General features: G+C 39.4%; 1 long non-coding RNA gene across 1 annotated transcript; it reads left to right on the top strand.

The window, feature by feature from the left end:
- The first annotated feature begins 30,437 nt into the window (after window positions 1-30,437).
- LOC147582470 (uncharacterized) lies at window positions 30,438-96,464 on the top strand. The gene is made up of 3 exons (XR_015248726.1): window positions 30,438-30,537; window positions 87,974-88,023; window positions 96,401-96,464. It is a non-coding gene; the product is annotated as an uncharacterized LOC147582470 (long non-coding RNA).
- The last annotated feature ends 47,715 nt before the right edge of the window (window positions 96,465-144,179 follow it).

The following is a 144,179-nucleotide window of genomic DNA, read 5'->3' as shown; positions in this document are numbered from 1 at the left end:
ACCACATCTTTATCCATTCATCCATTGATGGACAGTTAGGTTGTTTCCATATCTTGGATTTTGTAAATAATGCCACAGTAAACATAAGGGTGCATATATCTTTTCAAATTAGTATTTTTGTTTTCTTCAGGTGGATACCGAGCAGTGGAGTTGCTGGATCATATAGTAGCTTTATTTTTAATTTTGGGGGGAACCTTTATACTGTTTTTCATAGTGACCTTACCAGTTTATGTTCCCACCAACAGTGTCCAAGAGTTCCCTTTTCTCCACATCCTTGCCAACACTTAATATTTCTTGTCTTTTTGATAATAGCTATTCTGACAGATATAAGGTGGTGCTTCATTGTGATTTTGATTTGCATTTCCCTGATGATTAGTGATGCTGAACATCTTTTCATGTGCCTGTTGCGTATCTGTAGGTCTTCTTTGGAAAAATGTCTATTAAGATACTCCGCCCATTTTTTAATTAGATTGTTTTATTATTCTGTCTCTTTATATATTTTGGAGATTAGTCCCTTATCAGATATAGGATTTGCAAATATCTTGCAAATATCTTCCATTTCATAGGTTGCCTTTTCATTTTGTTGACAGTTTCCTTCACTGTACAGAAGCTTTTTAGTTTGATGTAGTCCCACTTGTTTATTTTTGCTTTGTTTCCCTATTTTGGAGTCATATTCAAGAAAAGATTGCTAAGACTCACGTCAAGGAGCTTTTTTTGCCTATGTTTTCTTCTAGGAGTTTTATGGTTTCAGGTCTTATGTTCAACTCTTTAATCCATTTTGAGTTAATTATTGTATATGGTGTGAGATAGTGTCCAGTTTCATTCTTTTGCATGGAGCTATCCAGTTCTCCCAACACTGTCTGTTCGTGAGACTGTCCTTTCCCCATTGTATATTCTTGCCTCCTTTGGTATAAATTAGTTGACTATATTTGTGTGGGTTTATTTATGGACTCTCCAATCTTTTCCGTTGATCTGTGTATCTGTTTGTATGCCTATATCATTCTGTTTTGATTACTATAGCTTTATGATACTGTTTGAAATCAGGAAGTATGCTTCCAGCTTTGTTCTTCTTCAAGATTGTTTTGGCCATTCACAGTCTTTTGTGGTTTTATATGAAGTTAAAATTATTTGTTCTAGTTCTATGTAAAATGCCATTGGAATTTTAATAGGGATTGCATCAAATCTGTAGATATGGGTAGTATGGGCATTTTAACTATTAATTTTTCCAAGCTATGAGCATGAAATATCTTTCCATTTATGAACATGAGATATCTTTCCATTCATGCTATGAGCATGAAATATCTTTCTATTTTATAGCTTCTTTCATCAGTGTCTTACAGTTTTCAGTGTACTGGTTTTTTACCTCCTTGAATAAAATTGTTTCTAGGTATTTTATTCTTTTTCATGCAATTGTAAATGGGATTTTATTTTCTTGATTTCTCTTCCTGATAGTTCGTTATTAGTATATAGAAATGCATCAGATTTTTGCATATTAGTTTTGTATCCTGCAACTTACTGAATCTGTTTATTAGTTCTAACAGTTTTTTTGTGGAGTCTTCAGGATTTTCTATATCTAGTAACATGTCTTTTACAAACAGTGACAGTTTTAATTTTTTCTTTCCAATTTGATGCTTTCTATTTCTTTTCCTGTCTAATTGCTGTGGCTAGGATTTCAGTACTATATTTTTAAAAAGTGGTGAAAGTGGTCATTCTTGTCTCATTCCTGATCTTGAGCAAAAGCTTTCAGCTTTTCACTGTTGTATATGAATCAGCTGGGGGTTTGTCATTTACGGTCTTTATTATGTTGAGGTGCATTCTTCTATAACCACTATGTTGACAGTTTTTATCATAAATGGATTTTGAATTTTGTCAAATGCTTTTTCTGCTCCTATTGAGATGAATATATGATTTTTTGCCTTTCATTTTGTTAATGTAGTGTATCACATTGATTGATTTGCAAATGTTGAACCACTCTTGCATCCCTGGAATAAGTCTCACTTGATCGTGGTGTATGATCCTTTTATTGTATTGTTAAGTTCAGTTTGCTAATATTTTATTGAGGATTTTTGCATTTATATTCATTGGGGATATTGGCCTGTAACTTTTGGTGTCCTTGACTGGTTTTTGATATCAGAGTAATGCTGGCTTCATAAAATGAGTTTGGAAGCTTTTCCTACTCTTCAGTTTTTTGAAAATGTTTGGAAAGGATAGGTTTTAAATCTTTGAATGTTTGATAGAATTCACCAGTGAAGCCATCTGGTCCTGGGCTTTTCTTTGTTGGAAAGTTTTGGGTTACTGATTCAATCCCCTTATTAGTAATCAGTCTATTTAGATTTTCTGTTTCTTCATATTAAGTATTAGAAGATTGTGAATTTCTAGGAATTTATCCATTTTTTCTAGGTTGTTCAATTTGTTGGTATATAATTAATTGTTCATAGTAGTCTTTTATGATTCTTTGTATTTCTGTGGTATCAGTTGTAACTTCTTTCATTTCTGATTTTAGTTATTTGAGCCCTCTCTCTTTTTTTCTTGGTGAGTCTCGCTTAAGGTTTGTCAGTTTTGCTTATCTTTTCAAAGAACAGATCTTAGTTTCATTGACCTTTTCTATTGTCTTTTTAGTCTCTATTTCACTGATTTCTGCTCTGATCTTTATTATTTCCTTCCTTCTACTAACTTTAGGCTTTGCTTGCTCTTTTTTTTCTAGGTCCTTTAGATGTAAAGTGCTTATTTGAGATTTCTCTTGTTTCTTGAGCTACACTTGCATTTCATGAAATTCTCTTTTAGAACTACTTTTGTTGCATACTATAGATTTTGGTATGTATTATTTCTGTTTTCATTTGTCTCTAAGTATTATTTATTTCTTCTAAGATTTTTTCTATGACCCAGAAATTATTCAGTAACAAGTTGTTTAATCTGCATGTATTTGTAGTTTTTCCAGTTTTCTTCTTCCTACATTTGATTTCTAGTTTTATATCATTGTGGTCAGAAAAGATGCTTTAAATGATTTCACGTTTTTAAATTTATTGAGACTTGTTCTGTGGCCAATATGTGATCTATCTTGGAGAATGTTCCATGCACACTTGGGAAGGATGTGTATTTTGCTTTTGGATAGAATGTTCTATATATATATATCTATTAATGTGTCATTTAAGACCAATGTTTCCTCATTGATTTTCTGTCTAGATGATCTATTCATTGAATGTAAGTAGAGTGTTAAAAATCCCTTACTCTTATTGTATTGCTGTCAATTTCTCTCTTTAGGTCTGTTAATATTTGCTTTATGTACTTTGATGCCCCTATATTGCATGCATATATATTTAGAAATATTATCCACTTGCTGGATTAACCCCTTTATCATTATGTAGTACCCTCTTTGTCTCTTAATAGTCTTTGTTTTAAAGTCTATTTCATCATGTATAAATATAGCTACACCAGCTTTCTTTTCATTTCCACTTGCATGAAGTCTTTTTTTCATTACTTCACTTACAGTCTGTGCAAGTCCGTACTTCTAAAATAAGTGTCTTATTGGCAGCATATAGATGTGTCTTGTTTTTTTATCCATTCAGCCACTCTGTGTCTTTTGATTGGAGAATTTAGTCCATTTACATTTAAAGTAATTATCAATAGATATATACTTATTGCCATTTTTTAAATCGTTAATTGTGATTTCATGACTTTCTCTAGTCATTTAGTGTTATGTTTAGATTCCTTTCTCATTTTCTTTTGTGTATTTCAGTAAGTTTTTACTTTGTGGTTACTATGAGGTTCACATATTTCATCCTATGTATATAACAGTCTATTTTAAGTTGATAATTAACCTAATGCATTCCCAACTCTACATTTTTACTCCCCCACCCCAACCCTGGCATACATTTTATGTTTTTGATGTTACTTTTTACAGCTTTTTATTTTATGTATCCCTTAACTAATTATTGTTGTTTTAGATAATTTTGTTACTTTTGTCTTTTAACTTTCTTATAAGTGACTAAACCACTACTTTTACCATGTGTTTACTTTTTCCAGTGACATTTTTACTTTCATATTTTTTCTTATTAATTAGTACCATTTATTTTCAGATTAAAGAAGATCCTTTAATATTTATTGTAAGGCTTCTTTAATACTGAACTTTTTCAGCTTTTGCTTGTCTGAAAAACTCTATTTTTTCTTAAAATCTGAATGATGATCTTGCTAGGTGAAGTATCCTTTTTAGAGGTTTTTTTTTTTTTTTTTTTTTTTTTTTTTCTTTTCAGTGCTTTGCATATATAATGTTCACTCCCTTCTGGCTTGCAAATTTTCTAATGAGAAATCTGCTCATAGCCTTATGGGGTTTCCCTTATATGTAACAATTTGTTTTTCTCCTTCTGCTTTTCAGATTGTTTCTTTATCTTTAAATTTGACATTTTAATGACTATGTTTCTTGGTGAGATTCCCTTTGGATTCATCTTATTTGGGCCTTTTTCAGATCTGGATGTCTGTTTCCTTCCCAAGGTTAGGGAAATTTTCATCCATTATTTCTTTTAAATTTCTGCTTTTTCTCTCTCTTTTCCTTCTGACACCCCTATAATGTGAATGTTATTCTACTTGATATTGCCCCAGAGGTCGCTTAAGTTATTCTCATTTTTTTTCTTTTTTTCTGCTCTGGGGGAATGGCATTGCTTTATTTTCCAGCTTTCTCATCTATTCTGCTTTATCTGGCCTGCTGTTGAACTCCTCTAGTGTATTTTTCAGTTTAGTTATTGTATTCTTCAGCTCTGTGACTTCTGTTTGGTATTTATGTTTTCTGTCTGTTTGTTGAAGTTCTCATCTATTCTCCCAAGTTCAGTGAGCATCTTTGTTACCATTACTTTGAATTCTTAATCAGATAGATAACTTATTTCCATATCATTAAGGTCTTTTTTCTGAGGTTTGTCTTGTTCTTTTGTTTGGAACATATTTCTCTGTTTCTTCATTTTGCTTGACTCTCTGTGTTGGTTTCTATGTAGTAGATGAACCAGCTATACTTCTCTCTGTCTTGGAAGAATGGCCTTGTGTAGATGATGATTCTAGCTCTTGATTATTTCTCAAACCTTTGCGATTGTCTAGACTGTCTGATTTATTATTGATATGCCCCTGTTGTTGAGAGTGTGCCAAGATCTGTCAGTGATACAAAGGGAAAATCTCATTAGCACCTACTTTCAAGGTGATTGGAAGCCAAACCCTCAGCAGCTTTTAGCATTATGCAAATGTTTACAGTTCATTGGGGCTGCAGTTGCAATCCCTGCTGGCCTCCAGACCAGGAGATCTGGAGGTAACCCACAGGCAACTGTTGCAAAAATGAGGGCTCCAAATGAGTGCATAAATTTCTTCCTGGGAAGTCTCACTGAGCTGTACCAAGGCCAAGGGGGTGTGCAAGGATGGTGTTTTCTTCCTTACCTTGCTTACCTTGCTTACCTTGGGAGCACCTCCTTAGCCTCTAGTTATATGGGAAGCCTGCACCCTCTCTCTCAGGCTGAAGCTTCAGCCTAAGTAAATAGGCCTTTATATCAGAAACCTGGGGTTGTGTTTGGAAGAAATTATGCTGAGTACTTTGAGTACTTTCCTAGATGTCAGGATTACGAACCTCAAACTAGCTCAGGGATTTAGAAACTGTGGGAAGCCTGGGAAGAAAGGAAGTGATCCTGGAAAGAAAGCAGTTTTCCCAGTGCTGAGCTGAATTGAAGATTTTATGCCCCATTCTGCAATACAGAGTTGGGAAGGAAGACCAGGTGAGAGAGGACTACTGGCCACTGAGCCTCTAGGGGCATGCAACAAAGAAAATGTAAATCAGGCGCATACCTAACACTCCAAAACTGCAACCGTTAGCCGATAAGAGCAAACATTTCCTGGTAGCCTACTATATGCTGTGCTAAGTGCATGTTATCTCATTTAGTCCTCACATTTATTAGCCCCAAATTTCCAGGCATGGGAATCGAGGCTTAATTATTAATTTGCACAACGTGATAGTTGGGAGTTGGTGGAAGTAGGATTTGAACCCATTCGCTCTGACTCCAAAGTCTAAGCTGGTAATCACTAACATTACTTTCTTAAGATGGTTGAAACAGGTACTACGTGTAGAATCTTCTACTCTGAGCAAGGGAGAAATGACAGCTCTTAGTGGAGCAGCTGGAGCCTAGGCAGGGAGGAATCCACGGCCTCCACAGGGGTTGGCTGTGGCAAAACAGAGAGCAGATGGGGAGCCAGAGCAGGGTCTGAGGCAGCAGTGGGGTGGAGTGTCGGGGGGAAGAAGTATACCGGTGGTGTTCCCAGCAGCAGCTGAGTCACCTGGGGAAAAAGAGGCTACACGTGTCCCCACACAAGAGGGGAGTGGGAACTAGCTGCCTTAGGGTGGCTGATGGCATATTTGGGACTTTAATAACTAAACTAGACAGGGATAGGACTCAGATGTCTTTATTCCTCATCTCTGAATGTTGACAGTATAGGTATCTTGTCTCCCCAGCTTTATTGTATACTCAGTGAGGGCATGAGCTTTCTACTTCTTTAGCTCTCTACAATGAAGACACCCAACATCAATTTATTTACTTAGAAATTATGCATTCACCCACATTTTGGAAAGAATGCAGCTCTGTACACTCATTATTTCTGCCTGCCAGGAACTGGTGCTTCAGAACAAAAGTAAGCAACTGTTTGAGAAACCCCCCTTGAAGTATTATTCCAGGTGTGTATATATGTGTATCTAAGGAGAGAAACATGGTGTTTATTGTGCATCTACTATGAGCCAGGCACCATGCCAGACACATTACAAATGTTCTTTCATTTAATCCTTAAGTGGCTGGATAAAGTAGTGGAAATTATTAATATGCATTTTGTACAGATGCAAAAACTTAGAGACCCAAACTCATGTGAGTCACAAGTTAATGCATCATGTGAGCCCAAGTCATTCTGGCTCCAAAACCCATCTCCCCCACCCCAGCCCCATTTCACTGAGAAATTTGCCTAATAGAGAGCAGGTCTTTGTAGGATAAAATTTCCCTGCTCCTCTAAGTCCCTGTGGCCACTGGCTTTGGGCTTCCTTGAGTGGCTTTCCAAGCTCTGGCATTCCTACCCTGATGCCAAGGCTGCTGTCATTGGGACAGGGAGAAAATAAATCTTGGGCAACATGAAACTGGTCCAGACATACATACTGTGGATGAAATAGGACCAATGGTTCAGTTCCTCCTTTTCCGCATCAGAATAATTAACACTCTTAGAATATGTTTTAACATTAACTCTCCTCTCAATTCAGTAGATTTCCAAGACCCTTTTAACAGCTTGCTCCCCTTTACATAAAATGTATTTGATGACTCACCACACAACTCCTGCCATCCTGTGTTACTCCAAAGAGGGCTCCAAGCCATCTTCAGAGCCCAGCCCCATGTCATGCTACAGGATATCCTCAACATTCACAGAGGAGGGGAGTGGAACTTTCTGTCCATAAAATTAAATCATGGAAATAGAGCTTTCTCTGGAGCCCCTCAGCCTTGACCCCAAGTGCTATAGTAAGAAAAAAGGAAAATTTGGGCAATAAATAAACCAAGAGAAAAAGAGAGCTCTCTTCCTCTCATTCAGGAAAACTCTGAGGAGACATTAAACTGAGTTCGCTCAGCCTCTGTTTCTAACATCTTCACCAAAAAAAACTGTAGTCAGTGTGCCTAATGGAACTCAGGTTTTACAGCCAGCTGTGCTGCAGACAGTGATACTCAGAGAACCCAAGGTGAGACACTGCCAAATAGACTTTCCGTATGTGACAAGCGAGAGGATGAGTCGTCCTCAGTAAAGAAGAGCTGCAAGAGGTCACCCAGGCCAGCTCTCTGCTTCCAAGCAGCCAAGGCCCACGTGACTTCTCTCCCCCCTTGTACCCTTCAGCACCAGGGTACCCATGACCCCCCGCAGTGACCTGCTCAGAGCTCCAGGAGCAGCACCAGCAGCTTCTGTGTAAAGGGATCACAATAGTTAGACCCTCAGTGTTCCTTGCCTTTTTCTTCCCTTTGCTTCCTCAAATTGGTTCTGAGCACCCTGGCTTTACAGTGTTTCCCTCCTTCAGCCCTCTGAAGTCAGTCCTGCCCTCTGAGGTGGGGGACACTTGGGCTTCCAGGTAGAGATTTGGGTAAAACTGAGCAGGAGAAAAGGACCGCAGAAATTTAAGGGAGGTGTCAGGGAAGGGCCTGAGTGCTTCATAAAGCAGTTGTAGCTTGTGGGAGCAATAGATGGGGGGAAGAAGAAGGGAGAATGTGAGAAGTGTTGGGGCCCGTTTTCCGTTCACACAGGGCATTTGAGAAGTGCAAGTAGAGGACTTGATTTATTTTGAAATTACTTCTGATTGCATGGACTGTGTTCTTTCAGCCGTAACACTTCTCCAAGACGAAACCTCATGGGGCGTGACTTCATAAGCATTACGCTGGTGTTTCCAAGACCAGGTCTTGTGAGGTTGTGGGGAGTGTGAGGGGGCTCCGGGAGGGGGAGCAGAGCAAGGAGCACACAGCACAGCACGAGGAAGGCCCATGCCTCCCTTATCACCAAAACACCAAATAGCTGTGTGGTTTTTCAATGATTTCAGGGCAACCCAACACGTTCACATTTTCTTTGTGTTTGAGAAATGGGGAAGAGGTCATGGGAATCTCGGTGGTAGGGGGTGAAGAGAAGAGAATTAGAAGATAAAGAAAAAGTGTGCGTAGTTGAAGTTATGCAGGCACTGTGTGTATTCCTTTTTGTGCAGACTCTCAGGTTCTAGAACTGAGAAGGACTTGAGAAATCAGCCGTCCAGCCCTGTGACTTCAGGTACGGTAATCACCGTGCAGCAAACAGGCCGGTGGCAGACTGCACAGCTGCTGATGCTGTGTGCGAACTGGGACACAGGACCTGCTGCTGACACAGCGACGTGCCCCTCTTGTCGACAGGGGGCCTCAATTCTGCCCGCCATGCCCTGCTGGGGTCTCACCCTCACACATCCTAACTGGTCTGGCATGCAGCCTTGGCATCAGAGAGAAAGCTCTGGAGGGTGATAAAGTCAGGCAGGAGAGCACTGACCTGACTCTGATGCCCATTCCTGTGTACTTTCTGTGAGAGACGTGGTCACCTGGATGTTTGTGTCCTCCCTGCCAATTCCATAGGTTAAAACCCTGTCCCCTAAGGTGATAGTATTTGGAGGTGTGGTTTTGGGAAGTGATCAGGGCTAAATGAAGTCATAAGGAAGGAGCCCTCGCGAATGGGATTAGTGACCCTGTAAGAAGAGTCCATAGAGCTTGTTTCTTCTCTGTGTCACTCAGCCATGTGAGGATACACAGAGAAGAGCCCGCCATCTGCAGCCTGAAAGTGGGCTCTCACCAGAACTCAGCCACACACACCCTGACCTCGCATTGTCAGCCTCTGGCACTGTGAGCAGTAAACTGTCATTTTAGCCCTGCTGTCTGTGGGCATCCTGCTATAGCAGCACAAACGGACCAAGGTGGGGAACAACTGGTATGCACTGTCCCCCTCAGGAATCACACCCTCAGGCCCATACGCATCAAGGCACTGACAAGGGAGGCAGCAGGGGTGGTGGAAGGAGCGCTGAGTGAAGCGCCAGGGGGCCAGACCTCCGCTGTGGCTCAGCCGGACTCCCTGTGTGACCCGGAGAAGGTGACAACTCCCTGGGACTCACAGATGCCTCCTCTGTAAAGTGAGGGGGTGGAAACAGAAGACCTCTACTGTTGTTTCCAGCCTGCACATTCTGTAACTCCAAGTAACCCTTCCCGGCTCCAGGTTCCAGTTTCTTAAAACTTTAGATTTGCGTGGCTTCATTTTTTCCCCTTTAATCACAATTTCCCCTCTTTTCTCAGCTCCTGCTCCATTTTCTTCACCTCATTGACTAAGGCACTGCCTATATGAAAGCCAGTACCCCACAGCTTGGCCATGCTGTAGGCACAAATAAGGTCGTAGGAGCAGTTAAACCTACTGCTCAGTGGCAGAAGCCCCTGTATGCTCAAACAGGAAGTCCAGCCCCTGCAGATGCCCTAACAGATTTTGTTTCTGGGACCCCCGCTCCCCCAGAAGCATCTTACAAACTCAGAGACCCCGCTGCTGGGAGCATCACAGCGGGCATCTGTTCTGTGCACTTTCTCCTGTGAAGGCTCCCTTCTTTTCAGGGACTCAGGAAGCCACCTGAGGAAGCTTTGCAGTTTTCACTACTGCCAGTACTAACTGTGAAAATAGTCGTGTCTAGGCAGCTGTCTAGGCAGGGATGCTGCCTGCCAAGGCAGCCTAAGCTGTCTGTCCTTAAGGGGCAAGTGGTTCTGTAGGAGGTTCCGTGCGGAGGTGGAGAAAATGATGCTCTCCTCCGCTCTGTTGCCTCGGCCTCCAGGCAGTGTTTCTTGTGCCCATAGAATTGCTAAGTCTGCCCTAAGGGCAACTCCTCCATCTTCTAGCCTCACTCTCTCCCTGCTGGAGCTCAAAACCAATCCAGAGTAAGTGGGGTGGGAGTAGAAGAGAGCGGAGTTTTCCCCTCTCTCCTTTCCAGTACACACACGCACACATATATATATACACTACATAGATCTATATATGCATTAAGATATACATACACATACACATGTTTATAGATAAATCATGTAGAGAGACGTGTGTATATGTAGTGTATGTACATATGTATACATCCACACTTGTGTGCACATGTGCACACATACACATAAGAGGCAGGAGGCTTTGGCCCACCAGTTGTGCAAGAAGCCATTTCAACCCCAGTTGGCTTCAGCCAGCATTCTTCATGTTGTGGTAAGAGCTCTCTCGCTCCATCCTTTTTAAAGAAAATAAATCCCTCATAATTTCAAAGCATAACCATCACTTCTCAAGAGTTCTTAAAAACACTTTTTTTATCCAATAATTGTTGTTTTTTTTAGAGAGAGAGTGCAAGTGAGTGAGGGACAGGGAGAGGCGAAGAGGGAGAGGGAGGGAGGGAGAGAGAGAGAGAGAGAGAGAGAGAGAGAGAGAGAGAGAGAGAGGATCCCATGCAGACTCTGCACTCTCAGTGTGGAGCCCAAAGCAGGGCTCCAGCTCACCAGATGCGGGGCTTGAACTCATGAACTATGAGGTAATGACCTGAGCTGAAGTCGGATGCTTAACCGATTGAGCCACCCAGGTGCCCCTATTCCAATAATTCTATCCTAATGAAATACAAATGCAAAGATATTCATCATGATGTTTTAAAAAAGAGAGGAACCTTAATCCTTAATTCCAATAAGTATATCCATACAATGGGATAAAATGTTAAAATAACATTTTTAGGCATTGCAAAAATAATATTTAATGACATGGGAAAATGTTTACAAGATGTATTATAAAATGCTTAGGGTATATAATAATGTGCCACTTTAATATTTCAAAACAAAATCATAGAAAAAAGACTGAAAAGAACTGTGTCAACATGTGAAGAACCATTATTTCTGGGTTGTAAATTAAAGGGTATTCCTATCTGTTTCTACTCTCCCTTGAAAATCTCTAAAAGAGCCAGTCATTTTCTAATTGGCAAATAAAGGTCATATATTTTAATTTTTTTTTAATATGACAGTCGCAAAGCCGGTAGCATTTGTCCCTAAAAAGAACAAATTCATGCTGAGAAAACCAAAAGCTTTTCTGGCTGGCTCCTGGGTAGAGGAAGTTGCTTTGTGGGCTCTCTCCATCCCAATAGCAGCCAACATTTGTTGATCACATATGAATCAGTGCCTTGCAACCCAGAGTTGTAGTTTGTGCCTTGCTTATATTCACCACATGTCTTTGAAGTACCATTACAATGAGTCATCACCAGATGAAGAGCTCATGGTTTAGAGAGACAGAATTGTCTTGGTCACCAGGTACAGGGCCAGGGCCAGAGGTCCATATCCCAATTCCATGGCTACACCAAGCTGCTAAATATTCCCCCCAAGAGAAAAGAGTTGGCAATTAAGATCAAGAGGTACATCAAAGGTAAAACCAAACAACAAAGAGTAGACAGAAAATAGTGACTAGAGAATGCCCATCTCTCTGCTTGGCTCCTGGATCCCCAGTACAGGTGTTCCTAAAGTCCCTGGGTGGAGGTGCTGACTCCATTTGCTGATACTTATGGGTTGCTTTGCTTCTCCCACTCCTCAAATAAGAAACTAAGGGAGTTGGACAATTGCTTCCAGCCCCACATAAGTGGTAAGCACTAAAATTGGAAGTTCCTTTCCTTGAATCCTAAGTTCAAAACTGCAAGCCAAATCACTCAGTGTAGAGGGAGAATAAAAGGAGTCCCATCACCATTGCCAGCTGGAAGAGGCCCTGCATGCCCAAAGAGCACCATTTCTCTAACACATCCTCCTCCAATCAAGATGTCCCAGGGTTCCCTGCAGCTTGAACAGACAGAAGCACAATACCCTCCTTTCCAGACGTCTTGGGTTAATTTCTTTATTTTTTCTGGCCCACATTTTGAAGTCTTTCCAGACTGATGGACTAAAGTGGAAATTACAGTCCTATCAGCTCTGTCCAAAACAGATGCCACATAATCACAATCATATTAATAAAGCTGGCAAGAGTGAGTATGAAGAATTTGACGGAGGGGGGAGGGAGAAAAAAACCTAACAACTTCCAGAATGTCTCAACTGATTGAACGCTCCTGCGTTCAATTGAAACAGGTTTCCCTGAGAAATCTGAAGTTGGCTTTTCCCCATCTAAACTCCAAGTAATGCCTTTTATTTAATATATTTTACAGTTTGGATGAAGGGAGAGAAAAGGGGGGGGTGGGTATTTTCTCGAATCTTTTTGGACTTCACAACATTCGAGATCTTATTTATGCGTGAGTTTCCAGCTGTGCATGACATAAGTCATTGAAAACTGGCACATCTTTCCATCAGCAAGCACAGCACAACCACAAGCTTGGCAAGCGGTTCATGTTGCCAGATGCCTTCACTGTTTCTTAAACTATGTATTCAAGGCACTCCACTTTTTTCTTGCTGGAAATACTTTCAAAGAAGAACACAGTGTTTTGGGTTTCCTGGCCAAAGTTTAGCTGTACTTTTGCGTCTTTGCCAAACTTCCTGTTTTTAGCAAAACAATTTATTATCTTGCTGGTTCTTTAGACCCAAAAGGATTTGCAGGGCACAAATAACTACTTGGTTTCCATATCTTTTCAGGAAAGAAACTCACTCACTTTCCCATAATTATCCTGTAGATGCAAGAACAGAAACATATTTAACCTTTGGGAATGCTACCGAGGTGTGGAAAAGGTTTTAATTGATTAAAACCTCGACAGTCTGAATTTTAAAGAACTGACAATTATTTTTTGTGTGCAAGGAAAATAATTCTTTTCAGGTGGTTTGGCAGGATCACAGATTTGCCACACGTGGTATTGGAGAAGCAAGTTTGGAGTGAGTTTGTGTTTGGAGGCCAAGGTTTGACTAACAACATTTGATTCAGCAGCAGCAATCAAAGAAAGCATTCGACCAGACACTTTTATGAATAGTTCATCTCTGATTACTCAGCCACAGAGTCACCTTTTTCACTTCCCAAAAAAATGAAAGTAGAGCTAAACAGAAACTTCTCCATGCCTACTTAGCAGCCAACTAGCCTATCAACCGGTAAATAGATTCAGGGACTTAAATTCTCAACTTGATTAGATTGAAATGGCCAAGTATAGTCTCAGTTTTCTTCTACAAAAATATCCTAGCTATAAATAGAACAGATGTTACCTTTGGCAAAACACACACACTCCACACACACGCACAAACACACAGTTGTTTAGGTAGGCTTCAGTAGTAATGACCTGTAGCAGAGCAACACTGGCAACACTGTGGTTAATTCTTCAGCAACATGCATTCCTAGAGTAGAATGTATTTCGACTTAGTTGGACGCAACCACAGTTTCTCCATGTCTTTCAAAAATTACTTCACACTACCTGCAAAAACCAAGGAACTGATAATGTCGATTTCCTGTATGTTCGTGCTTCAAAGATCTGAGAATTCTTTGATGGTGACTTAGCAACCACTGTAAGAATAATGGCTCCTTAAAACAGAGTGAGTCAAAGAGTAAGACACTGTAGAGGAAATGGTTAATATTAATGAGAGAGTGCCGTGTAGTCTGACAATAGACCAGCATCAGCGCTTTGGGAGGGATGCTTCTAGCAAGTAAGAGAGGGCCAACTTGTGTCTTTCCATTTGTGAACGGTTCTCCCCGATTAAAGCAGAGAAAAAGACAGTATCTATTAGATGGAGATTGATAGATCGCTAGTGAAACAGGGTGCTTTCGAAAAAAACCACGAGACGCCGAATAGAAGCAAGGCAAGATTTTGTTCACGGCCGGGCCAAACCTGATCTCCTGATCTTAAGGAGAAAAGTGCAGAGAATGGCCCCGAACAAAGGTAGCAGTGAGCTTATACGGATTTTAGCAAGTCAGAGTACGTCATTATTTAGTTAACCAATTATAATCTATAGCATTTCATGGCAGCCAATTATATTGTGACACACAGACGTTAGTTTTGGCGGGAACCTATCAATTTAAAGTTCTTTGTCCTAAGAGGGTTTAAAATGACCATAGTTAGACAGCTAAGATACCGTGGGGCAGTGAGTTCGTGACTTTTTACATGTTGGTCTTGCCTAGGCTAGATCTTGGTAGAAGGGGTGGGGGAGCTTTTTGCAACCTAAGTTATCTATTTAGCAAGCAGGTGAGGTTACAGAAGCGAGATAGGGCGGTTAGTAATTTCTAATAACCCTAATAGGGAACTACATAAGCTTTTATCTCAATTATTCATGAAAGGTGAGTTTAAGCCAAACTTATATACAATAAGCTTTCTGATATCTTATAAGTTGACCTATTTACAGCTAGATTGATAGATCGCTAGCTTGACAGGTAGGGTGTGTGTGTGTGCACGCACGTGTGTGTTATCCATGGTGTATCTTTCTCCGTCTTCTTTTTTCCTTCTCTCTCTCTTTATTTCTCTCTTTTTTCTTTCAGATGGATGCTTTGATTCTCTTCAGCAAAGACTGGGCCAAGAAAAGCCCATGTAGCAATTCAGTGGGCCTAAGCACATGCATTGAGGAGAGAGTCAGAAAGAAGATTTTCATTAACAAATTATCATTCAGTTCAAGCCCTATCAGACTTGTAGTTGAGTATGGCTACAGAAGGTGGCCCTAGATTTCTTATAAACCCTTCTAAAAGGTGAAAATGTGCCTTTATTAACCTTAGGGCATGTGGCTTTACAGAGTTATTTTTAACATTTGAACATAAACAATATCAGTACTAAATATAGGATCAAAGAAATACTGTTTCCATGTGGAGTTGCCAAAGCACAGAAGCATGGTTACAAAGTACAAGTTTCCTTTGAAGGGGATGTTGCTATCAATATTGCTTATTCAGCAGTCTAGTAATATCAAAATAAAGTGCACATATAGACATATATTCATTATATCCTGCCTGGTGTGAGAAAGGTTTCACTCCTTCAGTCTTTAAAAACAAAACCCAACATCCCAAACCAAACCCTTAAGGGCCCCTTCACTGGATTTTTTTTTTTTCCTCCAAAATGAATACATTTAAAGTAATGTTTGAAGCCTGTGGTATCAGAATTTATTTCTACAAAGTTAACTCTATTTAATATCCTTGGCTCTAAGCTTAATTTGCTAAATCGTGCTGTTTTTGAAATTTATTGCAAAATTATTGTTCTCCAGGGAAATAATTACCATTCCTCTTACTTCTATGGTATTGCTTTCCTCTGCATGTGAATTTAAGTAAAGAGATTTAAAATGCAACTCTGTTTTGAGTAAGTATCAGTCAAGACAGGGTGACTCTGATGTTATATTTGAATTTAAGAGAACATTTTCTGTTCATTTGAATACCCGATTTTTCTGAATGAGAACAATTGGATATTAAAATTAGAAAAGAGTCCTAAGAAATGATTGCATGTATCTATTTATAGGCTACCTTGTTACAAAATAAGATCCTAGGGAGCTTAAGAACGTGTGTAAAATATAGCTAGCTACATAATATAAATTAGAAGTAGGCATAGAGCACAAAAGAAAACACAAGGGTAAGGATGTGAGTGGAACCAGGACTGGATCTGATATAAGCTCATGGGCTTGAATAATGAAGCACAAATTTGACTCTTAGACTTTTAAATATCAGTGTGTAAACAAAAACCTGCTCAAGGTTATGAGACTCTTGAGTAAGGTTTTCAGAACTTTATCACAGAAGTTTAAAATATTTTATAAATTATTTGTGAACCGAACACTAGTTTCTAGTCTTCTGCCTGGAATGTTGTAGTGACCATACTGCATCAATTTTTTAATGTTTTGGTAATGCATCCTGCTTCCCTTTGGGGGAATTGCCTTTCTCCTGTTTATGTGAAGGTGCTCTGTCCCTGTCCCTCCCACATATTTTAAAATGACTGCAGTACCAGGAGGGGGAATGGCTGTGGCTGATTCTTCCCCAGTGGTTGTGTGCTACCAAGAAAGTGACTGGTTTATGCTCATCCCCTGGTGCCAGTTCTTCTCAGGAAGTCTGGTTCTTCCACTTCCCGTCAGTTCTTTGAGCCACCCCAAAATTATCCAGTAAATTTCTTCGCTGCTTAAATTAGGGTCTGTTGCCTGCAACTGCAGAACCCTAAATGAAATAGAGGCAATTCATATGCAGATGGATTAAATGATATGGCTAGGGCCTGTGGGTAATATTAAGCAAAGTTATGTGTGGAATCCTGAGAACCTAATGCCTAATTTACAAGCCATTGTGATCCTAGTCCGGGCAAACAGGATCCAAAGTAGAAATAGTCATTGGTGAAGAGCATTTCAGTGGAGAGCAATAATCTCTGCCCAAGAATACGCATCTTCTTTCATTTAACATTCTTAGAATCTTCTGTTGTGTAGGACGTGGATGTATGTAAGGAAAGGTCTTACTTGGAGCACTGTACTACTATATACTCACTTTCAGGGTTGCATGTAAACATGGTTATTAATATTGCAACACCTTCTGTTTGCCCCAATAAATAATGACTACTTTCAGCATTGCTAAAACGCAACACGATGCTTCATGTGTTATAAAGAGTTTTGTGCTGATGATGAGAGTTATTTCTCTCTTTAAGAGTTGTAAAGAGCTAACTAGTGGAACAAGAACTACCAAGTATAGGGCACCTGGCTGGCTCAGTCATTAAGCATCTGACTTTGGCTCAGGTCATGATCTCACAGTTCCTGAGTTCGATTCCCACAAAGGGTTAGCATGAGCCCCGCTTCTGGTGAGCTTGAGCCCTGCATGGGGTGAGCAGGAACACCACTTTGGATGAGCCCCAGGTGAGCCCTGCTCCTCTCTCTCTCTCCCTTTGTCTCTGCCCCTTGCTCACTTACATCCTCTCTCTCTCCCTCTCTCCCTGTCTCTGTCTCTCTCAAGAAAACAAACAAACAAACTAAACTACCAGGTATCCAGAACAGTCATAAAGGCCCACGAGGCCATGGAGTTACATGTAGTCCTGGTAAATGTTTCACAACTGACTCTCTTAAAAAGAAATAAGAGAGAGAGAGAGAGAGAGAGAGAGAGAGAGAGACCAGCCCTGATTTGTGGTGCTTACAAATTCCTGTGGTATAAAGACTCCTACCATGGCCAGTTTCAAGCTATCAATATGATGTCACTGCCTGCGGAATTGGGAAGATATATGCACAAAGGGCTTTTGAAGCTGATGCAAACAAGCTCCAGTGCATCCTTGGAAGGGTCCCTCCTCAATCCTTCTCCTCTAACTGAACCCAAGGAAGGGCCTTGGCAGACCCAGAATCCATTATTATTCTTGTGGCTTGTGTTCTTCTAGAAAGGAGCATTGGAAATCTCCAAAGTGAGGTTGATCTCTGTAAATCAGTCAACTAGCCAATGGATTACAGGAGTCTCTCTTTGCTCTCATCTCAGAATTTTCCTCTGGAACATCTGAGGGAACAGAAACAATTCGTCATGAATAGATTTCCTACATGAAGAACATCTTAAGTTTCCTTTCAAGAGAAATTTTCCATTTAAAGGCAGGGTGATCTGCTTTGTCTCTAAAATTTTCCAAAAAAAAAAAAAAAAAAAAAAGTGTTGAAGAAAGCCTGTGCTGTCCTCCGGGGGGGAAATCACAGCTCAAATGCAAAGTGTACTGAAGTGCGGCACAAAACAGAGTAACGTGACGGTGTCGAACACACGTTGCACATCCAGCTGTCTGGATTTGAACACCAGCTCTGCTTTTTACCAGTCTCATCAGCCCTTGGACAAGTGACTTGAATTTTGAAACCTCAGGTTGCTTCTCTGTAAAAGGAAAATGATGATGGGGTTTCCATGAGAACTTAGATACATGATGCACCTGAAGGACTTAGCATGAGGGCTGACTTGTGGTACGTGGTTCCTGTTACTACTTTTTGATTATCCATTCTGACTTTGTCATGTGCCTCAGTGTGTTTGGCTTTCCTTTTTTAAGATACAGCAGCAGCTAATAGAGTCCACTTACCCTAGAAAAGGGTATGGCAAATGGACTATTAGGAGAAAGCCAGCCCTGGCAGGGTGCTTCCAATGGGCAAAAGGACATGATGACAGGCGCCGACGAGGCATTCTGCCACACCTCGTGGGAAAGAGCACAAGCCTGAAACAGGTGCAGTCACAGGGCCCCAGGAGGGGATGGCCAAGAGGATGAAACTTCCATTATCAGGGTTTGGCTGAAAAAGATCGGAGCCACATTTCCAGTGGAACTTGTAACTGCTTACTCATCTCAAATAACTTAAAGCACGTCATCACCATTCTTGGCCACAGGAATGAATCCTGCCACAGAATGGAGATCTGTTTTCTTCCTTAAAGCCCACAGAGTGTTCTGCTTCAATTCCCTGTATGGGATGTAGATATATTAAATACCAAAAAAAAAATGACCATAAAGTGAACATTAAGGTTGAGAAATGAGGTCCAAGGTTGCCAAGAAATTCAACAGTAAGTGTTCCCCCAGCAGCTCTAATTCAGCCATCTTTGCAGTAATGCATCCTTTCCGATCTCTGAATCCTCAGTGGAATGCCCCTTTCATATGGACTCTGGATTCTTCAACTAAGCCAGGGGAGGGATGTTTGGGGTCTCTTCTGCTCCTTCTCACTTCCCCAGGTCGTGGGAAAATCCTGTCTAGGACCCTTCCACCAAGCTCTTGAATGAGGCCAACCATGGCAAAGCACACTCAAGAGCCAGGGGTGTGGGGCGGGGGAGGGCAGCTCAGCCCCAGGAAGCTGGACCATTTCCCTTCCCTGGCCCCTCCCTGAGAGCCAGGAGGCTACTCCTGGCTCCACACAGCAAATATATCCATGCAGATATCCAGGATGCATTAGTGGTTCGACACAACTGATGTGCTCAGGCACCTCCGGGGTACATTAGTTGAAGTGGCTACAGCAGCTGGTGGCTCCTCTTCAGGCATAATTTATCTATTGCACTTTACTTAATGTGCAAAATTAAATTTATGCTGAATCCATGTGTCTTACCTACTGTGCATGAGCAGCATGAAATATACCATAAAGCAAATCAGCACAGAGCCATGCTCTTAATTGCTAATGGCTTTCAACACACTTCATTGTGGTCTAACCAAACTTGGAGTCTATTCTACACTGAGAATCCTGCTCATATCAAGGTTGAAAGTGCTTCTCCCCAGGACCTGCTGGAAAACTGAAGGATAAAATGAGAAATGCTTTTAAGTCAATCTTTTTAGAGCCTATGTTCTTTAGATCACAGATTCTGCACTTTTCATGAATATTGCAATCAATACAGTTTCTACCAAGGGCATGATTTTCCTGAAAAATAAGCAAACCAGTGTGAAATTTTTTTAAGTGCATTATAGAAAAAAAGTCCCAAATGCAGTCAAACCAAGTGTTGTCACTGCCAGGCTGTGGGACCCACTCTGTGTTTCTGGTTCCATACATTAAAACAAAACAGTTAGAATCTTGATTTCTGCCCCTAACAGGAAAAAAAAAATCTATGCAATCAAGCATAATGAACTTTACAAAAACAAATCTCTCAAAAGAAGCCTTAAAAATGTGTTGTAAAATATACTTGCACACCCTCTCACACATCTACATTCACTCAAAGCAGAAATTAATTCAAATTTGAAAGCTGGTTGGAAAAATTAATTTGGTGGAGGAATCAGAAACAGAATAAATACGCAGGTCATGCAGAAACTTAAATACAATTATATCTCCAACAGTAATTATTCAAAGCGTTTTCATTTTAAGGTATGCTTTGTAACAACTACAGATACCATTTCCCATGGAAAAAAAAGTTATTCTGCAGTTTACATTTGTCCTAGAAAGTACCCATCTGTGGAAATGTCACGTTGCTCCCTTGAAAATAATTTGTAATTTTCCCCACGTAAAGGACAGAGGAAAAATAAAACCACTGACTATATTACTTTTTAGATGTCATCTTTACGTATTTTTTCAGTACATGACTATTAGTATAAAAATTTAGGAAATATACCAGCCTTTCAAAGCACAGTATTTTTATAAAACTAAGAAAAATCTTTTAGGAAGATACAAAGTAATAATTTTACTTATTCTACTCTTCCTTATTTTGTTTTTCATATAAAAATCATGATTTATTCACCAAGGATTGAGATTTTTTTTTTTTTGTTAATGTTGATTTATTTGAGAGAGAGTGTGAGCAGGGGAAGGGCAGAGATGGAGGGAGACACAGAATCCGAAGCAGGCTCCAGGCTCTGAGCTGTCAGCACAGAGCCTGATGCAGGGCTCAAACCCGTGAACTGTGAGATCATGACCCAAGCTGAAGTCGGATGCTTAACCAATTGAGCCACCCAGGTGCCCCAATTCACCAAGGATTTTAATATGATGTTTTAAATGTTTTACTTTTTTCTAGTGTTTCTTGATTTTGTTTGGTTTGTAGCAGAAAAACTAAAATGTAGACATGAATTGTCTAAATTCATATATATATATATATATATATATATACACACACATGTGCATTCATGTACATGCATTCTTGCAGTCACTATCCTGTTATAATGAATTGAATAAATATGCATTTAGCAATGGATTTTTGCATTACTTCTATTTTTGAATGTGTAAGTTATGTTGTCCTGCTGAATGGGCTTTTTATTTTAGAGAGAGCATGAGAGTGGGGGAGTAGGGCAGAGAGAGAGAGAGAGAGAGAGAGAATCTTAAGCAGGCTCCACACTCAGTGCAGATCCTGATGAGGGGTTCAATCCCACGACCCTGGGATCATAACCTGAGCTGAAATCAAGAGTTGGATGCTCAACTGACTGAGCCACTCAGGAGCCCCCTGAATGGTCTAATAAATATACATCCAGAAGTAAAATCCACTAGTTAGCATCTGGATCTTATTCCTTTTCTGGAAAAGATGTGCTAAGTCAAGTTCAACTCAGTAGTAAACATTAATTGAGCACCTATTAGGTGTAAGACTCAGATCTGAAAAAAAATAACTTGGCTCCCTATGGAAGCACACAATTAAGTGACAAACATGGACATACACACAAATAACTCTAATGCAAGGCAAATAGTAGTAAGTCTTACACAGCAGGTGAGTGGTGCTCTGAGGTTCTGGGAGGTATGGAGGCCACAGTAGAATGAGAGCTGAGTCTTGGAAAATGAGTAAAATTTTGGTTGGAAGACAATTGGAGAAAGCACAGTTAAAAGCACAGCAGAAAGAGGTAGGGGCTTGAAGAATAACTTGGGTAAATGAAGGGAAAGTCAAAGCTTCAAACTGTGACTTTCTGTAACACACACCCATAACCTCTAGCTGGGGTTGCCATTGGCTTAGAATGGGGCAAAAAACAAACAAACAAACAAAAAAAAAAAAAACAAAGCAGTGATGTTTCCCTTTCCTAGCCATAGAGTCTTAAGCAGATCTTCATGGTCACAAGTTTGCTGGGCCCAGAAAGAAAAAACATTTCCTTCTTAATCCACAAAGAAGATAAGCTTTTACCCACCAGCCTGTTCTTACCTTTGCTATTTTAGCTAGTTTAGCTGCAAGAGTGGTTTTAGGAAACAAGGACATTATGAAGCTCATTTTAAAATTCCATCTGCGGGGGCACTCGTGTGGGCTCAGTTGGTTGAGCTTCTGACTTTCGCTCAGGTCATGACCTCCAAGTTCGTGAGTTTGAGCCCCACATCGGGCTCGCTGCTGTCAGCCTATCAGCTCAGAGCCCACTTCAGGCCCTCTGTCTCCTTCTCTTTATTCCTCTCCCACTTGTGCTCTCCCAAAAATAAATAAATGTGTGTGTGTGTGTGTGTAACATATATATATATATATATATATATATACACATGTATATATATATAAAATTACATCTGTGATATTTTACTAGATACCTTTCAGAATAATGCTTTTCCTAGGTTAATGCTGTGCTTTCAAAAAACAGAAATTCCTTCCTTTCCTTCCTCTTTCCCCTTTTCTCTCCCTTTTAACATCAAAGGATGAGGATGTGAGACACAGAATAAGTTTGGAAAATATCTTCTTTTAATTGAGTATTTGCATGATATGAGTCTTAATAATTAAAGAGGTTTATTGTCTTACAGCTTCTATGAAGTTATCCCATTTTTCTCTTCTCTGGGACACAAAGCATTATTTACCATGTTGCCCCAGGCCTGGTCTTCCTGTATCATTCAACAGGCTTTGTCAAAAAAGAGGTCAGTAGCCTCTTGGAATCTTTTGGAGATAGGTAGAGCCTGGTAATCGTTTCCCACAAAGGGGTTATCTGCTATCTGCCACGGTTGTTTTCCTAAATGATATCTGATCAAACTACACTGCAAAAAGTACCCACGGGGGTCTTCCCAGCCTTGTCTTCTTCCTCTGCTTTCTATCAATCAACCCAAGACAAGTTAATGCATGATCCAAATATTTTTTAAGTGTCAACACAGACTATGGTGATTGGGTCTACATTTAGATAAAATCTCATTTATATTCTCTAATCCAGCTCATTATCCTAGATGGTTTTACTGATTTCTACCATGTTGTCCCTACTATCAGGATCCAACAGTAAACCCAGCAAATTTGCATTCCTTCCTTCCTCTTTTTTTTTTTGGCCCAAGCACAAAGTTCACGGAAATTCAAGTGATAAGCAAGGGAAAACGAACTACCTTGGAATTTGGTTGCTGCTCTGGATCTCTGACCCAGTACAGGGAAATATCAAACTCTAATTTCCAAAATGCAAAACATTTGAAAACTAGAAGCAATAAAATAATACTAATTCCATAAGGAAAGATAAAGTACTACTACACAGTAAAATTGAAAGCCTGTGTCCATGAAGAGCATTATTCTCATACTTTCCATTCAGACTTTCTGATACTGTCCTTCTATAAAATTAAGAACTGCATTTTTTTTCTTTTAGAATCATGAGAATTTCATGCCCAAAAACCTACATCTACATCTAATATTTGAAATTTTCCAGGTCCCACCTAAGCTGACTAAAATTAACCTATCAAATTCGTGTTCTCACTGGTCTTAGACGATGAGAAAGGTTAGGCAGGGGGCTAGGGCCCAATCCTTCTAAGTCTGACCTCAAATGAATGTCTCCAGGCATCAGTCATGTTACTGGATGATACAGATCGCCACCAGCCATAAAGCTAACCTCTGGCTTTCCCACACAAGACCTATCCCGAGATCAGCAAGCACATGCCTGTCTAAACCCTACACTGCAAATAGCCACAGCTCCTTTCATCAAGTTAATTACAGAATCAAGGAGGGCGGGGGGTGGAAGGGGAGCCCAAGACTTCATCTGTTCCATACCCTCAGCTTTCTGGCATGGCCAGAGTTAAATCATCCCAGACAGATGGAAATCTAGCTGTTTTTTAAAGACCTCCAGAGGAGGAGATTCCACAAGCCCGTCAGTCACCCACTCTGCTGTTTAACAGCCCCTGTCAGAGAATCCTTCTTTATCTCCAGCTTGAATCTCCCACACTGCACTCTGAGTCAGCCAGCCTCTCCTTGTTCTGTACATCAACTCTTCACATACCTGAAGATCATTATTAAGGCATCTCTCCAGCTTCTCTTCTCTGGGCTGATCGATCCCCATTCCTTCCACCTCTTCTTATAAATCTGATTTTCTAACTTTTAATCATCTCTCTGATTTCCCACTGAACTTTGGTATACTCAAAGAGTGACTGAAGATCCAGGTAGTCTTTTTCATCTTTAAGACAGTGCTTCTCAAACTTTTACCCCCAGGATCCTTTTTATACTCTTGAAATTGGGAACCCTGATGAATTTTTATTTTTGTGGGTTATAGCTATGGGTATTTTCTATATTAGAAATTAAGACTGAGAAATCTTTAAGACTCCAGAATACAAGACATAGTCCATTATTCATCAGAGCGAAGGTGTCATCATGTCATGTGGCCTCAGGAAAACTCCATTGTATGTTCATAAGAGAATGGGAGTGAGAAGACAAATAATGCATCAGTATTATTATGAACATAACATAGATTCTGCACACCTCCTAAGTGTCTTGGGGCTCTCTGTGGTCCCTGGACCGCACTCGGAGATCCTCTGCTTTGTGGGAAGCATGGTCCCATTCTCAGAGTAGACCCAGATACACAGGCAGTTGGCGAGGAGTCTAGTCTAGTCTAAAAATAGCTAACTCAAACCATGCTACAGTATAAGACAAATGAAAGCCTTTAACTGTCAAAGAATTCATGCTACCAACCTTAGAAAAATAACAGAAACTGATTTTGAGAAGAATAAGATGACTTTAGTTGATAGTTTTATGGGAAAACTTGGTGGTGTCAGAGCAGAAAAGCAGAGGGGGTTACTGTTGATTGTGCTATAATAGCAAAAGCAGATTCTCTAACATGTAATCCTCTTAATCACACTCAAAACCATTCTGTTTGTTTACTTTTGATCTGGGCACAAATAAGTTGTTTGCTGTGAAACAACAGAGCTCTTCAAATCCCTTGCTTACCACTGTTTTTACAACTGAAATTGGCCTGGTCTCCTGGATTCTACCTAGGTCTGCCTATCAATTTTAAAGACTCTGAGGTGTTGGTGGGACATAGGGAAGGGGAGGAGCCTGTACAGGCTACATTTTCATGTTCAATCCCAGAGTTAAGCCAGATGCTCAAATGACTTCCTTTGCTTTTCCCTCTCCCTTCCCCTATTTATTATTTCCTTTTGTACCAGAGAAACTGCTTCTTTTTCTCCACAAACTCAGGTTTTAAAACTGTTAGCCTAACTCTTGTTTAACATATTTATAAGGCATTACAGGTTTATCAATCAAGCAAAAAATATCTATTACCTACTCTGTATTCAAAATTCTGCTAGATATAGGAGGTACATACCATGGAGGCATACGTCTTATTTTCTATCTCTAGGGACTTACAGTTTAGTTGGAGACAAAAAGAAAATAAAACTCAAAACAACAGCTCATTGTAAGAGACAGAATAGAATTAATTTCTAAATTGCACAGTACAGACTAAGTATTATACAAATTGTCAGAAAGAGTATCTCTGTTAGAATATGAAACACACCACATGAATTAAAAAGTGGAAATATTTCAGTTGTGGCGTAAATGAATTTTGAGATGAAGCTTGAAATATATTTCTTCTGAAAACTTGTAGGTCATTCTTACAAGCAGGCACTGTTTGTGGGGCCCAGAGTTAGAGTACAAATGCTCCCCACCTCCTACCTGGTACCCTAGCCCAATGCCTGGCGCCATCCTGGGCAGGGAAAGCCTCATATGCATGGATGGGGAACCCCAGCATGCAATGCAAACTGAGTCCACAATCACACCCCACAAAAAAGCATCCCCTGGTGAGCCCTGGGGAGGAAGAGGAAAGAGGTGCTATGGAAGAAGTGTGCTGGCCCCGGAAGCAGGTTCAGTCCCTCTGGGCAGGGAATTCTAGGTACCTGGGACCTGAGGTGTTCCTGCAGGGGGAACATCTTGGAAATGCTCCAAGTGGGCATCCACTGACTGCTCCCAGTTCTCTCCTTGAAGGGAGGAAAGCACTGAAACTGGGCCAAAGCAGGCTCTCTAACAGGTAGGATACAAGGCAGGGAGCCTGGGTGCCCCGGTCTAAGGAGGTAGCTTTAAGTAAAGGAATTCTGATATGAAAGACTCAAGATATAAATCCCTCATATGAAAGGTCTTTCATTATTTCTTCAACTTCATAAGTCACACCTTTTCTTCTCTATTAAAGGACATTTGTGTTTTGGTTAGATTTTCAATTTTTTTTTAATTTTAAAATTCATAAATTTTATTTTACTTAAATTACTTAAATATACCTTTCAGTATTTAAAATGCACTTTCCTAGGAATTTTCAGATGTACCTTAATTTAAGAAAAAGATTCAGACCTAAAAAAGTAAAGTTTTCAAGTCAACTAATATTTTGAATGCACACTAAAGCTGGATGAAAGATTCCTTTTATAAAGTCAATTCTGAATTCTCATTCTATTTTTTTTTAATGGGGTTAGTCACCCACTAAATCAACTATTATGGTATATTTAACATTTATACATAACTTATATGATTTCTCGATAGGAGTCAGACTTATACCTACATTTCTGTAAAAAAACATCTTTTCACCTACAGTTTCGTTTGTGGCATCCTGACTCCATCTGAATTTAGTGAGATTTTTCTGTCCCTGCCAAAAAACAAAAAGGAGTATTCCTAGCATACAGACATGGAATATGGAACCAAGAAAAGATATATTAGAAGAAAATGACAAGATTTTTTTTTTTTTTTGAGCTTCCCATGTCCCATCACAGCATGGCCAGCATTCACAATAGTTGGAAAGAAATTTAATTTATTACTACAGCCTCTTGTGAAAGTACACTAGGGAGAGTGCAATCATAACACAGAGCAAAACTTCTTCAAAGCTTGACTTGAACTTAATACTTCAGATGACTTGAACAGACCCTTCACCAGAGAGGATATATGGATGGTAAACAATACATGAAAAGTTGTTCAGTGTCACTAGCCAATAGAGAAATGCAAATTACAGCTACAAGGACATACACTACTACACGCCTATTAAAATGCCTGAAGTATAAATACCAACTCCTGGTGTGGATGAAGAACAACTGAGTCTTTTATTCTCTGCTGGTAGGAATGTAAAGTGGCAAAGTTACATTGGAAAATGGTTTGTCAGCTTCTTACACAGTTAGACATGCGCTTACCCTATGACCCAGCAGTCATATTTCTGCATGTTCTGCTAAGGAAATAAAAACTTGTGTTTAGACAAAAACCTGTACATTAATGTCTACAGCAATTTTACTTATAATAACCCCAAAGTCCTTCCATGAGTGAATGGATAAACAAACAGCAGTACACCCACACAATGGAAAGTTACTCAGCAATATAAAGGAACAAACTACTGATACATGAACAATTTAGATAAATCTCAAGGGCATTATGCTGAGTAGAAAACCAATCTCAAAGGGTTACATACTGTATGATTCCATTTATATAACGTTCTCAAGATGACAATCATAGTGATGGAGAATATATCAGGTTGGGGTTGGGTGGGGGGTATGATTATTAAGGAGCAGCTTAAGGGAGTTTGTGGTGCTAGAAGAGTTCTGTATCCCACTATGGCAGCTGGTAAGGTGGTAAAATCTGTTGCCAAAAAAGAATGCATCCAACACTGACCCGTGCACAGCTTTTCCCAAAGGGCAGTCATTACTTGATTACTTGTATTTTAGCATGTGTCTGCTTTTCACAGTGTATTTATTTGCACTCTGATACAATACCAGTACAATGCCAATGCTTCTCATTTACTCAGACAGGTAACCACCACTTAGGTGGTTATTGTAAAAGGCAGATGGAGAGTTCCAAGGCTGTTAGACCACCACGCCACCTCTCAGTAAGACCCCAGGCATGGAAGTTGGGGAAGTAAGTGACTGTGCTCAGAAGAACCATCTTTTAGTAGTAAAGATAATGATCCTGAGACCACTAGAATTGGCTCTTCCAGCTGGACCCTCATATTGTGACCAGAGTTTATCAGACTCTTAAAGGGAATTCATGGGTTGGACTTTTCATCTTTTCAACACTAAATGTATTCTAATTGCACTGGCATTTACAAAACTGACTCCTTCCTCAAGGGTAAGGACATAAACTCTTGCCAAACTGTAATTCACATTTATATTTTATCTTGATAGCTTTAGTTCATGTGGTATTTTCCTCCTTTCCTGCCTCATTTACCTTTAGTCAAATGAAAAGCAAAGCTATCAACAGATCCGGGTGGCCTCCAATAAAGGGTGCTTTTTCTTTGTCTATTTAAAGTGCCCTTGTTATTAAAAAAAAAAAATTACATTCTATTAATAACAGATGCTTGGTATCTTCTGTAATATACTGTAATTAACAATGCAAATGTGAAATAAAAATCTCATTATTTATCAGATAGACATGAGCAGGTGATTATGTACTTAGAGGTATAAAATGCATAATGAAAATGCAAAGTGATAATTGTTCCAAAAGGGCTTCTACTTCTGGGCCACAGATAGAGTTTTTAAAGTTAAACACAAAGACTGTCTGTTCCTCTCCTTGTCTCTAGTCTAGCCCTGTGCATAATATCATTTCTTTCAGTACATCCAAGCTCAGTTTGAATAATTTAAATTTTATAGCATCTTGTTTAAACTCAAGGCCAACTGAGAAGAAGTGTAGAGAGCCTATACAAATGATACATTTCTGTTTTTCCAAAATACTCATATAACTCATGAAAATTAGACAGACCAATTTTGTTAACCATTTTTTAAAATTCTCTTTGAAAGGAAAGCACTCCTGGATGGAGAGCTTGTATATCAAATTTCAGACCTAAGTAAACTTTTATGGCTGAACTGTAAAAATAGTCATTTATAATGCAAACACTGCCAAATTTTTAACTATAATCCTGCCAGTGGGCGACTGTAATAATCCAACAATAATCATCGTCATTATAACAAATCACTTGAAAAAGATGCTGCTGCCCTTTGCGAATAGGCAAAACATTCTCTCCAACAGGGTGTGTTCCAACAGAGAACCTGACAGACAGCCAGGTACCCTTCCTTCCCAACACTGGCAAACTTTGGGAATAAATTAGTCCAGGAGACCACCCTGCTCCCATCCAGTAAATACCCCTTTTGCATCTGAGATGACCTAAAAGTGTCATTTATCAAAAGTGGTTGTGTTACTCCCTAACTGAATTATCTTCCTCTTTGTCCCATAACACCATAAAGCTTTAACGCTGAAATAAGCCCAGTTCACTTTTTAATGTTTGCAAATGTTCTGTGTAAAGGAAGGGACTCTCTCAGACCCAGCTTAACTCAAACCAGAACTGAATCTACTCCTGGCACTGCTGGGTTTCAGGTTAGCTTGAATGCACTTCTGTGCAAGCCAGTCTTAAAGGGCCAGCACCTCAGACTCAGGGGAGTAGGCCCTCCTTCGTCCTGGAACCTCTTTGTGCCTCAGCCAAACAGTTTCATTAAGGAAGGGTTGAAGTAGAAACTGACATCTCTAGGGGACAGGCAGCCCAGTGACAAAAACCATAAGAGATCTGTGGGTAGCCACATTTCTCCCCTGGTGTCACCAGCCTGGATTTGCTAATATGGTGAAGCATTCCTAATTCAGGCAGATGGGCGTCTTTGTTGAATTCATTGCTGTCATAATCATGAGTCAGAGACTTTCTTAAAGAAACTTCTGCCTTTACTTCCAAGAGTGCACGGAACCTTGAACAAGTCTGTAGCATAGACATGTAGACACTCCAGTGGAAATTTTCATAAATAAGAAATAATATGTAATTAATGTAGCCATTGTTCTGTATGTTATTAAAGTAAATTTAAAAGTTTTTGAAAGTAGGCTTTTTCCTTCCTTAAATGATGAAAGAGTTTTTGAGCTAGTCAGTGTTCTTTATGGGATTTATTTTTGACATGTAGAAAAATGTCTCAGGGTGCTTGGGTGGCTCAGTCAGTTGAGCATCCCACTCTTAATTTCGGCTCAAGTCACGATCCCAGGGTAGTGGGATCGAGCCCCATGTTGGGCTCTGCAACGTAGCATGGAGCCTGCTTAAGATTCTCTCTCTCTCTCTCTCTCTCTCTCTCTCTTTCTTACCCCCTCCCTCACCCCTCTCCCTTTCTTGCGTGTTCTCTCTTTAAAAGAAAAAAAATTTTTTTCTCAATCATTGGCATGTAAATTCATGACATTTTACTTCTTTATATCATATGTCAAACTCAATAGGAATAGCTGTTTTCTTATATTTATTGTTGGGGAACTCTTTCTTTCTTTCTTTCTTTCTTTCTTTCTTTCTTTCTTTCTTAATGTATATTTACTTGAGAGAGCACGCAAGCAGGAGAGGGACAGAGAGAGAGGGAGAGAGACAATCCCAAGCAGGCTCTGTGCTGTCAGCACAGCACCCCAGGGAACACTTACTTCTTAATCCTCATGTTTTCATATGAAGTATTTCCACAATTAGAGTTGCTCTCTTATCACCCCTCTATTCCTTTCTCAGAATGGCAAGTTGGAAAAAAGGAACTAAGGAATGGTTGGCACTTGCTGTTTCTCTCTTAAGGAGTTCTCTACTTGCCAAGTGTACCTGCTTTGGATTTCTCATGCCTAGGCTCCCCTGGCCATGACCCAGTGAGTATGATTAATACAGAGCTAAAGTGTTTGTAAGCTCAGTTGTCCACAGACCTAAGCATCATTCTCCAATCTGATACTTCCTTTTTTTTTTAAGGGAGAGAGCAAGTGGGCTGGGGAGGTGCAGAGAGAAAGAGAAAGAGAGAGAGAATCTTAAGCAGACTACAAGCTCAGCATGGGCCCAATGCAGGCCTCACTCTCATGACCTGAGCTAAAATCAAGAGTCAGACCCTTAACCGACTGAGCCACCCAGGCGCCCCTCAAAGCTGATACTTTAGTTTCCATCTGTCTGACTTCTACATCTGTCTTTCCATTGGTGCTAAACTGGAGCAGGAACAAAAAGGAAATATCTTTTTTTTTTTTTTTTTTTTTTTTTTTAGCTTTTCTTACTATAACATATATCTAGTGTGTGCATGTTACGGATTGAGGGAAATCCCACTCTGTGCCTGCACTCAGGTAGGAAACCCTTAAAGGGAGGTTTCATGATATTTGAGGTGTCGCTTCCTACACAAGAAATAAATAAAAACTCTCTAGCAATTTACAAAGCCAGCCATTTTGTAGCCTGGGGAAATGTGACAGAGAGCTATAAGGCTCAAGTGCTGAATGGTACAATAGCATCCTTGGTAGCCTCCTAAAAATGCAGATTCCATAGGAGACCTGGGTTCTGAGTGTGCTCCCTTCACTACTCACACCTCCTATCACCCACCAGGTGAGTTCTCACCCCATCTTGCTAACCCAGGCCCCAGGCTTCTCATCAGCTATTTTCCTGAGGGTGTACTCTCTTACTCTCTTTTCCTCAGAATACTGAGATGTAAAGTTTTGGTTAAAAAATTTCTTAATACAAAAATGAACTATTGGGACTTCATGAAGATAAAAAGCCTCTGCACTGCAAAGGAAACAATCAACAAAAGTAAAAGGCAACCGACAGAATGGGAAAAGATATTTGCAAATGACATATCAGACAAAGGGCTAGTATCCAAAATCTAAAAGAGCTCACCAAACTCCACACCCGAAAAACAAATAATCCAGTGAGGAAATGAGCAGAAAACATGAATAGACACTTCTCTAAAGAAGACATCCAGATGGCCAACAGACACATGAAAAGGTGCTCAACGTCGCTCTTCATCAGGGAAATACAAATCAAAACCACACTCAGATATCACCTCATGCCAGTCAGAGTGGCTAAAATGAACAAATTAGGAGACTATAGATGCTGGAGAGGATGTGGAGAAAGGGAACCCTCTTGCACTGTTGGTGGGAATGCAAGCTGGTGCAGCCATTCTCGAAAACAGTGTGGAGGGTCCTCAAAAAATTAAAAATAGACCTACCCTATGACCCAGCAATGGCACTGCTAGGAATTTACCCAAGGGATACAGGAGTGCTAATGCATAGGGGCACTTGTACCCCAATGTTTATAGCAGTTCTCTCAACAATAGCCAAATTATGGAAAGAGCCTAAATGTCCAACAACTGATGAATGGATAAAGAAATTGTGGTTTATATACACAATGGAGTACTACGTGGTAATGAGAAAGAATGAAATATGGCCCTTTGTAGCAACATGGATGGAACTGGAGAGTGTTATGCTAAGTGAAATAAGTCATACAGAGAAAGACAGATACCATATGTTTTCACTCTTATGTGGATCCTGAGAAACCTAACAGAAGACCAGGGGGGAGGGGAAGGAAAAAAAAAGTTAGAGAGGGAGGAGCCAAACCGTAAGAGACTCTTAAAAACTGAGAATAGGGGCGCCTGTGTGGCTCAGTCAGTTAAGTGTCCAACTTCAGCTCAGGTCATGATCACACAGTCTGTGAGTTTGAGCCCCACATCAGGCTCTGTACTGACAGCTCAGAGCCTGGAGCCTGCTTCAGATTCTGTGCCTCCCTGTCTCTCTGCCCCTCCCCTGCTCATGCTCTGTCTCTCTTTGTCTCAAAAATAAATAAAAACATTTAAAAAAAATTTTTTAACTGAGAATAAACTGAGGGTTGATGGGTGGGAGGGAGGGGAAAGTGGGTGATGGGCATTGAGGAGGGCACCTGTTGGGATGAGCACTAGGTGTTGTGTGGAAACCAATTTGACAATACATTTCATATTAAAAAAATAAATAAAATCATAAATAAATAAATAAATAAATAAATAAATAAATAAATAAATAAATAAAATAAAAAATTTCTTAAAGATAGGTGGTATTCCTTCCTTAGCCATTTTCAGAAGTAGCTAAATACACAGGGGTTCTTGAACCTCCATGTAATCTAAAATGTTTTATTATCACAAGCTCCTAGCAGGCAGATATGAACAGAGACAATTCATTTGAAATCATTCGAAATCAAGTGAAAACCCAAGTTTTAGAAGAAATCACAAAATAAAAAGAATTTGCTTTCACTGAGAACAAGATGTGTTCAGATTCTAACCAACAAAATGTAACCAATGTTACAGAATTGAGTGTTTCAAAGACTATAAAAATTGTTGAACTTTCCGAATGATGCTTGACATACAGAAATGATATAACAAAGAAAAAAAATGAGCCCTAGAGATGTCAATGCAGTACCAAGAAATGACAGTCTACAGGAGGTCTACTTTAATTTTCCCAGCGTAGATATTTCTTAACAAGCTTCTCTGAGGTCCACTTGACCTCAAGTCTTCCTCTCAGAGTATTTCCTGGTGTGAGCCTCTGGACAGGCTTAAAAATTTCAAGCTGGTGACAACACATTAGATAAGTGTGGGTCCCTTGTGCCTGCCTGTGTTGCACACCCATTGCAGCCGGCCCAGCCTCTGGAGCCATGTAGACTAGGGAGAGTATCTTTTTTTTTTTTTTTTTTTTTTAAGGATGCCATAGCACTTTATGTTCACAACCACCCATCACACTTTCAACATTCTTGGTGCCCATCCCTCTAGGAAGGTAAACATTGTCTTTAGGCTCTCACAGGTAGGTAAGCTGAAACACACAGAGATGAAGCCAATGCTAGATCCTTCAGCTACAGATGGTACACAAGTCCCAGTTGCCACCAGAGCTGCCAGCAATCCTGTCCTATTTAGTAAACCATGGCAAGTACTACTAGTGTGTAAATAAACACTCTTGGTGCTGAGTCAGTTCTGCTTCATCTCTGGCACAGTTTTTTTTTACTAGAAACCATATCATCACATGATGATGCTATCAGAGGAAAACCTGGATACAGAGCTCTACTTCCCTTTGCACAATGGGAGACATCAATGGCCCTGTTAAATACCCTTTGCTGTGCCCTGGACCTGACATTATCACTGACAGTGAGGAAAGCCTCCTTCCAGAATCCAGTTATGCTCTGCAAGAGCCTCCTAGTCTAGGGATTAGCACAGCTAAAATTTCACTTTTCTCGAGGTATTTCTATTTCTCCATCTTGGTTTTTCTTCTCATTTCTTTTTTTTTTTCTTCTTCCCATTTCAACAGACACATGCACACACACAAACACTGGCTTCTCTCAGAGCAAGCAGCTGAGCAGAAAACAGGCTTTAGTGTATAGCCAACAGTTTTTCCCTATTTGCCCCTGATTGTTAATAAACATCTTTAAGTGACCTACAAGCCTGAAATTAAGAATGAGGAAAACATCCATTTAGGAGTAAGTCATTCTAACCTTGCTCACTTTGACTCCCCCTTTCCATGGAGATGCTATAGTCTTCCTGGTTCGGAAGCAATTATGAAGCCTTCTGTGGATGCAGGTGTATGAGGTTTAGTTCCATGAATGCACAGGTGTAAACAGGGACTGTTGTAGAGCAAAACCCCCCACCTCCATCTTCCTGCAGCCATTTCCACAGATGTGTATTTTACAGGGCATCACTCATCATCACTCAAGATTAGTGATGGGTAAGTGGGGGGTTCCTTAGATTATTCTATTTTTGTGCATGTTTAAAATTTTCCATAGTAAAAATTAAAAAAAAAAAAAAAAAAAAATCCCAAAGCTGACACAAGTGCATCAGTGCTGCTTTAGATTCCCAGATAGAAATAGCTTGTCAAGGCAGCAGAAGAAAGCAGGAGAAAGCCTGTAGCTCTCCAGGTATCTCAGAACTACTGCAGCCTTTTTTCTGTCCTCAGGAGCAGGGAGCCCACCACTGTAGATGCAGATGAGCCTTCTCTCCCTCCCCAACTCCAGCTTCCCCTCACATTGACCAGCATTTGCAAGGTGGGAAGAATTTCATTGGAACTTATTCATCATCGACTAGCACCACCCCAAGAGCATCTTCCATGTTTAGGTCTAAAGAAAATGAAAAAATGACAGAAGGGAGGAGAAGGAAATTACTCTGTTTTTGAGCTGTGCTGCTGGCCAGGCCCTACATGAATGAGGCACCCAGCCCACAATGTGTAAGTAATGTAGTCGGGGACAGGCGTCGGTCCTGCTCAGCGCTGGGCAGCGAGGAGGAGGCTGGGAATGTCCCCATGGCTCACGTTCATGAGAGCTGCAAATTTTGACTTTTGATCTTCAAAGTAACTTGAATACGTAGTCACTGTGTTTCTGTGTTTCACAACTACAAATCGTTAAATGTAAACATTGAAGTATACCATGGTTTTTAATCCATGTTCTGACCATGCTTGCTTTTTAACATACTCAGAGTATCCAAAGAAAAACAAAGACACAAACAAAAAAAACAACAAAAAAGGAACTGGCCTGGGCTTCACTCAACCTCTGAGGCCCTGCTCAAAGCAAATGGAGCTGACTTTCTCTGTAAATAGAGTTCACTAACATTTTCTTCTTTTTATATCTGCCGCCTCCTCCTGCTGCTTGTCATTTTGTCGTCGTTTTCCTAGGGCTGCTGGACTCTTCCAAAATAAGTAACAGGAAAACATATGAAGTGACCAGTGAGGACGTGTTATAGGAAAAAAAAAAAAAAAAAGGAAAAGAAATAAACAAAACCTACTTTGGGAAAACCGACCAATGCCAGGAAAGTAATTTTCAGAATTCCGGAGAAGAGCAAATGAATCTTAATAGCTCTAATATTTCCCAAATTTGACCAAAAAACAGAACTTGAGGAGGATGAGGCTTCTATAACTGCTTTACGCATGATCCATGACATGCTTATTTGTCAGCTGCCCTATACTCCTGCCCTTCAGGTGTATCCACATCCTGTCTTATGGACCTGCCTCCACTCCCTTCCTTTGCCCGTACACTTCTTCCCATATTTCCAAAGTCTCTTGTAGTCTTCCTGGTAAAATTAATCAATAAAAAATCTTATTTCCAATTACCACAGGTCAGTAGAGAAGGGTTTACAAAAGAATAAAAAGCTCCACATATTATCAAATAAGTGACATTTCATTTTTGGTTTTAATTTTCCCTTCCAGCCCAAGGCCTGTTTGATCACTAGTCAGTCTTGCTAGGAGGAATGGTGAATTTGGGGTAGACCCATTCATCCCCAAACTCGAATTGTACTGCTTTGCAAATCCCTGAAAGGGATACAGATGGTTTAGTATCAATCCCAGGGGTCCCATTCCTGGGACTGCATCCTGGAATGGTCTGTTCATCCTCAAATAGAGGAGTCAGCTGGGAAGTGGCTAGGAATGAGAAAGCAGCAAGAAACATCCATCAAGATGGTACACCTTCTTTGTGCAGAGGTGTGGGCTGTAAAGTCCATGGTCATCACTAGAGACACAGCCAAGCCAAGCCCCCAGCTTCTGGAGTGTGATACTCTAGTCCCAGCAGAGACTGTGAGAATCAGACCCAAACTTAAAATTCTAAAGGGACTCCAAGCATCAGATTTGGACTTCTTGGGTCTTACATATAATGATAAGGTGATAACAAAATTTTGTAAAGATAAATTCAAAGGCTAATAACATGTTCCTATATTATTTTTATTGATTTATAAAAGGTAAGACTGGAATTCAATTTTCAGTGTATTTGGAATAAAGCAAGATACACCTACATCATAAATCATGTATCAACATATATTTTATATATGTATATACTAGCCTAAAACCCCTTGGAAATTTGACCATAAAGTGAAATCAAGGAAAAAACTGAATAACTGACACTAAGTCAAAAAAAAATAATAATAATGAAATTCACTCTCTTCTAACTGCTGAGTTTTGGTCCTCATTATAGATTAGTAGTTTAATGAGTTGATGTGGAAATGTTCCTTATTATCACAGTTTTATTGCTTACCTCAGTACATCTGTTGCAAAATTCATATAGAAATGGCCAGACATTTCAATAAACCAGTATGTCTTGGAATTTTCATATAGTTCCCAGTGCACTAAAATCTGGATGGAAAGCTGGTACTTTGAAATTTACAATCGCACAGACTGAGCAACATCTGGATAGCTTTGCTCTATTGCTTTCCCTGTTCCTTTAGATTTAGACTCAGGTTATGATTTGCACGAAAGGCCAAAAAACCTTGTGTGTGGCAGGTGTGAGTTCAAGCTGACAAAAACTTAATACCATGTTCAATTCACTTTGATATAGCTTTTTACAAAACACATGGAACACTGCTTCCACCTTTTACCAAAAAAAAAAAAAAAAAAAAAGAAAGAAAACCAACGGGGAAGACGACAGGGGAGGAGAAAGATTTTCTTTCTGGAATGGAGCAGAAGACTGGGAAAAACACGTATTTGTTATCCCAGCTAAGGACCATGAATTCTCTCTTATCAAATCCCTATAGTCTATACAAGACTGTGTGTGTGTATATGTGTGTATGTTCACACAAGACCAATTTCTAACACAAGGAGAGAAACATCTAGAATTCCTAACTAAAGGACCCCTCAACAATTTCATCAGCCTCCATGCCAAATCTTTGGAATCTCTGTCTTAACTGTCCATATTAATGGGAGACCAAGGGAGAAGAGAAGAGAGAAAGGACAAACAAGGAGAAGGGGGAAAGTGTACTTGAAATGATGTGTATGGGCAAATGTGATTGTAACTAAATACCTAGGACAACTTGGCAGTTCCTATGACTCTTTGTAACACTGGCTATAAAAGCTGCAGAAGCCTCTTCCCTCATGAAGCATGACTGAAAGTCATATTGGAACAGTCTTGCATTGGTGCTTCACTTTAGGTTTGGTGTAGGTAAAGTGCTATTTTGCAAGAACAGGTTAGATCAATCTGAATTTTCGACCTGACCTTCCCCTCACCCCTAATAACTTCCTGGTTCCTCGGTCACAGAGTGATTTATGAGCAAGAACAAAGAATGATGTGTCTATCCCAGCAGCACGGGAAACTAGAAAACTTATTAAGGGGAGTGGGGGGAGCAAAAGGCAAGAAAAGAGAAGGAGCCAAAGAGAAAAACTAGTTTCAGAATGAAGTACCTCAGTTTCTAGGCCACTATAATTACCTAGTCGCTGAGGAAATAAAACGTGGAAATCCATTTTATAAAAAATCAATGTTTTAAACAATGTGAAGAGCTCTCATAATTTTAAATCTCGCTACAATGTCCGTGTGCAGAACCCTGATCACCTTTAAAGAGGAGAACTCTAATCATTTTAAATTGTTTTTCACTGAGAAAGCTCCAAACCTCCATCCTCTTCCAAATGGAAGCAATCTTGAAACTATGAAGCACATCAATAATTTTAAATAGCTCTCTCCTCCCATCCCTTGTCTCTTTATGCCCCTTCTTTGTCTTTTCTCAACTTTTTAGACAATGACATCCCCAGCTTTACATTTAAAAAGTTTTTAAATTTACAGTTGTGAATTCGCCCAAGTAACAACTGATCCTCTTGTGCCTTTCTCTCAAGTAAACATGACTTTTTCTGAGATTAATGGTGACTGAAGTATAGGGCTTTATTTAGGAAACCCTCCTAAGAATGTTTTCTTTTTAGCACAAAATAATGCCCAAAAAATAATGTAAAATTAATGAATACGGATTTTATTATTTCTCATCTACAATTCCGTAAAGAATACAATTTTATATTGAATTCCAATCTCATTTATAAAGACCTTCTATAATTAAAATGCCTCAATCTTCTTCAAATTAGAAAAGCAAATTGTTACATATCCTAAGTAGGTGCTTTTCTGGTTAATGACAGTCACTCAGATGATTTATGACACACATTATTTTATATCAAAGTACAATGAAATAGGCATTACCAAAGGTAATCTCCGTAATGTCTGGAAAGGGATCAGAAACCTCACTGCAACAATGAACGCAGTATTTAAAATGCAAAACCCAAAGACATTATTATGGTTTTGATTTCTTATGGCACAGCTTCGCCTGATCAGTTATATTACCAGCACAGCACAAAGGGTGTTTGCGTATGAATGCCGCTAAGATAACAGACGGGAAAAATGAAATATAAAGTCAATTTTCATGCAGAAATTGTTATCAAAGGGATGATAAAGTAAAACTGTATAATCACAAGAAAAAACAATTGATGAAGAACAATCTAAAATAAAGTGAGGCCGCTATGTCTGATTCCAGCTTTTAAACTCTTGTCCTATTAAAATATGTAATAAAGTGTTAAGATAATGTATAAACAAATGCAAGTAGAGCACTATGTTGATTATTATTTAGACCCTGCCTTCCAAGATCTCTCTTTGCAAATGAAATCAAGCAGCCGCTTAAGTGTGCACATCATGAATTGGGATGAGTTTTCATCAAGCTCAGACCTCTAACTTAAATGAAAAAGAAATGTGAGTTTTAAAACTCAGAGTTGCTTCAGTGTAGAATGAAATCAGTAGGCACCAAGGGAAGAGGAAACACGCATGCCCACACACACCCTAAAATTTTTTTACCCGTACAAGTGAAGTCATAATGTCGGAGAGAATGTGACCTTCCCCCAAACTTTCTCTTTCTGGAATAAGATGTAAATAATGCCCAAGCTTACCCTGCTTTGAAGGGTTACCCATTAGAATAAAGGCCTCTCCCCACCAGAATGCTGTTCACTACGCAGTTTGCAAGCAGAAAGGTGGCTCTTTCTAATTCTTTTTAAGACATTTTGCTTGGGGCTTCAGAAATTAAACAGAGAACAGCAGGGAAGGGGTTTACTATTTAATGCTCTTGGTTGTAATTTTTTAATTAGCCATTAGGAAGATGAAGGCAGGTTCAGACAGGGATGAAAAGAAAGACTTGGAAGAAATATAGCTTTCTGCAAAGAGCCCATGGAGATTACAGGAAAGACCTGGATCTCCAGAGAGGTTCACAACACAGAACGCTCAGGCCACTTCTTTATGTCCCTAGGGCAAATCTAAACCGCGTTGTGGGAAAGCTTGGGGTTTAACTGGATTTCCTAAAAGATGTCATGTCTCAGGCTCAGGTTCGTACAACTCAAAAAAGGAAATGACTGGAAAAAAAGACAAAAATGCTGAGCGCATACATGCAGCCGATCTTGGGTTCTCAGGGCCTCTGGGTGTGTTTATACACACCTCCATGCTTTGGAAGGATTAAAGAGAAGCAGGTACATTGTACTTTGTGGACTAAAAAGCCTTGGCCTGTTCCTTATTTTCTAATGACAAGACTGGTAAGATAGTGGAGACAGGCAGAGAGGGAAAATGCAAAAGAATCCGGGATGCTGGAAGGTTGAGCGTATGTACCTTTGTAAATAGTGAATCAGGTCAAGTTAATTCAAATGCAAACCTGCTGGAAACTCTGAATATAGACATGTTCCTGGAAGATGGGGCCAGAGATTTGCTTGATACTGTTTGTATAGAATTCAAGTCTTGTGGTGATTTTAAGTAATAAGAAATGTGACAATATTGGAATGACATGAACAGAGGAGGCTCAAGTACTTTTGAGACTTAGAATAACTGAAACTGTGAATCCAGTTTCCATGGTTCATATCTGCTCCATCTGTATTTCCCATCGCAGTAATGGCACCATTCTTTTATTCATTCAGTCACTCTCCCAGGAGTCACCTTCAACTTCACCTTCTCATCGAATCAGACATAGGTCTTGTCTAATAAACAACAAGATGCATCTCATGCCTACCTCCTCTCCCCACCTCCACTGCCAAGAGCCAACCCTTCATTGTCTCTGTCCTGCACAATTGCTTTGGCTTTCCAGATGGTCCCCCTGCCTGTTGCCCATCCCCCACCATCCCTCATTTCAGTTTCTGTATCTGATCCTATTACCCAGAAATCCTAATTCAGTAGATATAAGACCCAGGGTATATATACTTTATTTTTTTTAACTTATCGTTAAGAAAATTTTTAGACACTCAAAGGTGGCAAATACAAGAAATCAATTCCCTTATACCTATCCATCCCCCAACTTTAGCAACGACCAACATTTCCCAGAACTCCACCCCACCTTATTTTTTCATCCCAACTCTCTCTCCTTTTTTTCTGCTTGAGTATTTTGAGGCAAATCCCAGATATTGTATCATTCGATCCCTATATACTTATACATCTCAGAAAAAGAAAAATTAAGGACTTTTTTTTTGCAAAATTGCAAAGATAATGATAATTCCTTGACATAATACTCAGTCCATATTTACATTTCCTTAGCTACATAAAAAAAATGTGTGTGTGTGTTTGGTTTGGAATAAGTATGCATCTAAAATTCATTCCAAGATTTCAGAAGTCTGGCCAGGTATGAGTGTCAGTGACCTGCAAGATAAAGCTGAAACTCTCCAGCAAGATACCATGGGCCCTAAGTGATCCAGAACCTGCCTCCTCCTACAGTCTCTTTTCTTATGGCTCATCCATCTAGCCGGCTCCAGGCACTTGAGCCATTCTCATTGCTTTTCAATTCCCCAAAGGTTCCAGTGCCATTCTTCACATCTGAGCCCATTTTTCACCACCCCCTCTGCCTACAACACCCTTCCCCTTTTGCTCAAAATATTTTCTTTGTGAAGTTTTTCTGTCCCCCAACCGAGTTGATTATCCCTTTCCTTATGTTCTACTCACCTTTGTTCTTTAAAAAAATTTTTTTTTTCATGTTTGTTTATTTTTGAGAGAATACAAGCAAGGGAGGGGCAGAGAGAAGGAAGCCAGAGGATCCAAAGCAGGCTCTGTGCCGATAGCAGCAAGCCCAATGTGGGGCTCAAACTCATGAACCCAGAGATCGTGACCTGAGCCGAAGTCCAATGCACAACCGACTGAGCCACCCAGGTGCCCCATACTCAACTTTGTTCTTTAGATAGTACGGCTCTCCTCACACTGGCTACCTGTCCCAAGCAAATGCCACTTTCAAATAGATGTTCCCTAAAGTAGCTGAAGATCAAGTGGCTGTGAGAGTGCCACCTCAACCAGAAGCCAGGTCTCTGTAGGTGGGAGTAGAGGTAGTGGAAAGTACAGAAAGGAAAAAATATATCTAGTCCCCCCTCAAAGTCATTTAGGAATATATGTATTAGCATATATAAGTTCTGCAAAATAGCTTGAATCCACTCATGGTGCGCTTATGGATTCATAATCCCGGATCCTGGACTGATGCCCCTACAGATTCATAATCTTCTAACACAGAAGTCAGCAAGCTGTGGCCCAGGGGTCAAATCAGATCCTCTACCTGTTTTGTTTTGTTTTTTTTTTTTTGTATGGCCCCCAAGCTAAGAGTATTTTTTGCATTTTTAAATGGCTGAAAAGAAAATCAAAAGAATATGATTTCACGACATGTGAAAAGTGTATGAAATTCAAATTTCAGTGCCTAGAAATAAAGTTTTATTAAAACACAGCCACACTCCTTCATTTACATTTTACGCCAAGTTGCTTTTGCACTACCAATGCAGACTTCAGTAGTTGCCACCGTATTGTTCATGAGGCCAAAAATACTAACTGATCCCTCGGAGAAAGTTTTCTGGCTCTCGTTCGAAAGCGATGAACACTGCCCTGATTAGCAGGGAAGGCGAAGTTTGAAGGTTGTCATGCATAGAAACCATCCTCAAATTGGTTTCCCCAGGGCTTACAAATGGTAAGCCCTCCAGTTCTTCCTCCTCTGCTGCATGGTTCTGAAAGTGTAATGATGTGCATTCTTATTCTAACATAACATTAAAGTGTCTTTGTGTTAGGAACTGTATATTTTATGGAATTTGAATAGTATTAGTGTCAGATACACACTAGATTTCAATATAACAATATGAAAAGTGCACGTGTAATTTTACTTCTGTATCACATTAATACTAAGCTACATGATGGCAATATTAAACTAATGTGACAAAATAATGCCGGTGTAAGATGTAAAACTGCTAATATCACAGCAAGTTATTAATGCCTTGCAATGGACTCCGAAGAACAGTGTGATTAAACTTTCTCCATCTTTTCCAGCCTCACTTGGAACTTGAGTGACAAAAGAGGATGAATTATCCTGGCAAATGTTCGTGCCAGTCTATAACAATTTTGGCCTTCTAGTTTTGGCTCTGGGCCTTTTCCAAGGAGCCAGAGGCACTCCAAGAAAAGAAAATCTATGACTAAATGAGAAGATCTGCCTTTGGTCTTGGTTTAGGCAACAATTAACTAGTTTGTTTCTGAGATCTTGAACTCTGGTATCCTCCACAGTGACAAATACCTGCCCTGCTGGTCACCACTCTTTTTGCTCATGATTCCCACTTTTTGACCACCACGCAAAGCTTCCCTCCCATGTTGACATCCCTCTCTTGAAGCTTGAACCCGTCTTTCTCTTATCATTACTCTGGAATTCCGGGTCTTCTTGCTTTTCCATTGAACTTATGCAGCACCCATAGCCTTTGAATACTCACCTCCTACATCTGGGACATGAACTACTGCTGGAGAAATCAAATCTCCACTTGGATTGGTGCCACCACACAGCAATGGTCTTCAAACTCAGCTGTGCTCTTACATGGCCCCACAATTCTGTGAGTTCCTGTTCAGTCCTTCTCCTGGTCCTTGTGGCAGTTTTTTTTCTAACATTCCCTTTTCTCTTCAAACTCCTTGCACCATAGCTTTTCCCTTGTTCTCAGAAAATGCCTTGCTTCCTACTTCCCTGAGAAAAACAACTCCTTCAAACACAAAGCTCCCTCAACTTGATGTATCTTCAACTAAAGCTTGTCTTTACTGGCCTCCATCCTTTTCTGCTTCTCTTCTGTTTCCATGGAAGCATTGTCCCTAATCCTGTTCGAAACTTACACCTCCACCTGTGCCCTGGATTTTGCATTTTCCTACCTCCCCAGAAGGCATCTTACTCCACCAGACCTCCTTTTTCTTGTTTCACTATCTTCTCTTTTCTGACTCAGTTCATCAATGTGTCAAGTCTATTTTGTACTACACAAACAAATATTCCTTATCTGATCCCACATTCTCTTCATCCCTTTTTCTTTTATAACTGAAGTAAACTTGGTTTCTTCCTGTATTTTCCTTCTTCATGCTTCAATCTACTGTTGTCTTCATTTTTTTCTTACCATTTAGTGTAGATCTAAAGTAACCTTCATGCTCCACATTCAATGAATGGTTTTGTGCCCTTAGCTGCCTATGAACTTTCTTCTATACTTGACATTACTCATCACCCTCTTTACCTTGAATTTCCTCCCGTCTTGATTCCTAAGACTCAGTCTCCTACTTTCCCCTAGATCTCTTCCATTTCTCCATCCATTCTTTCTTGGACACTTTCAGAAGCCCCTCTGCTCATTCACCTCTTACATATTGGTGTTCTCCAGACCACAGCATGGGTCATCTCTTCTCATCATTTACACTCACCTTGAAAGACACCAGCCAAACCCCTAGTCTCACTACCATTATTATCCTCCAGACCCTTAATCTATCATCCCAGATTCTTTGCTGAGCTCCATAATTACATACCCAAATGCAATGGAACACCTTCACTTGAATTTCCCACAGATACCTCAAATTCAGCTTACACGAAAGTGAGCCTCTCAATTTCTAGTCCCAAATCTATGTTTCCAAGTTTCTTTCTAAACACTCAAATCAGAAATTTTGCTGGACTCCAGGAGCTCCCTTGTGCCCCACTCCCCCAAAGTCACCAGGTTCTTATTACCTTCCTTATCTGTATGTTTCCTTTCTATTTCTGCCTCTATTGCCTTAGTTCAGGTCCTGATGAGTTCTAGCCTTGACCGTATCAAAGCCTCTTAACTAGCCTTCCTCTAGCCTTTTTTGTACCTCAAATTTATCTTCTGTTGCATTGTTGCATGGGTGATATTATAGAGCTGATGACAGATTTGATCAGACATGACTCATCTGGTTCAATCCTTTAGTAACTTACAGTGGCTTTCAAGAGACAATTTGACTCACTTTGGCACACCCAGCCTTTTGCAATTCGCCTCTCTCTCTCTATCCCAGTATCATGCATATATCTTGCAGAACATTTGATAGTTTCTTCTGATTGCAAAGACCTGAGATTCACTGAAGTTACCTCTAAGAAAAGAGGAGTTAATAAATTGTTTACCCATAGAACTGTACTAGACATATAAAATGTTCAGGAACTGAGGTTCTGTGTGCGTGTGTGTGTGTGTGTGTGTGTGTGTGTGCGCGCGCACGCGCGCACATCCCATTTTCCTCTCTAACCATTTGGCCTCCTCAAAACTTCATAATTTCATTTTTCACTTGAGACCATAATGCCTGCCCTACCTGTGATTCTTCTCAATCCTTTTTCCTCTCAGTCTCTTGGTTAACTAGCCCTGATCTTTGGTTGCCAATTTCATAATTCCTTGATGGCCTTACTTTGATGGACCAATTCATCCCCTCAAATGCATATATCATAAGACATTGGCTGGTTGAGAGATGCTCCACCTGGGCCAGCTGCCCTTATCTGATCAGCTATGGCCAGAAGGCCTATTAATATTAACAATAACAACTAATATTTATATAATTCAAGTGCTGCACATTATAAGAATTTATATGCATTAATATCCATTCAATATAACTGTAAGAAGTTGGTTCTGTTACTGCTGAACATCATTTTTCTGTTGGAAAAAATAAATCAGAGAGAGATAAGTGACCTAAGATCGCCAGACTCTCTGTGCTCTTACCTGCCAGCTTATACTGCCATGTGCAGACTCCCTTAGATGGGGGGATGTGATGGGAGTTGACCAGGTAACAATTGGCACCTCTTGTTCTCCAATGCATCAGGCTGGTTCCCACCTTCATGCTTTTACATATGACTGTTCTTTCTACTTGGAATTCCTTTCTGTCTCTAAATGTGCAGACATTTGGGAATGAATTAACAAGTACATTAGCCGCATAGCCTTGAGCTCATCACTTCTCTCTGGGTCTCAATTTCCTCATCTGTAAAATGAAGGGGCTGAACTGCATTCTTCAAATTCTACAATTGTGTGACTTTAAGAAAAGAACAAAGGCAGCTCAGAAATCGGAGGTGACTACAGTACCATTTTGATATTCCTGTCATCTTACAGCAGTTGCATTCTCTGTTGTTAAACTTAAAGGGAATGTGTGCATTTTAGTGAATCCATAAATGTGTAATTGTCTGGGCCACTCCTGAAGCGCAGTACCCTAGCAAGTGTCAACCACTTGCTCACATGATGGGACACTGAGTGGGTTCTGATCCCCTTTCCACAGTAGATCTCTAGTTTGTCTCTAAGCCTGAAGGATCTCCTTTTAACTCTGTAACTTCAGAATTCTAATGAGGCCAAACAGCAAAGCTATTCAATCAAGACGTGTATTTTCCTTGTTGAATATCATTCAAAGCTGCCAACACCATCTATGTGGTGTGTGGAAAGCCAACTTCTACATGAAATTAAATGAAAGTTTACAGGGGCTAAGGCCTTAACTGTAGATTCTCTTTTGTGGCTTTTCTTTTAGTGTATTATTTGTCAGATTTTTATAAGAACATTATTGCTTTAAGAAAAAAAAAATTAAACCCTGAGAAATTACTCTCAGTCTAACGAGTTCTTTTCACTGACTTCAGACATCATTAGGGGAGGCTATAGCCTAGGGCTGTGCATGAACTTTTTCTTCTAACTGTACACTTTATGTATAATTTAGCTTTCTTGCCTAAATTATTCAAGCAAATAGTGAGTGAAAATAATGGAGTTCACTGAAACCTTCCAGAGTATTAAAATAAAACAGTTTTTTATGTTGGTTTGAATTTTTAAGCTTTTTAATCATGGATTTCAAATGGAATACACATGTCTGGCTTTTCTTCACTTATCTCCTGCATCTTTTTCAGGAGGAGAGAAGAGAAGAAACTAAGTTTAGTAAATAATCCATTAATTAATCACTGGTGCTGATAACAGCTCAAAGTTGAAGTAACAGTATTTGGAAACAACATATTGACCAGCCAAAGATATGATTGGCACATTTTTTTGAAAGGTAGATACTTCTTTCCCCATCTCCTATGATCAGGGCAGGGCTAAAATTGGTTATGTTTAAAAGGGAGAGCTAATCTGTTTAGTTTAAATAGGAAATTACAGTAGTAGGATTTGTATTCAAATTACTCCAATTTATTTATTTTAAAGAACCAAATACATCTTCTAAATAATAATATTTCATCTTAAAGGTGCGTGGTCTGGAAACCTTATCTTTATTATCAGAAACTCTGCAGTAAATTTGGAAATCGTTGCAAGAATGTGATTTTCTGGCATATATAATATACTTCCCCAAACCGGGAATGTGGCCCAGGATTAGGAATCTGATAGGACATTTTGGTGTTCCCAAACATTATATTTTGTCAGAGAACAAAGCAGCATCTCTTTCCACGAAATAAAAGGAAATAGTTATCATGGCATATTGTCTTTGGAAACAACAAAGGCAATAATATCAACCAGGGGTGTGGAAAGGAAGTCATCAGTGTGCAGCAAAGAGGTTCAGATGTTACATTCAGAATAGGCAAATGAAAGCTTGAGAATAATATATGGAAAGGGGCAATGGCGAAAGCTCTTTGTAGGGGGAAAAATGACCTGGAATAACAGACCTATAAGTTTAATTTATTGAACTGATTAGACACAGGAAAGAATCATCACAAAATCAATTTTTCAATACATAGACTAGAACAGGGTATTAGGTAATAAGCACTATGATGTTATAAAGACTATTAAAGTCTCCTATGAAGGTATAAAATACAGTAAACTGAAGGAAATTAAGAAATACAGTCCATATTGGGTTTGCTAACATGTTTGATTATCTCCAACATGACATTTTAAACAAGTATCTGGAAAAAATTCTATTTAGAAATCCCATTATTTTAAACATTGAGCCGAGAGTTATGAGACCTAAGTTCAAAGTTTAGCTCTACCACTGAGGAATCCCAAGCAAGTTACTTTACCTCTCTGGGCACTGGATTCCTGATCTGTACTATGAGGGAGTTGGTCATCTCTAAGGCCTGAGATTATTTGACTATTCAGCTAGAAATTTCACATTCTGCATGTGTTTATACAAGGAAAAAGTTACTTAACTCTCTAAGACTCAATTTCCTTATCCAAAAATACAATGATAATACTCTCAGGGCCTAAAGTTGTTAACAGGTATTGAATTAGATAATCTTCTGAAGCCCATTGCCCAGCCCCAGTGAGCCCTCTTCAGTAGATATCAGTCTTGGCTGCCTAACATCAGGAGTCTGGACACTTGAGTTCCAATGTCAACTCAGCCCCTGACTGACTAGCCTTAGATACATCCTTTGACCTCTTTAAGCTATTATCCTTCATCAGGCAAAATAGTTTGACCTACACAGTCACCATGTGTGACTTTTTTTTTTTTTTTTTTTTTTTTTTTTTTTTTGAGGAGGTCTTTCTAATCCATTCTTCTGCTCTCCTTTTGGTCTCCACTCCATTACCAAACCTGTAGCTCTCACACCCAGATTTGAAAAGTAGCCTGCCATCCCAACATGGATGAAATTCATTCTCATAAACAAGCCTTTTCTTCTGCTAGTTTTTCCATTAGTAGTAAATGCAGCCTCTATCTACCCACTGCTGTCTCTTAACCACAGTTGATCTATTGACTCTAAATCCAAAATATACCCTGAATCAGTCCACCTTCTCTGCTGTTTCCTTATTCCACATCCCCGTCTTCTCTCACCTGGTTGAGTACAACAGCCTCCTAACTAGTCCTCCTGATTCCACTCCTGCACACTTTTGCAAGTCAGCCTGAGTGAGCCTCTTAAAACGTAACAAAAGTCATGTCTCTCCTTTTGCTGAAAACTCTCCAGTAGCTTCCCCTTGTACTTAGGGGGAAAAAAGCTCAAACCCTTTTGTCAGTAACAAGATTTTACACAATGTGTCCAGTGATTATTTCTCCTATCTAATCTCGTATACCCCTCCTATTACTTTCTACACTTCAGCTCACCAGCACTGACAACTCTCACAGTCAAAAACTAATAAAGACGAAGGAGGAGAAATCATTTGGAGCCAAGGTCTCCCCATCCTTTCAGATCTCTGTAAAATTAACTTCAGCCCCACATCCTGTGTTCTGTGGAGGACAACACCCTAAGAGTTCTGTGAAATTACAGGATCTGGAAATTCACATGTTCACCCATTCTCGGTGCCAGTCTCTTGCTTACACTGAATTCTTGATCTCATTCGAGTCTGCCTTCCCTTGAATGTCCTCCAAGTCATCCAGACCACCCTCAGCCCTTTTAATTCCCCTCAAGGTGTAATCACATAGATTGTAGTGTGTATTTTACACTTCACTGAAGGTTTGAGTCCACAGAGGGGCTTTACATTACAGAAAGCATACCCACTGGAACTAGATGTCAGATGTCTCCATTCTTAAGAATGCTTTATGCCTTCCTGTCCTGGTCCACATTGTCCCAAGATCTTTTATGGCCCTCTTTTGCTGCTCAACACACTTGCAAATGCCTCTTCACTTCTTACAGAGCACTGAGCTATGTTTTTTGTCTCCTTCCACCCCATCATCAGGGTCTCACTTTGTATTTCATATAATTTATTGAGGAAGTCTTCATTTTTGTATTTTCATTTCTTCATTTTTTTTGTCTTCTCTTTTCATTTTAACTGTCATTTCTTGCTGTTGACATGGTGCTTACCTCCAACATTCATCCATTACCCTCTAATTTTCTGATTCTACGCTAATGTTGGAAAGAAACTGTAGGTAAATCAATTCAAATTTTGTCTATGACAAATAAATAAACCTCATAATGGCTTCAGGAATTTCACTGTTGGTACTTGGTGATATCTTTTGAGCCTGCTTGATCCCTGGTTCTTGGGTGGGTTCCATATGTGCAAATCCCTCAAGTATTTTTCATGAAACAGCAATTCTGAGGCACATTTATACAGACTACATAAAAAAGGGGGCCTATGGACAAATAAATTTAGGAAATTCCAGAGAAAGTGCAGTTAAAGGGAGTTTTGCAGAATTTCTCAGGGCTATGGTATGCCACTTTCACTGTGTATCCCTAACAGGGGCATATAGAGAGTGTAAGGTTTCCAACGGTTTTGATAATCCAAAGACCATGTCCCAGATGACCTGTTTATTAAATATCATTCTACATTGTTATGAGAGCCAGCCCATTGATTTGCTAATATATGATAGGTTGTCATAGGACAATAATACTTCTGCATACCACTTGGAACAGCATATTAGCAGAGAAATAAGAGCATAGATTCTAGCACCAAACCACCTGAGTTAGATTCTCAACACCTCCATTTGCCACCTGTGAAAACCTGGGCAAGTTGCTTAATCTATCTGTGTTATCACATCTGTAAAATGAAGCTGTTAATCGGTGGAATTATTGAAAAGATTAAATGATATTAACATATGTAACACATTAAAAGAGTACCTGGCACTAAGTAAATGCTTTGCAAGTATAAGCTGTACTTTTTTAAAAGTGAGGTATAATTGACAAAATTTAACAGTATACAAATTTCAGGTATACAGCATAATAATTTGATTTTTGTATATACTGTGAAATGTTTGCCACTGTAAGTCTAGTCACCGACCATCACCATACAAAATTAGAAAAGTTACAAAGTTATTTTTCTTATGATGAGAACTTTTAAGATTTACTCTCTTAGCAACTTTCAAACATCCAATACAGTATTGACAGTAGTCACCATAAGGAAACAATCTAAGTATCCAGTAACAGGTGAATGGATATAGAAGATAATGGTATGCAAATACAATGGAATACTACTCAGCCATAAAAAAGAATGAAATCTTGCTGTGTGTGACAACATGGATGGACCTTGAGGGTATTATGCTAAGTGAAATAAGTCCGAGAAAGAGAAAGGCCATATGATGCACTTATATGTGAAATCCAAAAAGCAAAACAAATGAGCAAACAAAACTCATAGATACACAGAACAAATTGGTGGCTGCCAGAAGGAAGAAGGGTGATAGGTGAAATGGGTGAAGAGGATCAAGAGGTAAGCTCTACTTTTATAGTAGTTTATAATAGATATTGCTCCAAAACCCAGCTTCTTAGAAAAAAAGGCATTATGACTGGTCCTCCCATTCCCTTCCCAGAGAGGATGCTACGAGGCCTCGTCTAACCAAAGAAGCTCTCAGGAGGTTCTTCAAGAGAAGTGAGAACTTATTTGGGTTCTTATTTGACCCTCTCCCTGCTTCCAGTCTTAGCTACCAGCTTTCTATTTCTTTCGTGCTGGTTTTCCCAGTCCCTTCCTGCTTCTCTTCCCATCCTGTCAACTGTCCCTCTACACAGTTCCTGCCACCCATCTTCACTCTAGATCGCACTGGAACAAGGTCCTTCCTGGGAACCACATGAACTCTCTCCATCTTCAGTTTTTCCTCTAAGTTCAGTTTTTTCTTTTCCACTTCCTCACCTTAACTGAGCCCTGACTGCACCAGTTCCTGGACAAACCTTTCCAGTGTGAAAAGCTGTTTCTCCTCCTTCTTCAGGCCCACAGGCTGAGAACAGGGGTTAGGATACACTCAGCTCCCTCCTGCCACTTCCAGACCCTTTGGACTCTGTCCCTTAACAAAACTTGGTCTCAAAGATCCATGTGATCTATTTCTAATTTTCCTCAATTTTACATATCATTTTTTATACTTGCAGTTCATTCCTTTAGCAGGTATTTGTTAAATACCCACCACATGCCAGGTACATAGACTTCAGCAGCAGGTGTGCAGCCTTCCTTTCTAGTTCATCTCCTGTTTTCATCCCCGTGACTTCAACATCCAAGTGCAAGGCTCTAGAAGTGCCTTCACCTCCTCTGCTACATCAGTCATTTCTCTTATGTTGGAAATGTATAGGCCATAATGACTGTCTCATTCATGCTCAGAAATGTTGCAACTTGCAAAGCACCAACCATCTTTTCTCTCTTCCTTTCTCACAACAGCTGTATCTGCCCTTCAATCTCATCTTTACCCTCATCTCATCCTTCTCCTCTTACGTGTCTTCTTACTCAGCTTGCACTGAGTGCTCAATGCTTCTGTCTTAGTTGCATAGTCATCTTTTCTTTTGCCATGGAACCTAGAGCAAAGTCTTCCATTTAGTGGGTACTCTGTAAATACTTGTTTAATTGAAGTTGGAAAAAGAAATCCAATAATAGGCACAACTAGTGGAATACCAACTATGAAGCACAGCATCTAACAGTCCCTCTTTATTGTGTTATTTGGACTACGCCTGGAGTGCTTTATTTTGCCCATTTTTTAGTTTTACATTTTAAGAGATGCATTGATCAGTTCTGGGGTGACTAGGGGTCTGTTTTAAATACTTTGTATTAGTTCCATTTTCCTTCTCTCTCTCCCCCTCTCTATTTTCTTTCTCCCCACCCCCATCTCTATCCTTTATCTCTCTCTCACAAATAAGAATAAGAAACTTCCATATGTTTTTTTTTCCATTTAACATTACAACATGAGAATTTTACTACATCATTAAATATTCTCTGATGATATAATTTTAATGATCACATGGAGTTGGCAGTATAGAGCTATTACATGAAATTGCTTTAAAGGATACAATCATTTTTAAAAGATTATTTACAATTTTTCAATGGACACACTTATACAAATGTGAGTTAAGGGGGTCTAACGATTTGATCATTTACATAGACTATCATATATAAATACTGGGTGAGAAAGTATAGTTTTTATGGTTCTTGATTCATATGGAAAGATAGTTTGCAAAACCCCAAGAAGCAGGATTTAAGAATCACTGTTTCACTATATCTTCACTATATCTTTCACTATGTATCTCCACACTGGCTATTATCTTTTTATTATTATTATTGCTCATTTGATTCACTCAAAGCAGTATATTTCATAGGATATTTTTAGAGGAACACCTTTGTTGAAATAAAATTCATATGCTGAAAAAGTCACCATTTTAAAGTACAATTAAGTTGTTTTTACTATATTCAGAGTTGTGCAGCCATTACCACTGTTTAATTTCAGAACATTTTTATTATCCCTCCTCCCCTAAAAATAAATCCTGACCCATTAAGGGTCCCTCTCCAAACCGTTTTCTCTCTATCCTGATAGTTACAAAACTACTTGCTAACTGTAGAGATTTTCCTTTGGGGGATAGTTCATATAAATGGAATTATACAATAGTTATTCTTCTGTGTCTGGCTTCTTTTACTTAGCATCATGTTTTCAAGACTCATCCATACTGTTACCTGTATCAGTACTTCATTTCTTTTTATGGCTGAGTATATTTCATTGTATGGGTGTGCCATATTTTTATTCCTCATTGGATGGAGATCTGCGTTTCAGCACTTTGGTTATTATGCATAATGCTACTATGAACATTTTTGCACAAGATGTTGTGTGGGCACATGTTTTTAGTTATCTTGCGTATATACTCAGGAGTGGAATTGCTGGGTCATATGGTAACTCTATGTTTAACTTTTTGAGGAAATGCCAGACTGTTTTCCAAAGTGCATCATTTTACGTTCTCACAGCACTGTCCAAATTTATCCACATCCTCACCAGTACTTGTTATTTTTAATCTTTATACAATACTATATTTTTTACTTTATAACCATCCTAGTGGGTCTGAAGTGGATCTCGTTGTGGGTTTGACTGACATTTCCCTAACAAATCATGTGGAGCGTCTTTTATGCATTTATTGCCCATTTGTATATATTCTTTGAGAAAGGTCTGTTCAAACCCTTTGCCATTTTTTAATTGGATTGTTGTTTTTACTGTTGATTTGTATAAATCTTTTATTTATTCTTGATAGAAGTTTCTGGCAAATGTTTTCTCCCATTCTGTGGATTGTCTTCTCCTTTATGATTATGTCTTTTAAAGTACAAAAATTTTAAGTTTTTGTGAAGTCCAATTTATTTGTGTCATATTTTTAAAACTGTTATGTAATCCAAGGTCATGAAGATGTATGCCTATATTTTCTTCTAAGAGTCTTATAGTTTTATCTCTTACATTTATGCCTGTGAATTATTTTTTAGGAAATTTTTAAAAATTTGACTGTAGTTGACACACAATGGTACATTAGTTTCAGATGTACAACATAGTGACTCAACTTCTCTATATGTTCTGCTGGTGAGATAGCTACACTACCATCGACCATCCTACAACACTGTTACAGTATCATTGACTATATCCCCTATGATGTGCCTTTTATTGCTGTGACTTATTCATTCCATAACCAGAAACCTGTATCTCCCACTCCCCCTCACTCATTTTGCCCATCCCCATAACCACCTTACCTCTGGCAGCCATCAGTTTGTTCTCTGATTTATTGGTCTGATTCTGCTTTTTGTTTTATTCATTTGTTTTGGTTTTTAGATTCCACATATAAGTGACATCAAATGATATTTGTCTTTGTCACTCTAACTTATTTCACTGGGCATAACACCCTCTGTATCCATCCATGTTATTACAAATGGCATGACCTCATCTTTTTTATGGCTGCATAATATTTGTGTGTGTGTGTGTGTGTGTGTGTGTGTGTTTGTACACCACATCTTCCACATTCATTCATCTATCGATGGCCACTTAGGTTGCCTCCATATTTTGGCTATTATAAATAATGCCACAGTAAACTTGGGGGTGCATATGTCTTTTCAAATTAGTGTTTTCATTTTCCTTGGGTAAATACACAATAGTGGAATTATTGAGTCATATGGTATATCTATTTTTTAGTTTTTGGAGAAACCTCCATACTGTTTTCCAGAGTGGTTGCATCAATTTACATTCCCACCAACAGAGCAGGAGGGCTCCTTTTCCTCCACATCCTTGCCAACACTTACTATTTCTTGTCTTTTTGATTTTAGCCATTCTGACAGGTGTAGGGTGATATCTCATTGTGGTTTTTATTTGCATTTTTAAAACATTTTCATTGAAATACAGTATACATACAGAAACTGCACACGAGTATTCAAGTTGATCAATTTTCACAAACTGAACATTCTCATATAACTAGCACCCAAAACAAGAAGCATCACCAGCACCCCAGAATTGTTGCTTCTCGCTTAGTCACCTCCTCACACACATGCAGTTTCCAGGGGTATCCTGACTTCTAAAAGGATAGCTTAGTTTTACATATTGTTACACTCTGTATGAATGTAGCCATACTGTATATTCTCGTTACTGTCAATTTTCTTTAGTTTGACCTTATGTTTATGGGATTTATCCATATTGTTGTATGTAGTCATGAATTATTTATTTTCATTGCAGTGTAGTATACAATTTTGTGATTATACCATAAATTAATTTATCTATTCTACTACAGATGGACATTTGGAAAGTTTCCAGTTAGGGGCTATTATGAATAATGACATTCTAGTTCATGTCATTTGGTGAATGTATGTATGCATTTCTGCTATGTTTATATACAGGAGTTGAAATGCTAGGTCATAGGGTATGATACATACACAGCTTTAGTAGATGCTGATCAACAATTTTCAAAAGAGGTTGTACCAGTTGATATTTTATAGCTATCAGAGTAAGAGGTGGCGGCAGTTAAGTTAGAGTTGTAGCAGTGCAGGTGGGGAAAACGGGGTCACAGCAGAGGCACGGTCAATAGGATTTGCTGATGTGGGTGTGAGAAAAGAGAAATAAAGGATTATTCTTAGGTCTGTGGTAAGAGAAACTGGGTGACTGGCAGTGCCATTTACTGACATACAGAGGGGGAGGGCATTCATATCTGGTGGGACAGGAATTAATAACTCTGTTTTAGACACATTAAGGGTTAAATTCTATTGAATATCAAGTGTGACTGTCTGAGAGGCAATTGTTGGAGGACCAAAGTACACATACGCATTTGAGAGTCATCAAGATACAGACTTGTATTCAAAGCAATGAAATTGAATGAAGTTGATCAAAAAAAACCACAGATAAGAAAGGAGAACAATATATAGTGATCAGGAATAGAGAAAAAGGAAACTGAAAAATACTGGTCAGTTTAGTGTGGTGGACAAAAAGCCAGGTGAGTGGGAATTTCATAAAGATAAAGTAAATAACTGAGAAGAGCCAAATGTACACTGTGGAACGAACTCAATAAAACGAACAAATCATTAGCTAATAGGCTGCAACTACAAATATACGATTATAACTGTGGTTTGCACTAGGTTAGTTCTATTATTAACTCCACTTCTCTCCTAACCAGGCTATTAATAAAGCATAGGGATGAGTGGTCCTGGGCTGTTGCTCTCCTTTCTCTCTTCTGCTTTGCCCAATTCTTTTCATTCCAAGTGGGTTTTTCAGCCTAAGTGGGTTCATAACAAGTGAGTCACTTCTAAGAATTAGAGCTGATAAAAATACTTGTACAGAGCTTTCCAGCCATTTAAAAGCAACTGTTCCCCATTTGGCCTCTAAAAAAAAAGAGATGCTAACTTCATCATTTCAGATGTTCTAGCCATCTCCTTCTCTTGTATTTCTGCATTGAAATTGAACATGAATCTTTTAGGGATAACTTGCTACTTGGATTAGGATACTTCAGTACATATGCACTAATCAGGAGTTGACTTCAGTTTAACATATGGTATTAACTGCTGGAAATTTTATTTTTGATGATTTTATTCTTTATGTTTTAGACAGTAACAATGTGAGCAGATTAAAAAGATAAACTGAGTGGGTGATTAGGTGAAATGGGAGACACAACTATAATGAAATGAAATTTATTCCAACGGTTCCTCCTACAATCCTTTATTCAGTTCAGTGGTTTTTAGTTTAATCACATGTACAGTCATCATCACTGTCTAATTTCAGAACATTTCATCACCCCAAAGAGAAACCTGTGTACATTAGCAGTCACTCTCCCATTCCTTAGGATGGTGTCCTTTGAAATTCAGTTTTTAATTTTGATGAAGTCCAGTTTATCTATGTTTTTCTCTTGGTGCTTCTGTTTTTGGTGTTAAAGCCAAGAAACCATTGTTTAATCCAAGGTCATAAAGACTTAAGCCTATATTTTCTTCCAAGAGTTTTATAATTTGAGCTCTTATATTTAAGACTCATAAATTTTTGTTGGTGAACATTTAGATTATATAATGTAGGAAATCTGGAACTTGGATTCCATCATCTTCAATTAATTGTCACTGTTATTTGTTGTTGCTGTGTTTTTAGCGGCTTTTATGAACACATTCTGTAAAGTCTGTATTCTTGGGGTGCCTGGGTGTCTCAATGATTGAGCATCCGACTCTTGATTTCACCTCAGGTCATGATCCCAGGGATCATGGGGTTGTGGGATTGAGCCCCACATTGGGCTCCACACTGAGCATGGAGTCTGCTTAAGATTCCCTCTCTCTCTCTCTCTCTCTCTCTCTCTCTCTCTCTCTCCCTCTCTCTCCCTCTCTCTCTCTCTCTCTCTCTCTCTCTCTCTTTCTCTGCCCTTTTCCCCTACTCATGCTCTCTCTCTCTCTAAAATAAAAGAAAATTAAGTAAAATTAAAATAAAATAAAATAGTCTGTATTCTTTGTTATGTATAGCTACTGAAGTCTCAGCTTGATTATCTTAGTGGTCAGTTAATGATCAGGCAAACATTTCTCAAATGCCTTTAAATAGTTAAGTCCTCCAGCCATTGTCAAGAGGCTTTTTGTGCATGCTGAGGCACACCTACAACACTCAGGCAGTTGACACTCTGCCTTGGCCTTTACTTCCTCTTTACTTCTGGCCTCAAGGTCAGCCAGAAGTGAAAGATTAGGATCTCTTGAGGTCTTTTTTCAGCATGCACACACCTTTCCTATGCATGTCACCATCCTGATTCCCAAGAATATGCTGAAGCTTTTCAAATCCTCTGTGGACATGGACGTCCTGCCCTCCAATTTTTACTTTTAAGTTTTTAGCCTTACCTTTAAGTTTTTAAAATTGCTGTCTTCAGTAGTTATTCCTGCCACAGGAAGTTGTAGTGTTAAACAATTGCTGCTGATAACTTTTGACAAATGTCCCAAGGCAAAGGCTATTCACACAGAGCTGGTTCTGAGCAGGTTTTTAAGACCACTCAGGTAAAGTTCTAAAAAAGTTAATTTTGACAATGTTTTTTACATACAGAAGCTGTTAAATTTTCATAGTCAACACCATCAATCTTTTCCAGTGTGATTTAATAGACAAAAATTCTTTTTTATCCCAAATTCAGATATTTATCTTTCTCTAGCTGTCATGTAATGTCATATTTACATTTAGTTTTTAATCAGATTATCATTTATTTTGTAATACTTTTTCAAATAATCAACTCTCAGAGAAACCTTTGCAAAAAAAGGGTATTTTCTTTCTCTACTAATTTGAAATGTCATCTTTCTTAAATATAATTTCCTTCCAGAGATTCATTTCTCAATTTGTGTACTGGTATTATATTGCACAGTATTAGAATATTTTAATTTTACAATAATAAAATTCTCTTATACCATTGCTTTCTGTTTTTCAAAATTTCTTGAGGATTTTTATCCATTTGCTATTCCAGATAAATTTTAGTTTCATTTTGTCAACTCTTGCCTCCAAAATGAGAATTATAATCTCGACTCTTGTTAATTACCTTAAACATATGTTACTTTAGGGAAATTGAAAGTTTGTAATATTGAATCAGCAAATATATGGCTATACTAATACCACTTCATTTAGTCACATTTCTTTTATAACGCTCAGTGAAGTTTTGTAGGTTTTTTTTCTCCCACACACATCAGAAATTATCCTGCAAATTTATTCCTGGACAGTTTAATTGGTATTATTGTGAATATAATCTTTTTTTGCTCTATATTTTCTAAGTATTTTTCTATTATTAGTGCATTTTTGCTTAATGTATATTTTGAACTTGTTTATTTGTTCTTGGTAGACATTTCTGTAATGTGCAAATAATGATACCTCTTATGCTTCTTTCCAATAAGTGCATTCATTATTTATCATCAATTTCATTTGTCAGAAATTTCAGAATAATAGTAAATACAATTGGTGATAGAAAGCCTCTTTCCTTGTTTCTAACTTTAGTAAGAATGTCTTTCTTATCCTGCCTTCACAATTTGCATTGTCTCTTGGTTTGAATTAGATTTTCTACACAAAATGAAGGAAAATTCCCTTTATTCTTTGGAATGGAGGGTTCTGAAGAATCATTAACAAATATTCAATCTTAGCTTTTCATAATCTGTAGGAATTGTCATTTTTTTTTCTTTTTTGACCTATTAGATTTCCTATAGTAAAACATTTTTAATTTGCTTAATAAGCTCTATTTTTTCATAGTGAATCATTCTTTAATACACTACTTGATTCAATTTACTAATGTTTTATTTAGAAATATTCTCAGTATGCATGAGTGAGAGTGATTTGTGACTTTTTTAATGCCATTTTTGTCAAGTTTCTGTATCAGAAATATGTTGGTTTTGAAAAGTCAATTACAATGGTTTTCTTCTTTTGCTTTCCAACATATTATATGTAATGGGAATTTTCATTAAAACTTTGAAAAATATCACTTGGAATGATAATCTGGGCTCAAGCCTCTTTCAAAAGTAATTCTTTAACAGCATTTTGAACTTACTCCTCATTTATTGCTCTATTTTGGTTACTGCTCTTCATGAGTCAATTTTGGTTATTTGTATTTTCGAAGAATAAGAGGAATCATAGGATAATCTCTTTCCAGGAATAATAATAAAATCCCCCTTTCTGATAGACCCCAAAATAACATGAATCAGTGGAACTCATAAAATGATTTAATCAGCTTCCCTTTTATGTTGGTTAGGATGACAGATTGCTGTGCAACTGTTTAAAGTCTTCTGTCTCTGGGTCTGTGTTTCAGTGCTCTTCATGGTGGCTCAGGAAAGAATACAAAAATGATTCTAGAGCCCTTTGTAAATGCACTGACCTAAACAACTACCTCATCCTAAATAATGCATGTGTAGCAAAGAATACAGTACATTTTCTTACCCAGAAAAAAGTCATTGACATAACAAAGCAGCAAATACAGGTGTGTAGTATGAGGTAAAGAAAGCAAAACACGGCAAACACTTGCCTGGCTTAGCTCACGTTATCTTCAGCACTCCCTTGCGCAGTCCCAACCTTCCTAGAGATTCACTCAAATGAAATATTAAAGGTTCTATTGAATTTCCGACAAGTACAAATTCTCCATACCCAAGTATGGCTCTAGGCAACAAGGAAACAAATAACAACAATAAACTCTGTTTTCCCACACAGGCTAGAATGTTCATTAGGGAGGGGGAATACTCTGCCGCTGGGTTGGTCAGAGTCACTTCAAGGTTCAGACACTCATCCGAGCGGTTTGCTTTGTTCAAACCTTTGTCCTTTCTTCCTACTTTTCAACTTCAGCTTTTTAGAAGGTCCAGGCCCTTTATTCTCTGTTTCAGTGAAGATGTTGAAGTCTCTCATCTCTGTCTGCTCTTTTTTGTTTTTTTTTTTTTAGCAAATAATGAGGACAGATGTCATAGACACTTGAGGGAAACAGGGGTTGAAAGACTGAGATTCCAGTATTGAGTCTGCAGTAACCAGTTCAGAGAGTTTGCACATGTGGTTTAAACTCTATGAGCCTCAGTTTCCACATTTGTAAAACTGAAGTATATTTTGGAGTCCTTCCCCGATTTGTAATTAGATCCAAGAAAAAAAAGCTCCGTTTAGAGTTTCAGTCATGGCCAAGTGTAAAGTCTACAATCTGGAGCACTCATCTAAGGCCTGATGGAAGCCACCTTCAAAGTGTGATTATTCAATAGCCTTAACTTCCCTTGACCCTCCTCTTGGGGTTAAATCAGCTATAAAAGTAATCCACCTGAGTTTACCAACGAGCACAAACCTGTAAGTTTTGCCTGCAAGTATTCACATAAACTGCCTGGAAGCATTTCTTCCTTTTTAAGAAGCTTGTTTGCTCTGAAGAGCTCAAGGGTTAACAAAAGGTGAGTGAATGTTTGATAGATCTAGGCTGGCTCCTGAGGGGACAGGTGGAAGACATGGAGGGTGGGAGAGAAAACAATGCCTGCTTTTCAGCCCCCACCCCCAGCCAAGTGACCTGGGATGGAGTTCAGTTTGGGGGAAGGGGAGCCTTTCCCAAATCTCCCTGCCTGCAGTCAATCAGGGAGAAAAAGAAAAGCAGGTGTGCTCTCCCCAGCCTCCAGGGCAGCAAAAGGGGAAGGGCTGTTAGAAGCAGCCCTCTCCCAGAACTCCCTCCAGAACTATGCTATGCCAATAGCCATGAGTTTCTAGATTTTTTTTTTATTACAGTTGCAATCAATTATTTCTTTTAAGGGGAACTCAATAGCTAAAAATTCTTAAATGGACAGGAGGGGAGACTATTTGGATCAGACTTGGTAAAGGCAGGTAACATTCATTCATTCACTGAATCAGTCAAGTGTTTATTGTAAGGCTTACTGTGTGCCAGACTCTGTTGTAGGTACTGAGAACACAGAGGCAATCAAGACAACATCCCTGACATGATACCCATATTACAACAAAGAGATAAATTAAAATGATTTAAGATTGCCTTATATGTTACATTGGAAATAAAACCAGGTAACGGGGTAGAAGGTAGAATGGTGTCAGAGGGGAGACAAAGTGCAGTGATTGCTCAGAAAAGGCCTCTTTTAATAACGATAGCTAACTTTTTTGAACACTCATTAGATGCCAGTTGTGTGACATTTGTTATTTTATATTTGCACATCTTCATGAGACAGGGACTGTGGTCTCCATTTACAGATTAAAAAACTGAGGTCTAAGGTCACCAGCTATTAGGCAGCAGAACCAGGACTCAAACCCAGATGTGTCTAATTCCAAAGCCCTGTGCTCTTAACCATATGGGAAGAATCTGCCTGTTGTATCAGGACAGTGGCTCTGAGCCTGTCTGAACATGGAAATCATCTAGAGGTGGCAGTGGGAGTTAGAAGATGATGATGCCTGAACCAAACCCCCCAGCAATTACTATTTAATTGGCCTGGAATATAGTGTGGACATCTTGATATTTAAAGTCTTCCCAGGGGAGCTAAATTGGGAACCTAGAGGAAGCTCCCGAAGATGGAGGTTCATCCTGTATGAGGGTCCACACTGGGGCCCCAGCCAGTCAATTATTTTAGTCCAAGAAAGTACCGTAAGAAAGATTTCCAAGAAAAAAAATCCATTTCTGCTCTTCCTTCAGACCTGCCATGCATGGCCCTGAGGCTACAGGGGATATGTGGTCATATTATCTATCAGTCAGTTGCTAACACTCCCTGGTAGTTAGGCACTGATGCTTATCCCCATATCACAGACAAGAAAACCTGGTACAGATAGACTAAGTAATCTTCCCCAAATCGTACTGCTCCACTGTAATTAGCACAATAGGATATAAATCCAGAACCATCTTCCCCCACTCTTAACCACTAGCTTCACCTTCCTCCCTTGAGTTCAGTCCGCTGGTTGAAACTCAGAGGTGATGAAGATCTAGAGAGCTAGTTGGAATACAGCCCGAGTCCCCTCCAATAAGATGCCCATACAACAGGCCCTGTGGCACTTGTGTAGCCCCCTGCTTACCTTCTCCCAGAGGAAAATCTCAGTTTTCAACTTCCTCCAAAGGCTGCCCACTCCACCAGAGGGTGTATTTTTCTCTCTTCAGATTTATGACACCGTTTTTCTTAAACTGTTAGCTCAAAACCACTTCTCCTTCCCAACCTACATTTGCATGTAAAGAATAATCACTTTGAACCTGTAATCCTTTGTGACACTCTCTTAGGAGATGACAAGTAGACATCAGTGTCACGGAAGATGAAGCTCTGAGCTTCTATTGCACATGGCATGGCATTTAACAGTTTGGGAAGCGTTTTTCATCCATTCTTTCATTGAGTGTAATGCCCGAAGTTCCGAAACCTCCCACAAAAGTCCACCAGAGTCGTGAGTCAAAGCCAAGCAGCAAGGGTCGTTTATTGCAGGTTCGAACCTGGTCCTCTGCGCACTCGTCGCCGGTGACGCAAGAGGCCTCGATCAGGGTTGGTACAGCGTTTTTATAGACAGAGACAAATAGCACAGGGGAGGTTTCAAATTATGAGGGGCCTGATTGGTTGATTTTAAAGTAAGGACATTTGTTGTTCTCTGATTGGGCGTCCTTTGTCTGTCCTTTGGCGGGAAGGCTTTGTCCGTTACTTGTGGCGGGAGGAAAAAAAGGGGAAAGGGGGAAGAGGGTAGGGTAGGTGGGGAATGTGCTTAAGCAAGCAGGTTTACAGAAGCGAGAAATGCCGGTTAGTTTATGTACAATTACTCATTCCATTACCTATCAGACTACATTTAGGAAGGTTTACAACCCATTCTACTACACAGCGGGTTACATTCAGGAAGGGCTTCACAATGCTCGTAGCAAATAGCAAGCAAAACAGACTTCTCAGCAATTGTATTTCTTATCAAAGATCCATAATAAGCAGAAAAGAGAACCTAGCTTTAAACTAAGGCAGGGCTGTCATTTGGATTGTTCCTTTCATGAGGTCTCCAAAATGCTAGAGGTAGGCAGAACTGATGATCCACATTTTATTTTATTTTATTATTTTTTTAACGTTTATTTATTTTTTAAGAGAGAGAGAGAGAGAGACCGAACATGAGTGGGGGAGGGGCAGAGAGCGAGGGAGACAGAATCTGAAGCAGGCTTCAAGCTCCGAGCTCTCAACACAGAGCCCGATGCAGGGCTGGAACTCGAGAACCACGAGATCATGACACGAGCCAAAGTCAAACGCTCAACCAGCTGAGCCACCGAGGTGCCCCTGATGATCCACATTTTACAGAGAAGAAAACTGAGGTGCATAAAGACCACGTAATGGAAGGAGTCAAGGTTCCAACCCAAGTTTTCTATCTCAAGATCAGCTTCCCTTTTCTTCTGTAAAAAAATTAGTGCTAGTTTGATTAAGGGGTTCACATTCTGCTAATTAGATCAAAAACCAATAATTTCAGTGGCACTTTATACTTTAAAGTACTTCCACCATCATTACTTCACCTTATCCTCATGGAAATATGGGGAGCCAGGCAGGATTGTCTGCATTTTAGAATGGGATCCTAAGACTCAGGGTATCTAACTTATTTTTCCACAAATCACCATCTTGGGAAATCACAGGCAGAATTTGGTCTTCTGTCTTCAACTTCTACTATACTCTCACTAAACTAAAGATTTACAATGTAAATTATTTAATATATTGTATATGAGCATAGAGGTAATTATTTAATAAATTTATATAATTTATTGATAAATTTAGATATTCATATATATGAATTTATAAATATATATAATTTATTTATATAATTACCTCTATGCTCAAATACAATATAACTATAACAATAAAAGTATATATGTTTTAATTCCTTGCCCTACACATAGAGTAAATAGGATACTGTGGTAGTATATATTATTATCCAGTAAATAATCACTCCCTCCCACCTCTCTATCCCTATTCCCTACCCTGTGACTTGCTTTGATCTTATGATGAGTGGAGTTATATCCATGTAACTTTGGGATTGGCAATGTGCTTCCTTGGCCAGCAGTATATTAATATTATAACATTACAATATTATAAAATTGTATTATAATATAAAATATTATAAAATTATAATATTATATTAATCTGACTCTAAGCACAGATATGAAGTATGCTTCACGGTTGGACTGTGTGTTTTGGGCAACCACTGAACCAAGGTATATTAGAAACATGTGGAGCATACCTAGATCCAATCAGGAGCTTGAAGCATACCCAGTCACAGCCAGCGTGAATCACATCAATGTGAGTGCATACACAGATGCATGAGTGAGAATAAATGCGAATTGTTGCGTATCTATGACTGATATGGTTACTTTGACTGCTTAGTGCTTTTTACTGAAGACTATTTAAATATAGTGCTAGAAACTGTAAATATTAGTAAATATTGATTGATTTAAAATAGCTTTCACTATGATAGAGCTCATGAATAATCCTTAGTATTTCTGGGCCTTCCTCAGTCTATGCAACTTCTGGAAAAGAAGATTCTCTTTCCATAGGGAGCAGTGTTACACAAGCTTTGGGCGGTACCGGCCATAGATCAAAGCCTGGTTACTCCTTCAGAGAAACAGGAATCAGGAAAAGACATTCCAAAATCAAATTCATTCCAATCTAACTTACAAGCTAACCCTTGGTTTTAAAGGATACCAGATGGGATTTGGGAGTGCAGAGAGGTTGTTCAACATGTAATGTGGTATAATATGGTTCTCTGAGTCTTGGCCCACCTTTCTTCCATGTCATTCATTTTTAACAGTTATTGAGTAATTCCTCATCATTAGGCTGTCTTGAAAAAATTTTTTCTAGGATTTCAAATCCCATAGGGAAAGGCCCAAGTAACATGGCTTTTGTCCAGATGGGAAGGAGGCGATTGCTGTGGCTTACGTAGGAATTCCCACAAAACCCAGTCATTCAGGCTTCACCTGGATGACTACTAGAACTTGGCTCTGTGTTTTTTTTTTCCCCACAGGTAAAAGCAGTCAGAAGAGAATACAATCAGAAACACAGGCCACTTTGCAGCCTCAACTTTGAATTATCTAAGAAGGGAGTTGACCCAATAATACCTTGAGGGTTCTCGCCTCCTATTTTCCAGAATTCAAGAGAAGCAGAAAGCCAAGTTCTCTCCTAGAAGCCTGAAGCAATGGCTTGGGTAAGGAGGTACACTCTATGCAAAAAAAAAAAAAAAAAAAAAAAAAAGACAATTTAAATTGAGTTGGATTATTAATTACATAAGTATAATTATATTAAAGCCTATAATTAATTGCATTAAATTGCATAGCACAATGAAAATTTACTAAAAGAGTAGAGGCATTTAAGTCATTCTCCCATCAGGTGGTGAAATGAAACCCTAATTCACTAGAAGGCAACCTGAAAGATCTGTGAGAGAGGAATATCTTTTCTTTGGTAGGTCCCAAAATATTGACAGCTCAGTTAGGATTTTATAGCTCTCTTGCCTCCCTTTTTCATATAATAATAGCTACTATATACTAACGCCTTTTGTGTCATGCACAGCACTAAATGCTCTATGTGTATTGTATCATTAAATCCCCATGACAAAACTATGAGATCATCCCATTTCACAGAAGGAAAGACTGAGGTCTAAAGAGATTAAGGAATTTCTCTGAGGTCAGTCCAAATCGTGCCTTCCATTCATGGCTTTACCACCACACACAGGACTCTGCAGGCAGGAGGGAGGGGTAAGGCAGGCAAAGCCAGAGAAAGACAGATTGACTCTGGGAGTTGAGGACTGTCCTTTGGTGTCCTATTTGACTGACAAAAGTTCCCCTTGGTTCCTGGAGAGGAAAGGGAAAATAACATTAGTTAGGTATCCTGTATAAGCCAGGTGCTTTCTTTTAGGCTATCCCATTCCATCCTTATTTCAACTGTGCAAAGTTGGGATAATTAGCCTCATTTACAGATGAAGGAGCTACAAGTGCCTAGTCCAGGGTCACATGGAAGGAAAAGGTCGGGCTCAGGTTTAAAACCTCTTTTCTCTGAGCTTTTATACTTCTTCCACACCAGTGTGATTCCAGTAGGGAATCAACATATAGTTATCACATACTGAGTATGCCATTAAGGGGGAAAAGATTCTAACAAAGGAAAATAATGTTTATTGTCTCTAAGTTTTTTGTACTGAACCCCCTGCCCTGTGCTTTACCTTGAAACAATACTATGTAAGTCTCCAAGAAAACTGAACATCCACTGGTCCTGCATGCACCCACTAACTGTCAGGTACTAAGGGGAGCATCGGGGGCAATGGGCTGCAGCACTTGCCTTGAAGGGACTCCTCACCTGTGTGTGGTGGGGACAGGAACAGCACACACACATACACTAAACCAAGTAGGCACCAGGCCTGAGGCAGGAGTGGTTCACAGCACTGTGGAGACACAGAGCAGGGAGTATCTCTGGCCAAGAAGGGTTGCCCCCAGTGGGTGAGAGAACTGGGTCTGGAACTGGACTTGGAAAAACTATTCCAGCTCTAATATATGTGCTGCAAGAGTGATCTACAGAGCACAGAAAGGGGTGGAGCACCTTCCTGACAGCAGGAAAGTTACCAGCAAGGCGCCTAGGCAGAGGGGACAAAAGTAAATGATAAATTACGATAAGGGGTGTGGAACCTGAAGGTGGAAATAAGCAGCCAACATTTCTAAACAAGGGAATGACATGACTGGATGTGTGTCTAGAAAACTCCTCTGGCTGTAGCAGGGTGTCTGATTGGAAGAAGGAAGCTAGGGAGGCATGGGAAAGCCCAGGTGGAGGATGATGAGGGACCCACCTGACCTTGGGCAGTGCTGCGGAAACAGAAAGAAAAGCCAGTCTCTGCAGCCTTGCTTCCCCCACATGGCTATGTGTCCAAATCCCTCAGAGCATCATCAAAACACAGATGCCCAGCCCCACCCTAGATGTAGTGAATCACGGTCTCCAGGGTGGAGCATGGCAAGTTTGTTTCAGAAGCCCCAAGGTTTCTCATGACGGTGAAGAGGAAGAATCAACACAATATAGTGAAGGAGTAGACCCGTGTGCAAGAAGGACTGGGGGGCAGGGGGCAGGAGGTGACAGAAATGATGCTAAAATTCATAACTGGGTCTCCTGAGGGGAGGGTGAGGATGTTCCATGAGTGAGGACCCAATGCAGGAGGGGAAAGGCCAAGTCCAGGCAAGAATGGGAAATTCCCATCTTCCCAGACATCCAGAGTTGTGCATGTTCAGTAGTTAGAGAGAAGTGAGGTCAGAGCTGGAAACAAAAATATGATTGAAACCATGGACTGGGGGCTGTTGAAAAAGATTGCCTTTGGGGCGACTGGGTGGCTCAGTCGGTTGAGCATCCGACTTCAGCTCAGATCATGATCTCACAGTCCGTGAGTTTGAGCCCCGCATCAGGCTCTGTGCTGACAGCTCAGAGCCTGGAGCCTGCTTGGGATTCTGTGTCTCCCTCTGTCTCTGCTCCTCCCCTGCTCATGCTCTGTCTCTCTCTGTCTCAAAAATAAATACAGAAAAAGAAAAAGATTGCCTTTGAGAATGTGTAGAGCCAGAGCCAGAGCCAGAAAGCAGCCAAGATTGACCAGTTAATAAAAGAAGAGAGAAAGACTGAGAGAGAAGTTGGAAAAGACCCAGCAAGGAGAGGAACCAATGTGGGGGGAGCTCTAGGATGGTGTACTCTACAGAGTCTAGAATTTCAAAGAAGTCAGGGGTCAGGATTAAGCAGGTTGTGGAGCTGTTAGGAAGCATCAATGGACTGGCTGGGTGTCAAAAACCAACTACACTGGATTACAGAGAGTACGGGAGGCAAAGGAGAGAAGGAAGGGTTTTTACCCTCTTGTCTCAAGTCCCAGAGTTGATGTCACCTGTTTCAGAGCCAGTGAAAAAAACCCAGAAAGGATGTGTATGAATTCAGAAATATTTATGCTTGTTATGCTTGCATTGGGGGTTGGGAGGGGTTTGTGGGCCAAGGGAATGACTTTACGTAAAGTAATGCCTTCCAGAGAAGCAGAAATAAAATGCATTGTGATTGTAGGACAGGAAAGAGAAGGGACAATATGAAATTGTCAGAACAAAAGTCTCTAATTGTTTGTTTGTTTGTTTTTAATATCTGGAATTCTAGCTGTGGTGTCAATGAGAGGTGTTATCTTCAATCCACTGCTATCAGGAAATATTAAGGTTTACAAGACTGACTTAATATTTCTCATAGGAATCTCCATGCTAGATGTCAACCTAGTGTGTGCACCATTATCTTTAAATGCTTTCCCATAATTTTCTGGTAAATGTTAAAAAGCAGCTTTTATCTCTTGGGAAGATCAACTGCTCCTGTTGGGACTAATTGCAGAGGACTTGTGTGTGACAAAGGGTGCTACTAGAGGGGTTAAGGAGAGAGGCTTAATGAATCACAAAGGTACGTCATTTATCGAGTAAAAAGATTATGACAGTTCAGAGTAAATTCCATGGGAAATGCATACACTGTGTTTTGATGAATCAGGCACTGCGAATATTTCTTTAGAAACCAAGTCCGTATTTTCATTAAAAAAGAAGAGAAAGAGAGAGAACACACATGAGTGAGAGAGAGAAAGGCTATGAGATTCAAGTGCACCAGTGAATTAACATCTTGTGGTAAAAATGCTGCCTGAGAAATTAAAATGATATTTGAAACATAAATCCAGCGTGCTAACAACTCTCGTTATAAGCACCCGCCAGAGTCAACAGACAGAGTTTGTTTGCTAGGAGGTTGTTTCTGGAGGCCAATTCTTGAGTTCTCAAAAAACATCTGTGCAAATGCAGAGGGAAAAGCCACAGCAATAGAAGCCATCAGTGGTTAGGTGTGTTATAAATACATTATTACTTCATTGTAATGGCACACGGGCCTTGGCTAGACTGGGGAATGACCTCACCAGCTGTCAGCCCTTGAGTTACTCTCCTTGAATGAGCATTCAAGATACAGCAGTGACTCCGAGGCAGCACAGTGTAAACACGGAGGTAATCGTAAGAGAGGAACCAGGCACAAATTCATCAACATCCCACAAAGAAGCGGGGAGCCTTGGCCAAAACCAGAAAGACTGAGGGATTCTTCTGTCACACAAAACCACTGTTCAAGCCAGCCCTGAAGAGCCTTTTTCATGGAACCTCCGAGCCAGCGATCCCCTGGGCTTTCTCACTCTGTCTCCTCTCTCAGAAACGGGGCCTCATGGCCCAAAAGAAGCAAGTCTCCTTCCAAGGAATCTATTCCCGTAGTGGAAACTCGGAAATGCAGGCTGAGGCTGGGTGGCAATGGTCCGAAAGCAGCTGGGCTCCTGGCACAGGTTCTCAGTGCGCACAGAAAACCAAGAACTTTATTTGGGGGTAGGCTTCCCTCTGTGAGGCAAAAGAAAACACTTTGAAGATAAGAAGTCTGCCCATAACTAAATGGAAAATGATGGGTGGCCAAGATGTGTCAGAAGCCATGGAAAAAAATGTGAAAAGAAGACAAGAGCACTTGGAGGTGGGCTGTCCTCACTTAGCTCAAGTTTCTGACTGAGCCCTGGGCATCCTGAGAGGTGGCTAAAGCAGCTCAGATTTTAGCCAGAAATGGTGCACAGCATGTGCACAGGCCTGGGAGTCAGGATGTCTGATGTGGGTTTGGGGTCCTTCCACAACAGTTTAAGTGTGAACCTCCCCTTCGGTGTCCTTGGCTGGGGAAGAGAGAACAAAGGGGAGGGAGACTTCCTTCTAATGAACTTGGACATACATCAGGAGTAGCTATTGGAGATTGGAGTAGTTCCGTGGATCAGTGTTATTACTAAAACTGTTAAAATTGGGGCGGTGGGGAGAGGTAAAAGTGGGATTTTACTTTCTTAATGCAAAAGACAAAAGGAACCTGATCCTCACTTTCTGACTGACAGAAGCCCAGAAATTTCATCATATCTTGTGCCCAAAATTCTGAAGGACACAACTAAATAGTAAGCCAATTAGGGAGCATTTTGGGGGTTTTGATAATCAGTGTCCCCCCCAGTTCCTAGTGGAGGCTTCAACATACACAGCATATGTAAGTAGTAGTATTTGTTGAATGATTGAATGAATGACCACAACTATCATGAGTGTCCCATGTTTTAGGCCACATACACAGCTAGCTTAAGTTACCAAAGTTACCACTGGCAGTTTATGTTGGTCTGATTTTAGGTTTAAAGCCTTGTTGCAAACTCAGGCATGATTTTTCCAAGATGACTGCCTTTGTATTGTAATTACTTGGGAAAGGGGGAAGCATTCTATTCAATTAAAACTTTTTGCTAATGATTTGGGAATAAATAAAGGGTAAAAGTTTTTCAGTAAAATAAATGTTTCATTCATTTATTCATCCATTTACTCATTCAAGAAATACTGAACAACCAGAAAACTTTTAACAAAGTGGCAATATTAAGTCCATACCTATCAGTAATTATTTTAAATGTAAATGGACTAAATTCCTCAGTCAAAAGACAGGGTGGCTGAATGGATAAGAAAACAAGACCCATACATATTCTGCCTACAAGAGACTCACTTCATCTTTAAAGATACACATAGACTAAAAATGAAGGGATTGAGAAAGACATTCCATGCAAATGGAAACAGTAAGCAGAGGTAGCTGTACTTACATCAGACAAAATACACTTTAATCCAAAGACTATAGCAGGAGACAAAGAAGGAATGCAATGATAGAAAGTCAATTCATCAAAGGATGTAACATTAGTAAATACTTGTGCACCCAACATAGGAATATGCATATATATAAAGCAAATATTAACAGACCCAAAGGGAGAAATAGAAATACAATAGTGTTGGAGGACTTTAATACCCCCACTTTCAACAATGGATAGATGATCCAGACAGAAAATCAATAAGGAAACATCGGACTTAAACTACTTGTTAGATCAGATGGACCAAACAGATATTTATAAAATAATCCATCTAACCAGCAGAGTACACATTATTCTCAAACACACATGGAACAGTCTCTAGGGTAGATCATATGTGAGACCACAAAACAAATCTGAATAAATTTAAGAAGATTGAAATCATATCAAGCATCTTTTCTGACCACAATGGTATGAAACTAAAAATCAATTATAAGAAGAAACTAGAAAATACAAAAATATGTGGATATTAAACAACATGCTGCTGAACAACAAAAGGTCAAAGAAAATATTTAAAAGAGAAAAAAAAATCTTGAGACAAATGAAAATAGAAACACAACATACTAAAAATTATGGGATGCAGCAGAAGTAATTCTAAGAGAGAAGTTTATTGTAATAAATGCCTATATATTAAGAAAGAGAAATATCTCAAATAAATGACCTAGCTTTATACATCAAAAATCCACAGAAGGAAGAACTAAGTCCAAAGTTAGTTAAAGGAAGAATTAACAAAGATCAGAGTGGAAATAAATGAAATAGAGACAAAAAAGACAATATAAAGTATCAATGAAACTAAAATCTGGGTTTTTTTTAAAGTTAAACTACACAAATCTTTAGCTAAACTTGCCAAGAAAAAGGAGGACTCAAATAAATAAAATTAGAAATGAAAGAAGAGATGTACAACTGATATCACACAAATACAAAGGATCATAAGAGGTCACTTTGAACAATTTTAGTCAACAAATTGGAGAATATGAAAGAAATGGATAAATTTCTAAAACAGACACCATACCAAGATTGGATCATGAAGAAATAGAAAATCTGAACAAACCAGTTATTGGTTAGGAGATTGAATCAGTAATCAAAAATCTCCCAACAAAGAAAGTCCAGGACCAGATGGCTTCACTGATGAATTCTACCAAACATTAAAGAAGAATTAACACCAATCCTTCTTAAACTCTTATAAAAAATAGAAAAGGAGGGAACGCTTCCAAACTCATTTTCCTGATACCAAAGTCAGAGAAGGACACTACAAGAAAAGAAAAAACTACAAGCCAACATCCCCGATGAACATAGATACAAAAATTCTCAACAAAATATTAGCGAACTGAATACAACAATACATTAAAAGATTCATATACCACGTTCAACTGGGACTTATTCCAGGGTTGCGAATATAGTTCAATGTCTACAAATTAATCAATGTGATATAACACATTAACAAAATGAAGGATAAAAACCATAAAATCATTTCAACAGGTGCAGAAAAAGCATCTATTGGAAAAAACTCTATACTTTCATGAAAAAAACTCTCAACCAACTAGATATAGAGGGAATATATCTCAACAAAGTAAAGGCATAGATGACAAGCCCACAGCAAACATCATAGTCAACAGTGTATGTTGATCTAAGAACAAGTCAAGAATGCCTACTCTTACCACTTCTGTTCACCATAGCACTGGAAGTCCTAGCCAGAACAATTAGGCAAGAAAAAGAAATAAAAGACATACAAATTAGAAAGGAAGAAGTAAGATTGTCTTTATTTGCAGATGACATGATATTATATAGAGAAAGTCCCAAAGACCCCACTCCAAATCTGTTAGAACTAATAAATTCAGCAAAGTTGCAGGACACAAAATCAATGCGCAGAAACCAGCTGTGTTTCTATACACTAACAATGAACTATCAGAAAGAGAAATTAAGAAAGTAGTCCCATTTACAATAGCATCAAAAAGAATAACATACTTAGAAATAAACTTAACCAATCTGAAAATCCTTTTAGAATTCAAGGCACTTCTTGGAAGCCTTACCATCATGATTATGATTTTGAATTTAAATAAGACATTAGCACCTGTACATACAAAGATATTTGTCATTGTTACCAGAAGTCTTGGCAAACATTTAATGCAAAGCAGTGTAAGTATGGAAGATCTGGATTGAAGGACTTTGATGTGGCACCTTATGGGCTGGAGCTGTTGGTATTCCTAATGGCCAGTGTACTTCAATAGGAAGAATCCAAAGGCAAATAGTTCCCCTGTTTTCCCACAATCAGCACAGCAGGGGAGCTACGAGGAGCAATGGGCTCTAAGATAGACATGGCTGAGGGAAATGATGGCAGGACTGTCATCTGCCTGATACTTAGCATTACATGAACAAAGCACAATGGTAAAGGTGCATCTCATAGGCCTAGTGTCTCCTGGACAGTGTGGTGCCAGTGTAGTCTTGGGTTTCAAAAGAAAACTGGAATCCATGTCTATATGGCCTCAGTCACTGAAATAAAGCCCCTTATACAGAAGAATGGTGACCAAATGTGGGTGGCCTTAAAAATCTTGGATATTTAAAAAATTCTCCACAGACCTTTATAGGTAATCATTTCTGATTTTAAAGCCTATCTTACGAAAGGAATAACAGGGCACAGAGAATTAAGGAAAACTATGGTTTTCCTCAATGCTTAGAATTTATAGCTACTGTCAGTAAGTTTTTGGGTGTTCACTTAATCTAATGTTATTTCTCAAAATCGACATCTGTTATTTAATTGAACTATAGAAAACTAAATGGCAGTAGTAATGCAGGTGTTACTATCTCCATTTTTTGGGGTGAATTAGCTTAGGAGGAAGAAGATTGACAGTGGTGCTAAGACCAGAAACATAATATTTGACGCTTCATTGAATGTGTTAGAATTCTTCCATAGTGCTGGACCAAGTGTGCTTGGGCACACTTGAAATTACCATTGCCAAAACTCTAGTATTGCACCGTCCAAAACAGTAGCCATGGGCCACATGTGGCTGATAAGCACTTGAAATGTGGCTAGTCCAAACTGAGATGTGAAAAGTGTAAAATATATGCCAGAGTTTGAGACTTAGTACAAAAAAGAGAGAGAGAGAGAGAGAGAGAAGAATGTAAAATAGCTCATTAATATTTTATGTTGATTATTTATTGAAGTGATGATATTTTAGATACATTAGGCTAGATAAAATTAAAATTAATTTCACTTGTTTCTCTTTACTTTATTGAATGTGACTACTAGAAAACTTAGTCACAAAGTATGGCTCACAGTATATTTCTAATGAATAGTGCTCATCTAAGCACACTAGCTTGTCTCTTTTTTGGAGGTATTAAGATAAAACCATCCACTTTCTGTTGCAGTGAAACTTCCCTAGCAATTGTACACCTTCCTCTCCAGCTTTCTTTCTGTTCTGAAACAGCTATAAGCAGGAACATCATGGCATACGTTTTCACATGCACCTACGACCTTGCCTGTTGGAAGAAATAATAGGCAAGGAGCTATGTTACATTTTATTTGAAGAACGTAGATGAAAATTATGGAAACACTAGCTCCATATTGTTTCTCCTTCCTTTGGTGTCTATATTTAAACAATCTAGGAATTTTCATCTCAGTTCATGACCAGATACTCTTCTAGAATGTTTTCCCACTTAATTAATTTTTCCCCTTAAACAAGAGCATGAATCCCCACTGCCTGTCCCTTGGCCACCCTTGACCTTCCCAGGGCAACATACTGGAAGACATCCATCACATAGGCACACAGAATTGAGAATAAGGGGGACCTCTGGATGTTCAGATTTTAGGGACTGACTCCAAGCTCTGGTTTGTAACAGGCAGTGGTCTAACAGGGTATTTACAGCTTAAGGGGGGGGGGGGGGGGAGAAAGAAAGAAAGAAAGAAAGAAAAGCAAGCAAGCAAGCAAGCAAGCAAGCAAGCAGATTGCTTCCAGAAGCTGTGCATCTGCTGCCCGGTAAGCCTGCTGGTTTGACGCGCTCAGCAAAGTGCATGAAGAACTCTCAAATGTCACAGTGATTTGGTTAATTGGGTAAAGATAAGGGTTTCTGAATAGCAGAGTCAGTTTGCCATATTGGCCTGGCACTGAGGGACATGTGATGAAAAAACAGCTCGGCTGTCTGGATGCATCTGAATGCTCAGTTATTTCATAAAGCCTGCACTGTGTGTTTGGAATGCACATTTGCTCTTATGAATAACAGTAATTGTTTGGCTTGGCCTGCCTTTGTGTGACCGCCAGCTGGCAATGACTGGAACCGTGACACATGACACTCCAGCTGTGTCCACATGTTTCTGCCTTGCAGTATCCACTTATATAATTTGCTTTTTTGATCAACAGTTGAGCCATTTAAGGGAACTCATCATATTACACATGCCAGCTACTTCTGTGCAAATACTTCCATTGCAATTTCAAAAGAAGATTTTCATTATTCCTTGCTTATTATGGTGATGTTGCGACTTCATTAAACATAGTGCAGTAAAAGATACATTCCTAATTGAACTTGAGTATTTTTCCCTTGAATACACATAATTACAAGACAATAGCTTAGCATTTAATCAAATGAACCATTAAAATAGTAACTAATGATGGTCTTACTATGACTGACAGACCTGACCCACTATGTTTAACTTTCTCCCCATTTTATTAGGCTTGCTATATTACTTGTTGTATGTAATTAGGTTTGTATTAGGGAACTGATAACTACCTGGGTTGTGGTAAAGAATCTTATCTGCTTGGGTGTTAAACTTTCTGTTATGCTACAATCTATTTTCTTCAGAGAGATTTGGAAGATCCAAGCAGAAATTGAACCTGACCCAAAATATACTTGTATTTTTATTACCTTTTCCTGTGAAACTGAAAACATTCACTTAATCCCTCCTTCCTGATACTCAAAAGTAGGGAACACACGCAGTTCTTTCAGCTCTTGGGAAAATTCTGAATTATGCAACCTTGGTAGCTTATGGCCCAGCCAGTGAAACTAGGACATTGTTGTTGCCTAAAACTCTTCAACTTCTTCTCTTACTATAGCTTGGACTTCATCAAATTGCTGAGTTGATTAAACATGATGAAATGTCAGAATAACTGACCAGAGAACCACACGTTGACAGTCTTTACAGCCCAGATAGAAAGGTACCTTACAAATACAATTCACTCTGGCTGCTAGAGACCTACCTGGAGAAGGGAGGAATTTATTTCATCAATTTTTTTAGTACTCAGATACTCCTGGCTGACTTAAGAAGGAAGAACATTAGCAATATTGGGGGAATTAATACAGTAGCTATAAAAAAACTCAATGAGGGGAGAGGGGCATGGAAATGCCAAAGATCTATTAAATTAGTTGTCAGGGTCTAGTTCAGGGTCTGCCACTAACTAGCTGTGATGCCTTGGGCAAATAAATATCTTATTTCTGAGTGCAATCAGGTGTCTGATTCTTAGACTGAGAATGGAAAGTCTTGTTCTTCCTAATAAATAGAGTCATTATGATGATCCAGTAGAGCAATAATCATGAAAAGACTTGAAAAGTATAAAATATTCTATAAATTCAAGATACTATTAATGTAGAAAGTATAATGGACATGGAAGTCAAAATAAAGAGATGTGTAAGTCTTATTTGGGAATATACTTCATCCAAAGCTGGAGAAAAGTGAGAAGTGTTAGCTGAATGGATATTGTTTCCTGAGTGGATATTGTGGACATTTGAGAGAGAAAAACAAGTTGGGAGTAGCTTGAAAGTTACTCTCTGCCGACTTAGTATCAATAAATTTGGGAACTGGAAGAAACCAGAAACCTTATAGCTAACCCTTTTCATTTTACCAACAAGGAAATCACAGCAAAGGAAACTGAATTGCCCAAGGTCACACAGCCAGATGAAGGCACAGAGAGGAAAACCAGGTCTCTGGACACACAATGACTCCAGCCTTCACTAATGAACCTTGGAAAAAAGCATTCTGTCAAAAGAAATGAACAAGAATTAAGAAAGTTCCAAAAAAAAATCTCTGTATTGCTGTGGGAAAATAAGAAGAGGTGAGTGGATAAAGTGCCAGACATTGGCACATGAGATCACAAGACAATAAAAACCAGGATTAACAACCAGGAACAAAAGCTTGTCACATCTCTGGTGGGCTCTGATGAGAGACATGCTGGGACTTAGCAACCGGCTGTTGGGGACTGGGAAGAAGTGGTAAAAGACAGGACTGGTGTTGGAAGCTTTACCCGATCTGAAGAGTTAGTCCCATGGGGGGGAGGCCACAAAAAAGTATAGTAAACAGTCTCCCACTGGACACTTGCTAACATTTGGGGAGATTTGGAACTGGAGGGCATGGCACAGCGGTCGTAGCATCCAAGCAGCAGTGATGCCTGAAGTCAGGAAGCCGACAATGTCATGGTTCTGGGTGGTCCATCTGCTTTGGAATAAGACCCCAGCCAGCAGCTGGAGTCACCAAAAACAGGGTCCAGCTCTTAGGGGAAGAAGTTTGCAAGAACTAGAATTGTCTCTGGCATATGTTGGGTGCAATAATGAGGAACAAGGTAAGATATCCATCTTGGAGCCAAGTGAGCTAGGACTCAGGGCAGACTTTAGTCTCAAAAGAATGGCTGGGGTGCAGATCATGTGAACTGGGAACAGAGTGCATAAGAGAAGGCATAGGAGGACTGAGATTGTCCCCAGTCCCACTCAGGATTCCAGGTTTAGGACTGGAGACTAGTTCTACTACTGTGGTTTAAAGCACTAGTACCTTAGGTCAGTCTGGTTGGCTGAAAGACTACAGCTTGAAAATCTACAGAGATTGCTACTGAAATATGACGAATTCAAGGCCTAAAGTAACTGGTCATTTTTTCTCAATTATGCAAAGGCCTAATTTCGGGTTATTCTCTAGTCTCTAAATACTGTGAGATCAGAGACTATGTCTCTTTGTTTACCATGATATGCCAGGAACCCTGCACAAGGCCAGATACATAGTAGTCATTCAGTAAACATTTGTGGGGAAAAAAATGAGTAAATATCCAGACTATTCCCTTCCTCTGTTGGCCACTCCAGTATTATTTCTCTTCCATCAAGACATGACCAAACACTGATGACAGGCACCCTGCCTGCTTTTTGAGAGTTCTCCAAGTCTGTAGCTAGAGCAGACTCAGAACTATGGTTTCAACAGAGAATCTTAACTGAAGTGGCCATGTGATTGGGAGGAGAGGCTGTATGTCTTTCCTTCACCATCTTCTTGTCTTTTTCTTACTAAAAGATTTCATGGAGTTTAAAGGAAACTGTAGGAGAATGTAAATTTGTACCAAGGAGAATAGAATACCAAATGGTTGAACAAGTGCATATTTTCTCTTTAGTGTTATCAAGAGGGAGGTATCAGGAGAGAAGAAATATTTCAGATTTGAAAAGCATCCAAACTGTCAGTGCCTTATTTAATGTGGCTGAATGTCTTAGGAAGCAAAATTTATTTATTTATTTATTTATTTATTCATTCATTCATTCATTCCATATGCTTCAATTTCTCTACTGCAAAATCAGGATAAAAATCATAACTATTTCCTAGGGTTGTTGTAATGATTAAAAGAGCTTATAAATAACAAAACATTACAACGAGTTCCTGGCACATAGTAAGTCCTCAATAAAGGTTAGCTATGCTCATCATTTCCATCATCACCACCATCACCATCACAAATGACTCACTTGCACAGAGAACAACATACCTGAAGACTGTGAGCTCAAAGTGGGTGCTCAAGAAATGTCTGTTGGTTAGCAAAGAATGTATGCATAAAGTCCAGCTGAGCCTTGATGGATAAAAAAAGGGTGGGGGGAGAAAGCGAGCGGCAATATGGAAAAGCATTCTGAATAAATGGAAACCAGTTAGAAAAGATGCAGGAAGGGTGTATTTATGGAAGGCCTCCTGTATATTCCTGAACATTCCTGCAGAGGACTGGAATAATATGGAGCCATGAAGTGTGGTTAGTGGTTGGGTAAGGAGATCTTTGAAAACCAGGCTAAGATAGTTGGACTTTGTTCACAATTCCTTCCCACACTGAGAAACAGCAAACACTTCACAAATGGCAGCCAATCTGTGTCTAAGAAATTATACAACAGTTGCAGTTTGAGTGAACACTCCATGTATTTAAAAATGTTTTTGCTTTAAAATTCATGATTATTATTCATTAGAAGAGTAGTATGCAAATATTCTAAAAGTTTATAAAATAGGGTCTTCCTCCTATTGTTTGGTATGTGGAAAAGCAGAACAATTGTTACTCTGATATATTAACAGGGAAAAGATAGATAATCTACAAATCATAACTTTTCTTGAACCTATGCCAGAGCTGAGGTTGCAGGACAAGCATGTAAGGAAAGACAGGTGCTTCCAGTGAAAAAGGGGGTTACAAGCACTGACTTACCTGTACAGAGCACAGGAGTAAGACAGGATAATCATATAAATGGGTAGTAAGATTTTAGCTAATATTTTTAACGAATTGATAAAAGCTGAATGTGGGCTACTATGAAAACATAGAATTACCATGAGCCACAGAATACAAGAGTAATTCACACCCAATCTCAGGATCCTCCCAATCAATTTTACCCAGGACCTTGCCCAGGTGCTCATGAGAAAGAATGAGAACAGGGCAAGAAAGCAAAGAGAGCCTCCATTCTAGTGCAGGCTGGTGGAAAGGAGCAAAATTCACTGTGAGATAGGCACCAGGCCCTGCCCAGATCTCTCTCCCCTAAGGAAAAAACCTTTCAACTTTCCTATGATGTAAGAAGGAAACGTCGATCCCTAAAAAGAATTAGAGTGATGGAAATGCTTACAGTGAAATAATAATACAATTTACTTTTTTCTAATCTTTAAATGCTCTAAAATTAACTAAGTCAAGTATAGGAGCAATTATAGAAGTATAAAATAGTAGTAATGTAACCAAAACAAGGTAGTATTGGTAAAACCATAGACACCTAGGTCAGTAGAACAGAACAGAGAATCCAGAAATATATCCATATATATATGGCCACTTAATTTTTGAACAAGCTACAAAGGCAATTCAATGGTAATGTAAGCTCACCACAAATTCTCACCTAAGATTATTATAATAGCACCATACCTAGGTTTATCTTAGTAAAACTGCTGAAAACCAAAGCCAAAAAGAAGAAACCTGGAAAGGAGCTGGAAGTAGAAAAAAAAGACACATCTTTAAAAGGGCAACAATAAGATTTGTGACTGACTTTGAAACAACAAAAAAAAAAAAATTTGGAGAAGAGAAGATACTGACATCTTTAAGTGTGCAAATAATTGGAAATCTGGAATCTATATGCATATAAAATATTTTTCAAAAAATAAATACAAGATGCTTTTTATTTTGTTTAGGATCTAGAAGGACTCAAAAGATTGTTGTTCCCACAGTAACACTAAGAATAACACAGATGCAATAAAAATCCTGTTTTTATTATTTTACCCAGCTAACAAATAATACTACAAACAAGGAATCATTGATAAACCTGAGCTCTAGTGGGAAATTATTTCTTCATAACTGAGCAGAAATCCATGGAAGTTCCCATATGTAAATTGGGACCATTCTGGGGACAAGTGGATAGAAGAACCAGCCTCTCCTAATCAGAGAGACTTTGCATGGATGAGGAAAAATAAGACGAACTTTAGAATACTATTTAAGTTGGCAAGACATACTGGAATCTGGAAAACCCTCAAATGCAAAAACAAATTTGGTAAACCTTATAAATAATTCCCCTTACCACGTCCCTGAATTTTTGCCAAGAAAACAACAGTGGAGGGGGTTTGGAAATCTAATATTGCTCGTTTTCACAATAATTGGATTCTTGGGCCCTTGAATCCAAAGGTAAATCAAATTTATCTTGAATGTCAGCATAAATCCACTTCAGTTCCAATACTGAAAAGATTAAAAAAAAAAAAAAAAAAAAAAAAAGCCTGCAGAGGAAATTAGTAGTTGAGCTATTCACAAGTGAACTCAATGTAATTAAAGCTGCTATTCAGTTTAGTGCTAGGAAGAATCCAGATAATCAACCCTTAACCCTAACTGCCAAACAGAGAAAAGGGATTTCAGTTTCTGGTAAATAAACAAAACAAAAGAATATACTTTTGTCACCACTGTTCTTTTGTTCACATATCTAGAATAAAATTGTAAAAGTATAAAGCTTGCAAAAAAAAAGAAGGAAAATGTAACAATAATTAAAAGAAAACATAGTCAATAAAAGCAGAACAATGGATGACATAATTACTGAAATTAGTAGATAAGAACTTTTAAGACATATATATGTTAAAGAATTTACAGGAAAAGATGGATACAATGGGTGAAGCAATGCAGTATTTCAGAAAAACATTATAAAAATGTAAATATTTTAACTGAAAAATAAAATTTCTGGGTTAAAAGATCCCTCGAATAGGCTCATAGCAGACTGGACACTGGATAGTATAGATAGAGTAAACTTGAGGGCAGGTCAGTAGAAGTTATCCAAACTGAAAACACATAGGATAAAAGATTATAAAAAGGGACAGAGCAATTATCAATAATAATTAATATTATCTTTGAGGTAATGTCAAGCAATTTAGTGTACATATAGTAGAAAACCCAGAAGAAGAGGAAAGAAAGAATAAGGAAGAAAAATGTATTTGAAGAAATAATTGCCAAAATTTTTAAGTTTAGTAAGAAAAAAGAAAAAAAAATAACAGCTTCCAGATCCAAGAATTCCAATGAACTGTGCAGGATGAATAAAAACAAACAAAAACCATACCTATACATATCATTATCAAATTACTGAAAACCAAAGATAAATAAAAAGTTGCAAAATCAGCTAGAGGAATCTGAATTATATACTGGAAAACAAGGGTAAGAAAAATGATTGACGTCATATCAGAAATAACACAAACCAAAAGACATCTCCAAAATACTAAAAAAACAAAACAAAACAAAAACATACCAAACTAGAATTATATATTCAGTGAAAATATTTTTTCAAAAACAGAAATTGAATAAAGTAACTGTCAAATAAACAAAAACAGAGAATTTGTCACCTGAAATCCCATCCTACAAAAAAATGAGTTACATACAAGAAAAATGTATAATTTAATATACAAAATATACAAATTAGATAAAATTATACATGTATGTAACTTGATATGTATGAAAGCAAAATATGATAAAACAGCCTGAAAAATGGAAAGATAGTAAATGGATGTATACTGACACAAAGTTATTATAGTTGGAGTGGTATGATATTAGTTCAAGGTAAGACTGATAATTTAAGAATATGTATTTAATTCCTACAGAAATCATTTTAGAAATTGAAACAAAGATGTATAGTCAAAAGAAGACAGAAAACAAGGAATAGAGGGATAAGGAATAGATAAAGCTAATGGGAAAATATTGCAAGATGATAGACTCAACCAAATCAACAATTATAATAAATGTAAATGGAATACACACTGCAATTAATAAGTAGAAATTTTTAGACTTACAAAAAGGCAAATCTCAACTATATGTTTTTTGAAAGAAATGCACTTTAAATACAATGGTATGGATTTTTTTAAGTAAAAGGGTAGAAAAATCTATCATGCAAATACTATCACAAAAAACCTGGGATGACTATCATTATCAGACAAAATAGATTTCAGGGGAAAAAAAAGAGTATTACCAAATACAAAGAAATATATTTAATAATGATAAATGGGTTAATTCATCTGGAAGCTATAGATAAGTATGCTCCTAATAACAAAGCTTCAAATTACAGAAGTCAGAAATTGATAGAAAATAAGTGACAAATAGATATATCCACTGTTGAGTTGGGGATGTTTTTAAATTTTTTTTTAACGTTTATTTACTTTTGAGAGAGAGAGAAGGACAGAGCAGGAGAGACAGAGCATGAGTGGGAGAGACAGAGACACAGAATCTGAAGCAGGCTCCAGGCTCTGAGCTATCAGCACAGAGCCTGACACAGGGCTTGAACTCATGAACCAAGAGATCATAACCTGAGCCGAAGTCAGATGCTCAACTGACTGAGCCACCCAGGTGTCCAGAGTTGGGGATTTTAACACGCATCTTTCAGTACTTAATAGAACAAGTAAAAAAGTAATCTGTAAGGATATAGAAGACCTGTACAACACTATGAACCAATTTGACCTGATGTTAACTGGTCATGTTGACCTGATAAAACACTACAACCCATAATTGCAGAATCCACATTTTTTTCAAATGTAAATAGAAACATCAACAGTCTCGTGGGCAAAAAAATAAGTCTCAATGAATTTCAAAGAATTAATATCACAAGAAATGTATTCTCTGACTATAATGTCATTGAATTAAATGTAGAGAAAATAAGATATCTAAAATATTCCTACATATTTGGAATTCAATAAACTTCTAAGTAAAGTATAGATAAAAGAAGAAACCATAGTAAAACTTATAACATATTTTAACTTGAATAATAATGAAAATAGAACATATTAATATGTGTAGGAATACTGAGGGAAAGTCATAGCTTTAAATGCTTATTTTAGAAAAGAAAAATAAGTTTTGTATCACTGACCCAAACTTCCCATGTAAGAAGAGCCAATTAAGCCAAATATAAGCACAAAAAAGGAGATAATATAAATAGATAATAGGAGAAATTAATAACATAAAAAGCAAAGAATAGCAAAATCAACAAAACCAAAAATTAGCTCCTTGAAGGATCGACAAAATTGATGTATCTCTAGTCAAAATAAAATAAGAAATAGAACAAAATAAGAAGATAGAATAAAATTTAAAATAGAGAAAACATAAGTTTTCAATTTTAAGAATGAAAGAAAGAACATTACCACAAATCTTAGACATTAAAAAAATAACTAAGAAATATGAAAAATGTTTGCCAATGAATAGAGCCAACTTAGATGACATGATCAAATTCCTTAAAAATACAATTTATGAAAATTGGCTCAAGAATAGCCTTGATTTGTCCCATTTCTGTTAAAAGAATTGAATTTGAAATTAAAAAGCTTCTCACCACCAGCAACACCAACACCACCACCAACAAAAGACCCAGACCCAGATGGCTTAATTAAGTTCTATCAAAAATGTAAATAAGAAGTAATATCAAACTTTCTAAATTTTTTCAGAAAAAAAAAGAGGAAAAACAATTCTAAATTTATTTTATGAACCCAGTATGAACCTGATACCAAAGGATGATGAAAACATTACAACCAAAAATTGAAGGGTAATATTTCTTAAGAATATAGGTTTAAAAATATTTTTAAATATTAGCAAAATGAATTGCATAATATATAAAAAGGATAATATATTATCACCAAATGAGGTTTATTTCAAGAATTCAAGGTTGGCCTAACATTAAAAAAACAATCACTGTAATTTATCATATTAATAGTATAAAGGAGAAAAATGTGTTAATTTCAATAGATGTAGAAAAAAGTATTTAACAAGATTCAACATCTATTCATAATAATACCTCTCAGAAAATAAGGATTAGAAGGAACCTTCTTCAGTATAATAAAGACTTTGTGGTGTGTGTTGTGTGTTTAAAACCAAAGCTAGCATCATGATTAATGATAAAACATTGAAAATATTTTCCATAAGAGAGAACAAGGTAAGAAAGTCTCTTCTCATCACTGCAAACTAATTCATTACTTAGTTAATTTTAAAAATAACAAAAAATAAAACATTAAAATTGAGATGTAAAAAGTAAAGCTATCTTTTTCACAGATTACAAATTTATGAAGAGAATCCAAAGAAATTTTTAACCTGCTAGAGCTAAGAATTGAATTTAGCAGTGCCATAGGGTACAAGGTCAGTATGTGAAAATCAATTGTATTTATATTTACTGGCAAAAAATATTTGGAAAATGAAATTTAAAGAACAATGCCATAATCAAATTTTTAAAAACATATGAAATTATTTAGGAATAAATTTAACAAAGGGAGTGTAAGTCATTTACTTTGAAAGCCATAAACATTGCTGAACGTTATTAAAGAAGACCTAAGTAAGTGGCCTAAAATTAAAAAATAACAGGAGAATGAATAACTTATGTATTTATACAATGGAATACTACACAGCCATTGAAAGGAATAAATTGCTGCCACATGTCATAGCAAGAAACACAAGATCACACTAAAGAAGCTAGACACTAAAGAGTGTATGTGCGTAAATGTTTTGTATATAAAGTTCAAAAAAGGCAAAATTATTTTTTATTTTTATTTTTTTTTCAACGTTTATTTATTTTTGGGACAGAGAGAGACAGAGCATGAACGGGCGAGGGGCAGAGAGAGAGGGAGACACAGAATCGGAAACAGGCTCCAGGCTCTGAGCCATCAGCCCAGAGCCCGACGCGGGGCTCGAACTCACGGACCGTGAGATCGTGACCTGGTTGAAGTCGGACGCTTAACCGACTGCGCCACCCAGGCGCCCCAAAAAAGGCAAAATTAAATTATGATGATAGACTTCATTAGAATGGCTACTTTGGGGGGTAATGACTGGAATGGGGGCATGGGGGGGTTGTGTTTGCTGGTAATGTTCTATAACTTGATCTTGATCTTGAACTAGATACACAGTAAATACAGTTTTTTCACTTTGTAAAACTTCATGTAACTGTGACATTCAAGATTTGTGCACTTCAGTTATGCATGTTGTACTTAAACTAAAAACTTAGAAAGGAAATACCGTCTCTAGGCAATGAGCCCATGCAGAGAGCCCACATGGGGAGGCCACAGCCCAGCTGAGGTCCCACTGACAGATAGCATCCATTGCCGGACAAATGAGTGGAAATGTCTCTAGAGGATTCCATGCCTCAGCCTTCATGCAACGAAGGCAAACTGTTGCTGAGTTCTGCCCAAATACATGACCTACAGAAACCATGAGAGATAATAAAATGGTTGTTGTGGAGTGATTGTTTTGCAACAAAACTAATTGTAGGAACATCAGCTGGCAGTCACTAGCAGTGGTGAAAATGACTATTTCACTGTCACCTGTTCCTACAGCCAAAGTCACCATCTGCAAAAGTTTTTGCTGATTTGGTCACAGAAAAATAGTGCCTTACTTTATTCTGTTTTGTTAAAGTTGAACTTTTCCTACATATAAATTAATTAATGGTGTTTTTCTTTGGGATTTCTAATAATTTATATCCATTGTCCATTTACCTTTTGGGAACTCTGTGCTTTAATTGACAATTTATGTGAATTCCTTATGTAATAAAAAATTTAAAGGCCTTTTGTTTTTTCTTCAGACGGCAAAAAGTTGAAGAATCAGACACAAATTCTGTATGAGACTCAGAACACTGAACATTTGGCCAATTGCAGTAGAGTAGCTTGTTTTCTCTTTCACTGATTTGCTGAATGGTGTTCAGCCCTTGATGTGGCCTTGGTTTCCAGCAGTAGACATGTGCCCAAGAGGATATCAAGCTAATGATAGGAGGCTCTGTGATTCTTAGAAATGAGAATAAGATGCTTTGCAGAGTATTTGGTGAACTCAGTACATGACTTGAACATAGGGAAAACTAGTCAGTTCAGACTTTGACTTGATATTAAAATAGTATTCAGTGTTTCTTCATAAATTCTATTTAGGGCAGAGGAAAGCAAATGTGTGATAGAATCAGGAGCAGAGCTTTTTCTGTGAAATCTTAGGTTTCATCCTTAGAATTCATGCAAAGTTTGTATTCCATTTTTTTCATGTTTGTATTAATATGTAACAAATATTTTTGCCCCAAATCATTGAGAAAATTAGAACCTAAGGGGAGAAGTGTCATGCTTATTTATATTAGGCTTTTGGCATCCCAAGCACATTGCCATATCCACCTGAAGATACTTGTACCACAGTTTGAGAAGCACAGAATGGTTATGCTACACATCGTAAATAGTACTATAATATGATTATATCTATTTTTTTTATTCAGATATGTTATTGCAGTTATTAGCCTAAGAATAGCAAAACTGGACCCTCTTGCTTTTTGTTCACGTAATCTTTGTTCATTTATTTATTAATTGCTTTATTCAACAAGTATTTATTGTCCCCTCTGGACCAAGCACTGCTGTCATTGCCAAGATATGTAAATGGACTAATCAGATAAAAAGTCCCTCTTCTTGTGGAGTTTACATTCTAGTGGAGAAAGACAGATGATAAGCAATAAACATAATAAATAAGCAAATGTTAGTCATAGTGGAAACAAACAAAAAAAAGAGTAGAGTGAAGCTATTGGGAGTTTGGGATGTGTGTGCCCTGGTTGGAGGGGAGATAGAATACAGTGATGAGGTGATTTGAGCAAATACTTGAAAGTCCTGAAGGAGAATGAGTGAGAGAAAAGGAGTAAAATAGGAAGCCAAAGGTATTTGGGGCCAGATCACATAAATCAATGTAAGGACTTTCACTCTGAGTGAAATAGGAAGCTGCTTTAGGGTTTTGAGCAGAAGAGTGACATGGTCTGATTTAACATTTCAGGAAGACCACACTGACTGCTGTGTCAGGGAGACATGTGCAGGAGCAGGAAAACCTATCAGGGGTGTATTGAAATATTCCAAGCAAGAAATTATGGTAGCATAGAACAAGATGGTGGGGAAGGGTCAGATTCTGGATATATATAAAGGTAGGTCAGACAAGATTTGCTTACAGATTTCATGTTGGAGAGAGAGAGAGAGAAAAATGAGTTCAAGTTTTTTGTCCTGAGCAACTGGAAGATCAGCTAAGATGGGGAAGACAAAGGTGCTAGGGTAGGATCAGGAGTTCAGTTTTTAACATGTTGAGTTCAAGATGTCTATTAGACATCCTAGAAGAAATATGAAGTATAGAATTGGGTATACATGTCTGAAGTTTGAGGGGTCTGGACTTAAGATGTAATTTTGAAGTCACCTGAACATACAAAGTCTTTAAAACCAGTAGACTGGAGTAAATTACCAAGGGAGTAAGTATAGAGAGAGGAGAAAACCAAGGACTAAGTCCTGGGGCACTCCAAACAGGAGAAGTTTGGGAATAACAGGAAAAACTAACAAGGGAAAGTAAGAAAGAAAAAAATAGTGAGGTAGAAGGAAAATCAAGAGAAAGTGTTGTATTGGAAGTCAAACAAAGGAAGTTTCAAGAAAGAGGAAGTGACATCTACGTAAACTGAGTCCTTGAATGAGACCCAACAGCACTGTTTTATCTGTGAATTAAACATGGCCTCCAACTCCTTGTTGATCCTCCTTTCCTCTCCCCTATCCAGGTAAGAAGCACAGAGGTGAGCAAAATCATCTCAGTGGGATCCATCTAAAGGTAAGACAACCCAAGAAAATTTGGCCATACAAGAGATAGGATCCTAGCCTTCAGAATTTATTGCAAAATTTGGGGTTTATTTTATGGAAATCAAAAATAATTAAGTTGTGTGGAGAGATCATGCTACAGTCTTTTTAAGGCTACCCCTACTCTCTTAAGCATTTCTCTCATGTATGTGGTGTGAAAAAGTACAGAAGCCTACAAGGTCTTTCTTGAGGGAACAGAGGTAGTTAGATTAAGTAGAAACATTCTTCCATACCTGGTAGACCTACTTACTGAAAAGAGACTCCATGTGGGCCTTGTTTCCCACAAACATCTGTCTCCTGCGGTGTCAGGGAAGTGTATAAAGCAAAACAATTTTTACTGTGTTCAAAGAAAATTTCTACACAACTCTGGATATGACTTGAGAAGGAGCCCTATTACCCAGGTGTGAACTTCATCTCCTTGGAGGAAAAATCCCTGGAGCTGGGATCAAAGGCTGAGTCTTATAGGGAACAATGAATTGTAGATGGCCTTACTCAGACCATTTAGCTTTGGTGAGCTCATGAGAGCAGGATGTGGAACAGCAGCAGTGGTGCTGATTTGGAATTCTTTCCCATACAGTGGGCTGAACTAGAGTCCTAGAGCACGACAGTCAGTTCTGGGAACCACACAAAATGAGGGACAGTGGCAAACTAGGACAGCTTTGGAGTACCACTGACCATGGCAGCAACCCACATTGCTGAAGAATGATTGGAGGAATAGTCATGGGTTATTAATCTGGAATACACAGACATAAACTAAGTAAGGTGTCTATTTTATAGCTAGGTGCATGTGTGCATTTTTCTGATTACCCACCAAAAAAAAAAAAAAAAAAACCACCCAAACACAAAAAAACAATGTACACCAAACAAAGGGTGTACTTGAGATACTTATCCAACTTAAGATAGAGATGTTGACAAGATTCCAGAAATCCTCTTCAAATATTGGAGAGCAACACCATATAAAAGGATTAGACTTAACTTGGGCAGTGTGTTCTAGCAGGGCAAAACAGATTTGGGTTCAAATGCTAGCTTTGCCACTAATTATGTGTCTTTTCACACTTAATTTAATCTCCCTGGTTATCTATTTATTTATTTGTTTGTTTGTTTGTTTGTTTAAACTGGAAGATAATATTTATCTTTAGAGGGGTCATGACAATTGAAAGTAAAGTTTGTAAGACTTGGGGCATAGTAAACATTTGTGAAGTGGTAACTATTACCTGTGTAATATTACCCTGTGTAACACCCGATCCCTGAGTCAGGACCAATGGTTAAAAGCCATGAAGACATAGATTTGAACTCACATTTTGTTTTAATATAACAATTTGAACTATTTTTTAAATGGAATAAACTGTTATACATGGAACATCGTTCACAGTAGATCACATACTGGAACACAAATCAGCCCTCAACAAGTACAAAACAATCAATATCATACTGTTCATATTTTCAGACTACAACACTGTGAAACTCAAAATCAATAACAAGAAAAAATTTGGAAAGACAGAAAATACTTTGAGATTAAAGAACATCCTACTAAAGAATGAATGGGTTAACCAAGAAATTAAAGAGGAAATTAAAAATTTCATGGAAGCCAATGAAAATAATAACATGACAGCCCAAAACCTCTGAGATGCAGCAAAGGCAGTTATAAGAGGGAAGTACATAGCAATCCATGCCTTCCTAAAGAAAGAAGAAAGATCTCAGATACACAACCTAACCTTACAGCTTAAAGAGCGGGAGAAAGAAGAGCAAATAAAACCCAAAGCCAGCAGAAGATGGGAAATAATAAAGATTAGAGCAGGAATCAATGATATCGAAATAAAAAAAAAAACACTAGAACAGTTCAATGAAACCAGGAGCTGGTTCTTTGTAAGAATTAGCAAAATTGATAAACCCCTAGGCAGATTGATCAAAAAGAAGGAAAGGACCCAAATAAATAAAATCAAGAATGAAAGAGGAGAGATCACAACCAACACTGCAGAAATACAAACAATAATAAGAGAAAATTATGAACAATTATATGTCAAAAAATTAGGCAATCTGGAAGAAATGGACAAATTCCTAGAAATGTATACACTATCAAACTGAAACAAGAAGAAATAGAAAATTTGAACAGACCCATAACCAGTAAAGAAATTGAATTAGTAATCAAAAATCTCCTAAAAAGAGTCCAGGGCCAGATGGCCTTCCAGGGGAATTCTGCCAAACATTTAAACAAGAGTTAACACCTACTCTTTTGAAGCTGTTTCAAAAAATGAAAATGGGAGGAAAGGTTCCAAACTCATTCTATGACGTCAGCAATACCTTGATTCCAAAACAAGACAAAGACCCCACTAAATAGGAGAACTATAGGCCAATTTCTCTGATGAACATTCCCTACCAAATTTGATGGGACCAGAAAAGACCCCAAATAGCCAAAGCAATTCTGAAAAAGAATACCAAGGCTGGAGGCATCACAATTCCAGACTTCAAGCTGTATTACAAAGCTGTAATCATCAAGACAGTATGGTACTGGCCCCAAAACAGACACACAGATCAATGGAACAGAATAGAGAACCCAGAAATGGACTCACAAACGTATGGCCAACTAATCTTTGACAAAGCAGGAAAGACTATCAAATGGAATAAACACAGTCACTTCAGCAAATGGTGCTGGGAAAACTGCATAGCAAGCAACATGAAGAACAATGAATCTGGACCACTTTCTTACACCATACAAAAAAATAAACTCAAAATGAATGAAAGACCTCAATGTAAAACAGGAAGTCATCAAAGTCCTAGAGAGAGAGCAGGCAAAAATCTCTTTGATCTTGGCCACAGCAACTTCGTAAACATGTATCTGGAGGCAAGGGGAACAAAAGCAAAAATGAACTATCGGGACCTCATCAAATTGAAAGCTTCTGCATGGCAAAGGAAACAGTCAGCAAAACTAAAAGGCATCTGATGGAATGGTAGAAGATATTTGCAAATGACATATCAGATAAAGGGTTAGTATCTAAAACCTATAAAGAACTTATCAAACTCAACACCCAAAAAGCAAATAATCCAGTGAAGAAATGGGCAAAAGACATGAATAGACAGTTCTCCAAAGAAGACATCCAGATGGCCAACCGACACATGAAAAAAAATGTTCAACATCACTCATCATCAGGGAAATACAAATAAAAACCACAATGAGATACCACCTTACACCTGTCAAAATGGCTAATATTAACATCTCAGGCAACAACAGATGTTGATGAGGATGCGGAGAAGGAGGATCTCTTTTGCATTGCTGGTGGGAATGCAAGCTTGTGCAGCCACTCTGGAAAACAGTATGGAGGTTCCTCAAAAAATTAAAAATAGAACTACCCTACAACCCGGAAATTTGCACTACTAGGTATTTATCCAAGGGATACAGGTATGCTGTTTAGAAGGGACATATGCACCCCAATGTTTATAGAAGCACTAGCAACAATAGCCAAAGTATGGAAAGAGCCCAGATGTCCATCGATGGATGAATGGATAAAGAAGATGTAGTGTATGTATATGTGTGTGTATATATATATACACACACACATATATGTGTATACACACACACACACACACACACACACACACACACAATAGAATATTGCTCGGCAATCAAAAAGAATGAAATCTGGTCATTTGCAACAATGTGATTGGAACTAGAGTGTATTATGCTAAGCAAAAGTAGTCAAAGACAAATATATGACTTCAGTCATATGTGGAATTTAAGATACAAAACAGATGAACATAAGGGAAGGAAACAAAAATAATAAAAAAACAGGGAGGGGAATAAAACATAAGAGACTTTTTTAATCTTTATTTTTGACAGAGAGAGACAGAGCATGAGCAGGGGAGGGACAGAGAGAGAGGGAGGCACAGAATTTGAAGCAGGCTCCAGGCTGTGAGCGGTCAGCACAGAGCCTGATGCGGGGCTTGAACTCGCTGACCATGAGATCATGACCTGAGCCGAAGTCTGAGGCTTAATCAACTGAGCCACCCAGGCATCCCAAAACATAAGAAATTCTTAAATACAGAGAAAAAACTGATGGTTGCTGATGGGGTGTTGGGTGGATGGATGGGCTAAATGGGCAAGGGGCATTGAGGAGGGCACTTGTTGGGATGAGCACTGGGTGTTGTATGTAGGTGATGAATCACTGGATGCTACTTCTGAAATCATTATTGCACTATATGCTAACTAATTTGGATGTAAATTAAAATAATTAGATAGATAGATAGATAGATAGATAGATAGATAGATAGATAGATAGAATAAACTGTTTTATGAGATTCAAAGCAACCATCTCTAAGATACTCATGTACAGACTAGATATCTACAGTTCTCAGAGATATTGTAAAATAATCATTGTTACTGCTAGGGCTGGAGTGGTTTAACTAAATGGTTTAGAGGTCTTTTCCAAAAGTAAAAATGTTACTGTAGGCTTCAGCCTCTGATACATGCCTCTTGTATTTATGATCAATGTTTATTGCACTTCTATGTGCCACTTATACCCTAGAAATATCCTCATGTTCTTCTGAAGACTGAAGTGATCATAAAGTGTTTCTAAACCATAAAGCATCATCTACATATAGGGGATTATTTTCTGAATTTAAACCCAGCAGTCCATATAATCTCTTACAGTAGGTCTTCACTTCCTCCTGCAGATCCATAACCCTTCTTTTCAGTTAGAGAATTGGGAGCCACCCAAGCACAGATTATCTCAATAGGGCTTGTTTTGCATATTTAAAGTGTTCAACTCCATAAACTGAAGAGGTGAAATCATGGCTGTCTGTTGTGTCTGATTCATCCAGAGGCATTTTTTTTCTATCTGCATCATTTAAATGGAAAATCTTTATTGTCCAATTGTACCAGGTGAGTGCCAAGTCATTCTGCTTTGCCTCAGATCCCTGTCCTACTCATGAGATGGGTCTGAATGTATAATTTAGATTCTATCATAAAGAAGAACAAATAGCCCAGATGAGAATAACCAAAGAGAATTAAATTAAAAGGGTATTAGAGATCCAAGCCTGGATGAATGTCCACTGATTTTTGTCGGATAATTAAGTAGACCAGTCAGCTAGGAAAATACTTTGATTCTAACTATCTGTGTAACCGATATGTAAGCCAATAGCCAGGACCATAGCTGAGTGGTGTGGATAATCTCAGCAGCCCAGGCCTGGAGTGGCCCAGCTCTGACATGGCTAAGCATCTCTACAGTCTTGGCTTTACTTCTCCAACTTCTGTGCCCTTCAGGGTCTTCAGCTGAAAAATGAAGATTGGAAAAGATGAATTAAAGCACCTTCAATCTTCAATGCATGTTGCCTAGTTATTTCTACTCAAATTCCTGGATCTGATCTGAGCTATTGAAACATGCTAATCTAACCTTCTTATGATAAACAATCATGGAATATGGGCAGTCGCCTCAGGCTTCAAACACTGGGGATCCCATATAAGGCAGTGTCTTAGTGTCTTAGTGTCTTAGTGTCTCAGAAAGACAGTCCTTAGCAAAAAGGAGAGCCATTATATGCTATCACTTGAAGTTCTTCTAACTTCAGCCTGACATCACTCTCTCTCCTTTTCCTCTGGTCCCCAAGGCAAAGCAGATGGACTAGTTCCCCTCTTCTAATTTTATGTGCTTGTCCTGTGTGTGATCTTCATACACCGCAGGTTTGCTTTCAAGCCTGTCTTTGATTTATAAGAAGGTCTTCTGGGTGGTAGTATGGAAATAAGGGACACATAATATGACGTGCTCTAAGCTCTACATGCCCCAGAGATAGCTCCAAATACCCAACTCTTAGAGACAATCAATCTTAGAAACAGTTCTCTTTTTATAGGTATCACTTACTACCTCCTGACATTACATTATATATTTATTTGTCTATTTTCTGTCTCCCCCACTAGGATGTAAACTCCTTAAAGTCGTGGATGTTATCTCTCTTATTCACCAATACATATCCAGGGCTAAGAAATTATACAAAAAATTGTTACAGATTATAGGAGTATAGGATCCAAGGCCCTCTGTTTTCTCACTTTCTTTCGTCTGTCTTCCAAGTACTCCATGGAATACTAAAAACTGCCCACAGGTGTATCTTGTTCCTTCACAGAGAAGAAAACTTAAAACCAGAAATTTTTAGTGTTTGTCTAAGGCCACAAAGTCAGTTTATGGCAGACGCCAGAGGCTCTGCTCTTGGTATGCTTTCCACTCTGCCAAACCACCAAGAAGCTTTTACAAGCAGATAAATCCATTCCTCAGGGACGCTTCCTATTTGTTTATGCATCAAACAGGAAATTCATTTCTTTGTAACATTTTTGTCACTGGTGCCCAACCCAGAGCTCCAGATGTCCATCATTTCCAGTCTCATTTAAAGATCTGAGGTCACATGCCTTTCCTGAGTCCCCACCCAGGGCCATTTATTCCCCCAAAGGAGCTGGAGACCAACTGTTCCACTCTCTGCCCTCCCCCCATTGCCTCTGGCTCTCTTTGAGCCACCAGGGGACAGGGTGGATGATGGGGCAGAGCCTGAGGCAGTCCTGCTGATGAAGAAATCTCCCAGATTGCAAGTCCAGCTGTTAACACGAATGACAGTCAACCAGAAGGAATCCCAGAAACAGATGCCTCAAGCTCCCAGTTATAGTGACTAGGAAGGGGGTTCAGTGCCAGGGCCCACAATTCAGTCTTTCCTTTGTTGAGGAAGCCTACAGCCTAAAGATCTGTCAAGAGTAGAGATCTTCATATCGTAAAAGTGCCAAAGACTCAAAAAGACCCCTTAAGAAGAGATGGCTTTCGACTGGGAGGAAGTGAGAGGGATGAAAGAAAGAGGATTGCTGGGTTTTTACCAAGCAAGCTGGTTCCTATTTAAAATATAAAAGATGAGAAATGTGGGCATGACAACAATGACTGTTGTGACTGTTTTAATTAGAGAAAAATCAATAATATGTGCCATGGATGAAAGATGGTTTGGCTGTGCTTACTTCCACCGCCTGTTGCTCGTAAACGTGCATGCACAGCCCTGTCAGTTCATCTCATGCAACCTCCATGTCCTTTGCTGATAGACCAACCAGGGTGGGAAGCAAGGGGACTGTCACAAGGAGCACTCTGGAGGGAAGAAGTAGAATGCCTCTCCTGCCACCCACTGGGAACCCTCCTCCTAATTTCCACTTTAAAGAGGTGATATACAGAGAAGAACTATGAGTGAGGGGTAGGAAATGCAGAAGGAAAAAAGAAATCTTGGGAACAGAAAAAAATGAGAACAGTCAAAAAAGAACAAAACAACAGACTCACAGGCATTACAGTGAGACTGCCACACACAATGGCTTGCTACTGCTTAGACATTTTGGAGCTCAAAATAAGTATATGTTGGTCAAAAGAGATAATTGGGTTACTTATGGGTGTGGTATTATGGTTGATTTTTATTTTCATCTTTATACTTTTTCTCCATTTTCCATTTTTTTCTATAATCAGCATGTATTATATTAGTCCCCCAAAATGGCTCTGCCACATATCAGCTGTGCTTTCTTGAGCAATGGTCTTAACCTCTTTGTGTCTTAGTTTTCTCATCTGCAGGATGTGCATTAATATACCATCCTAGTTTTTGTAATACCTATAAAGAGCCAACCACAATTTTAAGCATAGAGTAAATACTTAACAAATGGCCACTGTTATCATAAAAAGGCATCTTATTTTTCAGTAAGCTAGGGAGAAGACTTAAGTTCACCAGAAGACCAAGCATGTCATCAGAAAGGCCTCCCTATCACTTTAGTCTTCCTTCCAACCTTTGCCACCGTATCAAACTTGACTTCCTAGGTGGTTTTTCTGAAAAGAATCAAAAGAAGCACCAGCTACCCATCCCTCACTCAGCATTGCTGAGTTTGAAAAGTGGGTCTGAATCTTCCAATGTACTGGCCCTGTGCTCGCAGTTGGAGAGTCTCCCCTTCACCACACACAGCTTTTCCCAGGCAAACCTCTACTAAGGTTTAGATCAGCCATCTCATTGTAGGCATTTGAAGTCTTCAGTGCTCCCTCTCAACTTACGTCTTTTTGTTTGATCGGTGTCTCATTGAGAACATTGTCTCTTAGCCAGATAGACCAGCTCCCTGGGCCTCTTTTCTCCAAACAACACCAAGGGTTGGATGATGTAACATTACTTCCTCCTGGAATGTTCTATGTAGTGGTCAAAGTCATTCTGTTTTTCTCTGAAAGCCAACATACTACTTCTCTCAAGTAGTGTTTTACACCTGTATTTTAAGGCTGATTTTTTACTATGTAAGATGCTATATATATTTATGAGTAATTTCATACATCATCAACATATGAGAGATGGAATGTTGGTCCTCATTGCCTTTCTAGGTGGGAGTATGTGAAGTCTGGAGACACAAAGACCTGACAGAAATAAAGCCAAGACCCCCTTCAGGTATGTCTGTGCAAAGTCAAGTGGAGATCCAGAACACAGAGGCATACGTATTTCACATTTCCTACAGGACTTGTTGTGACATATAGCCAGGAACCTTTTATTAAGCTCAGCATAGAAACTGAGATATACCCAATTTGTCTGACCGTAGGCAAAGCAGAAGGTTGTATTATAGTAAAAATATTACAACATAGTTCATTCTCCAAACAGCCCTCAGAATCTTTGCAAGCTCCTAGTGCCCAACACTGTAATGTTTCTTTGAAGCTATTCAGGGAAGCAAACTGAATGTGGTGATAGAAAAAAATTGGAGCGTGTATTTTTCAAATAACAGAAAGCCAACTGCTCTCAAAATCAAGCTACTTCTTGATAAATACCACTTTAGAATTAGAACACAAGAAGTATTGCTAGTAAGGAAATAGTGGTTAGTTGTAAAATTTTAGAGGGTCAAGGGCATTTTTAATGATATAATAAAGATAATGTGTTTGGAGATGTATCCAAGTTTTAGGTCTAAAGTCTCTGCCAGGAAATAGAGAAGCCAGTGAAAGGTCTGGGCCTGAATTATAGGCTCATTATGATATACTCATCAAGGGGGCAAGTAGAAAGTTGAAGACTCACACTTTGCCATTTCAAAACCTATTATAAAGCTATGGTGGTCAAAAAAGTGTGGTACTGGCACAAAGATAGACATATAGACCAATGGGATAGAATTGAGATTCTGTACATCTGTGGCCAGTTGATTTTTCAACAAAAGTGCCAAACCATTCAATAGGGAACTAGAATTTTCAACAAAGAGTGCTGGGACAGCTAGATATCCACATGCCATAAAATGAAGCTGGACCCCTACCTCAAATCATATACAAAATTTAACTCAAAAGGCATCAAAAATCTCAATAGAAGAGCTAAAATTATCAAACCCATAGAGGAAATCATAGAGATAAATTTTAATGATGTTGGATAAGTCAGTGGATTCTTATGACACCTCCAAAGCAGGAGCAAAAATAGATTGGACTTATTCAATATTAAGAATTTTGTGTATCAAAAGATATCAAGAAAGTGGAAAGAAAACCATATGCAGGAAAATACGTGTATATCATGTATCTGATAAGGGTCCAGTATCCAGAATGTAAAAGTACATATAACTCTTAGAACCCAACAACAAAAAGACAAGCAATTCTATTCAAAAATGGGCAAAGCACTTGAATATATCTTTCTCCAGAGAAGATATACAAATGGCCAACAAGCACATGAAAGGATGTTCCAACATCATTAGTCGTTAGGAAGATGCAAATCAAACCACACTGAGATTCACACTCTCTAGGATGGTTGTAATAAAAAAGAAAATAAAAAAGAGCAACTGTGCACTGCCTGTGGGAATATAAGATGGTTCAGCCATTATGGAAAACAGTAGGGCAGTTCGTCCAAAAGTGAAACAGAATTATCATAGTGGCCTAGCCATTCTACTCTTAGGTATATCCCCCAGCGAACTGAATACACCGATTTTCTTTCTTTTTTTTTTTTTTTAAATTTTTTTTTTCAACGTTTATTTATTTTTGGGACAGAGCATGAACGGGGGGAGGGGCAGAGAGAGAGGGAGACACAGAATCGGAAACAGGCTCCAGGCTCTGAGCCATCAGCCCAGAGCCCGACGCGGGGCTCGAACTCACGGACCGCGAGATCGTGACCTGGCTGAAGTCGGACGCTTAACCGACTGCGCCACCCAGGCGCCCCAGAATACACCGATTTTCAATTTGTTCTCAAACAAGTACTTGTGTATGAATGTTGATAGCAACACTATTCACAATAGCCAACCCAAATGTTCATAACAGATAAAGGGATAAATGTATTATGGTATATGCATACAATGGAATATTAATTCAACTATAAAAAGAAATGAAATACTGATACAAGCTACAATGTAGATGAACCTCAAAAAAACATTATACCAAATGAAAAAAGCCAGACACAAACGGTCACATGGTGTATGAGTCTATTTATAGGACGTATCCAAAATAAGTGAATCCATAGAAGTAGAAAGTGGATTGGTCGTTGCCAGAGACTGGGGAGAGGAGGAAATGAGCATTAACTGCTTAATGGAAACAAAGTTTTATTCTGGGGTGATGAAAACGTTTTGGAACCAGGTAGAGGTGGTAGTTACACAACGTTGTGAATTGTTGACTGTAAAATGTTAATTTCATATTATGCAGATTTCACCTCAATAAAAAAATAAAAATCCATTTGCAAGCAATAAAAACAAAAAACAAACAAACAAAAAAGAGGGCTGGTAGAATATGGCAGACTCAAGCCCCCAAGTACCAATTCACATGGGTGGAGCTGTTCTTTGCCTGTCTTTCATTTGAGACAACCTCTGCTCTAGGCAGTTCCCACAAGGCCTCCTCTCCCAGCCAGCCAGACAGCAACTTTAAAGTTTGTTCCCTCCCCTCCACCCCCCACCCCCCACTCCAACTCTCCACCCTGCCTTTAGGCTCCTAAAAGCAAATATGCAGTCTCGGGGAGAGAGGGGGTGAGGTGGATCATTTTCTCGTAATAGACCAAACCACCAGGGCCAGTGATACTGATGTAAAAAAATACTAAGGTTATAGGTTAAGGAACTGAGTGCTAGATATTTTTGTAATTGTGATGATTACAGGGCTGGCATTTTAAAAACAATTATTCCTTTTTTTTTTTTTTTTTTTTTTTTTAAGAAACAAACCCACACACCTGACACTCATGTTCAGTTTTATATAACCCTTTCATCTCCCACCCCACTTGCTTCTCATGCCGTATATGGGAATGTGTCTGCTTGACAACATGTGCATAAGTAATGTAAGGTCCGGATCTTGAGGTGCGCAAAAGTTTCCACAGCCCAGTCTTACTGCTCAGCTTGTTAATAATGTCGGCTAGTCGGGCCTTCCTACTGTTCCAAAAATTTCACTCCTGTGGCTTCTTGGCTGGGTCTGAGGAATCACTCTACGAGGTGAGTGAACTCATTGGTGTGTTGGTATTTGAACTGTGGTCAGACGGTGAAAAAAAAAATGGAGGGGTTAGTTCATAAAAGATATTCATTGATGATGCTCTTTTCCCTGTCTTCCTGAGTAGGGTATACAACAAATCTGTTAACGTCCGTAATAAAAACAGAGGTGCTGAGGATTATTATTTTTACGTGTCTTGCCTTAGGAAGAAATAAAAAGATACATGAAATGAAAGGATGCTTAAGACAATGTGGTGATTTTGTTCCAGAGAAACATTTGGGCCCTTTCCCTGGGAAAGGGGGTTAAAAGGTTGTCAGTGCTTTCTCCAGGGGCTTCGTCTGACAGTGAACATGTGTTTCCTCCCTTTAATCGACTCGCCAGTAGCCAGAAAGCTGCTTGTTTTCTGCAGAGGTTGTCAAAAATGATTTCAGTCTGGAGACGGTGAATGATAAAAGAGGTTTTCAAACACGGTTTTGCACTGTAGCATTCGCAGCCCCAGAGAGGAAAGATTGTATTACAATCGCGGTGCAAAGGGCCATGTTCCCCTGGCAAGAAAACAGAGCCTCCTTCAACCTGTTTGATGCGTCCCGGTATCTCAGGGAGCTGGAAGGTACAGGGCAGGACTCCCATTAAGAGGATGGTCTGGAAAAGCGGGGCTGTGGAGCATCACGTGGAAGAGAAAAATCCAGAGCCTCTCCCCTCCCAGAGCTCCTTTCCACTGTCCCCATGTGTCTGCTTCAGTTTGAGAGCTGCTTTCAGAGCCAAGTGCAGGACAGACTTGCAAGATGGGAGCAGCAGCGGGAGGAGAACGGCGGCCTCTCAACAGCGACAGGCTCTGGGCATGGAAGCAGGCAGGGCGCCTGGGTGCCATCCGTATTTCCCACCCTGGATTTATGGGCATCGTAAGCCGGTATTGATGGGGTTTATGTTTAGAAAACTCAAGAGGTTAGTTATGCCTTTCCAAAACACATGACGCAACCTAAGCATGCAAAGAAAAACGAGGCCTGCCATTCTCTGACATTTCCATTTTCTCAAGCGGGGAAAAAATTAAAAGCTGTGGTCAGTTCAGCAGTCCCCTTTTCAAGTGCCCTCCTCGTTTCTATTTGATGCTTCTGGTACTCCACTTTTGGAAAGCCCAGTATGGTGAACTTGGAACTTAACAGATGGATGATAAACGCAACCGTGATTATTTGCATTTCAGGCATAAGATTCCATCCTTCACTTTACACACACATAAGCATTCAGCGCAGAGTTACTTTGGCCAAAAGAAGCTTCCTGAAGCATGTATGATATTCAGTTTACAAAAATAAGATTTGATTTATCTGCACCTTTTCAGAAACACATCAGTGATATAAATCAAAGTGTTGGGTACGACTACTCTTAACTTCCTGCTGAAGTCCCACACTGAAAAGGAAAAGCCTAGACCACAGTTCCCTAGAACCTGAGTCTGACAACCTGTTTCACCCAGGAGGTTTTCATTATTGTCTTCTTAATGAAATACATGGGCGTGATTTACATCTTTCCCCTCTGCCTGCATAGCCAGATTCCATAACATCTCCTGAGCAGTAACTTGTCTTCTTTATTATTTCTGACATTATTTAAAAGATTTTTAGCTCACCAGTGGCAAATATCCTTGCCACTGCAAAAAGATCAGGCTGATAGGTGGCTACTATATCCGGTAGCCCAGAAAACCAGAGAAAGGAGATGTGGGCAAGCTGAGTGCTGAACTGGCATTTTCATCTGATTCTGATTCTTTTCTAGCTATACAGTTTTATCACCACACAACTCACTCTCTGAATGTAATCAGGAAAGGAGTGTGGGTGGGGAGGGTCAGAGGCACCACGCAACAGGTGCTTGGAAAGAGCTGGGTAACACCTTTCAAACAGTCCTTCCAGGCTCCAATCATAAATACATTGCGGGTGCCAGCTTTCACCATCTGAACTAACGGCATATGCCATGAACTGAGTGGTGTGACAGTCACAGGGAAGGACAAACTTTCAATGAGTAACATCCTCTGCAAAGTCTGAGCTGATGATCTTGCCGGTGCCAGCATATTTGGCCAATGTCAGAGCAATTTGGCTAAGTGGGCTCAATCCACTGCTTTCAGTCTATTGTGGTTCATAATCCCTATTCAGGATGGAGTGTGCTGCAGCCTAATGAATGTGGTAATGGAATCCTTGTGTATGTTTTTCCACAGCAGGGCGCAGATTAGCATAAGTGTCATATTCTGTGGGCTTGCCCACTCTTACTTCTCAGGCGTTGCGTATGCTGGGGATTTTTCAACTGGATAATAATAAGATGAATATGGCCCACATATGCAGGGAGAGCACACCATTTTTAGAAAGCAATCGGTAATAAATCTCACCTGGAGGTGCACTATGATAGATTAACTTTGCACTGTTGCTAAAAAATGTAATATTTTACACCAAGGATCCTGTAATCGGAGAAAGGAAGAATTAGATTGAATTTCATGCGGAGTTTTAAAGAATGTTGTCGTTTTTGAGCATGGCGTTGGGGAATACTTTATAGTTCTCCCAGTTTCCCATACTCGGAGCAAGTTCAAAGCTCTATCTGCACGTCACAGTTACTCAGAGTTGATGTTTTGTTCTCAGAGATGCCAAGTGGGAGAAAAAGACACTCTTGATGGGAAAATTTCATGGAAAGAAACAGGAGAGGGGGTGGGGAGATTGAAAAAGCGAGCTCACTTGCTTGTTCTACTTTAAAGATTAGAAGCTAAATGGAAAGGCAAGCTCCAAGGAAAATTTTCAAAAGGCATTTTCTTCCTATAGTCCTTTGAAGGGTATGCCTCAGTAAATACAAATGAGATTATTTAGAAGTTCCCTTAAGATAGGAATTAGACCTCATAGTGTTCATACCATTTCTAGAAAACCATTGTCAAACTTTCTGACTTTAAACAGTAAGTCATGGTCCCAGTAGTCTGTGACTTCAATAAAACTTCAGTAAAGCTTAAGATAAATGTAGAAGCTCCCAGCCTTCATCTCCCTTTCTGCTATCAGTGCAAAGGTGGTTTATTTAGTCTGAGTCGTTGGCCTCATCAGACCACGTGGATGAAATTCCAGATTTCTTATTCCAGTTGCTCTATGATTTGAGCCAGACAGCCAGTAGGTTAAGGAGAGAATGCCAAGTTAAGGATAAGAGAACTTCCAGTGAACCGAACCCCTTCATACCTCCTCGGGGAAGGGGGTGCTGCTTCTGAGAGTTCCCAAATTTATGACTTGTCCATGGCTTGCACACCACTTAAGTGGTAGTTTAGTATGACTGATCAGAGTGGTTTTCCTGGCACCCAGTTAGTATCGATATATATAGGCTGGGATAGCAAAGCATGTCTTGATGCTTTTAAGCATGGCGGCAGAGGACCAGCCTGAGCCTATTAATCAGCCTAAGGTAAGTGCTGCTTCCATCTCATATTTTAATCTCCTCCTTTCTGCTGTGTTAAAGAAATTATATCTGTGGCTTAACTAACATTTAGAAACGAAATTGTTTGCCAAGTGAATGAGACAATCAAACCAGTCGTTTAGAGTTGGGGATTAAATATGAATCTCATTTACCTTTATTATCCGTGCATTTCTCGCTAATCATCATAACTCAGACTATTTAAACTTCATTGAAAATGTAGCCAGTAATGGAGTGTCATTAATATTTGTTTGTAATGATTCCAGCCTGAGCTGAGCAAATCTTAAGAAAGCCAGCCCATCTTCTCTTGTGTTTGGGAAGCAGGGAGAAACCAAGTTGGAGGATCTGGCCTGCCCTGCTTCAGTGGCTTCATGCACATTCAGATTACAATTGCCAACTTTGTTCCCAAGCATCTCTTCCTTGCAAAAGGGTATCAGTAGAACGAAGCTTTCCAAGAGAAAAATGCTCCAATGCCTGCCTCCATGTTGAAGTATCTTTAAGAGTCAGCTTTCCAGCAATAAATGCCACCAAGCTAGTTAACTGAGACCACCAACTGCAGAAGGATTTCCAGTTGGAAATTTCATGGAGGCAGACTCCTCCCGCCCCCACCTTGAGCCCTTTTAATCTCATCACCCATTCCCTCCAATGTGGTAGGAAGAGACTGGGTGGCAAGTGTATTTAAGACTCCAAGGAAAAGGGCTGTAAAGTCAACCTTGGTAACTTAACTGAAACAGTATATGTGTAAATCCATCGAAAATCCCTGGCCTTTTACAACTCCTGTCCCAATGGAAATCAGATCATAGGACTGTTTACAAGAGACCACGATTCATTTGGATAAAGACCCATGACAGCACAGCCCAGGATTATTTGAAATTTTAGTAACCTAAGCTTTAAAAATATTCTAAAAGCAAAATAATGAGGGGCAGGTAATTGCCACGAGCTAATTACTTATGATATTTCATATATATAATCGGCGAACAATCTCCATAAATGTCAGCTCATGGCACTTTGGCAATCACTTGTAATTTTTATTGTTTAAAGAAATGTCAACATTTCCATTTTCCCCAACTTCAGTTAACCTGGGCCCTACCCACGGTTAAATGGGCCCCCGGAAGAGCGCTTCACCCGACCGTTTCAGAGCGTTCCACAGTTTCATAGCTGAGCCAGTCCCTGGTTTACCTACAGTTTTGCTACTAAAAGAAAACAAAAACAAAAACAAAAAAAACCAAGCATGAAATGCGTACAGAGGAGTTTAAATGTTAAAATGCACGATGATAGATGCGTTCCTGATTTTCTGAACAAACAGATTTTATTCACATTTCAGTTAGTCATTTCATAAGCGTGGGAGAAATTTTCAGGAGATTCACAAATTTGTTTTGTTGGTTTGTTCTTTTTTCAGTTCTTTTTTAGCCACTTGGAAATCATTACCGTGAACAAAGGAACTCCACCAAAAGACTCCTTAACAGTCCAAAGAGAAGAAAGAGGGCAGAAGTTTATGGTCAGGGTGGACAAGACCAGACCCCAAGTGGATCTGAAGCCCACCAGCACAGCCAAGGTGTTTCCAATTGCTCACTGCCTTCTCTGCACTCTGCCTCCAGCACCAGCGGCACAGGGGCCTCCTAAAGAGTCACCAAGTCCATTTATACTTTATGAATCAACTGGCATCAGTCCTGAGACCCTTACTAAAAACAGCTGCACCTAAGCAAGGTGTGTTTCCAACACCAGAAAGAGGCTTAAAAAAGTTGACACGAGAAAACAAGGACTGCACTTCCCAACTCTGAGCCCAGGGTAAGCAAGGCTGTGGTCAGGGTGGGATCTGAGAAGCAAGAGATGTGGAGGAGGGATCTGAATTCTCAGGGATTAAAGGAGTCAGTGGGTAGAGAGAAGCAAAGGAGTATGGGCACAACACAGGCAGCAGTAGCAGCCTCCCTTTGCAGGGTAAGGCGGGGCAACTGTGGTCTGAACAGTGGAAAAGAGGCCCGTTGGGAAAATGGACAGCAGGACTGCTCCCTGAGTTGGGCTGTCTCCAAATACAGCCAGAATGGAGATCAAAATCCATGCTCTCCAGAGCCTATTTACTCTGCCTGGTTTACCCCACCCTCTTTTCCTTGACTTTTCCAATTTAGGGAACCTCATTGTTGGGGTCTTCTCCATTAGTGTTCTCTGATCAAAACAGATTTCATCTTTGAATCAAAAAGGTTTTGGTATGGAGCTTCAAAGCAGATAAAAGGATAGCAGATGGGGGCAGTGTGAAAAGAGAAGAGATAAAAAAAATATATAAAAAGACCATCAGTGAATGAGAGTGAAAAAAAATTCTCACCTGCTAGCAATTCAACGAGGGGGAAGAAAGATTATTTGAGAGAGGGAAGACATCAACACTTACTTGGCTAAATCCAACCAAAAACAGAAATATTATTGGGGTGCCTGGGTGGTTCAGTCGGTTAAGTGTCTGACTTAGGCTCAGGTCATGATCTCACAGTTGGTGGGTTTGAGCCCCACATCGGGCTCTTTGCTGTCAATGCGGAGCCTGCTTTGGATCCTCTGTCTCCCTCTTTGTCTGTCCCTTCCCCACTTGGCTCTCTCTGTCTCAAAAATAAACGTTAAAAAAAAAAAAAAAGAATTTTTTTTATTTATATATGAAATTTATTGTCAAATTGGTTTCCATACAATACCCAGTGCTCATCCCAAAAGGTGCCCTCCTCAATACCCATCACCCACCCTCTCCTCCCTCCCACCCCCCATCAACCCTCAGTTTGTTCTCAGTTCTCAACAGTCTCTTATGCTAAAAAAAAGAAATTTTATTGAAGCTTAAAGGGGGAATAAATTGAAATGTGCTCTAAGATTAATTTGGTACCATGTTTAGATTATTTTGGGTGTTCTGAATTTAAAGTAATAGTCTATAAAAACCTTACACTTTTAAAAATCAGGTGTAGCTTCGGAAGGGAATTTTGCGGGGGTTTTGTTTTCTTGTTTTTGTTTTTGGTTTTTTTTTTTTTTTGGAAAGTTGAAAATAAATTCCTTAACATTATTTTGTCTTTGTAAAGTGGGATTTCCTGTCTGCCACCCCTCACTCTTTACAACTATTATTCTCTGTATTTAGAGAAGCACAGATTTGAGCAGTTTCATTCAGGTCTGAAAGAATAGAAGCACCATGAGAAAACAGTCTCCTTGTGTCCCTGTTCGGAATGAACGCCATAAGATGAAAATTCTCTAGACGGACATCATTAGCCCCCTAGTTAAGATTAGCATTGTATCCCTCTTCCATAGCCTGTGATGACAGAATGAGCCAAGGAAAGAAAGGCGTTTAAAATGAGTGATAGAATGAATGAAACTTACTAGTAACAAAGAGCTTAGTAATGGAGGGGCAAATGAATTTTCACTGAGGCATGAATCAGTAGTCCATGGGTTGCTTCTTAAGTTCGTGTTTAGCCCCGCATGGGGCTCTGTGCTGACAGCTCAGAGCCTGAAGCCTACTTCAGATTCTGTGTCTCCCTCTCTCTCTCTGCCCCTCCCCTGCTAGTGCTCTGTCTCTCTCTCTTCTCTCTCTCTCTCTCAAAAATAAACAAACATTAAAAAAAATTTAAGTTCATGTTTGTTTGGAGAAGATATGACACTTGGATCCTGAACTGGGGTAGTACCAAATTTTGAAAGCAAATGGTACTTTCTATTTTAGATAGACATTATCTCAGAACTTCTTTTTATTAATAAAACACAGCATGTATGTATTCTACTCTGGTAACAGTTTTTAGTCTTCCTGTATCAATGCTTTCAGTCTTAAACCACTCTATTCCTTTTTGGAGTGCAACTGAAACATAAGTACTAATTTATAAAATCATTGAAAGAACATGCTAGTGAAGTTCAAGAAACAGAAAAGATGTATTCTAGAATATTATATATGTTTTCGGATCAACTTGTAATTTTCTGAAATATTGCCACAGACTTTTAGTGGATCAAACATCAAACATAAATGGCAGTTCAGTAAATGTACATGTTGGTTGAAAAACATTTTTTCATCAAGCTACAATATATTTGGCATTTTTCAACTCTTTGTGAACACAGTTATGATACATCTATCTCTTTTCATCTCTCTTATCCTAGAATGTTATTCTGATTTTATTATATTTTTACCACTATTATAATGATATGACATCAACCCTAGATTGTGTGCTCTGATTATTTTACATACGTTTGCTGTCAGGATAGGGCACTTTTAACTTCAGTAACAAATGATTGCCAATCTCAGTGGTTTGACACAGGTTTATTTCTTGCTCATGCTGCATTTCCAATGTAGGTGGGTAGGGAAGCTTAGCTTCCTCTAATCACCCAGGGACTCAGGCTGTTAGAGACCCCATCTCAAAACCTGTTTGGGGGAAAATTATGCACTGGTGCTTTAAGCTTTGCCCAAGACTTAATATACATCACTAGCATGCACATTTCATGGGCAAAGCAAGTCACATGAGCACCTAACTTCAAAGGGCCAGGGAAATGAAACCCCTTCCATTTACCTAAAAGACAACCTGGATAATTTGCAAACAGTATTGATATCTATCCTCTTTCTTCTTCTTCTTACCCAAAACTGGATTAAACTTTTCTGAAAGCCAAAGACCAAGTCATACTTCATTTGAAATTTGTGTAGCACAGTGCTTCACAAGACACGTATTATTCATTAACTATTATAATGTGAATAAAAAGCAAAAGGCATGATAATTTGGAAGATCAAAGCACTGTAGCCACCATATAAATCATTGTATGTTTATTAGGTGCTTACTGAGCACAATAACAGCTATAATTTTCCAAGCCCCTGATACAGAGAGGATACTAAACTAGTTGTGTCACGTACATTTTCCCTAACATACACATACTATATAAGCACACAACTACAAAAGGGAATTTTTCTTACTCCAGTTGAAGACTGCGTTATTGAGAGATTAACTTGCCCAAAGACACTGAAGAGGGTAGCAGAGGTGTGATAAGAACCTGTGTGTGCCAGACTGCTATGGCCCTGCTTTAGCCACTCTGGTACTCCCGAGAGTGGAACATTAGCTTCGTTGCATCCCATCAATCTGCTACCCCTGGGTCTATGCACTTGCTGTTACCTCTACCTGGAAATCTGATCTCCCCATAGGGCCTTTTCCCTGTATTTTCAAGTCTTTGCTCAAATCCTAGGCCCTGTCTGACCACCTTACCTAAATATTCAGAACTACTCCCCCTAGCCAAACCCTGCATTTCCTGTCCCCGTCTCCTGCCTTATTCTGCTCCAAAGTCTTGTCACCATCTGGCAGTCTATATATTTTTACTTACTCATTTTGTTCTCCATCACTTTCCTCGACTGGAACTTAACAAGAACAGGGATTTGGGTCTGTTTTATTTGCTGCTGTATGCCTGACTCTCTGTACACATAGCACATACTCCATAAACACCAAATGGATGGGTTAAATGAATGATACAATCACACCTAGTACTATACAAGATGGTTTTAGATGAAATAGAAGCATTTATAATTTATAGTAATTTATAGTGTGTGTTAGAGAAACTTGAACTAGCACATCAAACCATGCTTTTGAAGATATTGTTAGTGGAGATATCAAGTTATCTTTTTAAAGAGATATTTTTTTTTCAACGTTTATTTTTGGGACAGAGAGAGAGCATGAACGGGGGAGGGGCAGAGAGAGAGGGAGACACAGAATCGGAAACAGGCTCCAGGCTCTGAGCCATCAGCCCAGAGCCCGACGCGGGGCTCGAACTCACGGACCGCGAGATCGTGACCTGGCTGAAGTCGGACGCTTAACCGACTGCGCCACCCAGGTGCCCCTTAAAGAGACATTTAAATGCTGTATATCTTAGCTTGGCTAGAGGTTATAGAGTGAAATAAATAAATAAATAAATAAATAAATAAATAAATAAATAAATTCATTGAGCAGTACACTTAGGATCAGTTCATTTTACTTTATGTTATTACTAAATTTAAAAATAGGAGCATTCAAAACAACAACAAATCCGTAAGCAAAGAACGCCAAAATAAAAATATCAAGTATTTGATACTTTGGGCAGTAGTCGGATATAAGAAAAATCACAGTGATAGACTTTGGTAACCGCATTGCTAGATCTTGCTGTGTCTCAGCAAGGGACTCCCAATTTTGAAGGGAAGGGGAAATAGACAAATAATATATTGCCACACAAGACGTTTGTCATTTGAGTGATTCTCACAGAGCTGTGTGATCTCAGAGGAGGAGAAGAATCGTGTAGAGTGCGTGGGTGACAGGAGTTGGTCCTCAAAGACTGGGCAAGGCACAGAGGAGTAGTCGCCACCACGGGAACATTTCCTTATTGGTCCTCAAGTCCAATGCTGAGGTAGACCTGGGAAGTCACTGTTTCAGAACCAGCTCTTACATTCAACTCTTAGGCCTGTGCCTTAGCAGGCTCCCAGAGGAAATGGAGAATAACAGCTCCTTTCTTCTTCTCGACGAATACCTGAAATCTGGTTGCCATGTGTCCCACCTTCTCTGTTCTGAAGCTGGGGCCATGGGCAGCACTTTCTTCCTGGGGGGAACTTCCCTTTGGACAGTGAAGTTTGTGGAGCCTTCACCTGCCTGCTAGCAAGGCAGCTCAGGGAAGAACACTCTGGTTGCCAGCACCATTTCTGGCCTCTAGTTCCTGCAGAGAAAGCCACAGGACATAGGACAGTCACTAAGGCAAAACAGACATTGCACCTTAACAAGGAACACAAAGTAAATTCCTTCTCCCGTGACTGTTTCCCTTCTAACGAGCAGCACCTCCTGGTTCACCAACTGTGGGGCCCAGAGGGCTGCAGGGGGAAACTGATTGGGAAAGACACATTTTTGCCATGCAGAGCCATTCACCGGGGAATTGGCCTCAGCACAACACCCCCTTCTACACAGATCCATCAAAGGCTCCAGAGCCAACATCTTCATATTTAATTTGCACAACCCTGGCAAGTTATTGACAAAATCATCATCATCATCATCATCAAGTATTCCCTGGAGAATGTCTTAGTTTGTGTCCAATTCAAACTACATACTCAGATTTGGTGACTGGCTCGATCCTCCAAATGGCTTTGTGCTTCTTGGCTGACTTGTCACCAGGGGAGGAAACCGCTGGCAGGGCAAGTGAAGAGCATCATGACTCACCCTCCGAGGTCAGCCCTTTGAAGCCAGCTCCCTCCACCACCTACCCACATGCACCTTCTGCCACACTGGTCTCCTTTCATCTTGGTTCAAATCTCGAAGAGGAGAAAGAGCAACCTTCAAATATGTTTATGGAGAGAATACAAGCTCATTAAGAAAAAGGAGGGAGGGAAATCTTGTTACCCTTGCAGCCACCTGCAAGTTACTCAGGTTTAATCATTTGGAGGGAAAGAAAGCAATTTAGAGGGAAAAAGAGAAAAAAGACAAAGGACAAGGCCAGCATTTTGCCTTCTCTGTTTTAGGATGAAATTCCTTCATTCTGATGCAAGCCAATAACCCTTGGACTGTACTTCTTAAAATTACCGATGCGTTCAGCTCTCTGGCAACATTTTCAACCTTGTCTCGCATTCTGTTTACATACATCCAAGGAAGCCTATCATAACTGACCTGAAAGGCCCAAGTTTGCTAGAACATGTGTCTTTCCAGGGAGGTTTTGTTGCCCTGGGCACCAGAAAGTGTTCTTTATCACACTTCCTCCACGAAGTCTGCCTCAGAGCCAGAACAGTACAAGACCCCCAGTTATTTCAAGTGTATCTGTTTCTCCCCAACAGAAGACACCTTGAGGACAAAGACAACACTGTTGTGTCCATTATGGGCTCAGCATCAACCAGTGATAAGACCTCATGGAAGGGCCATTTTATAGATTCAAAGGATGATGGTACATCATGGCTCTGATGGATTTTTATGAAGCACATCCACTCAGCCCTCCTGTTGAACCAGTCCTTGCATACAAGGCCATTTAACAGAACCAGGGAATGCCAAGTCCAGCAGTCACCTCAGATGTTAAAACTCAGTACAGACCTGCCAACAGTGAATTCCCTCTACCTCTCTTTCACCATCAAGCACCAGAATTACCTTCAAGAAATTTCTAAAAACCCATTTTCCCTCAGAAGCTCACCCTCATTAACCTTACCTCCTATCTTCTCTTTTTCTCTAAGCTCCAGGTTACGTTGCACATTTTGGCATTATTCTTTGTAATTATTCTCTAGTCATTTCACAACATTAAGTGAGATGATCCATATTAAAATGCTGTGTAAACCATAATACACTCTCTAAAGGCATATTACTTTTATGATTGAACCTTGAATTAAAGGAGTATGCCTTCATTATTAGAATTAAAACAGTGCCCCACACAGAGCAGGATTATAGCAAACACTCCCATACTAACTAGCCAATCGTGGGCAGTGGAGACAAGCCAGCATGCAAACAACCCAAGCAGCTGTACCTGGGGTCAGACTTGTGATTTAGTTAGTAAAGACGTCTCTGAGGTCAGCCAACATGGGTATAAATTCTGGAGCTGTCCCTTCCTGCTTAGTGAACTTAAGATAAGTTATTTAATATTTCTAAGCCTCGGTTTACTCATCTGTGAAATGGGAGTAACGACAATGTCTACCTCATGGAACATTGTGAGGAGTTAGTGTAAAGAAGCTGATGAATAGTAGGCACTCAGAAATGAAATCGTAACTATTCCCATGATTACTAGAGACAAATATCACATGCCTCAGGTGCCCTACTGCCTTTTCTGCAGATTTTCATACCATCAGTCACCTTTGCTAGAAGCTAAGGAAAATTATAAGTATGCCTAAGTACCTCTGAAAAAAGTGGGACACACCCCCCCGTATGCACACTGAAGGCAGAAGGTAAGCCTCTCTTGCTGCTCTCCGAGCCAGGTGTCGACAGCTCTGCACTCACCATGGCAAAATGAAACATTATAGATACAGAAGAAAGGCCAGAGTGCCATCAGTTAAAATATTAATGGAGGTCACTTCTGAGTAAAGGAATTATGAGAGTGCTTGTCTGGATTCTAAGTTGCAGGCAAGGGGCGGCTGGATGGCTCAGTCAATTAAGCATCCAACTTCGGCTCAGGTCATGATTCCCCTGTTCGTGAGTTTGAGCCCCGTGTCAGGCTCTGTGCTGACAGCTCAGAGCCTGGAACCTGCTTCGGATCCTATGTCTCCCTCTCTCTGCCCCTCCCCTGCTTGTGCTCTGTCTCTGTTTCTGTGTCTCTCAAAAGTAAAATAAACATTAAAAAAACGAAACAACAACATTAAAAAAACAACTAAGCGGCAAGCAACAAAAACCTTTGCTTAAGTAGAAAAAGAATTTACTGAATTAGGGAGTCCACTGGGGAACCCACGGAAACAATGGGGAGTCTGAGGAACAAGCCTGAGAAACAGGCAGACTCAAGGGAATCTCACAGCAGCCAGGACCACAGCCTAAGTCCTACAGGATCACAGGGTGAGAACCTCACTGCCCCTGCCCTCTGGGTGTCCCAACAGGTATCGTGGCCCCTGCCAATACTGGACCCACCCACACCCCGTTGCTCCAGGCACCAGAGAACAGACCTGTCGGCTCCCACCCGGATCAGTTCCTTACTGTGCTGGCTTCAGTGTCACTTGGTTCAGATTCAGACACCTGACCAGGATATGCATCTACTGGCACCATGGGTATACGCCTCATCCCCACTGGGCTCTTGAGGGGACTCACACTGTGAAGCAGCTTCCAAAAAGTGACTTGAAAACCTGGGCAAAGAGTGGCAAGTATTTTCTATAGTACAAGTGCTCTTTAAGGTTCTTTTCCTCTCTATTTACCATGTGTATGTACACATATGTATTTTACATACAGTAGCAGTGCACTTTGTTTTTAAAGATACAACTTGCATTTTTCAGGTATTTTTAAGTCTTTCCACACATCATTCAAAATCCGTGAAACTTTCAAAGGATAAAGGAGAAACAGTCAAAGGAGCAGCTGAGAGGCCAGTGAGTGGGGCACTCGGGGCGTATGTATATTTGGATTTTAAGATGTAGCGAGAATGAAATGATCAAGAGACCAAATTGAAAAACTATGTTTGACACCTTTTTTCCTTCCCCTGCTCTGAAAGCAGGGGGATATCTAATTGCTTCTGTTTCCTCCAATAATAATCCCATAAATAACAAAAAGGCCTGGTGTGGCTCTATTCCCTCAGTATCAGATAACTATCTTGACTGTTTATGCAGTCGACGCATTAATTTTAGTGCGGGTTGGCTTTTTACTTCTTTGAAAGGAGCCTCGGACAAATCCTCTTTGAGCTTTGCATTGAGCTCGGCTTTGCAGCCAAAATAAATTAGTAAAGTCTAGAACTTTGTTTTCAGAGTTTGTCAAGTTCTTTCCAGTGAAGTCTTTCCTCCTGTTCCAGATGTTGCGGTTTTCTTGACTTCAGCTTCTATTTTCCTGCCACATGAAAATGCCAACGTCTCATTTGGGAGATCTCACGGAGAGCCAGAGAATGGTGGACACAGCTCATCTCCTCAAACATGACCAGAATGATTTAAATACAGGTACTGCTTCAGCACTTGGGGCTGAATTCTTACGTAGGTACATTAACTTCTCAGAACCCTTTCTTCTGATAACGGTCCTTACGTAAACTTGGTTTATTTTATGTTCTGCAGGGGCAGAGTGAGGTGAAGAATTTGGGCAAATTGGGAATTATTCTATTACAATAAAAATATTCCAGATCGTTGGACAAATGATAATTTGAGGCTTGAGCTATTCAGGGAATGGTCTCAGTTTTCCACTTCTCTGTGTATTAGTAACACAGACAAAGCATGTGCACAGCCAGTAAGACCAGAACCAACTCAGCCAACCCAGAGTGACATGTTTTAGCTACAAGACTGGTTTGTGGTGTGTAATCAGAGACACAGTCTTACTGCCTCAAAGTATGGTCACTATGTCCTTACATTAATATGACCAGTTAACCAAGAGCATATAAAGAAATTTGGATTTCTCTGTGCTCCCTTGAAAATGTCAGACATGATCTTGTTTTCCACTGGGACATACACAAAATGTAACTTGAGAAGAAGTAAATTATTGAATGAGCATTGGTGAATTTGTTCAAAGAGCAAATTTCTTTGAAGTCTGACTTTTTCTAGTTTGATATTCTGTGACTTTTAAATTTGATTTACTTTCCATATATCTATAAACTTATTCCATAAATGTATTTTATAAATTTATATTTACATATAGATACATACACATATATGTCTGTCTTTGACCTTTGTAGAATTTTTCATGAACCATCTGTGCTTTGATATCCTGAATGTACTCATGTCAGCCTTATTTTTATCATTAAGCTAGATTATTAGAGTTTTTAATCCTCTTCAAGGATTGAGGATTGTGTTTTGAAGACCACCACCTGCAAGCCTTTTAGGAGGTGCCATTGGTACTCTTTCTGACATTTTAATAAATAGGAAAATAAATGCTGCCCACCAAATTGTCTAATGTCAACACTTACCTCATCCAAAATGAGTGAGTCAGTTTTAATAGATTTACAGTATGTGCTGAGTACCTACAATTTTTTCAGCACGAACATATGCAACTTCTTTTCTCCCCAGACTTCAGTCTTCAAAACTATAACTCACCTCATTTCTCTGTGCCTCAGCTTCCTTATCTGTACTATAAGGAAGGTAAATTTAATGATGCTAAAATTATCTTTCAGTTACAAGTTTCTATGATCAGGAATTTCTCTGAATTTTAGTTTCTTCATCTGTAAAAGAAGAAGGTCGATTCCACGTGTGATTGATACCATGCAGTATTTGTCTTTCTGTGTCTGGCTTATCTCACTTAGCACAATGCCCTCCAGGTCCATCCAAGTTGTCACATATGGCAATATTTCCTTCTTTCTCGTGGATGAATAATATTCCTATGTGTGTTTGTGTGTATGTATGTGTGTGTGTTTATACATCTTTGTTCATTCCTTAGTTGATGGACAAACGCTGCATGGTGTCACTTATGTGTAGAATCTGAAGAAAGAAAAAAGTGAAACTTACAAACAGTACAAAGGTAGTTTCCAGGGGCTGGAGGTGGGAGTGGAGGAAATAGGGAGCGTTTGGTAAAAAGGTACAAACTTTCAGCTTTATGATGAATAAGGTCTGAGGATCTAATGTAAAACATGAGGACTACAGTTTATAATGCTATATTATATCATTGAAAATTACTAGACCAGCGGTAGGTAGATGGGAGAAATCCTTTCACCATGAATACATGTATCTAGTCATCATGATGTACACTTTAAATATCTTGCAATATTATTTGTCAAACGTCAATAAATCTAACATAAAAATGAGTATATTTTTAGAAACCTTCAAAGCAGGAAGTTGAACTATGTGGGGATTTGGTCTTCTTTGAATTATTATGAAAGTAATATGTGCTTGTTTTAAAAACTCAAAGAGCACAATATTTCGTGAAATAAAATGGTAGTTTCCCTCATTTCTCCTACTTTATCCACCTCCCAACCTATGCCCAGAGATAACCACTGTTCAAAAAAATTTTTTTATCATTCCAAACATTGCTTGGGCTTAGTCAGACATTTTATATTATACTTTAAAAAGGAAATGAAATTTTATAGTACCGTTTCTGACTTTTTTAAAACAAGGTATGATGAACCCTTTGTCTTGACAATACATGTAGGCATACCTTTTTAATAGCTATATAGTGTTCCATTAAATGGCTGTGTATAATTTCAATTCATCTTCTATTGAAAATATTTACATTGTTGCTATGGTCTGAATGTCTGTGTGCCCCCAAATTTATATGTTGAAAACCTAAATGCCCAAGGCGATGGTATTAGGAGGTGGGGAGCCTCCTTGGGGAGGTGATTAGGTCATAAGAGAACCCTTATGAATGGGATTCATGCTTTTTTAAAAAAAGACCTCAGAGATGAGGATACGATGAGTACAGTTAGAAGTCTGTGACCCAGAGGAGGTCCCTCCTTCACCCATGCTGACACTGTGATCTTGAACTTCCAGCCTCCAGAACTATAAGAAATAAATTTATATTGTTTATAAGCCACTCAATCTGTGATCTTTTGCCATAGCAGCCCAGTCAGGCTAAAGCAACTGTTTATCTATTTTTTACTTGAAATTGAAGATTTCTAAGATTCCTTTCAGTGTTAAGATTCTGTAGTCACATACCTATTGATTAGTTTCCTTCATTTCCTGCATTTATTCAACAAATATTTTTGAGGATATATCATGTGGCAGGAACTAGTTTTCACAACTCTACATGAATGAATTATGAACAACCAATTTGAACATGCTGGGTTTAGTGTATTTCCTATATAAGCAGGCTCAAGTTCCAGTGGATGCCTTCTTAGCAGTAGCCAGGGAAGAAAAAAATAGACAGTGGATAACAGCGAGATACCCAGAAGTCACAACCACTCTTGGTCTACCCTGGATGGGTGGGCATTTATTGTTTCTTAAAGAAATTGTAGAGGACCTTCTGTAATCTTCCATCTAGTGTCTAAACATCTAAACTCTCCTTACCAAAATAGTTCAAAAATCTTAATTTTGCCACTGAACCTCCTTGAGGAAAAGTAAAGTCTGTGGAGTAATGCTATGTGTATTCAAAGAGCACATCTGCTAGATTATTTACTTTATTCTTCTACATGTCAGTAGAAGGTGATACTACTGTTGGGATATCCTTATCATTAACAAGACTAAGATACTTATCATTCTAATTACTAATAAGAATGAGACCTATCTATTACAGAGTTGTTGCTCACGATGTTGCGGTACCAAGTGCTTTACATGTGTTCTCTCTAATCCTTATAACTCCTGCAATAGATACCATTGTTCCCATTGTTCAAAGTAGGAGAAAGTAGGGAAGCCAGTATTCCTCCATCATCCATTTTCTCCTCACTGGGTTGTCCCAAAGCTGCTTCAAGTGTACCAAACAAACACAAACTTTCTGTAAAGCCTTAGCTAGAGATAAAAACAGGAAACCAGAAGGGCTTTAGATAGGGAGCAACCTCAGAAAAGATCCATGGTTGGATTAATATTTCATATTCTTTGAAAACTATTAAACGACCACCAACTCCTCCCTCCAACCTCAAGCCCTTGGAGAACCTCAGGTGGAGATGTTCTCAGTTGCTGCTTTAGCACGTGATTCGAAATGTTGGCCTTCGGGCTGCTGGCTTTCAGGCTGCTGGTTTTGCTTTGCGTTCATGGAGCAACTCCTTGCTGTTAAGAAGTGAAGAGGTTCCCTCTACCAACCTGATTATAGAACAGCATCCCACGCCATCCTCTGCCGTAAATGCATTTCCCTAAAGTGCCAGTCAACACTCAATTATCCACACGAGGATTAGCCATGTCAGAATTGTCTCCTGCTAATTCTTAATCCCCAAATGAATTTCTCCTGCTGCCCAGGGTGGCCTTTCCTGCCAGCCATGAGTGTCTGTTCAGAAAGTGAAGCTAATATTGACAATAACTTGCGTAGGATCTAATTAAAGGGCGTGAATCTGCTGCCAAAATTTTTTTAAAATTAAAAAATATGATACCTCCCCAGGCCAAACAACAATGATTTGGGGATTATCTGTTGCGTAGGGTTTTCTGTACTACCACTCCCTCCCACTGGCATGTAGAATTGAGAACTGGCTGCCCAACATGTTTTCCATGTCTGTGTTAAGACTGAAGCTGTTGATTAGCAAAGGACTGTTGTCAAAGCACATGTCAAACTTGGGAATTATCATATTTTCTTACAACAAGTTCTACAGCTGCTCTTCTATGGTTCATTTGTCTCTAAAACTTGGGAAATAATTGCTTTCAGTCAGGAGTTTACAAGGGCAAAACTAACTATTGGAGTCCGAATGATTAGATACTTTGCATTTTCTAGATGATAATCAATTCATGACCTGAAGGGAAGGTTAGGTCTTTGAAAGCCATAGCCAGCCCTTCTTTTATGAACACATTATATAACAAATGGAACCAGATCCTTCGATGCTAAATTGCCCCAAACCCTCCTCAGGAGAATGTTCTGGTGAAGACAGAAATTGTCAACATAGTTCCCCCCAAAATTCCCCAGATCTGAACCGTTGCGTTTTCTAAGGCAAAACAAACAAACAAAACAACAAAAACAAAACCAAAAATAAAAAACATGAACTGTTCTAGCTCAAGAAGAAATTCTCAGGTCCCCAAGAGTGATAAGTTCCCAGGGCAAAGAGTGCCTTGCAGTGCTGCCAGGCCTTCCTAACGAAGAGAGAGTTTCCAGTCCTTGTGAAAGCAAGTAGTCCAGTGCAACGAGAAGATGCCGAGCTTCATTTCCATCTCTTGTGCGATCTTTAGGACCAAAATTTGTATTCTACTTTTATAGCAAGTAGTGTTTATGTTAACTGGAAATTGCTTTTGCTCTTAAATTTTTCACTTAAAGCGATGCCCTGAGGTGATTCACAACATTTATCCTATAGTTTCCCATACCACCTGGAGTACAGCCTCACTTATCCCCTGGGGGTCTGAGGACCCAAAGTCATGAAGCAGAACTCTTAAAAAAAAGAAAAAAGAAAAAAAACCCTTTCTGATGATGAGTTCACACATCAATTTGGGCAGCAGAGATGATATCGCTAAACCCCAAGGCAGGCACGGACATGGGTTCCAGCATCCTGATTTCCTGGCTCTCAGCTATAGAGAAGGCAAGATTTCTTTTTCTTTTTTTAAAGTTTATTTATTTTAAGAGAGAGAGAGAGAGAGTGGGGGAGGGGCAGAGAGAGGGAGAAAGAGAATCCCAAGTGGGCCCGACCCTAAGACAGTGAGATCACGACCTGAGCGACATCAAGAGTTGGATGTTTAACTGAGCCACCCAGGCGCCCCTGGGAGGCAAGATTTCTGATTGTTTCTTTTACTGAAGACTGTCTAGGGTACCAAAAGATTATTTTGCCCATCCTACTTATAGACTCTAAGACCCCCTATAGACTTATAGACTTTGAGACTTATAGACTCAAAGAGGTGGTAGCTGCCAAGGTAATAGCATTAACTTGTAGCGAACTAGGACCAGACTGCCCACCTAGCACTGCTTCAAGGGAAAAGGAACATGTGTGAAACCCTCATTCTGATCCTCAGATACATGATAGTCCAACATCCTTGGATTCTTTCTATTTGTCTGCTTCTTTTGATAGCGTTGGGCCAGAGCCTACATCGTCGTCTCTCTTTTGGCATATCTGCCAGCAAGGCCAGCCATCATAAGACTGGGGTTCAAAGCATTCAGACAAATGAGGGGCAGGAAATTCTTTGCAGTAGACCCAGAATTGCCCCCGTTTCTCCAAGCCATTTCTACAGATGTTGTTTACAGATTAATTAAGATTTTCAGGTCACCTTCTGAACCTCTGTGGTATTCCTTCCACATATTTTACTTGTCATAGAATACTGTTGCCTTCTCAGGCCTTTCTTTATATCCTATCCCTCTAGAAAATTTAACAAGATCCATGGGTCCAACTGTCATCTACAGACAAATGTCTCCCAGAGATCTACATCCAGCCCAAATCCCCCACTGTACTCCTAGAATCGCCTTCCCAATTACCACCTGGATGCCTCCCTCATACCTTGAGCACAATGCATCTCCATCCTGTCTCTTCTGCTCAAGTCTGCTCCTGCCTCTGACTTGTTCGTTCTCTAAATAATCATTCCTTAGCTACATAGAGCAAAGAAAACCAAGGTCTTGTCATATCCAATTTTTTTTTTATCACCAGCAGTCAACATGGTGCCTGACACATAGTAAGTACTCAATAAATATATTTAAGTGAATTAACACACATATTTAAATGTACATACCCCCTCCCAAAGAGAAAAATTTTAAAGACATTATAGAAGGCGTAATTAAGGGTACATACTTGGAAGTTTTAACAACTAATCCATCAATTTAACTAAATACCTACTAGCTCTCTACTGAGTGTCTCCTATTCATCCAGATCTACAGGAAGTAGAAGCTCTGGGTGAAGTGTGATCTCTGCCTTTAAGAGTCTAGGTGGGGAGAAGGGTGCCTGGTGGCTTAGTAGGTTAAGCATCTGACTCTTGATTTTGGCTCAGGTCATGATCTCACTGTTCGTGAGAGTGAGACCCGAGCTGGGCTCTGCACTGACAGCAAGGAGCCTGGTTAGGATTCTCTTTCTCCCCCTCTCTGTCTCTCTCTGTCTGTCTCTGTCTCTCTTTCTCTTTCTCTCTCTCTCTCTCATAAATAAATAAACATTTATAAAAAAGAAGAGGAAGAAGAAGAAAAAGCAGCAGCAGCAGCTAGGTGGGGAAAAAAACTATACGCTTAAAACACCCTTGATCAATACAAGCTATAATGTGCCTAAGTGCTGAATCTTGTGGTACAAACTCTAAGCACAGAGAAGAGATGGGCTTCAGAAACCCCAGCGGGGAACAGAAAGCTTTAATAAACAATAGAAGGCAGCTTCATGGATGGTGTGAAAATTTAAAGAATGGACAGAAGGTAAGACTAAGAAAAAGGAGTAAGAAGGCATTCCAAAAGAGGAACTACGGATAAAAACAGGGCTCAAAAATGCAGACACAGGCATGGGCGTGGAGGTAGCAAATGGGGAGAGGTTTCCAGGACTTAAGAAACCAGCTAAACAAGTCCATCTCAGCTAAGTCATCCCATTGGTAGTAGTATAGGATAAGCCTCCTTGGACTGAACCCTGAACATACACCCTCTTAATAAACTATAAAATTCTTCTGTAAAGGGAAAACATAGACTGTAGATATCTTAGTTCTCTCAGTTAATACCAGGCATTTTAGGCATTTTGGAGTGTGTATCATGTGTCAGGCTAGCCCGGAAATATTGCCAAAATGTGTCAAGTGACATTATAGTGACCTGAATATTAGAGAGCCAACAAGGAGTGATTTTACTTGAGAAATTGATTTAATATTATTTGCAAAAGTGCAAAATAAGACAAAAGGGGTTTATATTGTTTCCATTGCCCCAAATCAAATCAAATCAATCAAACTGCTGATACTGCTAATATACTTGCAACACGAGTTTTGTTTTCTCTTGCAAGTGTAAAAAATGGGGTATAACTTAGATGGATTCTTGGAAACGGGTTATGATGTTATTGGTTCAATTGTATATTTCCCTTGTATTTTTTCCACATCACGTTTGACTAGGGGACAGCTTTGACATTAAAAACAATTACTCTTCGGGGAACCTGGGTGGCTCAGTCGGTTGAGTGTCCGACTTCAGCTCAGGTCATGATCTCACAGTTCGTGGGTTCGAGCCCCACATTGGGCTCTGTGCTGACAGCTCAGAGCCTGTGGAGCCTGTTTCAGATTCTGTGTCTCCCTCTCTCTGCCCCTCCCCCACTGTGCTCTGTCTCCCTCTGTCTCAAAAATAAGTAAACATTAAAAAAAAATTTAAAAAAACAAACACAATTACTCTTCCAGTCTCTCTATTTGTTATTTTGGAATGATTTATATTTTCCCCAGCCACTCCCTCTTTGTCTCAGCTATGATGATTTCCATTCAGTTGGTCCAGTCTCTGAACAAAGCCCAGCCCAACTGGGCTGAGTTAGTTAGGATATATGTTTGAGTGCTGAACTAGAGCCAGTGGCTTAAATGAGAGAGAAGTTTGTTTCATTTTCATGGTTGATTTGTCATTATCACAGTGTTGAAAACTCAGGCACCCTCTCTCTTGAAGCTCTGCCATCCCCAGGGGTCCATTTTGTTCACACGGACAGTAGTGCCATCATCGTCTCTTTCATAAGGACATGGAGTAACTACTGTCGTTAGCTCTAAGCGCTCACAGAAGTAGTGAGAAGTAAACTTCTCTGTTTAAAGTGGATTACGTACATTTCACAAGATAAAGTAAGCCCAAAAAAGAAACAAATGCGTAAAAAGTAAAATGTGATTTCAAAATATGATTACCCAGAAGAATTACCAAACCATGCTCTTTCCTTTGGAGTAAACTTGAGACTGGCATTCAAGGAGTCCTGGGAAAGTGAGACCTAAAAGAGAAGGCTGTTTTCTGGGGCATACAACTGAGGGCAAAGAGAATAGGAGAACTAACCGGAGAGGGGCCAGCAGTGAAGGCCATGGCTGATGGAATGAGGGGGTTGAGATCCAGGTTATTTAGGAGTCTGATATCTAGGTTAGGTTTTCCTTTCTTGTTTTATAATTCCTTTCAGTCATCTTCAACTTGCTATCCTTGGTACTTGAGGGATGAAGGGTGGGAGAAAGCAACAAGAAGAAATAATTACTAGTGGAGGAGATGTATGTGGGGAACAAGCTTAGAGCAGTGGCTCTGCTGCAGGGATGGTATGCAACTGCTGGGAGAATGCAGCACTCTTTGGAAAAGCCAAGAAACGTTTGGGAAAGAACGTTTTCCAAGTTATACAGGAGGGAGAACTGGGATTTTTGTTACTTGTGTACAGAGTAACAGAAGGTGGAATTGGGTAGGGGGGGGATCAAATTACACAAAACAGTGGAAAAAATATATACACTTACTAGAAATGGATGACCAATTTGGCATCATCCCTTGGCAGGGCTGCCAGTCCTTTTCTGTCTCCCCTGTCATCCTGTGCTCTGGTTGTTTCATGCTCTGGTATGAGCTGAGTCTGATCTAAAGCCACTGAAGCCACCTCTTCCATATAGAGTGGATGCTGCAGTACCCCACCTAGATGCCTTTCACTATGAGCTGTGCCCATCCCACAGTTGCCCTCTTCTATGGAGAATTGTGGATGAATGGGAGCTCTCTCACCTGGAAGGTTATCTTCCCCCTTCATGCTAACAATCAATGCATGACTAGTACAGAGTACAAAATATGAGGTCCTTTGCCTCAAGAGAGAACCTATTATGTGGGGGCAATTTCTCCTCCAGACCTGCCTGCAGACTGAAGCTACTGTCTACTTGAGACTGTATCCTTGCTTTGCTCTCTTCCTCTGGTCTCTCCTATTTCTCTCACAGCCCTTCCCATAAGAGTACTTTCCCACTAAAATCACTTATCTAATAATTCCTGTCTCAAGTTCTGCTTCTAAGGAACCCACTTGAAGACACCATGGAACACAGGACATAGCAGGAAGAAAATGGATTCTGGGTAGGTATGTAGGCAACAGGGGAGAAGCAAGCGAAACCATGAAGTTTGTAAGTGGCAGATGATAAGAGAAGCACAGGGACCAGATAGGGGGGTGGTCACGCTAGCATGAGGGCTGCAAGACAGTGACAGCAGTGATGCAGAAGGAGGGGACAAGTGAAGTCAGCAGCAACAGAGACACCATGACAGAAAAGCTATTTCCTCTCTGACCCAGGCCTCCTCTAGGGACACACCCTGTCCAGTACCTGGCAGGTGTTGTGTTCTTAGCTCCCACAGAACCAGACATTTCAGGGACTATTCCTGCTTGAACTTGCCCATTCTGTCATGGTAAGAGGTCTCCAGTTGATGCATTTGTTAATCCCCAAGATTAAGCTCACACAAAGAGTGAAAACCCCACTAGGTGAGAATTCCTACAGTTTCCTGCTTGCAGACAAGATTTGCCTGCAACTAACTAATGGGCATGCCCAGCTCTGATAACTACTGTAAACCCTGGGTAAGGTTTGGGCAGGGTGGGAGGGAAGGATCAAAAGAGAAGAGTGAAAAACCGTGAGAGGGGGTGAAGAGGGATGAGACAGAGGAGAGATGGGAACAGGGGAAGGGTCTCCATCTCTCTCCTACAGCAGTCACTGGACTGCTTTCTGTCTGCACTGAACATAGAAGGGGAGTATTTTTTTATCTTAATCTTTTAGCATCATTAACAGTCAGAGAATGGAGAGGAATGCTAGGCCCTCTTGATAATATTTTGAGCAGAAGTAGTTTGAGGAAGCAGGGGGAGTCTTCTTGCCATTTATTTACTACTTGGATCATCATCCTCCATGCCCTTGAGATAGGAAAAATCATGGGGGGAAAATAATCACTTTTATTAGGTTAAAATTCTCATTAACAGTCATCCTTGGTTTTGCTTATACATTAATGTATCTCTTCATGACCTTTTAAAAGGGATCTCAAAATCAGCACTGAAATTCTGAGGGAGGTTCTGCATGAAGTGCCCTACTGTTTGAGGTGATTGGGTGAGAGAGTGTTAGTGAATTTTGGAGACCACTGGAATATGTAATATGCCTTATTGCAAGTTCAAGCCAAGTTAAACACGTTAGGTGGCTAGAATGCATTCATTCATTTAACAACTGTTTATCAAGCATCTTCTATGAATCACTCATTGTACTGGTACATAGAGCTTGAAGCTCTATGTCTATCCTAGATCTGGTCACACAAGTTTCATGGGCTTTCTAGGAATGTGGCTGGAATAATCTAGGAGTACAGGAGAAGGTAAACTCCAGGTGTTTGTGACTGGAACATCTAGCAATGTGGTTAGAGGTAAATCTAGCTCTATATTGTTCCGTGACAGCCTGATTCATCCCTCCCTGAAGTTCCTGCTCTTCCAGTGTTACCACAGTAGGGACTCAACCAGAAGAAGACACAGCAGGACTAGAGAGCCCAGATCATCCCATGTGTTTAATGACTTCCCTTTCCCAGTGGTGATGATGAGAGAAACAGACTCTGATAGTTGGAAGTGATTATAAATTATCAAATCCATCCTCTCCTTTCCCATCTTTTATGTCATCCCACCTGTGGCTTGAATGCTACTTTACAGTATCCTCACCTGGGAATATTTAGGTGAGCACTTTCAGAAATGAAGATCTCAGCATTATCAAAAGTAGCATCAAAACATTTTTTTATTAAAATCAGTGTTTTATTTTTTACTCCTTTTAAAAAAATTTTTTAATGTTAATTTATTTTTGAGAGAGAGAGAGAGGGGGGGAGAGAGAAAGTATAAGTGGAGGGGCAGAGAGAATGGGAGATCCAGAATCCAAAACAGGCTCCAGGCCCTGAGCTGTTAGCACAGAGCCCAACTTGGGGCTCGAACTCACAAACTGTGAGATCATGACCTGAGCTGAGGTCAGACACTTAACTGACTGAGCCATCCAGGCACCCCAAAATCAGTGTTTTAAAAGGATAATTTATTTTTTTTTTTAATTTTTTTTTTCAACGTGTATTTATTTTTGGGACAGAGAGAGACAGAGCATGAACGGGGGATGGGCAGAGAGAGAGGGAGACACAGAATCGGAAACAGGCTCCAGGCTCTGAGCCATCAGCCCAGAGCCTGACGCGGGGCTCGAACTCACGGACCGCGAGATCGTGACCTGGCTGAAGTCGGAGGCTTAACCGACTGCGCCACCCAGGCGCCCCTAAAAGGATAATTTAAATTCATGTGAAATCTGTGGAAGTTTCCTCATCAGTTTATTCATTATGATCATCTTTCCCTTTAAGTCCTTGAATATATTCATAATACCCTCTTTGAAATCCTTGCCTGAGCATACCAACATAGGAATCATCTCATGGTCTCTTTCTATTGCTCTTTTTCCCTTTGATTGTGGGTCATATTATCCTTCTTTACATGTTTAAGAATGTTTAATTATGTATTAGATAATTTGGAAGATATGTTATATCTGAAATTATATAATCTTCTTTTTAAGCGTATTGGGTTTGTCTTTTGTTTTTTAATGTTTATTTATTTTTGAGAGAGAGACAGAGTGCAAGTGGCAGAGGGGCAGAGGGAGAGGGGGACACAGAATCCAAAGCAGGCTCCAGGCTCTGAGCTGTCAGCACAGAGCCTGATGTGGGGCTCAAACTCACAGACTGCAAGATCATGACCTGAGCTGAAGTTGGACACTCAACCGACTGAGCCACCCAGGCCCCCCTCATGTTGGGTTTGTCTTATCAAATTATTGGTAGAGTTTATTGATCCTTTTATGTTTAGTTTTATTTTTTAATAGAGTGGGCTATTTTTGTTAGTTTTTGTTTATTTGTTTGTTTACTTATTTCTAGTGCAGGCACTCTAGGGCATAGTTTTCATTCCTTTATAAAATAAGGCCTTTATGGAGTCTCACCTGAATACCCAAAATCTTTCTTTCTTCAATGGCGAGAATTCCAACATCTTCCCAAAGTGCTTGGCCTCTGTTATTACTATTCATTTTTTATCCCCACAGCAGTTTATCTGTGTCATGTCTCTTGGAATTTCAACCTTTATCTGCATAGCCCAGCCCTCAGCCAAGGAATTTTCATAAATGTACATGCCCTGTGCACAGCTCTCCTCTTCTCCAGTACCCTACCCAGGAAATTCCAGCTACTTCAGGAGCCTAGAACTCTGATCTCTGCTTCCTCAGCTCAGCAGAGCTATTGTTCTGTTTGATTCCATTTCCTTGTACTACAACAAGAAAGTGCTACCAGGCAAAAAAGCATGGCTAGTTTTGTGTATTTCCCTTCTCTCGAGGATCATAGTCCCCTGCCTGTTATCCAGTACTTGAAAGGAATTGCCTTATTTATTTGTCAAGTTTTATAGTTGTTTTCAGTGAGAGGGCAAGTTTGACACTAGTTACTGTATAATGGTTAACGGCCGAAGTGAACATGCTTTCTTAAAAAATTACAGAAGTGGGGGCGCCTGGGTGGCTCAGTCCATTAAGCGTCTGACTTCGGCTCAGGTCTTGATCTCACAGTTTGTGAATTCGAGCCCTCCGCCGGGCTCTGTGCTGACAACTCAGAGCCTGGAGTCTGCTTCGGATTCTGTGTCTCCTTCTCTGTCTGCCCCTCCCCAATTTGTGCTGTCTCTCTATGTCTCTCAAAAAATAAATAAAAACATGAAAAAAGAAATTACAGAAGTGCCGGGGCACCTGGGTAGCTCAGTCGGTTAAGTGTCCGACTTCAGCTCAGGTCATGATCTCATGGTTCGTGAGTTCAAGTCCCACATCAGGCTCTGTGCTGGCAGCTTGGAGCCTGGATCCTGCTTCAGATCTATGTCTCCCTCTCTCTCTGCCCCTTCCCTACTCACACTCTGTCTCTCAAAAATGAATAAATGTTAAAAAAAATTACAGCAGTGCCACCCCATGTTGAGGAGCTAGGGCCAAGCCACATCCTATGATGTGGCAGAACAGAGAGAAAAAAGGAACCCATGTCCTTAAGTGCATTTGCCAACTCTGTATCTCTCATCTTCAAACTTCTTGTTACATGAGATTGTAAATGTCCTATTGCTTAAGCCACTTTGGGTTAGATTTTCAGTTATTTGCAGCAACTATCAGTTACTTGAAGTAATGGATACAAATCATTGTGTCTGAGTGTTTTCTCAAGGCCAAATAACCCTAGATCCTTTAGGTACTTGCCACCTAATACTGCATGACTTCAGGACTCTCAAATGTCTTGTCTTAATGATGATAGTACACTATAAACTGAGAAATGTGATTAATTCAAACCCCTGTCCTGAGATCATGGTGTGTGTGTGTGTGTGTGTGTGTGTGTGTGTGTGTGTGTATGTAAGAGAGAGAGAGAAGTTGAGCTCAATCATTATAACAAATTCACCCAGACAATGGAATCATACAGCATTTTACTTGGAAAGACCAAAGTGAGAGGTCATTTAGTTCTGGGTTCTCAGCCTGGGATTCACTGAGATCAAAGGATGATGGGCTTGGGGTGAAATTGGATGTAACACATTTGTATGTGTGCTTTGCCAAGAAGGAGAGCCATAGCTTGCATGTTTTTTTTTTTCATGGTTCTATGATCCCCATCCCCAATAATTAGAAGCCATTGATCTAGACCAAACTTTTTACTTTCTAGATAAAGAAAGGTTATCCAAATAAGCTGTGGCTTTGGAAAAGACATTGCCAGAATTGACACTTTAATCAAGGGTGCCTACCTCTTTCTAAGTTATATTCAGACAAATCTCATTTACTGATACAGTCTTTTCTTCCCCACTTGTTTGAGGGGTGGTAGATGAATGGAAGCTCTCAAGTCAGCCTGAGTCTGATAGTATTTGTTTGACTTTATACAATGTATTTGTTTCTCTAAGCTTGGGCTTCCAAATCCATAAAATGAAATTAAAAATAACATCCTGGTATTGTCAGGATTCTTTGTTTCAAGTAATATAAACTAACTATAGCTGCTGATTTAGGTAAAAGGGAATTTATTGCAAGGATCTGAGGGAACTCAAGGATAAGGCTTCTACATTGCCCAACTCCGGAACAGCATCTATATTATATTTTATGTTTCTGAACATATTAGGAAACTGGAGAGCCAGGCTCAGAAATGGCAGAAGAAAGGAGTCTAGGCAATAGCCAGAAGCATAGCCCAAAGTATACTACAAAGTTAGTTGGACAGGGACTTTGTCAATGGAGCTGCTGACATTGAATAATGGGATTTATCCACTATTGCTACTAGCCTTGGACACTGGATGCCACAGCCTACTACACAGCTCCTGAAGACCCTGGAAATGGAATGTTGAAGCCACAATTACCTGAAAAATAAATTATCTACTTTCCTGCTTTTTTGTATGTCTAGCTATCAACTTAAAGTCTAAGGCAGGTACCTCTGTGTTTGGCTGAGTGTAGGTCATGTGTCCACACCGTAGGTGCAAGAGAGTCTATGGCAACAAGTATCTGAACATTTTTTGGCTTCTATACTGGGAAGTTCCATCACAATTCATATTATAAGGAACTTCGCAAACATCATAAATGGGTTCAAAAACTGAGTAACCCTTATAAATAAAATTAACATACAACTACTAACTTAACAGGGTCAGTGTAAAGATTATATAATATAATATTGAGAGAGTGCTTATGAAATAATGAGCTCACTTAATATTCATTTTCATCATCATCATCATCGTCATCATTATCATCATCATTATGATTGTAAGAGTCAAGTAATGTACTCTTCACATTATACCAGTTTCCATATGCCTATAGCTGAGAAAGGTAAAGTAGGGACTTAAAATGATTTGATTTCAAAGAATGGGAAAAAATAGGGAAATTTAAGGAAATGAGGAGTAAGGCCAGAAGGGGTAAAGGTGGGGAGACTGATGGAGAAGGGCATGAAGAATAGAAATAAGCACTAATTACAGAAGTATTAATTCCTGGGAAGGAACGAATTATCCAGGAAGAAAAGCAGAGACAGGACTGACCTAGAGATTAACAATAAGGAGAGTCATGGTATTCAGAGCTCTGGATCTAGGGATGACCTTTCCTATCGAGGGTGCCTGTGCCAAAAGTACACACTAATTAAAAAATAAATACCTTTAGTGTTTTTGGAATTAACCCTTATAACTTGTATCCATTTGAGGGCAGTAATGGTGATGTTGGTGGTGGAGTGTGTGTGTGTGTGTGTGTGTGTGTGTGTGTGTGAGAAAGAGAGAGAGTGAGAGTTTATTTTGTTTTGCCTTAAACTTACAGGAAAGAATTGAGATTTGAATCTTAAGGAAATTATGATTTTTTTGTCTTCTGGCAGCAGCCCTTCAAACAGCTCATTCTTCTTCTCCTCTGAAGCACATGCAGGTACACAAACCACAACTGGGATTGGCTGCAAAACAGTACCCCTCAGGGTATTCCCAATGGCCTCCTTTGTGCTTAGCTGACTTGTAATACTTGTTGGAGGATCCTAGTTAAAATGTCAAAAATAATAACAATAACACTAGAATAGCGGTTCTGAAGCCTTATAAATATAAGTGTAAATATGAGAAACCCTCCTGCAGTCAGCCAGTGTTGCTTGCCTGTTCATCACCTCCTTTTTTGTTTGGATATTGCCCCCTCCTTCTCTCTATGTGACTCTGTTAGGGCTATAAATCAAGGGACTCCACCTCTCCTCCCCTTACAGAAGTGATTATGTGATTCAGGCTGACCAATCAGATTGCCTTCTTCACCTTAACCCTTGTGGTTAGTCCACAGATAGGCCCATTAAGTAGAGCTGGGTAATCTGAATTTTGTTTTAGAGTTTGATATGGAAGCTGACATAAAGTCTCTCTTGACTTCAACAGAGTTTGGGACTATGTAATCATGTAGCAAGGACCATGACCCTCTCATGACCCCATGGACAAGCCTGCTTGAAGCCAAGAAAAGGCAAACAGAGCTCAACATATCTCTGAGCTCCCTGAGCCCAGAGAAAAATTACTTTTGTCTTTAGCTAGTTTGAGTCGGGTTTTTATTACTGACATTGATAGAGGTCCATATCATACCCTGCCACCCCTACAAAAAAGTGTCAGACCCCTATGTGATATGAGTTGAACTTTTGGTATGGCTTGAGAAAACACATAATGATAAAAATGACTATAATCTCAGTAAACCTTTTCAAATAACTTTGAATGTGTTAATCATAATAACATCTATAGACATTATTTTAAAAATGACCGTCTATGTGTGACACATGTTATTTATTCAGGTTCTAGAGAATGCTTACAACAAGTGGATTACTGGACCCCTAGCATAATTGTATTGCTCCTCCTTCCCCCCATCCAAAGTTAAGAATCACTGTTTTTAAGTTCTTACACTTTCAACACAGTACTAAGGAAAAAGCACTTCTAAGTTTCACCATATTTTAAAGAGCTATAAACAAACCTTGTCCACCTTTGAAAAGAGATACCAGAGAATAACCTTTTGATAAATTTTGTACCCAAAGAAGCAGAGTTTGGTCTGAAAATTCCCAAAACACAAAGCCACCATCTATGAGGACACAGGATCCACCTGTGAGCCAACAGAGTTCAGGAACTTGCCTGGGAACCACATTGGGGTCACCACCCATCTGAGGAAGTCATCAATATTCATGGAGAATTGGATGCTCAGCAAGGAGTGTCATGGAATGCAGGTCACACTCCCATGACAAAAACTGCTCTTGACGTTTGAATGTGGTGGCAGGAGCCATTAGTGATATATTTGACATCCTATCAGAAAATTCCACCAAAGCTCCCTTTTCTATTAAAAGCTGCCTCAAAAAAAAAAAAAAATGGCAGAAACCCCAACAATAAAAGCAACCATTTACTAGGAAGACCAATGCAGCCCTTCAAAAAGCTGACTGGATGGTATGAAACTCACTAGCTGTTCAATTTCCTTTTTGACCTGTTTTTAAAGTTACAACAATTTTCAAAGCTATTTATATAGCTGAAGATCTCTATAAAAATTTCTACACATTTTCAATTTAACAAAGAACAGACTTCTAGACCATGTTGGGGTCAAGAGAGACTGGGAGTGAGGTGAGGGAAGCCCATTATACCCTACTACGATTTAGCTATGAGAAAAGGGACTTGCACTACACTGGAAAAACATCGATCCTTCAAGCAAAAATGTTAGCGGAAAAGTAAGGGGCAATAAACGCAGGTCTGAGCCCTGTAGCAACTTGATCAGATGCTACCTGGGCCTTTGGCATCTGAGTGGCCCAACAGAGCTGAGATGATTGGAAATGGTTCCTTTCAGCCAGTTGGACCTTAACTGAAGTCTGGGCTCTGCCTCTTTTCTACCTTCCAGCAGCACAGTGTGGCAATCTCCGACTTGAAGCACGGTTCCTGTCGTGGGATCAAATGTTCGGATTTTAAAAACTAAAGTTTGATGTGGATGAACAACTGCCTATAAAACGCATTAAGCTCTTTCCCTGTAATGTATTTAATTTCACACTGACTGCCGGTATTGCCCCTGAATGGATTACGGCAGGGGGCTGCCATTGTCCCACTAAACCACACGGGTTAAATAATACCTTGGTGTCTAGAACTGCTCCAAGACCATTTCATACAGGCTAATACATGAAATGAATACCCAGCTTTTCTGCAAGTGATTTAGTTCGGTTAAAAATAAGGACACGTTGAATTGGTTTACAGTGCGAGCTCATTTACGGCACTATTTGGATTGTACTTTTGCCTACAGTAACATTTGCACCTGCATTTTGCCATTTGCAGCAGCAGGGCATAATCACACACTTACTGCTCGAAGGCATTTGGTGCTCTGAGTCTATTTACTTAACAGCCTGAGGAATAATACTCCACTCCAGGGTCAGCCACTTAAATTTGGCTTCGTGTTTAGATAATGATACTGTGTTCTTGTCCAAGCAAGGAGAAATGCTATAGATAAGCTCCAACATTGCCTGCCCTGCTCCAAGTTGACTTGATTCTTTTTCAAGAGCACTTTCAACCTTCAAGCACATTTCCAAAGTTATCCCCTCACGTACGCAGGATAATCACCTCGTTTCATGAAGCACTTCTCAGGCCATAGACACTGGAATCATTGGAGTCTGAGCCAGATGGGGCCAGGAGGAGGTTTTACAATGAAGCAGTTTCTCTCTGGCCCTTTGGTTGCACCTGTAACATAAACAGCCAGGGAGAGGGAAGCACTTTTAAAGCCACTTAGCTGGTCCTCTGCTACCATGGGTTTTGCTTTGGTGTCCGCATTGGCGTGAGACTTGCTCTAGTGTTGGGAAGCAGAGAGGCATTCTGGCGCACATGCTGGGAGCCCTGGGCAAGCTCACCTTGCCGCTAATTATACAATTGTAGATGCTTATTTTTAAAAGAGGTTTCAAGTGCAAGGGACTGAAGAGGGTTCTTTTTATTTCCTCTGTATTGTTGTTGTAATAAAAAAAAAAGTTAGGAAAGTATTAAAGCTTTGCTCATCTTTTTTTTTTTTTTTTTTTTTTTTCTTCTTCCCTTGGCTTTTGAGTCTGAAAAGAATGCTGGAAGTCATCAGAGGCCTGGTTGGAATAGAGTGTTAATTCTTCCATATCTAAGCCTCTTTGTCGAAATTCCCTTTGTCTCCTGCCCCAAGTCATTAAACACTAATCCCATCACTCTCCCTAATCCGATGCACTGGAGCTGGAGTTCAGTTTCCGAAACTGTCTTTGTGGCTCTCCTAATAGACAGCGCCTCTGGGCTGCAGTTGGTTCGGGCGCATTTAGAGCGTCCCATTTCAGCTCCTTAATGAAGTGCCCTTAATGAATCTTTTCCTCCTTCGCGCAGTGAGCACGGGCTTCAATTGGTTTAGTGTTAAGTAGGGGAAGATGCCGAGTCATCTCAGGGGCCTTTGCAAAATATGACTGTCAAAGGCAAAAACCTAGGAAACAGGCCATTGAAGGCTACAGCCACTGAAGTGCTCATTTAATTACTAAGGATTTACAAAAGAAAATCTGCTCTTTGTAGCTAACAAAGGACAAGGAACTAAGAAGAGATAGTAAAGGGTTTTTCCAACAAATGATAAAAGAGGAAACATGGTTGAGTAAAGCCATCAGGGTGTGTAGAGGAGCTCTTTCACATTTGCTACACAGGCTTACCTTTCTAAATATTAGGTATGCCCAGAGATATTGAAATAGGCTTTTCTGTCCTACAGAGTGGTGGAAGCCAGAGAGTGAGCCTGATAAATTCTTCACGGACAAAAAGCCACTACAATGGCAATCCCCTCCACTAAGTTTAAGACAAAATACTGTTCACCATGCATTGGTAATCTTAGGTGACTTGAAACACAACCATGGAAAGAAATGTTTCCAAGCAGTTTTGTTCCCCCCCACCTCCTTTTTTTTATATTTGAGTAAATTGTTTACAGTCTCAAAGTTGGCTTAGATCCACTATCCCTCCAACACAGCAGATTTAAATGAGAACTCAGAATGGCACCTGATCACTTCATGTCTTCAAAACATGTCGACCCAGGTCATGGATGGCTCAGCGCTGCTTATACTTCAGTGAGAATATTTATTACCAGATAAAATCTTCATTATATATCAATATAATACAGACTATTTATTATATGATGAAATTATTTGTTGGATAAAATTGTTCAAACAAGTGGTTTTGGTCTTGCAAATATATACATTTAAAATTCTATATCATGCACTATGTCTCTAGGATAAAGAATAAGAAGAAAAATAAGTTAATGGGAAAAAGTGTCATTGTAGTTGTAATTTGTTTGAAACAAAAGGCATAGGAAAACAATTGACAACTTTAATATAACTGTGGTTGAATTCTTTGGTCACAGTGTCTGCCTGCCAGCAAAGTCATAGCATCAACTGACCCATAAAATGCCTGCAGGTAGTAGGCACTCAGTAAATATTTCTCATCAGATTGGTTAGCTAACTGATTAGTTAGACCAAGTGATCTAGTTCTGCAGAGTAGGCCTAGAGAAACAAAGTTGTTTTTTTGTTTGTTTGTTTGTTTAGCAAATGCATAAATGTCACCTGTATCCCATCATGAAATCATTTAATAGAATGGGCAAAATTAAGACCACACCGCACAAAAGGCTTAGTTTTCTGATTTGGCAACCCAAGATAGCCTTGTAAAGATGCTGTCAAATACTGACAGCAAAGTACTAGGCTTCTGAATGCCAAAGTCTCCCTCTTAATGCCAGGACTCCAAGCCCTCTTCATTGTCCATGGCAGGTGATATCTTGGCTTTATCTTCATTGAGCATTTCACTCAAATTTGGTTTCCTCATTTTTTTCTTACCAGACCTAATAGTTTTCTTTACTGTTACAAAAATAAAAACAAAACAAACAAAAACAAACTTTCAACTCCCTAATGAAAACAAATCAGATACATTTACTAACTGGATAAATCAGAACAAAGTGACTCATCTCAGAATGAAACCACAACATTCTCCTCACAGATAAAAACAACTGCTTTTAGCATTTGGGCTGCGTTTCAAGTTCCAGTGCATGTCTACTGTTGGCAGTAAAAGTTACACTTGGACATTGTTAAAATGTGCTCATGTGTTCGGTGCTCCTACTTTCCTCTCAACTGACTTGCCAAATCTTTTTCTTTGGGGAATCAAACAGCTCTTACACGCACTGAGGAAAAATTTCCTGTGCCGCATGTTTAAAAAAAAAAAATCCTAAATAGCATCAGTTGAGTTTATGGGAGACACTTCGTGAGGCAACATGAGGCCAGCAACATGACCAGCTGAGGGCCAGCTGTCCTCCGGAGTGCCAGCCCTTGAAAGTCAGTATTCCCTGAAGCTGCACTGCCCGTGGTGCATTAGATCATGATGGCTACATCCTAGCAGAACTCTTAATTTAATCCTTCTCTTCCTTTCCAGGCCCTAACTTTTTTTTCATTCTCATTTTGCATGAGCAAGCTGCATGAATCTAGTTTCAAATGAAAACAACATTAAAAAAAAAAAAAAATAGAACCAGGGTGGTGTATTGGGAAGAGCTCCAGAAGGCTCTACACTGAGAATTTTTTTACATCCCTCTGAACTTCATTGCTTGAGCTACAAATCTGGTGGGGGTGTGGTGGGGGGTGGGAGTGGATTAGATTACAGCTCTTTTTTTCTAGGGAGGGTATATGCTGGTAAAACATCTTGGTACTTAAGATTTTCTTTTTAAGAAAAGATGCCTCATTGAGTTTTTTAGTTAATAAGTGTTGGAAGCAATATGGTTTTTTCTTTTGTTAGTTGTCAGCAGCATCCATTGACCTGTACCAGTTCGTACTTACCAGGGACACTTCTAATTCAATTGCAAAAAAGAAAGATGGAAGAGAAATCTTACCAAGTATCAAGATATAAGTAGCTCATACCTTGATGTTTACTTCTCCAGAAAGTAAAACAACAAACACAAATCTATCTCTTCTATCATTTCATGGGTGCCAAGAGGCCAGGAGCCACATAACTTCTATTTTCCTCTGTATCCCTAACATATGATAAAGTGCCTGACACATTTTTCTGGAGTGAATGAATGAATGAGTCTATCAGGTTGTAGATAACCAGTGACATTACCTAGAGAGAACTTTGTTGGACACCAGAAAGAGCCAGAATATATTTTTTTTTCACACTTCCTACAGGATTTCCATGTGGATTATGAGGAAATGGAAGGCTCTACTGTTTTGTCTGGAAACACGGACAATTCACAAAAGGGGAAGTTGAATGGCTAAGACATTACCTAAGAGTTGCACACATATGTTATTAATCAGAGATATATGAATTAAAACAGATGAAAGTTTATTCTGCACTTATCAGAATGGAAAAAAGTTGGAAGGGAGGGTAATGCCAATTGGTGAGGATAATGTAGAGTCATGAGAGGTTGTATACACTGTGAATGTAAATTGGTGAGCCATTCTGGAAAGCAGCCTGGCAGCACTCATGTCCCATGACCCAGCAACCTCAGGGATCTCCCAGAGAAATTCTTGCAGAGCCGTAACAGGGCACATACTGTTCACCACTTTATTATGTATGGTGGTGGTGAGTCAAGGCAGTCTAGAAATCCATCTCTAGGAGAAGACAGGTGGTATTCTATGCAACAAGTAGAATTAAATTAGAGATAAATACATAAAATGGGTTATGAAAAGTTTGTTGAGTGAAAATGGTAAGAAATGAAATGAGATCTATAGCACTATTTAAACACAAAAACCAATGCTATAAGAATACATACAAATCTGACTAAGCACCTAGGTGGCTTAGTCAGGTAGGCATCCAACTCTTGGTTTCAGCTCAGGTCATGATCTCAAAGTTAGTTCATGGGTTTGAGCCCCGCATCGGACTCTGTGCTGACAGTGTGGAGCCTGCTTGGGATTCTCCCTCTCTCTCTCCCTCTCTGCCCCTCCCCGACTTGCGCTGTCTCTGTTTCTCTCAAAATAAATAAATAAACTCAAAAAAAAAGAATACATACAAATCCAAGTGAATACATCAGACACCTTAGAATGTATATCTACTAGAGAGAAAGAAATGGGAGTATCAGGAATGAAGGAAAAACATAATTATAACAAGTGAGGGATCCTCCAGAGGCCAATGATTATCCTGTACAAGGCACTGATGAGGATGATTAACTTACCTTTCTTCCCCCCAAGTACAAAAATACATAAATAAATAAAAATTAAAAAGTAGTTTTTTAAAACAAAAATAAACTAGACTGTTATTTTATTCCTCCCCAAGAACACAGCACCTCTCTGAGCAAGTATCAGACTTATATAATAATGATTCAAGTGAGCATCACTGCAAAGGCATCAGATTTCCATGACAAATTGGAAAGAATCCAACAGAAGTATCGATGGTCTTCAAAACATATAAAGCAAAAACCCTTGTATTGGTCAAAATCATGTTAGCTGCTATAACAAACCTCAGAATTTCAATGGCTCCACACATTGAAAAAGAATGATTTTATTCTTTCTTCATGTAACAGTCCAGTGCTCTATGCCATGATTTTGTTCAGAGACTTCAGCGGAAAGATGTGCCATCCTCAGGACATGGTTTCTCTGGGCTCCCTGAGCTTGTCCCTGTTCTTCATTTGGGAGGGAGAATGAGATGGAAAAGCATGTAGATGAGGTTTGCACTGGCCACATCAGCTCACATTCCATTAGCTGTAATTCAGTCAAATGGCCACACCAAGCTGCAAGGAAGCCTAGAAAAGGTAGCTGTGTGCCCAGGAAAAGGAGTAAAACACCGATTTTAATTGACCAGGAGTGGTGACTAGCGTGATCCGACTGCAATGGCAGTATCAGACGTTGGTGGGATACCAGGCCAGCTATGCATACATTTGAGCCAATGAACGTCACTTAGTTGGTGTTTTAAATCCAAGAGAAGTAAAGGGGAAACATAGGTGAAGAGGAGAAAACTGTAACAGTGGTCTTACTTTCAACAGTAAAATGGAGACTTTCTTTATCCAAGGAAAAGTCTTATTAAAAAAGAAAAAAGTCAACTGTTTTATAAGCCATAAGAATTCAAAATTAAATCAATCTGGCATCTTTTTTTTTTTTTTTTTACCCAATAATGGGGCAAGATAAGTGCTACCGCTTTCTGGAAGGCAATATAATGATACATATACACAATCTCTGAAAAGCTCATAGCAATTTCACATCCAGGACACATAAAAGAGGGAGCTTCATGTCTCAGAACATGAATTTTGGGGACTGCCAGACACAGGCTTAAGTCCGTGTACTTACCTTGCAGCCTAGAATTGTTATCTATAAAATGAGAGTGATAAAAGCGAATAACTCATCAGTTAGGAGATTAAATAAGATTATGCATGTAAAGCCCTTATTGACTAAAGTGCCTGACATGTAAAAAAGGCTCTGTAATGTTCCTGAGGAAATAATCACGGATGTGTTCAGCCTGGGCTCCAAGAATGCTCATCAGAGATTTGCTATTACCTATACATTGGGGGAAATCTCACAATGGCCTGAAGAGGAGATGGGTTAAATAAATAATAACAAATCACTATACATCCCTGAAAAGATACAGAAAATAATTAATAATGAGAGAATATTTACTATATGTTGTTAAATATATGATTATAAAATGGACTGTAAGGTATTAACCACACTTGTGGATACATGCTTGTGAATTTATATGTAGAACACTGACTAAAAGGATATACCCCCCAAACGTTGATAATAATTGGCTCTGAATGGGGCTGTGAACAGGTTACAGTTACTTTGTTTTTCTTTTGTGGACCATTGCTCTCTGTTTTCATCAGTGAACATGTATTACTTCAGAAAAATGGAACTTGTGAATTCCAGGACATGCATAATATGGTTTTTAAAAAAAATTTTTTGAATGTTTATTTATTTTGAGGGAGAGAGAGACAGAGTGCAAGTAGGGGAGGGGCAGAGAGAAAAGGAGATACAGAATCCGAAGAAGGCTACAGAGGCCAGTGCGGGGCTTGAACTCATGAGCTGTGAGATCATGACCTGAGCCAAAGTTGGACACTTAACTGACTGATCCACCCAGGCGCCCTATGCTTAATATGTTAATATGCTTTTTCTTCCTGTCCTATAAAAAATCTTCAAATATTTTTTAAAAAGTAGAGAAAGTTGTGTAAGGACCACCCTTTTCCCATCACCTAGATTTAACAATTGTTTACATTTTGCATTTTGCTTCATCTTTTTTCTTGAAGCATTTTAAAATAGATTGGGATCATGAAATGTCATACCTATAAGCTTCTACATGAACCTCTAAAAACAAAGATTCTCTTAAGCAGAGCTAACAGTATGTATGTTTTAGAAAAATGACTTTGTAAATATGGTGAGATGCTTCTATTCTTTGGTGAATACAATTTTTTAAATAAAGAAAATTAATTCTATGATTCTATATTTGGAGATATTATGAGGCACAGAGCCCAGAAACCTAGCTGTTCCACAAAGCTATGCATAGACTTGCTGGATAGCCTTTAAATCACTGGAGTCCCCTTTGCTCATTTGTAAAATAAAAGGTGTCGCACTAAAGGATACTTTTCATTTTAAAATTCACATTTTTTCTGCCAGCAAAGAGAAACAAGTGATTTTCCGCAAGTAAAGAAATTCAAGGATGGGAGCAACACCAAGGATTTAGTATTAGCCATTGGACTGAGGAAAAATTGAACTGCGGACATTTAAGGGAAGAAACACTAAGAGATTTTTGTAATGTGTTCAATAAATAAACACACTTGTGACCTTTTGTTTAAGTAAAGTAAACCCGAAAAACCCTGTATCTCCCAGGCATGAACTTCTGTATTATAATTTTTCCAAGTCCTTGCATAGCTGCTTGACTGTTTGATTCTCGTAATTGTTCTTTCCTGGAGCAGGGCAGTCTGGGTAGACCTTTGCAGAGAACACACCCGAGGAGCCCTCTGACTTTCAGAGCAATAAAAAGAAGGAGTGGGCTGGGGCCCCTCTCTCTGCATTAGCATCACAAAACCTAGCATTCTTTTGCACATCTTTTCTCAGTAGGAGACCCTTGGAAAATGTCAGATGTAAATGCAGCTTGTGGCGCTGTGGGGCTGGAGGCCTGATTCTTGTGCACTGTCTGGTAGGGAGCTAGTCTCAGTTCCTCAGTTTCCTACTCCTAAAATACAACTAGCCCCCTCCCTGCAGGAGCATGGCAAGAATTCATTGTTTTAGGATTTATTTATATGCTTGATTCATTGTGTAGCTCAGGGCACTTGGCAGCTCCAGCGTGGGTGCCAGCAATAGTGAACTCGTGCTAGACATGTCACCTCTGCATATGGGTACAACTACTGTCATCCCTGGACCTGCTCTCAACTGCAGTGTGAACAATTCCCTGAACTGCCCAGGAATTCAGTTTCCTCATTTCTAACTTGGAGCCCTGGAACACATTATTTCCAAGATGCCTTTAAAGATACCCTCTTTTTTTTTTTTTTAAGTAGGCTTCAATTCAATTCAAAGCCCAACCCGGGACTTTAACTCACAACGACCGAGATCAAGACCTGAGCGAAGATCAAGAGTAAGATACGACACCGACTGAGCCACCCAGGGACAATTTAATGATACACAGTTTAATGCTTCTAAGTGCATTTTTTTTCCTCTTCTAAGAGATGTAGTATTCCACATGGTTTTTATTTTTTACTTATTTTTAAAAAAATTTTAATGTTTATTTTTGAAAGAGAGCATGAGCAAGGGAAGGGCAGAGAGAGACGGAGACAGGATCTGAAGCAGGCTCTAGGCTCTGAGCTGTCAGCACAGAGCTCAAGGCGGGGCTCAACCCCATGAACCGTGTGATACCATGACCTGAGCTGAAGTTGGATGCTTAACCAACTGAGCCACCCACTGCTCCTCCACATGGTTTTTAAAATTCATTTAATAAGAATATACAGAGAATACCCATTCACTACATTCCATGCCCTAAAGGCAACTTTTTCACTACTTCTTTGTATTCCCAAATATAATCTATCAAATTAACTATACACATATCCCAAGATCTCCAGCTCGACTTCCAAGAATGTATCCTGCTTATAGACTTGAATATGTGTGTGAAGATACATGTAAGGTTACCTGTTATGGTATGGTTAGTACCAGCAAACTGGAATAACCTGAATGTTCGTTAAGTATATTATGATGTGTTCATCCTAAGGCCATTAAAAAGAATAAGGTAGATTTATACATACCTAAATCAGATAAGAGGCTTTATGTTGCAAGTAACAGAAAACCCACTGCAAACTGATTTAAATATAAAGGAGATTTATTGAGTCACATAAATGGGAAATCCTCAAGGACTCAGTTTCTTCTCATCTCTCTGCTTTTGCTGTTAAAGATAATAGCTTCATCCCAAGCCTGGTTCTCTCATGGTAGTGGGAGACTTATCAACCATAATTAGGGTTTCTTGCTCCATTTCAAAGGAAAAGAGAGTGTGTCTGCCCCAGAATTCCAAACAGGAGCCCTGAAGTTCATCTTGATTGTTCGAGCTTAAATCATATGCCATGAGAATGGAAAATATTGGTTACTTTTGGCCAGTCAGCCTAGGGTGGCATGCCTCCTAGAAGCTTTGTAGGGGGGCACAGATAAGTAAATGAAAGCCTGAGTACTTTGGGGAAGGAGGAGAGAATGGATACTGGGTAGGCAGCCATCAAATGTCCACTATGGTATAGGAGGATGAAACCAATGCAAAAGGCAAGGTACAGAAGCATGACTGCAATATACTACCACTTGTGTAGAAAAGCGTGGTAATACATGCAGAGACTATTTCTAACAATAATTTTAATCGCACACACATTCATCCATATACACATACATATACATGAAAGTACCCATGGGGGAACAAATAATAAAAAGAAATTGAAGTTGTAAGATTCACTTGTATGTTGAATATTTTCAAATAGTAGATTGGAACAGAGGGTCCTAGAAGAGCATTAGCAATGCATCAATGGCCCCTCTGCTGGTTTTGTCTTCCAGCTCAGAATGATACTGTTCTTCAGCGTTCTCAGGAAATGAAGAGTATTCAGCAGAAGAAAACAAACTAACTCATCATGCAAATGACAAGGTAATAAATTATATATATATGTGTTTGCACAAATCAATTTACAAACATCACTTATCCTGAAAGAGTTTTTAAACAATGCCCAAGAGCTAATCACTAGGAACTCCACAAGGTGACATAAATCCATGGATATTTCTTTTCATACTGAGTCTCAGAGATACCTAGGGCTGCTCCATCAGTCACTCACTCAAAACTGCAAGGAATTCTGACAGTTTCTGATAGTTTCCTGAATGTCTGCTACTCAGTGGGTACTATACATTCATGGAGTTAGATCACTGGTATAAATTGAGTTTTAGTAAACTGAAGAAAAATTGGAAAACCATCTGCTGTAGGGGTGCCCGCCTCCCAGGAAAGGATGAGGGAACTTTACATAGTCAGCCTATAGCACTACTGAGCAAGAAGCCAGCAATGGCTTTAAAACCCACCGCAAGCTGCCAGCCCTACTTTTGCAAAAGATAAAATATGTGTGTGTGTGCGCTTGTAAAGTGCTAGATGCAAGAACTGATTTTTACAAGAGATAGAGGATTTCAACTATTTTCATAAGAGGCAAGTAAACCAATAAGGTGACCTGCGGTTTAAAAAGCAGAGTGATCAAAACAAAGTGTTCCTTTTGACATATGATAGAGAAGGCTTTGCTGAGAAACAGCTAAGTATTCACTCATTCAACCCTCTTCTAATTCAGTTCCTGCTTTGTGCAAGGTATTGGGCTGAGAGCTCTAATGAAACAGACATGTTTGCGACCACATGGACAGCAGTAGACAAAATATATTTGGAAAGTAGGTAATTATGAAACAGGGGCCAGACAAGAGGAAAAGTTATAAACATTGAGTGCCAAGCACTTATAGGAGGGAAAGTATTACAGACAGGTGAATGTTGCTCATTCAATTCATCAGGAAATACATGTGGATAAAATAAAATGGCATACTAATTAAACATGTGAACTCTGTGGTCAGAAAGCCTGGATGCAACGTTCAGTACAACACTCACCAGCTGCATTCACTGGTAAAGCTGCTTAACTCTGCTCCTTAATCTATATAAGATAATGAAAGTAGAGTTCTTAGCATGATTCATAGCATTTAATCAGTGCTCTTGACAAGTTAGTTGTTGTTGTTGTTGTTGTTGTTGTTGTTGTTGTTGTTAGGTTGAACCACTGTTTAGCACCATTTGTTTCTCTATTGGATTACCCATAGAACAAAACAGACTATTAACAGATTTACAGATATTTTTTTGTTTTTAGAGAAAGCGACAGTGAGCGGGGAGGGGCAGAGAGGTGGGGGGTGGGGGGTGGTGGGGGAGAGAATCTTAAAGAGAATCTGTGCTGAGTGTGAGTGTGGAGCCTGATGCAAGGCTTGATCTCACAACCCTGAGATCATGATCTGAGCCAAAATCAAAAGTTGGGTACTTAACTGTATGAACCACTCCGGTGCCCCTGGTTTATAGGTTTTATTTAAGGGGTAGGGAAAGGAGGATTGCAGAGAAATTACCTATTTACACTGAAGTGTGTTTACATATATTTATTCATTAGCAGCCCAGCAGTTCCACCTTTTTGATATTGCACTAACCTCTTAATGTTGACTCTGTGGCGTTTTAATGAGCTATTTATTTGGCAAAACAGTTACTTCTAATGTAACAACTCATTTGGCTTATTCCTACTTTGCTTCTTATTTTGCTTCTAACATGTTAGGTGATTTTAATCCGATGTTTCTGTGGTCTTCACATACAACTCTAACACCATCTCTACAGCTTTAAAATTACAGCACAGCAAAGTTATTTTGGTGGGTTTCTGTGGCAGAAGTAGTGGGATGGGAGAGAAAGAAGCATTTTAGAAACAATCATAAATTAGCTGTAAATCAAAGTATTTATTTTCTAGAAGGCTGATTTTAAAATATTTCTTTGCATTACCTTACTTCTATGAAACTTGTGATAAAAATGACCTACTCTTCCTAAACAACTCTTTTTAATGGGATACAATTCAGTTTGAAAGCCAAAGGACATAAGATCATTTTGATGAGATACTGTCATTTATAAAGCAATGATCTCCAAGAAGGATGATACAAAAGCTCCAAAGTAAGTCATCAGTCCCGGCAACCGAAGAGCTGAGGAGGAGAATCAAGAAGAAACTGTGAAACATAGGAAATAAAGTGATTTATGACTCATTCCTGCTGCCTTGTGAATGACTGATGCTAACCCTCATAGAAAAGGGCCTGGATTAAAAAGATGACTTTTCTCGGTCAGCCTGAGTCTACACATTAAAACAATGTGAGGCAACTCATGACCATTTTTAACATTGATTAAACCCCGGATGTGACATGCACATGCAGGAGAGTATGCTTTCGTGCCATCGAATGTATCATTTAAGAAAATAGTGGAAGTCACTATACGGAAAGAAGGAACCAGGATTGAATGGGAATGAGAAAGGAGCCTTGCCACACGCACATGCAAAGACAAAGTATTGGCACGGGATTTATTCTTTAATACTCTTATTCTTTTCCTGCTATCTTTGTTTCTTAGCTTCCCTGGTATATCTCTCAACACACACACACACACACACACACACACAAGAGAAACAGCTAGATCATCTGGATCCATTTAGGGACTGAATTTCCTAAGTGCCAGTGAGATAAACAGACCCTATAATATAGTTGTCACCTGAACAAACCTATGTTTGATCAATGGTCCATTTGCTTGGTGGAGTGTGAACCTTGCCTGAGAGCTGAAATGACAAATATTAGTAAATTACTATCATCGGCTATCATCAGACAGTTGGTTCATTGTCCTGCGTGGAGTGAATTACGAATTAGGAATCTATATGTAGCTATAAATGGCACCACAGTATGACGAG

The sequence above is a fragment of the Puma concolor genome, chromosome A3 (assembly GCF_028749965.1).
Source record: "Puma concolor isolate L17-30 chromosome A3, mPumCon1.1.hap2, whole genome shotgun sequence".
NCBI lineage: Eukaryota > Metazoa > Chordata > Mammalia > Carnivora > Felidae > Puma > Puma concolor.
Note: the sequence above shows the minus strand (reverse complement) of the source record. Positions and strands in the feature narration are given on the sequence as shown.